We start from the raw sequence: 144,179 nt of genomic DNA, 5'->3' as shown, positions 1-144,179 counted from the left end.
TGTTAAACGTATCATATACCCCTTATTTTCTTGGGAGTTAAAAAGTTATTCTAACCCATAAAATTGAATAAAAATAGCAATAACTCCTGTAACAGTGTTATCTATAACAAAGATAAATGTACACGCTCGACCATCCAATATTCCGCTCACAATCCCAGACTAGACATGCAAAATACTGACTAGAGAGTCATAAATTAATGGCACTTCGATTTCATCTTTTTACATTGTTTTTACTCTCCACAGTTGAAATCGTCCATATAATTCACCGTTTTTGTTGAAGTTCGTTAGCATTTACGGCGATGTCGGTAAAATTATAGTCCGCAGTGGAAATCCGAAACGTTTTAACGAGTTTACTTTTCAAGAGGTGGATATTAAACTTTGTATTGGTAAATAAAACTTTATTTCGCGTTTTGGAAATTTTCTGAGCGTTCTGTATCGATTGGGTGGAACGTTGTGGGACGTAATCTTTTATGTATGCGTGTGTGCGCGTGTATGTGTGTGAATGTATTGTGTATATTGTATAGAAGGAGCATTAAATGCTCCGTCTATTTGAGCAATATTTTGAGCTCTGTATTAATAACTACCTATCAGTATTAAATGTGTAGCATTTACTTGAGTTATTTAGTTAATTGAAAATATTAAAGGGTTGCGTAATAATATATTATCTGTGTACATATATTATACACCAAGTTATACACATATAATTTAAGATAAATGTTGACAGAATTACAAAGGGTTGATAACAAACGCGTTCACAGAATAAATAAACATTTACATAGGTATAATAATAATATAAAAGTTCTAACTAACCAAAGTACTTCCTGTAATAGCGTCATAACAGTAATATGAACTCGAAGAAGAGGCTATATGGATTTTTGAGGGGCAAGTAAATATTTGTTATTCTGCCAAAGGAACATCTCTTTGATTACGTAGCGAAAGCAAAGACGCTATTTTATTTTGTCAAGATTTAACAGCCGAGTGCTGTCGGATAAAATGCCCTTGTGTAAAAATTCTAATTTTATATTTTTGATTGCATGATGTTAAAATTATGAAAAATATAGAATGACAAGGATTCTGTTATTAAATTAAAAATGCTTTTTATAATTATTAAGTTATTTCTTAATTCACAAGGAATTTTATTTTCCGTCGCTATAAGTGAATCTTTTGATGTGAATGTTAAAAATTTGGTATGAAATTATAGTATGTTATGTTGAAAAATACCGGATTTATACGTATTCCAGGTATTTCATTCCAATGAATTTCCAAGTTATTATATTCTGTGTAAAAATGGTTTTTCAAAATATATACAAACTATTTATATAGAAAACCAAATAAATAACATACACAATTGTTAAAGTTTCATGGAATTCTACTTATTGGAATATACAGTCTTGTTATGAAAAATAAATATTTTATTAAAGTAAAATTTTTTTTTATAGCTTAGTAATAAAAATACGGATACAAACAAGTGATAACTGCGTTAAAAACAACCGACTTCAAACTTGCACTTGCAACATTTACAAATACAGACAAAAATGCTCATAAAATAAAAACTACTGGGCCTATCCGAATACAATTTTTATGGGACCATTTCGACCATCCCGCATCGAACAAAAAAAGAATCACGTAAATCGGTTCAGAAACCTCGGAGTAATCGATGTACATACATAAAAAAACATACCGGAGGAATTAACCTCCTCCTTTTTTTGAAGTCGATTAAAAATATGGATGTGGCTAACACACAATATTTTAGTGTATGTATTTTATCATACGTATTTATTACACACAACAAGTATTTAAATATTTTATTTCATATTTATATTCGTATTTAAGTATAACACAAACATTCATTACACAAAAACACAAGAAATACAGACATACATTACACTCATACAAAATAATTATAATATTTATTATTTTATGACATAGTCGCGGTATTTGCGTAGTATGCGTGCCGCGACTAAATTATCACGGATCCAGCGGGTAGATCGTAATACTTTGCATCTAGTTTCTTCATTGTAAAATTAACTAGTTCGATCTTAGTTACCGAATGCGCATCTAGTCAGTGTCTTTTTTGTTCTTGTATTTTCATGTCCAAAGTGTTGCTTGTATCTGATAATTGTCTCTCTCCTTCTATGTGGAGTAATAAACGTTAAAACTGTGAGTGTGTGGTTATTTGTGCATCACAAAAGGTACTGTAGCTAGTGTAATTAATACCTATCCATTATCACGCACCCCACAAACTGGTGACCCCTCTGAACACTATATATATACGAACTATGTCTAGTGCAAGCGATTCCGACAACGCTGATCGAGTAAATACTCAAGCGCGAAGGTGCGTCAAAATGGCGGAACGACCGTCGCACGTGTTGCTCGCCCAGCAACCATCCGTTAATTTAAGGATCCCACCTTTCTGGCCTGAAAAACCTGCAATATGGTTTGCACAAGTTGAAGGACAATTCGCTATAATGAACATAACTGACAATACTACAAAATTTTATCACATATTGGCCACATTGGACCGGCAGTATGCGGCTGAGGTCGAAGACATCCTTACCGGCCCCGCTGATTATAATAAATTGAAATCAGAGTTAATAAAAAGATTGTCCGTATCCAGAGAAAATAAAGTGAAACAGCTGTTGATGCACGAGCAGCTGGGACTACGCAAGCCGTCCCAATTTCTAAGGCATTTGCAGCACCTGGCTGGTCCCGAAATCCCAGAAGATTTTTTGAAAACAATCTGGACCAGCCGGTTACCTGCCGGATTGCAGCCGATCGTGGCGTCACAGCCTACGCTACCCCTGGACGCTCTGGCCGAGTTAGCTGATCGTGTAAATGACATCGCGGCTCCTACCACTCATGTTGCGGCAGCTTCAGCATCTTCACCTTCATCACCTATGGACGAGTTGGCACGCCAGGTGGCGGAGCTGACGCGCCAGGCGAGCGCGCTATATAAATATATAAATATTTGAGAACCATCAAATCAAAAGTTTTTATCCTTGTTATATCTCTGTTAGCTACCACAATCGAGACTTTCGTACACGAAATTATTGGGCGTCTCATCAAAATAAAGCTACAAACGGAAAATTAGCTTGATAGTAGTCACTTGCAAAAATGGGCGATGTATCCTGAACTATATATTATAAAGAAGATAGTTTTTTACCTATTTGACCGATTTGAAAATATCTTTTACTCCGCAGTTTTACCCGCATTACTCCCCTCCTATTAGTCTAAGCTTGATGATACATACATAGCCAGCCTTCCTCAGTGGACTATCTAACAGTGAAATATTTCCCGAGATTAGCGCATTCCAGCATACAAACTTAGATTATAGTAGTAGTTTAGATATCCCAGTAAGGTACGCTGTATTAATTTTTCCCCGTATTAAATCCGACAGAGCCGGGTCTTGCTATATTTTTGTACTTATTTCCAATCCGTCAAGGATTCCATTATTTCCTCATTTCAATAGCATTCCTTTCCTTTATTCAGTACTTTCTGTGTCTTCTGTTGGATGACAGAGGGATCATCGACTATATTTTTCGGTGCATTTAGACCAAACGAACATAGAACTAGAGTTAGAGCAAGAGCATTCTTTCGTCATCTTTTATTGTAAACGGACACTCGTATTCAGTGTTATTCAGTATTAGAACATTGCATTGAATTTTTTCGAATGCACTTGAACAACAAAAGAATGCTCTATACCTGTTTACTCTATAAAAATAATTTGACATAGTGGAGAGAATGAGCATTCGCTCGTTTGATCTTAATGCACCGTTTGACTCTACAAAATCTAATACTATATTGTAATCTAATCTATATTTTACTACCTATCTTTAAAATACTTTTTGCTTCCGTCATAATATGTGTCGGATTATTAACAAATTATGTTGGATTTATAATATTAAATTATCTACTTAGTCTAACGAAGGAAATACCCACGTTAATTCCTTGAATACTTCATAGCGCTTTTAAATTAAGAAAACATGTTTTCCCTTTTTCGTATCAAATAAAAAACGAATAAAATTTTAAACCATTCTTTTATTTATCTATATTTCTATTTAAGTATATACCTACTATTATTATGATAAGGAGTCGTCTCTCGGTTATTGCCAATATAATTTAATTGTAATTGTAAAATTGTACTTTTTATTGAGAATCCTGTGTGTGTCCCAGTGCAGCCTGTTTGATATTAGTTTTAGCTACAAAGATTAACCCATATCCTATAGACTAACGTTAACAATGTCTATATTCATCCCGATCTGTCCACCTCTGTTGTCTAGGAATATCCGTACAAACATACATATACTTTTGAGAATTTAATTAAATTTAAATAAAAATCATTTAAAATTAACAATATAAAGTTTTTATGCATAAAAAGAAGAAAAGATTTATTATCCTTGGCAGGTGTTACTTAATTTATACGAATAAAATGCATTTATATTTTTCGTGCGATTATATCAGATTCATTAACATCTATCGGCTCATTATATTAGAGGTCAGTTTATTGAAAGTCAGAGTACATATAATAGTCTAATTTGTGGTTTCCTTTGCGCTACACATGCGATCTGCGTTATTCCGTCTTAGTTGTGTTTTAAAGCGTGTTTTTCTTTTATTATTCTGAAGTTTTTATTTATTTTTATAGCGTTTTTGTCTTTTGATACTCTGTTGTTTTATTTATATAATGCTATAGTTAATTATTAAGGTTGTTTGTTATTGAAAGGAAGCAAAATGCAATGGTGAGTTATTTTGGATAATGTCTTAAATGTCAACTAGCCGTGCCCGAATTGTAGGGTGGTCCTGTTGGGGCCATATTTTTTTTTTCATTATACAGGAAATCGCACTGGAACGAAAATATTTCTATAGTTTATGTGTTCTTCTGATACATGATTTACATGACTGCAAAGTATCATTACAATACATTAAGTGGTTTTCGTGAGTTACAAAACTACATACCTACCTACTTACACACATTCTTACAAACTTTTTACTTTTATAATAGGTACCTATAATTAATTATTAGGATAGGATTAAGTACTACATATTTTTCATGTTTATACTTTTTGAACGCTTCGAATCTTTGTTTACCTAAGTATCTTTAAATACTATGCATTAATCTATTGCATATCATTTGGATGTCCAAAACGTTATTTTATATGAATAGTACCTAACTATTTATTGTATTGTAATTCTAATAAAACCGCCTCCTTGGTACAGTGGTTGACGCGTGAGCGTAGAACCGAGGCGTCCTGGGTTCGATTCCCGGTGGAGACGATGAAAAAAAAAATGTCTCGGTCTGGTAGGGCACAGAAGGCTGATCACCTACTTGTCCCTAAAGAACAATCAATCAGTGAATCAGATGTATGCATAATGCATCTGCCCCTTACCCCACTACGGGGACATGGGACTTCACTTAATTCTAATAAAAAGTAACAAAATAGGAAGTTAAAAAAGATGCAATTTATTAAAATTTCTGACAAGCCTATTCCGCCGAGCTACTCTTCGGAGTCATTATTATCATTAATCTTAATTGAGGATATATAGACAGAAGGTTATTTATCTAATTACCTAAAAAAAAATGCCAACTTCATTTTTTGCATTTACTCGAGCATGCAAAAATTACACATAATTCACATCATTAATTCAATCGGCTAAGACATCCCACCATGTAATGTGACATCTACTATTCATAATTTTGATCGTGATGGTTGGTCTTAACTATGAAAGGAATAGAAAATAAATGTATCTTATAATTATTCGGAACATGATGGTAATTGAGGTGGTATTGATGCTGATGATGATGATACTCAGTAATGGGAACCTTTACAAAAGCATATTGCTCTAAGGATAGCTAGAAGGAGAAGCTGTTTGAATAATGATTAATTTGATTTGTTTTTCTTTAATTTTCCAGTTCACATGACATAACTGCAACGACCGGTGCAGCGCCGCAAATATTCGCAACCGCGTTCAACTTCTTCGCAGCATCGCAATGTCTTTCGTATCCTGAGTTCAGATCCGATGTCGTAGACAGTAAGCTTTATAATTTAAATTTTTTTTAGACATTTCTCTTCATTTATAATGTTTTTTGATAATCTATATCTTGAAGGATGTTCAAACTCTCCAGAGTTAAAAATAAGAGTTAAGATCACGTATGATAAAAAAACAGTCGTTTTAAAAGGAATAACAATTCCTGAATAACATAATATTATAGAGTAATTTATTATTCCAGATGATCTCATGTTTGACTTCATAATAGTGGGTGGGGGTTCAGCTGGAAGCGTAGTAGCAAATCGATTGAGTGAAGTCAAACATTGGAAAATTCTACTCCTCGAGGCCGGACCTGCGCCACCTATTGAATCAAGTGTAAGTATTTTTTTGCATTCGTTCCATGCCTTCGTGTCTACCACATAGAGACATTAACTTAATACTTATTTTTCTAATGTTTTATAGATACCAAATCTGGACGTAACCTTACTGGAAACAAAATATGATTGGAACTATTATACCGAGCACATTGCTCCGTCTGAATGTGGTGGTTCAAAAAGAAAAATACCTTGGCCTCGAGGGAAAATGCTTGGTGGTTGCAGTTCAATAAATGGAATGATCTACATAAGAGGAAGACCAGATGATTATCAAAAATGGGTAGAAGCTGGGAATCCTAGTTGGAATTGGAACAATGTTACGAAATACTTTAGGAAAGCGGAAAGTTTACAATCCAAGAGACTATTAAATGATCATTTATCTAATGAAATTTACGGACACCACGGACCACTTATAATAGATAATTATAATAGCACCTATAGGAAATATACAAACTGTGTACTGAACGCATTTGATGAGTTAGGAGTACGTAAAGTTAATGATATAAATACAGTGTTAGATGTTCAGGGTAAGGGATATGCTGGAATATACACTGCAACTGTCTCTAGCGGTCGCAGGCAAAGCACTTACGAAACTTATCTAAAATCTGTTAGAGGCAGGGAAAACTTGAAAATTATCACAAATGCACTAGTAAATAGGATATTGATAAATGATAGTTCAGTAGCATACGGCGTAGAAGTAGAAATAAATGGAAAGATTATGACGTATTTAGCATCAAAAGAAGTAATTGTAAGTACTGGTACGATAAATACTCCAAAGTTGCTAATGCTATCTGGAATAGGCCCTCAGAAACATTTAACGTCAAAAGGGATTCTGTGCAGAAAAGATCTACCAGTTGGACAAAACTTACAAGATCATAATATGGTTCCTATTTTTATTTATGGGGATGAACCTGGAACATTAGATGAAGCACAAAGACGTTATGAAGAAATAAGATATCTTGTGGATGGCTCCGGTTATTTGGGTCAAGTCAGTTTTTCTGATATAACGGCATTCTTTTCTCGGTATGATAATATGTCCATGCCTGAATTTCAGAGCCATTTTGTGTTACTTTTTAAAAATACAACACAAAATTCAAATAAGCGCTTCATGTCGTACAGTCGATCCGTACAGCGATCAATAATAGAATTTAATTCGAAAAAGGCAATGTACTTATTTACGGTGCACTTGTTACATCCATTTTCGAAGGGATCAATTTATCTCAACACGAGTCACCCCAACTATGATCCTATTATAGATGCAAATTATTTTAATGATCCGCGAGATTTGCAAGCTATTGCAGATAGTATACACATGTTAACAAAGATTATTAATTCGCAATATTTCCGATCAATAAACGCGTTCGTACACAAAATAAACTTGCCTGAGTGTGAGGAATTTGACTTTCAAAGTGATCCGTATTGGAAATGCTACGCGAATAGTATGTTGTTAACTTTGTACCATCCCGTGGGGACTGCAAAGATGGGACCAGATCCGTCTGATTCAGTTGTTGATAATTACCTGAGAGTGCATGGTGTGCGTGGTTTGCGTGTAATAGATGCTAGTGTGATGCCCGGTCTAACCAGTGGCAATACAAATGGTCCAACCATTATGATTGGAGAAATGGGAGCAGATATGATTAAAGCAGACTATCATGAAGATATCGCTCGTTGGTAATTTACTTATAAGAATAAGCAGTGGTGATAGACGTGATTGAAAGCGCTAAGAACACTTTATTTTTTTGGTAGAAGTACATAGAAGGCTGTGTGTATATTGTAAAATCTATAAGCCAGTTCAGTTAACATACTTACTTTCCCTTTACATTTCATATTACTATTTTTCAAGGGAAATTACAATGTAAAAACATAATATTTCAAAAAAGTGTAATCAAAAACTAACGATTTTTATCAACTATAAGAATTTAATGCAGCCGAAAAAATACGGCGCAGTTCAAGCGAAATTTAGATCTAATAAAAATATAATAATAAATAAATCAGTATTTTATTTTATCTACCTCTATCGAATGATATTTGCACAAATCGATTTCTATTAACCTGCTTTTTATGATTCATCGGATTTTCATTAGTTTGATAAATTAAATTAAACAATGTTGTGATAAGCTAAGAATAATTTAAGAATGTAATTGTACCATACTAATATTATTATAAATGCGAAAGTAGCTCTGTCTGTATGTCTGTTACTCAATCACGCCTTAACAACTGAACCAATTTGCATAAATTGGTATAGAGATATTTTGATACTCGAGAACGGACATAGGGTACTTTTACCCCAGGCCATGGGATATGTTTTAACCCGGAAATCCCACGGGAACGGGAAATATGCGAAATTTTATTTGACTGCGCGGGTGAAGCCGCGGGTGGAAAGCTAGTAGTGTATAAGTAAGTTGTATCCTAATAAATCCTAGTATTTATGCAATGATGGTTTTATTATGTTCACATTTTAACAGTTCTGAGTATACAAAATATTATGATGGCAAATTCATTATTAAATTAATAACAAAATGAAAAGGATATACGAGTATAAAAATAAAAGCAAGAAGCAACAGCAAACTTCATTGAGCTGATTACCTTCTGTTCTGGTTGCCTGGAAGAGATCACTACTAAGTGATAAGACCGCCAAATACACTTACGTGTATGAATTTATTTCATGCGTGATGATAAATCAGAATGTCAATAAAATTCCATAAAAGGGCTCATTTTTAGAATAGAGCGAATCCCTCGTTAGCCTTAATGACGATGCCTTCAAAGTGTAACTTGAATGAAAACTTTTAAATTAAGACTTGGTCCCGCTCCATTTTATCGTGTCCTACAACCGTTGGAATAGTTCGATTCAATTGTATTAAAAAGTAAAATGGTTAGACTGAAAAAATATGATCGTTCTCTAGTTCCGGTTAATTTAATGCCGTTTTCTAGGAAAAAAGGTCAAGAAGAATGTTTAACAAAGTTTACGATCTGTAAAAATCCTTGAACAAATTTGAAAATCCTTTTATTATGAGTTTTTAGTTAGAATTTTATTAATTTTTATAAAATGTAATCAATCTAAAATCTCTACTGACTGTCTTACATCCATCATCACTGCGCTGAAATAATGTGCTAAAATTGTTATTCTAATAAATCATTGGTTGGATTATCGTTGTTAAATTCAAATTAGCTTTTAATATTTATTATATACTAGCGGGCCACCCCGGCTTCGCCCGTGGTACATATTTCGCAATAAAAGGTAGCCTATATTCTTTCTCAGGGTCTAAAGATTGTCTGTGCCAAATTTCATCAAAATCGCTCGAGTAGTTTATGAGCCTATTCATTACAATCAAACAAAGTTTTCCTAATGTTAGTGTAGATTTTATCCCCTTAATTGCAATTTTGCAGAAATACAGCATTAAAATTATTTTGTATAATTATTTTTTCAGCAGCTCTGGAAAATATAAATAAAATGTCAACTACCTAAATCTATTATCATACAAAGTTGTATAACTTTTAGTATGGCAATAAAGATCCGAATTCACTGTAATAAAACAATTCCTGAACTATAATAGAGTCTGTAATGGCTACTTCAGAGTTCCCTGTTACATAGTAATATATGTTGACCGTGCATTGTGTGAAGTAATGAATGAATATTCTTTATTATCTGTTGAAAAAGTACGATAGCGTTGCAACATTATAATAGTTCAGGATACATCGCCCATTTTTGCAAGTGACTACTATCAAGCTGATTTTCCGTTTGTAGCTTTATTTTGATGAGACACCGAATAATTTCGTGTACGAAACTCTCGATTGTGGTAGCTAACAGAGATAACAAGGATAAAAAATTTTGATTTGATGGTTCTCAAATATTTATTACGCAATTTGTAGGACAATATGTCTGTTGAATTACATAAACATTAACTAAGTGAAAACAAAAAAATCAGCTTGTTAGTAATCATTTATGATGACCTCGTTATCGATACACTTTGGAAAGGGGGACTCTTTGAACAAACCATAGATTTTGTAGGACAAATATTTTTTCGAATAATTAAAGGTAATTATCTTGAGATTGAACAAAAAAAAAAATCAGTTAGTAATAAATATTTGAGAACCATCAAATCAAAATTTTTTATCCTTGTTATCTCTGTTAGCTACCACAATCGAGACTTTCGTACACGAAATTATTGGGCGTCTCATCAAAATAAAGCTACAAACGGAAAATTAGCTTGATAGTAGTCACTTGCAAAAATGGGCGATGTATCCTGAACTATAGTAGTTTTCTTTGTAATTTTGCGCGCGAAATACAGAAATAACGTTGTGAATCTTGAGTTTAATTTCTCATAGGTATTAAATTTGTTTAAACATAATAGGACATAGGTATCATGATTTTAAATTTAGATTTTTATCTTTATTATTATCTAAATAAAATGTGTTATTTTTCAAATTATATTTATTTTTATTATATTATTATTTATTTTACTATCATTGAATTCTCCTACTAGTGTCTGTTAAAATTTTAATTCATTGTTTATTGTCTATAGTCCAAGATCCCAGAGCGATAAGACATAACTTATTTTCTAAAAGATGAAACTTTAAGTTCTCTGTAGTGTCTCATGTACTTTGTATACTTGCGTGTTTGTGAAGTTTGCCCAGTGACACCTGGGCAGGTACCAGATGAGAAAGGTGACTAAAAATAAGAGTTACTTTACTTAAATTTAGATGGCTGATTTTTAGATATATTTTATAGAATATCATTCTCAAATGGTATCGCAAGTATCAGACACTTTTCATGGACCAAAACTTTTGTCAGACGCTTTAAAGCTCCACCAAACATAAATGAACTTTACTTATTTTTTAATGTCTGATTTTTTAAATATGTTATCAACATAACTATTACAAAATTATATTTAATCAGTCAGACAAATTGGAATGACCAAAAATCGATATTGACATTTTAAAGGGGATTTTTGTATCGAGCGATACAAAAATCCCCTTTAAAATGTCACTGCTCTACCCAATTCCCTATTTTAAATGGCAAGTATTTTATTACCAATATAATAAACTGCAGAAAAAATAGTACGGAAAGTTTGTTTTTCACCGTAGATTTGAAAAATTAAAATGGATTCCCTTATTTTATAATATTATAAGAGAGATTTATAAGAAAAGCTCACTTATCTTTTGAGCACATAAACTATGATTACTTTATTATGCTCTTAGGCAAAGTTGCGATGAAACAAAATGGAGCGATAATAATATTATAATTTATAGTGCACTAAGAAATGTGAACATTTTTTAATGTAGATTAATAAACCAGAACTTGTAACTGAAGGTTACATTCCAAAGAAGTATAACAGTTAATTTAGCGATTACCTACTCGTTCTACCTACCTACTAGATATTTATTTCTAGAGATTTTTTTTTACATGCGAATATCTTTTGTAAGTAATAAGTATATTCATGAAAATGTATGTTTGCATGCTAAATACACTAAATATATTTTTAATATTACGTACGAAAAATCATCAGATAAGTACCTACACCGAAACAAAGACATTATTAACAAGTGATAACTGCGTTAAAAACAACCGACTTCAAACTTGCAAAAATGCTCATAAAATAAAAACTACTAGGCCTATCTGAATAAAATTTTTATGGGACCAATTCGACACCATCCCGCATCGAACAAAAAAAGAATCACGTAAATCGGTTCAGAAACCTCGGAGTAATCGGTGTACATACATAAAAAAAACATAGCGGCCGAATTGATAACCTCCTCCTTTTTTTGAAGTCGGTTAAAGACGGGTTTACATTAGATATCTTTTACTCCATAATTGATCGTACTTCGCAGTATGCAATATAAACCCAATGTTATTTGAAGGACCACAAAACGGATCGTAGGATGTGAATTTAACTTGTTTGTCTTTAATTTACGCCCACGTTTCGTATCTGTTTTACAGATGGAATATCGATGAAAGTTTTCATAGAAATCGTCTGGCCATTGGACGTACGAGGTATACGAAATAGTAAGAGGTATTAACAAAATTGATTAAAAACAAATAGTAAACGCCATGCTGCGTAATAAATATAGGTATATAAAAATTGGAAAACCCAACTTCTTATACATATACAGATAGAGATAGATAATATCTACACGTCATCATCTTATATTTATTAATTAACTTCAAAATTGGTTCATTTTTTGTTCCACTTGTGTTTAATAACATGAAGCGGTCACATTATTAATTATTAGGATATTTTTAAGACGTGGAAAACCTTCATAATTAATCCTTGAGGCGATAAATTACATTAAATGAATAATAATATAAATCTAATTTTAAAGTTCATTTTTAAGGCAAATAAAAATAATCTATCGTCATATTATAATAACTCTGTCTGTCTGTCTGTTAGTTGTTACTCAATCACGCCTTAACTACTGAACCAATTTGCATGAAATTTGGTATAGAGATATTTTGATACCTGAGAAAGGACCATAGGCTACTATTTACCCCGGGAAATAGGATAGATTTTATCCCGGTAATCCCACGGGAACGGGAACTATGCGGGTTTTTCTTTGACTGCGCGAGCGAAGCTGCGGGTGGAAAGCTAGTAAATTAGTAATAATATAAATCTAATTTTAAAGTTCATTTTTAAGGCAAATAAAAATAATCTATGTATCATATACATAATAAAATATGATGTTTATGATAATGAATTTAAAAATAAATCTTGAAGTTTTTATAATAAACATAATATTATATGTTGTGAATAGATGATTTAATTATGTATAATTCCATTACACTTTTTTCGTTCAATAACTGTTTGAATCAATAAAAAACTTATAATATAGAATATATTAATTATAGAATATGAAAACATGAATATAATTACGGAGGAAATTATATGTATTATTGTGATTTAATTTTTTATTGTTAATAAACTATTACGTAACTAAATGTTTTACCTTTATTTTTTAATTTCCTGCGAGTAATTCAACTTCATCATATAAGGTACATTTGAAATATTATTGTCGAATAAAAAAAAAATAATAGCATTCATTTGAATCTGTCTTAAAAATTTCCTAAATCGTAAACACGCGATAATTAATGCACTTGTGTGCGTGCGCGCATGTGTGTGCTAACTTCTACCTATCTAGGTTGTTGAACTGAATTGTGCTTTTGAAATTTCCACACGTTCGCTTTTTAGTGGCGGACAGGAATCAAATCTAATTAAAAAAAAAAAAAACGTTTTTTTTCATTACATCGAAAATGTTATCGATTCTGAACCATTTCCGAAAATTTGGTCGGTCATTGAAAACTAACCCTGTATAAGCTCTATAAGCAATTATAAGCTCAAAGGAGGTTATAGCTGTGTACGTTAAAAATACTTATAAAATTCCAGACGCAGTTTTTTTTTTTCAAATACATGGATTCTTAAAACTCTATGTATATATATTAAAATATTATATTAAACGTACAACCATAACAAACAATCCGCCCAGCTTTGCTACCAGCACGTGACCTATCGTTTAAGATTGTTTTCATTGACAAAATGCTCACATTAGCGAAGCGGTATATGCCGGCTGCGCGAAGCTAGAGAAGAAAACATGGATTTTCTGGAAAAATTTAGCAAATATTTTTTGATGTAATTTTATTTGTTTAAGTATTTTTTACGTGATCAGTGTATGAAAAAGTTCAAGTCCACGCTTAGTAGGTATACCATTAGTAGGACACCCTGTATATGAAGTTATTTTATTTTAGTCAGTGCTCCGATTCGTGGTTAATTTGGTTTTTTCGTAACCTTTTGCGGACGAAACACAATACCCGCTTCCCTGTCATTAAAACGGGTCGTTGGAATACGTATTTTTAGTAGGTATTAATCCGACATAACACTCGGCTCCTTTCCCGGGGGCCGTATCGAGATCCAAAAGAAGAGATAACATTTCCTCTCAAAATAGTGCATTTTAATAAAAGTGCACATCAAATATTCGCGTGCACGTGCATCTATATTAACTATGTGAATAATTAATATAATTCTTATATAATTCTTTTGCTATTCTTAATTTTTAATAAAGTCATAAAGTACCTAGTATTACTTTTTTTCTTTCAACAACGAAAATTCAATGTTTTTGTAAGAAAAAACTAAAAAAGTAAAAGCTAAAAAACCGGCCAAGTGCGAGTCGGGCTCGCGCACAAAGGGTTCCGTAGCAGCAAATATAATAAATTACAGTTAAATCAACCTATCTCAAAAACTATAAGAGATACTTTGATCAAACCAAAAATCGTTGAAAGAGTTAATTAGCATGCATCACCTCTATTTTTTTTAGAATTTTATACCCCGTAGTTATAAAAATAGAGGGGGGGGGACATACTTTTTACGACTTTGAGAGCTGATATCTCAAAAACCGTTCACTTTAAGAAAAATGTTTTTTAGAAAACTTTATATCATTTTAAAAGACCTTTCCATTGATACCCCACACGGGTATGTACATCGAAAAAAAAAATTTCATCCCTCAGTTACATGTATGGGGGGCCCCACCCCCAATTCTTTTTTTTACTATTTAGTGTCATATTTTTGTAGCGGTTCATACAACACATATTCCCATCAAATTTCATCACTGTAGTACTTATAGTTTCCGAGTAAATCGGCTGTGACAGACGGACAGACGGACAGACGGACAGACGGACATGACGAAACTATAAGGGTTCCGTTTTTGCCATTTTGGCTACGGAACCCTAAAAATGAAACATTTAAAAATAACCCAACAATAATTACACTCAGTTTGCACGGAGACCGTTCCGAATTAAATATTTATTAATAATGGAATGTAAAAGTAATATTTTGTATTTGACTTTACGCAAAATGTCATCATTTATAGAAAATTTATAGAGGCTGGTAACTATTGCAAATCTAAAAACACATTAACAAATACATTTAGTTAAGATTTTTTTTGCTATTTGCTATATCATTGATAAACTCATTTTTCAATTTTATATACAAGTTTTTGTTATACAGTTCATTTCAGGTTTAATATAATAAATAAAAAGCACCAAAATATAATTTGTTTCATGGCAATACTACAATGTACTGACATAATTTAACATGTCCTTTTAAGCCATTTCAATAAAACCTAGTTTCCTTAAATGGCTGCAACATGATCCAAAAGGTATTTAGTCGAGACTAGAATGTGTATTCGGATATAATTAGTGTATGCGGGATTCTTTGGCATTAATCAGCATTAGCTTGTTTTATTTTTAGGTCTTATGTTGGTTTGAACTTGTTCTGAATGATTAAGTACTGGTATCAAAGTTAAGTTTACGGCTTATCCATACTAATATTATAAATGCGAAAGTAACTCTGTCTGTCTGTCTGTTACTCAATCACGCCTAAACTACTGAACCAATTTTCATGAAACTTCATGAAATTTGGTATAGAGATATTTTGATACCCGAGAAAGGACATAAGATAGGTTTTATCCCGGAAATCCCACGGGAACGGGAACGATGCGGGTTTTTCTTTGACTGCGCGAGCGATGCCGCGGGTGGAAGGCTAGTATTATATAAAGATTTATCTATATAGATACTGTTTTACCTAATTAAGACATATTATATTTATATGTATGTAATATAGCAATTAATACAAAATGAAGAAATACTAATACAATTATTATGATTTGAGTGCCACAATAATATGTGATAATTGACTTGACCTTATTATTTTAAATTACATAACAAACAAACAAACAAACAAAATTTCTTTATTGTGCACCACAGAGAAAAGTACAAATAAGGATACATAATATATAAGTAACAAAGAGCACAACAGGCGGTCTTATCGCTCAGACATTACATAATATAAAAATAAGCCAAAATATTTTCTTTAAAACATATTATCAATTAAAACCCATTAAATAATCTGCTTAAATACACGACCACAATCACTTAGGAGGAGGTTATTACGTGTACGTAGTATCGCAAAAGGATCCGCTGTTATCTTAATAGGCTCCCCATTCAGGTCAGCCTACTGCACTACATACGGTAATTATGAATGGTGATCACATATATTAATACTTATGAAACGAGATTGAATTTAAAAAGGTGTGTGTATTACTGAAAACATACTAAGACTTTTGAGGAACTAGGATAAATGTTCTTACTGTTCTGTGGATAAACTGAATGACAAACGAATACCTGAAACGGTTACAAAGTGCTACGAAACAAAACTTATAATATTATGTATAATATGTATCTAGGGCTTTTGATTTCAAATAGCTATGACCAGCAACTTTTAGATTAAACATTAATATGTTTCAGGGAGGAAAGATTTTTTATACAAGTTTACAAAAAAAGCTTCGATATCTTCTACTTCGATATCTTTTTGATTTTATAAATTATTTTATCGACAGGAAGCTACATTATTTCTGCGTGATACCTATAGGTTTCTTTCTGGGTCAATCTGGTAGGAACCAGGATGAACAGCTAATATCTACTGTATAAGTAAATAAGGCAGTAATGTCGCTCTTTAAAATAAATGTGAAAACATTTTATTATACAAATAATATTATCTTGAAATTTTGAGATAATCCTATTATGAAACAACGGTTACAGCTGTATTTGTTAGCTGTTGATTTTAACCAACCGTAAGTTTTATTCAAGTATTATAATACAATCTAGCTTTGTTAAAGTTTGATATTCTGTGTGGGTTTGGGTTTTTGTTTAATCTAACTACAGCATTAGCTTAAACTATGCCTCTGAAATTTGACACCTACGCAGTTTCGAACTGATGAAACTTTATGAAATAATGTGTATATTTTATTCGTATTGTAGAGCAAGAATTGTGAATATTATAAAACGTATCGCGTATATTTTTTGTCATTTAGGATAATTTATTACATGTTGTATGTATGTGCTACAACTACAACAACTAAGCAAATGCCGTGGTTTTTGGGAATATGGAAAATTTTATAAAAAGCCTATTACAAGAAAATTAACGTTTTTAGTGTTAGATTAATAATGTTAGATTCGTTGGTAAGTATAAGTTAATAATATTGAAGAATGTCCTATAAATATGGGTACTATCTAATATCTAATATTCTAATGTAAGTATGGATGTATGGATGTATGGATGTTTGTTACTCTTTCACATAAAAACTACTGAACCGATTACAATGAAATTTAGCACACATATAGAGGGTAACTTGGATTAACACATAGGATAGTTTTTATGTGTGTTGAGCAGTGGTGGCTCAGTGGTGAGACCTTAGACTTCGAATTGATAAGTCCGTGGTTCGAGACCAGGCGAGCGCGCAGGAAATAAATTGATTTTTCAATTTATCTGCGCATGTTGTAACATCACCACTGCTCGAACGGTGAAGGAAAACATCGTGAGGAAACCGACATGTCGAAGAATTAAAAAGTTCGACGACATGTGTCATCCGCCAACACGCACTTGGCCAGCGTGGTGGATTATGGCCTGTACCCTCATAGGAGGCCCGTGTCCCAGCAGTGGGAACGTATATGGGCTGATGATGATGATGATGATAGTTTTTATCCCGGAAATCCCACGGAAACGGGAACTATGCGGGTTTTCCTTTGCAAACGCGGGCGAAGCCGCGGGCGGAAATCTAGTAGGTAATTAAATAATGATATAGTACTTAATATGTTATATCAATACACTTTTTATTACAATGATAAACAAAATTAATATTAAAAAACCTAACTGGGGACTTACTAAATGTCCTTTTAATTAAATCAACATCCATGTTTAAACTATTGTATAAAATCACTTATTCATTTTTTCATATTTTTGGCATTGAATGAAATAGGATATGTATGTTTGCCCATGAATCTTGGAATAACAATAAATTTTTATATCTATATACATACATATATAAAACTCAAAGGTGACTGATATAGTGATCTATCAACGTACAGCCGAAACCACTGGACGTATCGGGCTGAAATTTGGCATGCAGGTAGATGTCATAACGTAGGCGTCCCCTTAGAAAGGATTTCCCGATATTCTTACGTACAAAGTCGTAGGCGGAAGCTAGTTTATAATATAACTCATTTTTTGTTCACAAAAACACACAAAAATATTTTTTGACAATTCCTTGAAATACGAATATGTTCCTTATCGAAAAGAAGTCAACGTGTACCACGAGGGAAGCCGGGGCGGAATGCTAGTGTCATAAAAAAGTTATAAATAGACATAAGTGTGCCTCTGCTCTGGAAAGAAGATATAATATACAATCATTGATGACAAATCACTTATACTAAAATGAGTACCTACCAAGTCTTGTACGCTTTATTCTTCTTATGTATTTACTAGATTACCGCCCGCGGCTTCGCCCGCTTTATCGAAAACCAAATAAATTATATACTAAAACCTTCCTCTTGAATCACTCTATGTCTATTAAAAAAACCGCATCAAAATCCGTTGCGTACTTTTAAAGATTTAAGCATATACCTAAAGGGACATAGGGACAGGGAAAGCGACTTTGTTTTATACTAGGTATGTAGTGATGATGTTGATAGGGAGGTGTCATTGCCATTCAGAAGAAGACTATTCACCAGTTCAAACCACATCTAGTTAGCTCCATATCTCACGACGTTACTATTAAATCAAGAACTAAGCCACCCACCAACTTTTACTATTATGTGCCACGATTGCCGCGGTCAGGCTTAAAGTTTATCTCAAGTTTAAACCACTTTGCCGGTTAGTTGAATCTAAGTATTGACGTTAAAAACTTAATTACGCTGTAACAATAAATTCCCCGGGCTTAGATGTTTAGTTTTAATCAGATCTTTGAACTATTTAAGGGAATACGTAACTCGCTTCCGCACTAATTTTAGCCAGCTAATATGCTTCCAAAAGTTTGTATAGACGTGATACTGAAGCTGCGAAGATGCTGCATTATCACGCAAAATTCTTTAAGAATTTACAATCATACATTCATAAGATATCGTGCGAGATAAAGCCCTTAAGTGAAGTCCCGTGTCCCCGTAGTGGGGTAAGGGGCAGAGCATTATGCATACATCTGTTTCACTGATCGATTTTCTTTAGGGACAAGTAGGTGATCAGCCTTCTGTGTCCTACCAGACCGAGACATTTTTTTTTCTTCGTCTCCACAGGGAATCGAACCTAGGACCCCTCGGTTCTACGCTCACGCGTCAACCACTGTACCAAGGAGGCGGTCAGATAAAGCCCTTGGATTTAAATTATATAATTATCAAAGTGTTTGCGTTACTATTTTAAACAGCTTCTTTGTAAAATTACTCAGAATTATGATACAAACAACTTTTCGCCCGTAGTTTCGCGCGCGGTGTCATCCGGGTGTCTAATAATATTGTTTTAAATTTGTTTGTTTTGATTCAGAATAACAATTGTTTGCAAATATAATAGGTGATCATTCATACCTTTAATAAAAATAATACGATAGTCAACGGGTATAATCCAATAAAATATAAGTCGACCAAGTTTTCTGACAAACAATCGTAAAATAACTATAAAACCGAACTTCATCATAGACAAATAGGTAGATAGGTGACTATAAAAACGAAAAAAATAGTCGGAGGTTTATGTAGTTTGATACCGGGGAATAAATATTTGCTGTCTTATATTGGTTTCTCGAATTACCTGTTCTATGTACTTACAAAACATTAATAGACGCAAAAATATTCATGTCAATGTAATCCACAAATAATAATCTTGTATTTATTAGAATAAATAGGTAGATACTAGATACTGTATGTTAATATTTTGTATACCATATACTGTACACTGTTAATATTTTGTATACCATATTATAACCCTAATGAAATCATTATACTTGAATTAGAAAACGGTGATGAGAATGTCAAAAAAAATTAAAAACCAACTTTTTTATATCAGGCATGCAAGTTACGCATATTATTAGGCTAGCATTGAATTATTTTTATTTGAAATCTAAGCCGATGAATTGCTATAATGAACAATAATTTACATGAAAACAACGTTCCTATACACTTGCTATCATGATAAACTGTACAATGTTTGATGAGATGACATTTGTAACAACCAACTCTGATGAATGGAGGATTTGATCCGCCTGTCATCACGCTTAGTCAATGCGGGGCCATGATTTGAATATTAATAACTTAAAGCTGAGCATTCACTGTGTGTAAATTTTAACTCAGTTAACTGGAAATGTTCCTGAAACAACAATTTTGTGTGGATTTTTAGATGCCTATAGTACTCTTATATGCATTACCGCCTAGACCAGCATGACCGCTTCCTTGGCACAGTGGTTGACGCGTGAGCGTAGCACCAAGGGGTCCTGAGTTCGATTCCCGGTGGAGACGAAGGAAAAAAAATCGATCCGTGAAACAGATGTATGTATAATGCATCTGCCCCTTACCCCACTTGGGGACACGGGACTACACTTTTTTTAGAGTGCTGGAAAATTTGGTACAAAATATCTGATTCTTAGTTTTATAACCGTTGAGGGCTTAGTAGATAAAAAACTCAGCTGTAGGGAGCACTATTTCCTATGCGTGCATCATTGAAATTAAAAAAAATATCACCTTAAATTACATTTTTTGACTTAATTAATAAATTCTAGCGGAGTGTAGCGTTGTGAAGATCCGTATTTAAAATATTGTATTTCACATTCAGTTTAGAACTCTCAACTCTGTGTAGTTTGAGTGGAAATCTGAATTTGTTTTTAAAAATATGGAAATCTGTTTACATATCCATTTGCAACGAATTCTGTTTGTTATCTAACACGAGTATCTATGTTTTTAGTTTTTATATTACATTTATAAAACAATACCTGAGAGCGTAGTACCGTTTAAAGTATTACAATGGTCACTAAAAGATGTCAAGTTCCCTTAAACATTTATGTTTGTAACGCCTTAATAGTGAAGTCCCATGTCCCCTAGTGGGGTAAGGGGCAGATGTATTTATTATGCATACATCTGTTTCACTGATCGATTTTTCTTTAGGCACAAGTAGGTGATCAGCCTTTTGTGTCCTGCCAGACCGAGACATTTTTTTTTCTTGGTCTCCACCGGGAATCGAACCCAGGACCCCTCGGTTCTACGCTCACGCGTTAACCACAACTGTACCAAGGAGGCGGTTTTGTAACGCCCTACATGATATTTATTTTTCGGTTGAAAGAGTTCAATATAGCATGATTGATTTGTATCTTATATTGTTTCGTTAAAACCGCTCAAAACTCAAATAAATCCCGATTGAAATCACCCTTCTAGCAAAAAATTGAAACTCTTTAGGAAATAATAAGCGAGCGGAAAGCGAAGAATTAACCGTTACATGAGATTTTTTCGACCTCAGAATATTCGAACGAGGAAAATTGTTTCTCTGTTTACTCTGTAACGATGTACGTTCTAATATTAGCATTTTATGAAAAAGTTACTTCATTCAAACAATTTTTGAATGGAAAGTTGAGCTGGCATTGATTAATTATTTTCTGGGAACATTAATGTAATCTAAAATTTTTGAATATTAAAATCCGGTCCGTTATATTGGGTTTTGCGACTTGCGTTCCGTTCGTTACTTAGCTAATTACAAATGTCTGGAATACACAAAGAAAGAATAAGTAAGGAGCTTATTAAATCAATACATATATTATTCTAATACTGTCTCGAACAAATAAATAACTACAAATGAACTACGAAAACAGGATATTATCTGTTTGAATTTTCACTTCAATTCATCAATCATTCAAATCATATTTTTTATAAGAACATAGATAAAGACGCTATTACTTTGTGTTTTTTCAGTAGGTATCTATTTTTAGCAGCGTTTCAGTCATTACGTATACATATTAACAGTTATTTCATACTAGCTGTTCCCCCCGGTTTCACCCGCATTACTCCGCTCCTGTTGATCTTAGCGTGATGATACCCAATAGCCTTCCTCGATAAATGGGCTATCTAACACCGAAAGAATTTTTCAAATCGGACCAGTAGTTCCCGAGATTAGCGCGTTCAAACAAACAAACAAACAAACTCTTCAGCTTTATAATATTAGTATAGATTATAGTTAATAGCAAGGTTTTATGATACTGGATATAAAAAGCTACAAGCAATAAAAACAACGTTGCAATAATTACAAAACGTTTCATTCAACAATAGGCATGACGACAGTATCCATAAATGATCATATTAGTGTTTTCAAGGGAAAATGTATACTAAATAAATTAAATATAGCGACTTAAAAATCTAAAAAACATTAAGATTAATGAGATTATCAATAAAATAAAACATTAAAATTCTGCAGTTGGCCATTTTGACTAAAACACGCGTGACGTCACGTTTAAATAAACAACTCACGTCAGATGTATTTTGTTGTTATGAATATGTTGAGAATACGCATTTTTATTTATTTTCTTTTGTTTCACGTATGCTTTATCGACTCAGAACAGAAATATAATTGCGAATTCACTATACGTGGTTTCGGGGTTCTCCGCGCCCACTTTATAAAATCATTTCTTATTATTTTCTCGCTTGAAATAATTACTAACACATTTTTGAGCATTATTTTTATGTGGATTGACACTGCAATACTGCACACCACTTATAAACTTTGAAATTCGTTTCTATAACATATATTAAATAAATATTTATTTAATTTTCTTCGCAATGCGTACAAATAATTACGTATTTACTAAAAGGTGACGTCACACCTACGCCATGACACCTGCGAGCTGTTTTGGCACAGTTTATAAATATTTTTTGCAAAATGGCTTTTATCTTCGTTAAATTTAAGTATATTACCGAAATATAGGGTTTTTCTTGTATAGTAAACGTATACACACATTATGGAAGAGGATTTCAAAATCTTTCGTCATGCCTATTCTGACGAGAGCTGATTAACTAAAATACGATACGATTTTATTCATCATTTCACAGCTTATTGCTCTTCAATGTACTTATTCAGTGTACTTACATTATAAAATATACATTTATCAATATGAAGTACACCGAAATATATTGAATATTTTACCGTCCATTGGCTCCGGGAATAAATGGTTCTTCTAATCTCAGTTACGTCGTGTTTGAGCACGTTTTTGGATCCTAGATAAATAAATGATCACTGCTTTCTTATATTTTCCTATCATTTAAGTGCTTTAGCTTTATGTGGAAAGATTATTTGAATGTATTTAGAATTAATTCGTTTATTTATGACGTAGAGTCTGTAAATACGCAGAGGTTGGGGACCTTTAGGAAGGTAATGTTTTTGTTAATTTTTACATCTGTATCATCATGTTTCATAGAATATTATGCTTACATCCGATTTATTTGTTTGTTCATTTCGTACTAACTACTTACATGATACTTTTTGATTTTACCAAAAAATAAATAAAACACAAACTGTGAATTGTATCTATATTCCATAACTCAAATCGTTTTACTGATTTTGATACATTAGTTACTGGATATTTTTAGAACTTTATCATCAACATCTATTTTTAAGTATATAAATAAAAATACAACAAAAAGTATTCTGCATTCACCGATGCTATTCAGGTGAATTACCCACGGTTGCAGTGAGGAAGGAAACTTAGCTGTGCAATGCAATTTCACAGTATTTTAGGGCGTGAAAAATCTAGGACTTATTGTTGTATTTTTACTTTCTTTACTAAGTTGTATTTTAAATACAGAATGTTGAAGGTTTGAAAACTTTATGCAGACTTTCATAACATTTATTTTTCTTTGGTTTATGTTTGGTTAAAAAGATCGCGTTTAATTCGTATAAATTAAGTGTTCATTTATAACTACGTGTTTATCCACATTTACTCTAATCTTTTATATTTTACTAGTTTACCGCCCGCGGCTTCACCCACTTTATCTAAACCGTAATAAATTATATTATATACCTTCCTCTTGAAACACTCTATCTGTTAAAAAAAAACTGCATCAGAATCCGTTGCGTAGGTTTAAAGATTATAAGCATACAAAGGGACATCGGGACAGAGAAAGCGACTTTGTTTTATACTATGTAATGATCTAGAGTATTTTTTTAATTAAATTCTATTTGATCCATTGCTCTATGTAATGGGATAATGAATTGAATTCTGTGATTTACTCAATCTAGCATGAAAATAGCTTCGTTTTACATGCGACCTAGATACGTTAACAATAAACAAGTTTTATTCCTCCGTATTATGTTAAGCTTCCGTGTCCATTGGTAATTGTTTTTTTTTAATCGACTGACATAAATTGGATTACGTAATGTTAAAGTTCGTTGATTCGTTGTTCATTTGTTATTTTTGTAACTTATTTATTTATCAGTACTTTGCAAATACCAACGAGATTCAAAGTTATACGTGTAAATAAAAGCATTTATTTTTTAATACATTTATTTAGATAAACCTTTACATTGTCACGTCATATTCTGTTATAAAATTTCATCAAATCTTCTTTGACTGTATGGGAAAAGATTTAATTTAAGAAAATGTTTAAAATGTGCCTTGTCTCTTATTACGAGCTCTTTAGCATATAGTAGGTATGTATTGCAGGCCATATCATAAACCTAGTCTAGAATATAACCTAAAGGTATGATTACTGAAGCAATAAAAAATTTACAATATACACAGGAAGATATTAGCGAAGTAAGTTCAAATATAATAACTAAATACCTCAATGGAATGGCCGTTAACTTATTTTTATCAAGGGCTGTCGATATTTACAGGCCCATAAACTGAATTTGTGTGGCATAAAGTGCTGTGGGCATCTATTAAAGTGAATTTTGATTGCCTAAATGTAATTTTGACTTGTATTGCCTATAAAAGTTGTTTGGTTTCGGTTTAATGGGTGTTCATTGGTGGCTGAAATATCGTTAATCGTTTTAAAGATCTATTTACGTTGGTTTTAAATTGGGACAGTAGGCTTGGATTTGGATCAGAATAGGGTTTGTATCAGGTTTTATTGTATGAAATTCTCTAAGTATGTAATATCCGTAGTATAATTATTATTAGTCTGTGGTAATATGTATATTTTCAATTGAGGGCCGATTTTTCAATGCCCAGATAAACAGCTAGATAGACTTTATTCTTCAGTTAACAAAATATTCAATTTTTCAATAGACAAATAGGACTTATCTATCGAATAACTACGTTATTTGAGGAATAAATTTATCTGCTGCTCCAACGGCCAGATAGCGTGCTATTTGACGATTAGACGTTTGAGTTGACAACTGACGCGTCAAATTTGGGATATTTTCGTATGTAATAACATAGAGCGTAGAATTTTTACAATAAAGCCTCTTTCTATAAAATAATTATCAATTAAAATCATATTAAAATTGATGTTTTGATAGTACCTACTGATGATCATGCCATTGAAAATTTGCCGGACGCTGCCTTTATGTCGTTTCCATCGTAAAATATATAAATTTTAACACAAATTTAATCAAAACTCTTTACTCGGAGCAAAACAATAATCAACAATCATAGAACACAAGATAAACTTAAAATGCACTCCTGACGTGAGTCATAATGACGGTTGTTGACATATTGCAAGTTGACTCTATCCCGCTCTAACCTGACTAATTTAATATGTTTGTTTCGCCACTCCTAGAGCAGAGCTGCCAATATGGAAATATTTGGTCAGATAGTTATTCATCAAATAAATCACGATTGAAAAATAGGCGAGCCGTTATGAGTTAGATAAGCAATTGAATAAATCTATTCGAGGGGTAGTTATTAGACTGTTTATCTGGGCATTGAAAAATCGGCCCTGAATGAAATAATGTCACGATTACTATTGAATTTTGAAGCTATAGTTTTAGGTATGAGTAGGTATAATAGATAATGTAATAGAAGAAAAAATATTTTGAAAATTATGCATTTGTTTCACTTGAATACTTTTAATTGCAATCATTTAGCAAGTTTACTACTGAGATTGTTACTAAACAAAAATAAATCATTTTAGGTTACATATATTTTCCCAGTAAATTACATCAAGGCGAAAAAGTAGAAATTAATGAAGCCTCCTTAATTTCCCAACCTTTCCTCTTAACTGATTAAACAAAGCATTGGAAAAATTTCGTTATTCCAATAATTTGGAGTAAAACGCAATTAGTAAGGGTACATTTTTCTTTTATAGCTTCATTTTGTTCTTTAGAACAATGGCAGGGAAAATCTGGAAGAAAGGAGTGAATCTTTTATACTTAGCTCGTAATAGAGTTATTAAAATTTAATAGTTATTAATTGGTTTTCAGACGCTGACGTTACTCTAAGCACTCGTTATAAACATTCCCTTTGTAAATAATTGAAAAGGTCACAAATTAAAGGAAGGTAATTAAGACGTTATGTTTTATGTATTTCGTTTTATAAATTCATAAATTTAACAAAAGACACCGATATTAAAATCATCGTTTTATCTCGGACATCAGCCTTATTACAGTCTATATAAATAATATTTAATATCTAAGGATATTTTTATCTCAAAAATGCCTGCTGAAAATTGGTATCATTACCTCATCAGTTGAAAAGTAGTACCTAGGCATCTGCCTTACAAACTAATAAAACGATTAAATACCAAATCAACCCACAACACAGTAGGTACATCCACCTAATGAAAGCGATCGATTCCCACGTCTCCAACATACTTACATTTCTCGCAGCAAATTGTCGTTCCGACTCATTATAAAATCGTATTTCCCTAGGCGTAGTACGTGCTGCAAATGTTGTTTTGTTTATTCAAACGGATCCGACACGGATCCAGTGTCGTGACGTCGGAAGTAATTAAAAATGAAACCGCGAAATAAAAAAATATAAAACAAAACAGCTGGCGGAGTCGTGTATTTGCTTTCAGGAACATGGTTTAAAATTCTTAATGTACATTAAACTCAATGCGGTTTGAATTAAGATTTTTTTGGTTTTGTTTCGGCGGCTGTGGAAGAGTTTTTGTAATATATATTAATGATTGCGGCTATAAATTTGAATTATAACGATATAGGTATGATGAGTTTTAATAATTCACCCAAATTCATTTAGCAGTTATACTAGCAGTCATATAAAAACATAGAAAGGAATACCTTTCTCGCCTAGTAATCGATACGTAATATTTGTGGGTAAATATAGATGCATACATTTACATGAAATCAATTAAATTTAATTCATCAATCTGCATATTTATGCTTAGCCTTTGTAAAGGTAAGCGCATCTGCCTTACAATCAGAGGGCCATGATGTCTTCTAGCAGTAATTCAGTGTGGGAGAGTGATGGCACTAGATGACCTATATACCGCTGTCCTTTATTCACACAGGAATTAATACTGCTTTAAAACATCATGGTAAGGCGAAGTTCCTACAAATAGCTTCTATTAATATGATCTGTAAAGTCGAGACAGACTGCGAATTGATTTGCTGAATTATTTTAAGAAAATAAATACCTATGCAATGCTATCTCTACTCGCCTACTAATAGAAAAATATGCTTGTATTTTTTATTCAGGCTTTAATTTGACTGACATAATATTCCAACGGGGAAGAAACATTTTTGTATCGAAAAAGGAAGCTCTTAAGACTAAAGAAAAAACGGCTTATTCAATGGTTTTTAGAAATTCTCGCTTCGCCTTATCAGCGTTAGATTGGAGATAATCTTTGCAAGACAAGCGATATAAGATAGGCAATTTCTTGTAAAATAACATGTTTTTGCTGAACACTTTAAAATACATATATATAAAATGTTCACAGATTGATTCAAAAATCTGTGTTGGGTAATTTGTTTGGGATACTATAATAATCATTTCAAAATTGTAATAGGTGATGAAGTATCGAACTTTACTTACAATTTCATTACAATGTATGCATTATTATTGTAGAATTACAAAATATATTGATTCTAGTAGTACGATCAATGTTAAAATGGTCTTCAATACGGGCACTGGCGATCAATGTTAAAATGGTCTTCAATACAGGCATCTTACAATCAAATTTTATAAAAAAAATGCCATACTTAATTACTTAAGTTTTCCTCTTACCACCTCTATCTAAAAGTATAATAAAAATATTTCGATCCAACATTCTTCCCTCAATTCGTATGACAGCATTAACTCTTCTTAAAAAAAATTACCAAAATCACAATTGCAGTGGATATTGTTTCAACAAGCAGTTGGTTGAATAAACTTCAGCTTACACAGCAAAATGTGTATGATATTCAGTACATCGCCTGTAACATAGCTTTAAATAGATTTGCATTCCAACTCTAGGCGACGGAGCGTCTCGTTGCAAGCAACGTGCTAATTTTGACGTACGTGGAACAAATAGATAAGTTTTAATAGGAACTACATGTTCATATTTAGTATATTTCACAGTAGACAGAAGGAAATTTGAAATTCTAGAAGTGTAGTAATAAATCAGAAAATTTTGCTGTTGGCGTATTAATAGTAATTTGTTTGTGGTGAAATTTAAAAGAACCATTCAGCTACGGATTATTACCCTCACACTAATAGCGTTACACTAATTATATTATTGTTCTTAATGCAGCACAGACTACTATTTTTGTAGATGCCTATGGCAATTATTAAATAATTCATCGCCTGATCATGTCACGATCTTCTTTGGTGTGGGAAATAATAATATTATGTCTCGTGAATTTTTTTCCGAAACTAGAAAGATCCAATTTATAAGCTTGTAGACAATATATTTCTTGTTAAAGGTAAAAGTCCTCATATTCTTCTTTGTCAAATATCAATAGATCTATCTATAGGTATTATTTTCGTGTACTACTTTATAATATATACTAGGTACTCAGTAGAGAAATTCTCAAGATTCCAATAGTCGGGTTTTAATTTGAAATAAAACACATTCCTCATTGCAATTGGCTTTGCTATTTACGTAAATAGAATAACGCATTTCACACATTGCTAGAATATTCGCTGGTTATTTAAGTTTCAAATTGTTGGAGTAATTTTATATACTTAGTTGCAATTATTAATATTTTTTGAAACAAATTGAACTATACAAATTTAAATATAGCTAAGGAATTTTATAAAATAGATATTTTGATAGTAACGTTTATTCAATATTCAGTTTTACCACTGAATCTATCACAAAAGGGTACAATCATTATATATTTGGCTTTTATTCAAATAATATAAGACTAAGAATAAATAAATAAATTCTTTATTTTTTCCTTCAGACCTTGGTACTGTTACGTGCAAACGTGGTTACAAATGTATTGACTAAGTAGCATTTTCGTTATTAAATAAGTCTGAGAATACGAGAAGAAAATATTATGTAGGAACGATTGAGATATTTCAGACAAAATGATACGATATATGTATTTAACATGAATATGAGGTAGATAAGAACGCACAGACAATATTCCAAAGTTTGATCCTCTATAATATGTCGAAAGGTGGCTTCATTATAATTTATATTAACAATGCTACGTTTTACAGCCACAAAAGATAAGACTCGTAGCTTTTGACTTCGACGTCTAGACATGTTAAAAGTGATTACTCTGATATAATATAATATAACATGATACGGCTATATGAACTGTAATTTTAAGATGGTAATCTGAATCACAATGAAACAGAATAGGTATAATATATTATTATATGTATAATAAGCCACGACTCAAGGTAAGTGTTATTTGAACGCTATGTGTGATCGTGTGTTTGTCTGTAGCTCCGCAGATCTCAAATATGACTTCTTGAGTACTTTTCAGTAGATGCAGGGGCCGTATTATGGCCTCTTACTTCTAGACAGTTTACGCCGTGAATTGACTGACTTACAATTATTCATGTCATGAATATGTAATAACCAGCTATGGTTAATATACAGTTTTATCTTTTAAAAGGAATTTATGGTGATCTTAAGTATGGATGATAATCATGGTTTTGCCAGGTGAGCTTTCAAAGAGCATTTTGACTATAAAAAAAAAGACGGGTTGCACTCCGGGAGTGCCGGCAGAAGTGAAAACTTGATTATTAACGTTCAGCGATATTTTGGAATGGTATCCATCTTAGGCATGGAATATAAGGGCAAAAAAAAGTCCGTCTTACGCTTTTTCGATCAGGCCACGTGTCCTGACGCGAGTTTAAGATTTTATACCCAACGCCGCTAAAGAAGTTTTCACTTCAAAAAATCTTGACTCTACAACAAAGATACCTAATATCATGATATTATTTTAGGAAAATATTAATTTCCTTGCCTCGAAAAAAAATCAGATTTGAATGAAACTTCCTACACTCTACAGCATTAGATTACCGTCTGGAATATTGTATGACAGAATGCATACATCCAATCATGCTGTTTACTCTCACACGAAAATATATAAAAAAGTTTATCAAGCTACGTTCATTCGTTGATGCCTTAATTTCAGGCCTATCTCAAAATGTCATTCACAATGTAACAAGCGGAGCGGCCTATCTCAAGCTGAATCTTTGCGGTACTTTAATCAAAGGCGGCTGAGGAATTACCCCGATTTGTTGCCGTCACGGTGACATGCGTACGAACTTTTTATTATTACCCGTTATTGGAGAAACAAAAACAATTCAACTTTGCCAAATTCAAAAACAATGTTCGGAAAGTTGGACTGATGTGATCGGGTTGCATTTTCTGGAACTTGGAAGGTTTTGATAGGTATGTAATTAAGCTTGTATAATTTTGAGTTGTATTTCAAAGGGAGAAAACAAGGAAGAAAAATCTACATTTTAGCAGTACTGGTTCTCCATTTTTAATGGTCTTTAATTTCGATAGAAAACATTACTCGAAGTCGGTTATAAGATGGAAAATATACAACATACAAATAATCTATTTATAGTACGGGAGCTAGCAACGTTTAAAAAAAAGTCATTTTAGTATAGTTGGGTTTTTGATATACTGTTTCTCTTGCTATTTCGGTTAGAGTCCGGGCTGTCTGGCTGGCCGCAGTGGTTGCGTTTATTAGTGCGCATCTTATCTGCACAGGAACATATCCTTAATTTAAAGTCATTTTTTAACGAGTAATTTTTAATCTTTTGCCTTTAGATATATCCATCAGACATAATTTTTTTATTGCAAGACGTTTTTTTCGTTGTAAAATAGGTGCCATACGCAATTTTTATTTCAAAATAACTAAAATGTCATCGAAATAAGTGAAATTACATCAACATGAGTCCGCTTAAAAGGTAAGTAATAACTTTATTATTTATATTATATTATCCTTTTTTAATACTTATATTGAATAATTAGTAAACTAATATTTTTAATAGATGGTTTCATATTTATTACACTTTTGGGTATAAATATGAATTTGATGATATTTGTATTTTCTAGTGTTTGATTTTACGCGAGTATTATACATTTTGAAATTAAAGACTTGGGAAAATAATACAATGAATAAATCGCGTTTAAAATCCGTTAAAAAGTCTTTAATTTCTTGATGATATTTGGTTTTTATCAAGTTTACATTCGTCCGTCCTATTTGAGGTTCGTTGGGAAAAGGAGGCGATATGGTAGATTGTTGCAAAAAAACTGTAAATAGTAAAATGAATATTATATATAGTATAAGTAACACAGTGATTACTTATCCTTCACTGGGACTCATGTTGATGGAATTTCACTTATATCGATGATATTTTAATTATTTTTAAATAAAAATTGCGTCTGGCACCTATTTAACAACGAAAAAAACGTCTTGCAATAAAAAAATGTATGTCTAATGTATCTATCTAAAGGCAAAAGATTAAAAATTACGCGTAAAAAAATGACTTTAAATTAAGGATATTTTCCTGTGCAGATAAGATGCGCACTATTAAACGCAACCACTGCGGCCAGCCAGACAGCCCGGACTGTAACCGAAATAGCAAGAGGATCAGCATATCAAAGAACCAACTATACTAAAATGCTCACTTGTCAACGTTGCTACCTCCTATACGATTATGAACGATGAATTCACTGAACATAGTTTGACATAAAGAAGCACAAACAACTTGCGCAAATACCATTACGACGTGTCAATACATGTTGCTAGCAATTTCAATTTCACCGCAACTTTTCCCCGACTTTCTTTCCCTGACATATTGCAGGTGATTCCTTAAATTTCTGCCCGTTTCCGACGAATGGGGTAAATTTAACAAATTGCCCAAGACGAAAACATTTTTTCAAACGCTTAACATTTCAACAAATGGGCTATTTCGTGTTTCTTATTTATGCCGGTGTTTAGCGAACATTGAATTGTAGAAGTTGTTTTTATGATTTTAATATTTTTGTTTTGTATCCAAAATAAAAATCTAATTGGAGTAACAAAAATTAATGTTACGATTACGACTTGTTTATTTTGTTGATTGTTCAGCTTTGAAATAAAACTTGTAATGGCGTTAATTACAGCCGAAAGCTATTTGTGTTTATCATCAGTAGATACCATTCTCATCATCAGACTAATTCTTGTCTCATTGTGGTGTAAGTATGTCTTTAATTAAAGTTGTATTTTTCTTTGTTTCCCAAGTGAAGATTCATAAAAAGTCATACTATGCCGTTTTTTTTTGGTTCTTGAACATAGCAATAGGGCATAACATCACAATGTTTTCTACAGCGCTTTTAAGAGTGCTTCCAGAATAGTGTTCATCAATTGAAATTCCAATTATTCCTTTACATTCATGCATAATTAACAGGGCAATGTAAATATATCTTTGAGTATAAAAATCAACAGCGGACCCTCATACACGTTCAATTACGTTGGACCACTTGTTTGTGCAAGTAATCCGATTAATGTGCTGATTGCTTACGGTACGTGATGTCTATTAATTAAATTATTTCACAGGTACATCACTAATTGGACAGCCTTTGATTTTTGATAAAAAAAGATAAGCAGAAAAATATGAAACAAAATTTTAAATATTCTAACAAGCATGTACTACAAAGTATATTGTACATATGACTTAATTAAGGCTGGAGGAAATTTGATTTTAAAGTTAACTATACTGGTCCTCCATTCTCCTAATTAATTTAAAACCTTTTGGTGCCTAAACAACGTACTTGATAAGTCGTCTTCTAACTAAAATCAACGTCAGTATACAAAAATTTACATTAAGTTTTATAGAAATCCACACAGCTCTTAACTACGCGTTCCGAGCAATTTATACCCGGCTGTATACTAAATTTCTCTTCGCATTGTATTCTTGTTTAATTTTGACGTCTTTTCCCAGTACATATTTGTTTCACACTTCTACGGTATGTTTTTAAATAAGTGAGAGTTATTTTTCATATAATTTTTAACCTGCGTTTTTTACAGTGTGCTCAGGTTGCTATATACCTCTAATTAATGTTTTGAAAAATTAATTGAAGCTATTATAATATTTTCTATATACATGTCGCATGAGTGGAACGACCATCTACAGAGGTAGGTACTTTTGTTTTTAAAATAATAAAGTTGATGACCTAGACTTTTCCGCAAAACTTTCTCATTAAACGCGGAAGGATTCACATCCAATTCCAGTAATTAATAACCAATGAGACTTAATGTAAAACCGGAATCAAGCGGATAACACTCGAATCACGCAGGACAAATTCAAGATGAATGGAGTAATTCGAGCCGGCTGCGATCGCTGACAGCTGACGAGCGGCTGACAGTGACACGGGGCCATGTGTCCCATGTGGAAGCGAAACTTTAATTTTTGGTAACTAGTTTTTTATGTGTAAGTAAATATGTGTGTTGGGTGGTGAGTATAGTGGGTAATATTTTTTATTGTAATAAGTACGTTACTAATAACTATACTCATCGGATCGAAAACAGCTTACTTAATGATCTAAGAAAACAGCATAAGAATATTGTAAGATTTAGCTGACTATAAAAATTATAATTTTGTTACTAGTTCGCAGCGAAAGTGCATATGCCTAAAGGCATACCTATTGAAATTTTAACAAACATAAGAAAATACGTCATTTGTTCGTTTTATTATCTAACTTCAGTGCGTGACTTCACTCACATGGTATATATTATCTGTTAAAGAAAATAATTCTAATCAGTCTATAATCTATTTCTTTGCTAAAATCCATACGGAATATCCAATCTGAGCTTTTTGCGTGATAGAGGAACAAACTTTTATCCAACTTTCGCGTTATAGTAAAAGTAGGATTCTAGTCCCATTAAAATTTTAAATATCATTAGCAGACTCTCGCAATTTCATCAGCATTAGTGATAAAAAATCAGATATATTTTAAAACTAATGACACACGAAGGTTCAAATTCCAAAAACTTTATCCAAACTTGTTTCTTATCATACTTTTGCATGATAATGGCATCAGATTGTTAAATAGTTACTACAATATATTATTCCTACCTTAATATAACGTTACTCGTCTTTTAAAATTTGCTTCCACTGCATTACTTGTGTTATTTCGTATTGCCAATTTTCCTTCAAGAGATGGCCTTTCAGTAATACGTTGTCTGTTAGCCTTTGTGATAAAATCATTATTTTGAGATCTTATGTTGAATTAAGGTATATTTCATTGTATTGTTGTTAATCCAATTATTCTTTCATCTTTCAATTACTGATCCTACTAAGAACAAATATTTCTCGTCGAAACAAAATTAGATACAAATTGAATAATCTTCTGTTTCATTTTCCGTCCCAGACTATAGCGTTAAATTAATTTGAGTGAATCTCTAATAAGCATCGGTCTAAAGCTCGCGAATGTAAATACACCGTTTTTAATTTAATCTCTAACTTTTATAACGGAATAAAAAGTTACGGAGTAGGATATTTATTAGTATGGATAACGTAAAGGTTTTATGGGCGTTGCTGAATAATACCCGTAATGGCACCTTCAGGCTGTGAAAAGAAAATTATTTCCAGAAATTCTTTGACCCTCCTAATGACGACATTTGCCTTTATCATTTTCATCTGTATAGAGGATGAGTCGTCATCGCTGTCTATTTCCTATAATAATGGCAGCCAGCCAAATAGGTTCGTTCTGCTGTAGACCGAGAGCTCTATTTGAATTTTTTATCGTATTTGATATCAAAAAGCGAAGTAATTTTATGCTTATCCTTCTAAGTGACCTATTAAGTTTTAATTTATTGAGTTTTAATTTATTGATACTCATTATAATTATTATGTTTGTTTTGTTTTATGTGTAGGTTTACAATTTATTTTATTGCGGTGATATACATTATACAATTTGACCCCATATTTCTTCCTAAATATCTATGAAAATTTAAATAAATAGAGACGGTTAATTCCTTGCAGAATGTCCAGCTTTGTTATAGAAGATGATTTTATTTTACAGAGCGAGTTTGTGACATAGTCTTATGAAACGAACAACCAACACGGTGAAAGATGGCCCAGTGGTCTCATAGCTTTATTCGGCTATTCAAACCACGGTCACTTCCACTAGCTTACTACGATCTATCGATTAACTATATCTCAAAGGAAGATTAAGCATTGACTCTTACACTATTCGAGGGGTGCTTAATTTTATCTTATGGTCTTACTATAATTATTCGGACATTGGCTTTAATGAAATACTAGAATGTAGTACGTATATAATTCGCTTTTAAGTAAAATACTTGATGACTCTACATTTTTTTGCCCTATAAAATTATTAAAGTGCTTGAATTAAGAGAGCATTTGAATAAGCAATAACTTACTAAGTACTTTAAGTAGTTACTTACTACTAAGTAGTTACTTATATATTGTATATATGCCGAGACATCTCTAATCTAAATTGTCGAAAAATTGTATGACCCGTAACATTTGCTTGCAAGTAAACGTTCTATGTTTTATTTCGTAATATACACATACATTCTGTTATGAATGCGAAATCTAAAAAGATATCCATGTTTTACAGATATCGCCCATAAAATATGTCCTTTTTATTATCTTCCATATGCACATTAAAAAACATGAGCTCGGCAATTATGCATACGTGTACAGGGTTCATAAATTAATGTCACCCATAGGCATTTCCCGTTGTCGTTTATAAAGTGGATCTGATTACGATGGTTCATACAATGGCTGATGCTGAAATAATGAAGCCTTGTCCCAAGCTAGATAGTTGAAAAGTTCCCTATTTGAAATGAATGTGTAGGAGATAAAAGGTCCATAAATTTTGCGGGAATTCTTTACAATTGCATTGTCTTTTTTCTTCATTTTATACTTAGATAAGATATTATATTACTCGTTAGAGTATGGCGTGATATGTATAGATGCTATGTAATACCACACCCCGGACACTCCATACAAAATTATAGTTTTGACAGTCACACTGTAGAGACTGCAAATGTGTGTGTAAACTCTTTATGGTTGGCACATTTGTGACTAGCGTAAAAAAAAATTCGCGTTTTTCTGATGAAATACATCCGTAAACAGCACAATATCTAACCATTTTCTACGAAAAACGATAATCACAAATCCAAAATAATAAAATTGCTTTAAGTCAATTTGATTAATGTTGTCAATCTTCGTTGCGTTTCGTCTAAAGACGTCGTTGGTATCGTCCTTGCGGGGAAATGGGTACCATAACATGTCTGATCGTGCGGGGTGAGGTAAGTGTTTAATTTTGGCGGGAGGCGGAGAGTGTCCGTTCTGTAGCGTTTAGCTACTATTATGTATTCTGTGGTAATACATTAGATTCAATAAAAAAAGATTGAATTTATATTATTTAATAATATATTTATTATTCATGCCTTTTACCACACTGGTGCCTAACTAAGGCTTTGGGTTCGACACAAAGGTTAAGTATTATTGATTCTTTTAAAATAGAAATTCTATTTATATCAAATAAGATATTTATTGATAAAAATATGAGCTTAAAATGGGAAATTTTGAACGAGACTTTTCATAAATATATTAAATGCATAAGACCTGGCCATTTTGATCATCAAGAGGATATTACAGTGTGAACAAAATGTAAAAAAAGACGTGTGACACTCGGGGACTGCCGCGGTAAAGCTATTGCATGCTATGCCTTCAAGCCACACCTCCGCCTGTCGGAGTGGGGAGCGTGAGGTTTTTTCGTTACGGAATTTCTCGATTCGGTCCCCGCGCTCAAGGCCCGCTAGAAGCTATGCAATAGCTTAATATATTTGTGTTACTCATAATCCTATACACACGTTATCTATACTGTACACACGATTTTCTACCTACGATACACGATTTTTCGTGAGGATGGATAGATCGGAAATGGATGAAAATTTTCACAAATGTACACTATAGTGTACAGTCTGGATTTTTATCCGGGTACCAACTATCAGACTATTTGAAATTTGCACATATTTCAACATTCTAGCATAATTTTAACTAATGTTAGGAACATGTTAATGAAATAACCTTCCAGTTATGAGAAACCTATTAGAAAATTGTTAATGAATGAATATAGAGTAAACACTGATAACATCACGTTTGTTGACGAAGATAACCCATTTTATAACTTGTAAAACAAACTCCGTCACACGTGAAAACCGTAATCCACAGGGCCACCAAACAAACAATGCGATCGTTAATATGCTGTGGTTTTACTATTTCCTATTGCTACACAAAAACTAGCTTTAAAACTATAGCAAGAAAGCCTATATCTCTATGATGCGGAAATAATTTAATTTTATGTGAGGTTTATGTATTCTATGCTGGTCTCAGAAGGGGTTGATATATTGCAGCCAGGTGGTCAATGCTGACCTGCTTTGTGGATAGTTCGGAATTGGGTTTATCTTCCATTAAACGTTCGATGCAAAATCAATCATGTTTATTTGACGTTTTTGAAACATGCATGAATTTAACAGATTTTAATTTTGCAGCGAATTAAAATATATTATCCTATGTATCTAGATATATACGACAAATTTCACAATAAACGCTTATCCAACTTCTTGGAATTGGCAAAATGCAAAAGCCTGTATATTTTTCCTAAATTGCGAACGAATAAATTGCGTTTTATTAAAACCCCTAAAATATTTTAATTACCAAAGCTTTAAAAATCGCGTAAAAGCTAACATGGTTTTTCGTTTATGTTTTATTTATTTTTTTTGTTTACCGGTATCCGTATCCTCTTCATCATCATCATCATTATCAGCCCATGTTTGTCCACTGCTGGACATAGGCCTCAGTCATGGCACGCCATTGAGCCCGGTCATTCGCTCGTTGACGCCAGTTATGCCCAGCAACCCTGCGGATGTCGTCACTCCACCTTGTAGCAGGGCGTCCTACGCTACGTTTGCCGAGCCGTGGTCTCCACTCTAGTACGTGTGTGCCCCAGCGGTTGTCCGTTCTGCGGCACATATGACCGGCCCACTTCCACTTCAGCATGCTAATCCGTTGAGCTATGTCGGTAACTTTCGTTCTCTGGCGAATTACTTCGTTCCGGACTTGGTCCCTCAGAGAAATACCGAGCATAGCTCTCTCCATAGCACGCTGAGCGACTTTAAGTTGGTGGACCAGTCGTACTGTCAGTGTCCACGTCTCGGCTCCGTAGGTCATGACTGGTAGGACGCACTGATTAAATACTTTTGTTTTGAGGCATTGTGGTAGTGACGACGCGAAGACTCGACGGAGTTTTCCAAATGCTGCCCAAGCCAGCCGTATCCGCCTGTTGATTTCACCGTCGAAACTGTTCTTACCTAGTTGGAGCATTTGCCCTAGGTACACATACTCTTGAACAATTTCTAGGGAGACTCCGTTTATTATGATCGGCTCCGGTAAAACATGATTGTTGACCATGATCTTAGTTTTGTCTGAGTTCATGCGGAGACCGATGCGTAAGGAGGATTCGGCTAGTTCGTTCAGCATCTGTTTGAGTTCCTGCAGCGATTCAGCCATAATGACTATGTCATCGGCAAATCGCAAGTGTGAGATGTACTGACCGTTGATATTGATGCCTCGTCCTTTCCAATCCAGCGTCCCAAACATGTCCTCTAACGCGTTGGTGAACAATTTCGGCGAGATTACGTCGCCTTGTCTCACGCCTCGCCGTAGATGGATACGCTTGGTACGCTGGTTCTGGATTTGGACGGACATGGTTGCGGCATCGTACAGAGATCTCAGCACCTTGATATATCTGCAGTCTACCTGGCATCGCTGCAGGGACTCCAGAACAGACCACGTCTCGATGCAGTCGAAAGCTTTCTCATAATCCACAAAAGCAATGCACAGGGGCTGATTGTACTCTTCTGTTTTCTGTACAATCTGCCTCACTGTGTAGATGTGGTCTATGGTACTGAATCCACTGCGAAACCCGGCCTGTTCCGGAGGTTGAAACTCATCAAGTCTTCGTGCGAGACGGTTGGTGATGACCCTTGAGAACAATTTATAGGCGTGGCTCAAAAGTGATATGGGCCTGTAGTTCTTTAAGAGGGTTTTATCCCCCTTTTTAAAGAACAGCACCACGACGCTTTCGCTCCACGCCTTCGGAGTTCTCCCAGTGAAGAGGACAGAATTAAACAGGTCTCTTAGTTGTTTTAGGACAGGAGCTCCACCTGCCTTGATAAGCTCCGTAGTTACTCCGTCATCTCCAGGGGCTTTTCCGTTTTTAAGTTGCCTCAGGGCCAACTCCAATTCGTCTAGGCTGATTTCGGGAAGCTCATCGGTGTAATGGCGAGTTAAGGTAGCTCTGGGGTCTTTATTGGATGGTACTGGCTTAGGTGTGTGTGAAGTGTACAAGCGGTTGTAAAAGTCTTCAACCTCCGCGAGAATCTCCGGCCTCGATGTCAAGACGCTCCCCGTAGATGTTGTCAGCTTTGTCAGAGAAGATCTGTCTAGGTTTTGCGCGAACACTTTCGATCCGCGATTTTGCTCAATTGCTTTTTCAACTGCAAGAGTATTATAGGATCTAAGGTCGCGCCGAACCATCGTGGATATCCTTTTGTTTAATAGCCTTTGGGCTGGCAAAGCTGATTGTGGGTTTTCGCGTCGCTCGTCCATCAAAGCCAGGGTCTCCCGCGAAAGTTTAGACTTTTTACCGGTGGATTTTATTTTGAACAACCCTTTACCTTCATCCCTGATAATATCAATGACTTGTTGAAGTTTTTGATCAACGTCATTTGTGTGTTCTAAGGAGGCGAATCTATTGTGTAATTTTAACTGAAAAGTTGCAGATTCAGCAACGGTTTGAAGTGAGCTGGGCCGAAGTATTGACCTTATCAACCGATTTCTTTCTAACTTGCAATTGATATTCAGAGTGCCTCTAAGATAACGGTGATCACTGCCAGTATTAAACCTTGTGATCACTGAGACATCTCTGAATATGCGTTTTTTGTCCGTAATGATAAAGTCAATCTCGTTACGGGTCCTACCATCGGGGCTTTGCCAGGTCCACTTCCTTTGGGGCTGTTTCTTGAAGAAAGAGTTCATCAAATACAGTCCCTCTTTTTCGAGGAAGTTGACCAGCATATGACCCCTCTGGTTTCTGACTCCAAAACCGTGCGGTCCTATCACCGATTCGCTGAAACTTTGCGTTCCTACTTTAGCGTTGAAGTCCCCCATCACAACATTGTAGTGTGCCTTTTTGGTGTTATGTAAGGCTTTGGATATATCTTCGTATATCTTTTCTATATCTTCGTCAGAGTGTGCCGAAGTTGGTGCGTAAACCAGGATCACCTTAAGGCTATACCTCTTAGAGATCTTAATTATGAGGTACGCAACCCTGGGCGATACACTTGCGACTTCAACAATGTTGGAACAGAGGACTTTGTTGATCAGAAACCCAACACCACCTTCAGAAAGGCGGTCTCCCTCTCTAAAGTACATGATATGTCCCGATTCGAGAGTAATGGTGTCCTCTCCCTCTCTTCGGACTTCGCATAACCCAAGAATATGCCACTTTATATTACTTAACTCCTCTTCGAGCTGCACAAGGTGTTCGTCGAGCCGTAGCGTGCGTCCGTTATACGTTGCAAGGGTCAGTTGGATTTGGCGGCCTACCGTAACCCGGGGATTCTTCGCACCCCCTGTTCTACCGTTACCACGACCGCCGCCGTAGCCGGGAATAGTAGAACTACCGGGAACTGGGGGCCGTGGTTGGGAATAGCTTGCCATAATTGGTAAATGCCCATAGTCGCCACGCTGGGCATGCGGGTTGGCGACCGCAGTGCATAACATTTAGAAACAGCAATGCTGCTGGCCATTGCTGTTCTTTTAGATTTTGTTATGCTGCTTCGGATGGTTATACCGCCATCAGTCGGTCGTCAGAGCCTCGTCCGTTGTTCAACAGGATGCACCGCGGGAAGGTGAGGTTGACTATTGGAGCACTGAGGTGTTATTGTGCTCCCTTACATCCCGTATCCTCTTAATTTATTATATTAAGGATAGCTACATCAAATGTATATAATAATTGTTTATGTATTTCTCGCTCATTAACACAATGACCAAATCTTATTCCCTCGACGTCAAACCCCGACAACAAAAACAAGCTCGAACTTACTGAAGATTAGAACAATCTTCAAGCTATAGTTAACCATACATTTATAAGATCAAACGACACTCTAATTGGTTATGAGATTTCCGCTCAATCACAATAATATTAACGTCAAACTTGTTAAACAACAGACAGCATTTTCAGCGATTAATTATTGTTATTACAAAACTCATTTAAATTTGTGCCCTTAATCTCAAGAGCGAGTGATTCAAATATTTACTATGGCATTGCTTTACAACTTCGTTAAAAAAAAATAATTTAAGTCATAGAATATTTTTCTGGAACATTGTTTTCATACATCGCTAAAAAGCGAACGGAGTGTGTAATGTTTAGAAATGTATTCAAATGTTCACAGTATTTAGAGATATGTTTAAATAGATCTTTATACAATATCCGATGTAAGGTTTCCCTTCAGCTTTAGCAGTTTTATTTCAGGTGTCGACTTACAGTTTTTAATTTGCGTCAACCTCAGTTGCGACTTAGTGAAGATCCATCTTTGTCGGTGTTTGTGAATCTCATTTGAAAATAACTGAAGGAATTTTATTTATGTCTAGACTCTGGGGATTTAGTTATTTTATCAAATTCAAATTGTCTTTGTTTGTGAGATCGAATAATTTCGTTTGTTTATTAGTGTAAGGTATTTCATTATACGAAATTTTGGTGAATATTAAGAGTAATAATCATAAAATAATAATACTTAGTCTTGTGTTATTAAATTGTTATTTACATTAGGGTTTAAATTGAACGATTATATTTGTAAGGAGGAGGACTTCAAAAGTAATAATAATAATTATTAATTAAGTTATAACAGTGAAAATAAACGTATTAATTATAGCCCTAAGTTATAGAACCTTATCAATTGCAACTAGCATCGCTATCCACCTTACATTTTACTCTTACGAATTTATTAATTCATACAACTGTATAGTAAACTATTAAACCCATAAGTTTCACTAATATGTCTTCCATATATAACGTATTACTAAAATATCTTACCCAAGTATAGTTTATCGTTAGCCATGACACCTGCGCTCGGTTAACTTCCCCACAACACCTATTAACAAAGGTTTACTTAAACACTGATGAGTTACGGTGCGAAGATACGAAATTATTCACTTCATCGATACAATCTATCGATAAGCGTACAACACTACGCGTGTTTTGTTATTTATGTGACCTCTATTAACAGCTGCGCTTTGTATAAACTAAATAAAGTAGAACGTTTAAGTAAAACTAAATAAAATGTATAGCTTTCAACGTCACTGGAATTGCAATTGCGTGGGAGTTTTAATTAACTATTACCTTGTAAAATAGGTCACTTAATATAACTTGTTATTCATTTACATTATTGCAATTTGCTTGCAAGTAATATCGATAAATCCTTTTTTATATAATATTAGATAAACATAAATCTACAGGAACGTATTTATCGACATTACGAACATCATTATGTACAATTTGTAATAAGCTGTATTAGTCGCCTATTCTGACATGAAAGCTCTTCCTCTTAATGTTAATCAAGGAAAATAAAAAGCCTTAATAGGGAACATAATATATATCCTTATAATTATGCTGGTTTTCACAGCGCACGTCATCAAAGCTCCAGTTGGCTTAATTACTTGCGATTATTTTGACATTCAACGTCAAATCATTTAAATTTCATAACACCTTAAATAATTATTCACCTAAACCAACCTAAGCCCATTGAATCTGTTTTGTATTTTATGACTTTATCAAGTTCACAAAAACAGACATGGCGAGGGGTTTTATTTGTATGTACATACTTAGTTATACTAAATCGGTGAAGGAAAACATAGTGATGAAACTGGTAATGAACAAGAAGCAAAATGTTCGACGTAATATGATATTTGGGATGGGGCATTTGTCCATAGCCATTATGGGAGTATATTGCTTAGGAATACGAATAAATATGAGCTAATAATGATGACTTTTAAATGATGAATATTTCACAAGACAAACACATGATTACATGCTAAATTACTGACTGTTATAACTTTTATACACGCAGACTTCCACAAACAAATCTCGTATCAAACCCATTTATCGTGCGAAAAACCAGTTATCGATATAACGTCCATCACTACAGTCTTGTTCTGTCGCGGGCTATTAGTAGAGTCGTTCGTTTTATCGTGACACCTGCTCTTTGCGAGCATTTGGCTGGCTGCCGGCTCACCATTGTGTTAATGGTATGATATCTTTGAATGAAACTTGTTATACTTAATATGATTTTTTTGTAAAGCCTATAAGATTATCTTGTAGATTACGATGGACGTAATTGTGAATAAAAATAATTGTAAATAAAACTCAACGAAGAACCTTAAATATCAGAAAATATTATCGTGTTATTTTATATTTTTAATAATCTTAGTAAAAATATTTTGATGTTTCATGTGGATTTTGAGAAGCTTGTCTTGAGGCTGAATGCGTGGAATTAATTTAGTAATTTTATAATCTTAAAAAGTTTTATATGTATGTAATATTTTAAATAATTTACACATTTTATTCTATTCGAGCATTTTTTAAGAGAGCGAAAAAATTTCTTGGTAATATTAGAGATTCAAACGATCGACTCGCGATTCAATTACAATAATTATTACTGTTTTAAGATTAGTTATCAGACAATTAAGAAGAAGCATAATATAATGATACGTTTCTTTACATTTTTTTTTTTCATTATTATAAAAGCAAGTCGTAACTAAATATTAGAAGCAATAAAATAAATTTTGAACAGTTAAATTATTCGGTAGATTTTTACGAATTTTCAATAAAAATTCTAATAGATTATTCAATTGTTTTATTGGAAAAAGATAAAGGCAATTTCAAAAGCCATGTGGTTTATAAATTATAAGGTGTTTTATGTATTTTATTTTATCAAGCAATTATTCGTAAATAATAAATCATAAATACCTATAGTAATTTTTCTCAAACTCGAAACGTCATGTGGCAAAATTAGAATTATAATTTGCAAGTTATATCTACAAAAAATAATATTTTAGAATTTTTTGTAGATTCAACTTGCAAATTAAAGTTTAATCTTAAATTACATTATACCTACTACATAGCAGCAAGCAGTTAAATAATCCGGTACTGCCGACATCTTGCTCTTTTTATATCTTGAAGTTTGTTCCGGAAGTTGTCTTAGAAGTCTCTTATAATATAATGTTTATGTTTGAGAGAGATGTTGTTGAAATGTTTCTACTAATATTGGGCTTAACCTCAATGAAAAGTCAATAGATTGTTCTTACAGTTATTCTTAATTTAGACGTCAAAAACATTTGTTTAAGTACGGGATAAGGGACTTTTTCGTGTCCTTTATACCGAGCTCAAAACAAATGTTCCTCCTAATATGATCAATATTAGGAGGATTTCATTTAAGATAAAGCGCAAGTAATACGCTGGCGAAGGCTGGTAAATAAAGGGTTATTTACCAGCCTTCTTATAAATTTACTAGGATAATATTTGACTCTATACTCTATACAAGGAATATACGACTCTATGCAAGGGAAGTGTTTTAATACCTCGCTTATTACTAAGATGATTAAATAAATATAACCTTTAAATCGATCCGGGGTTCAGTGACTTCCAGTTGTAAGTTGATTTGTACCTACTTGCGTCCGTGCCAACCAATTTGTGAATACAACTTCGGTTCTTTGTCATTGTGTGTATCAATTTAAATATTTTAAAGAAATTAAGAATATACATGTCTAGTCACTCAATTTTGTATGCAAATCAACGGGAGCATTCGTAAAACTTTTTGTAATGTAGATTTAAAAATTTAATTAACTTTGTCCTCGAGGACAGACGCTTTATCAAGTAATATCGGGTTAAATAATACTATTCATAAGTATAATGAATTTATCGCTTTCAAATTAATCCCAAAGACTTAAAATAATAACATTATTCGCGTAAAATTGGACGGTTGCTAAGAAAGATATAATAATATTTTATAATATTATTATCTACTTTGTGTTATTGTTTTATTAGTTGTTATTAAGATAGAGATATTGTATTGTGTCCAACTATATAATATATGGACTAAGGATAATATAGGTAAGAATATACCTTATATTATTCACAATTCAAATAGTATCAGCAAAGATATACATATCCCTCGGATAATTTTCCATAATAATAGGGATATGTAAGCATTGCGCTGAAATGTTAAGGGTCCAATACAACTGAACGCTCGCAGGTACATTTACCCGACCCTTCAAAAGGTCCTAATAAAAATCATTAAATTGTGGGTACTTTACTGGGTACCGCAATATAGTTGGGCTTACCTTCAACTATTACTAGGGTAAACACATATCTCATTTTACGGGACATTTTCATACCAAACCAATGAAAATTAATCGACCCAACTCAGATCTGACACTTTGAATAATCCACATAAACAAAAGCTCTCCCAGTTTTTCAAACGTTCCAATTTCCGGACAACATTTTCCAACTTATTTGCATAGAACAATAGCCAATTCGGAGAAGCGAGTCTCAAGTGATGCGCTTGCTAACAAGCTATTTTTAATACATTTTATATGGGAAAAACATTCTCCATTTTTTGCTTTTCCTCTATAAAGGTAATTTCTCGACAATTGATTCCGTTTTTAGTTCTGGAAAATCGGTGCGAGATTAGAATATAGCTATTGAATGATAAAATACGGGACACTGTATTGTCTCGTATTGGTTCACTAAATTGCGGACTGCGGCCGCTATTCATGGCTGAAAAACGCGATGTCCCGTAAAATACGAGCCATCTGGACACCCTAGCTATAACGTTGATGTTTGACATTGCCTTCTCTTGTAACTACGTGTTGAGTGCAAATGGAAAATGTAAGTGGTTAATTCTTTGCATTATAGTTATAGCGGCACTAATATGAGTAGATTTTTTTTATGTGAACTACTCGTTCCATTATGTTTTAGTTCATTACCATTATGACTTTAGCTATTATTCATCAAATTAGCTTATAAGATAATAGATGTTGTTGTTCGGGTTTGTAATTTGGCAGAGAATAAGTATCGGAAGTGGAAGTGAGTAATTATTGACATTTTTTAAGGGATACTTTTTATCTAGGACTCAATTAGCTACACTACTTTGCTTTTTACTAAGCCTATCTAAATAAAGATATAGTAGGTACTTAAAAAAAATTAATTAAGCATTTAAAAATTGCTAATTGAGATCATACTACTTATAAATGCAGAATCTGCGAGTTTGGGATATTAAGTTTTGATAACTGTCGAAAATTCAGTAGAAAATATTTTATATCAAATTTTACATAAAACTACATTCTTAGAGCGGTTATGTTAATAATGAGATGTTTTAAGAACGCAAAAGCAATTTGTTCTATGCAATTTATATTGCATTATCATCATACAAATGCATGTAAGTAATTTCGAGAGTAGGTATTTATTTCAATTTATCTGCGCATGTTAATATGTTATAAAATCACCAACGGAACGGTGAAGGAAAACATTGTAAGGAAACCGACATGTCGAAGAATGAAAAGTTCGACAACATGACGCATATAATATTCTGTGCCTCCAGTGAATAAGGGAGTAAGACGAGTTATTCCCTTTGGTTTTTATTGCACCATTGGATTCAGCTCGTCAAAATACACAACATATCAAAAGGTCATATCTCTAGCTGCATCCTAACCCAGTTTTTCGAATGACCCAAACGGTATAAGTAGGGTGTGATAAACGGTATAAGTTACCTTATCCATCATTTTAGGCAATCGCAAAGGAACTATTCGTCTCGAGTCAAAATAACCCACGAACACAAAGACATATGTGTAGTTATACTTTTTGAATAAAGACTTAATTCAATTTTGTTCCATCCGTGCTAACACTATTTTAGTATAAACGCAGTTGTGTCATTTTTCTAACATGAGCATAAAGGAACAACTCCTAGTGTCATTGGTTCAAGTGACGACATGAGACAGTTTTGCATTAATGCCGTGTTACTATTGGTCTATTTGAATACTGCACGGAAACAACGGACACTATTCCTTTTTGCTTAATAATATTTTCAATTTTTTTTTATTTATCAGTTAACTTGGGATACTAATAATATTTCTATGGAAATTAACTATTTTTTGCAATAGTATCTATTAAAAATACAGTTTTAATTAACACATTAAGTGCTAATATTATAGTCCTTGTTTGTATAAATACAGAACGATAATTGAATCATCTAAAAAAAGCCAACAAAAATGTTAAACTTATAATATTTTCTTCTTATATTTGGGTAAGTTTTATAAAAAATAACTAGTTTTTAATCTTTTTATTTTATTTAATCTAACTACAATAATACTATAATTATAGACGCATAGAAAAAAAAATTATAACCAGTCTTGACAATTATGAATATTGTTTTCTCTCTCATATAGCGTTTTAGCCACTGTAATTTGTCTTTTTATAGGAAAAAAATCCGCAACATCGAAACTATTTTGGTCCTGCATTATCGTAAACACTAAACATATTATGGATACTCTGGTACCATATATTTTGAAAAAATTTGGATATTGCCACGTAGAGTCTCTTCAAGTCGTATTTGCATCCAAGGCACCTTCAAATCTGTGCTTAATTTTTTCATAAAATCTTTGCAGCTCATTGTTTTTTCTTTATTTATCTATATTATTTTGATATTATAAGATATAGAAATTGTTAAAATTCCATATCATGCCGTAAAATATTGCCACTGACCACCTATAACTTTCCCTGTAAGGTAACTGAACATACCTACAGGAATATGGTTTTCGAGCTTCTCTTATCCCTTAATAGTGCTTGTATCCTCAATGTATAACCACCATGATATATTCGGTTTTTCTCCGGACAACATCTTCAGCCACCCAATCCTCTTGCTTGGAGTCCAAATCCAGCGGAGGACAATAATCGTCATTTACTAAAATTGAAGGCTTTCGTCCTAGTGTTAAAGTTTTCTGGATCCTATTTTATACTCAATATATAGTATATAATACTATATCATGTAAAACGTGACTTGGAATAAAAATATTCAAATAAATCAACATAAAATATTTTTTTTAAACAATCGTAAAAGTTACGAAAAGCCCAATTATACGTCAAAATGACGTACAACATCCTCTTTACTACAAAATGGCGGAATTTACCGGGATGAGCCAACTATGTACCTACTGCTAGGTCTCGACGGCTAATGAGTTGTTTCTGGATTTCGAAGCGATTCGATGGTAAATATAGAAAAGACAAAGTTATTTCGTCGCGGTGTACATTAAATTTACGTAGATTGGACTTCTAGGGTTAAATGCATAAACACCTACATGTTGTTTTGTTTTTATTATATCTAACTAGCTGGTGCGTTGTGCGCGGGCTGCAAGCAGCCCGCGAGCCCCTTTTGCCCCTGGGTTGAAGCAATAGGGCAGTCATTAGAAAATGTGTTAGAATTCCCAGTCCATTTGTAATTTTCTGCTAACAGCGATTCCACAGTCAATCTGAAGTGCTTATAAATTCCCAATTCAAATATTTTCTATTCTGGAATGCTGTCGACCTTCGAAGGTGCGTTGTGCGCGGGCTGCAAGCAGCCCGCGAGCCCCTTTTGCCCCTGGGTTGAAGCAATAGGGCAGTCATTTGAAAATAAATTCGAATTTTCTGTCCATTTGTTAAATCTGCTAACAGCGATTCTACAGTCAGTCGGTAATGCTTAAAAATTCTCCATTCAAGTATTTTCCACTCCGGGAGGCTGTCCATCTTCCAAATTCTCCGTCAATTTGCTATTATCTGCAAACAGCGATTTTACAGTCAGTCGGAAATGCTTATAAATTCCCCATTCAAATATTTTCTATTCCGGGGGGCTGTCCACTTTCGAGGGTGCGTGGTGCGCGGGCTGCAAGCAGCCCGCGGTACATCCCAGGGACAAAAATCTTCAGTCATTTGAAAATGCGTTAAAATTCCCTGTCAATTTGCTTTTTATCTGCTAACAGCGATTCCACAGTAAATCGGAAGTGCTTATAAATTCCCCATTAAAATATTTTCTATTCCGGGGGGCTGTCCACCTTCGAGGGTGCGTGGTGCGCGAGCTGCAAGCAGCTCGCGGCTCATCCCAGGGCAGAAATCTTCAGTCATTTGAAAATGCATTCGAATTTCCTTTCCATTTGTAACATCTGCTAACAGCGATTCTACAGTCAGTCGAAACTGCTTATAAATTACTTATTCAAATATTGTTAAATTTTTGAAACAACCCTAACACGCTCGTCGCTTCGCTCCTCTCTACCTATTTGAATATTTAGGCCGGCCGCTGCCGCGATTCGCTCGCTTCGCTCGCTTGGCTCGTGCGATAGGTAGTTCAAAAGTTAACCTAACACGCTCGTCGCTTCGCTCCTCGCTACCTATTTGAATATTTAGGCCGGCCGCTGCAGCTGCCGTGACTCGCTCGCTTCGCTCGCATGGCTCGTGTGGTAGTTCAAAAGTTAACCTTACACGCTCGTCGCTTCGCTCCTCGCTACCTAAACTGCTTATAAATTACTTATTCAAATATTGGTAAATTTTTTAAACGTCTTATCGATAGCGGGCAGTGACTTTTCATAATAAACTGTTCAAGAGTTAACCTAACACGCTCGTCGCTTCGCTCCTCGCTACCTATTTGAATATTTAGGCCGGCCGCTGCCGCAACTCGCTCGCTTCGCTCGCTTGGCTCGTGCGGTAGGTAGTTCATAAGTTAACCTAACACGCTCGTCGCTTCGCTCCTCGCTACCCATTTGAATATTTAGGCCGGCCGTTGACGTGACTTGCTCGCTTCGCTCGCTTGGCTAGTGCAGTAGTTCAAAAGTTAACCTAACTCGCTCGTCGCTTCGCTCCTCGCTACTTCTTTGAATATTTACGCCGGCCGCTGACGTGACTCGCTCGCTTCGCTCGCTTGACTCGTACGGTAATTCAAAGGTTAACCCAACACGCTCGTCGCTTCGCTCCTCGCCACCTATTTGAATATTTACGCCAGCCGCTGCCGTGATTCGCTCGCTTCGCTCGCTTGGCTCGTGCGGTAGTTCAAAAGTTAATAAATATTTTCTACTCCGGGAGGATGTTGACCTTCGAGGCTGCGCGGTGCGCGGGCAGCAAGCAGCCCGCGGGGCCGTCTTTTGCCGTTGCTATTCAATTACCCTTTCTACTATGGAAATTTCCATACAAAATTTTCGAAAAAAAAAAATTTCGCTTTTTAACAAAAAAATTTATATGCCTGGAAGCGGACCAAGTTTTGAAGTATTTTTTACTTCGGTGACCCCGACCTACCTGTCACCGATTCAGAGAACCGTTGAATTTCGTGATGTATGGAAAATGGAAACCAGGGGTCGGAGTGAGATTCTGAGTATGCAGTTTTGTAAATCTGGCCGATTAGAGCACAGAAGTCAATTTTCAAACCGATCGTCAAGTAACCGGCGCCACCATCTTGCCTCGAAAAATCGGCCATTTTTGAAAAAAAAATGGCGTCCAATTTGAAATTTATCGATTGCCCTGGTAGCGCCCCATCTTCCTGATTATTTTTTAGTTCTACACTCCCCACCTATCTCGCGCCGTTTCGGAGAGCCGTCGAATATTGCGTTGTATGAAACTTGGAAACCAGCGGTGGAAACTCGATTATGAATATGCCAACTTAATGTGTGGCTCGATTGAAGCCCTTGTGCCAAGTTTCAGCGTGATCGGCCCAGAGATGGCCGTTTTAGAATTTGTATGGCGGCGGCCATTTTTTCCGCCATTTTGAATTTTTTTCACTGTCTGTGGTAATTGCTCAAGGTCTACTACAAGTTTAGTTTGAGCACCCCAGATGTAGCTGCTACCGTTTGCGCGGGCCGTTGACCGTCTCCGCGGGCTGTGACAAAGTTCAAGATTTCGGATTTTTCTGGATATCCTGGGAGCTGGGCGAGTACAAACGTGGTGAGAGTGTGGTTCCGCGTTGCGCCACCTCGGCTAAATTTACGTTTTTATGTTTGCGCCAAAAATGGAAAAAATCCAAAATCGAGCGACCCATTATGGCTCCCTGGTAGCGTCCCAGGGTGGTGATCATTTTTAGTTCCGGGACCCCCCACCCAACTCGCACCGTTTCCGCGGGCCGTTGGATTTTACGTTGTATGGAAGTTGGAAACTGGGGCCCGGAGCCACTCAAACGGGGCACCGATCGATTCGCCGGCTCGAACAGAGCACGTGTGCCAAATTTGAGACGTAAGGATTCATAAACGGCGATTTTGGCAAAGTACGGCGGCCATCTTGTTTTCGCGAAAATCCCCATTTTTCCACCTCCCCTGGTAATCGCCACCAGTTCCGAGCATTTTTTGTTCAGACACCCCCCCTCCAGGTATCACCGTTTTTGCGCACCTCCAGGGGTCCACTCTCTTGTCCAGGGTGTTGGAGTTGTCAATATTTTTCCGGTGGTCACTCGGCGCACCTCTACACGATCACGTCGAAATCCCCCCCACTTTCCACGTAGTTTCCGAGAAAAGCGATGTCAGTGAGTGAGTGAGTGGTAGTGTAGCTTTATTTATTATATCTAATAACGATAAAAAATCCGTTGATTTTATTCGTTTTTCAAACTACATGCATGGTTGTTCCACTAAAAGGCCTCAATTGAGTCATAAAGTACACAAATTTCAAGCATAATAAGTCGCATCATTTCTATAAAACCAAAACTGGCAATAATTTAAGTCGTGTTATGCGACTATGAACATAGTGCATTAGGGCATAAGTCGTTATATTGCAAAGAGCAAAAAAAACCTTATGTGAATACATTGAGTTATTCCATGAAGTACTCGTTCATAAGGGCACAACTACAAAAAACACGAAAAATGTATATTTATGGGGTTGTTACAATATCTGTTCATATGTAAAACTAAAGTCTAACATCATATCTTACCCATACAAGCTTAAAAATTTGAAGTTATAAAGATTTAGTGTTGATATATAGTTTTTTGTCTCTCCTGAAAAGTGCTGTTTTTGAGTTATTCCCTTATTCACTGGAGGCACAGATATGATGATGACTACCTTGGCCAACTCGCACTTGGCCAGTGTGGTGGATTATGGCCTGTACCTTCATACGAGGAACGTGTCCCAGCAGTGGGATGACCACACTGATGATCATAATGATGATGATGAATCTAATGTAACTGTAATGTTATACTGTAAGTAAGTGTCGAAATTGAAATAAAATCCGTAGTTTCAATTTTACGTTCGCGCTAAACTGTAATAAATCAAGAAGACGTCTCAAATGATTTATGGCCGTTATCCGAGCATTAAAAATTAATACAAGGGATATTTTCAAGTGTTTAGACTTAATATATTGCATTTTGTTCTCATAGTTTAATTTACTATCGAGAACAAGAACTAATTTTAGCTTTTGTTGCTACCCAAGTTGATAAGCCTGTCTTAGCCTTATGAGCTAATGGATCAAAGAATTAGGTTAGAAATTTAGACTTTCGCCTAAATAATAATAATCAGACTATTTCTAATACTAATAATTGTTCTCGGGTTTATATTGCTTTAATCTGGAATAATATAGAACCTAGGAGTTAGATTTTCTATTTCAAAATTACACACCCAGATTTATAAAATATAAAATACAACACAGTCCCTAAATAAAACACATTAACAGTAGTTTAAGAAACGTCTAGAAACACAGAATTTTAATTTAAATCTAAAACAGCACTATATATTCATCAAGATAACTATTCTCCTAAGATTTAAATGGACGAGATTTCAGGAAGATGATTTGCATATCATATCCTGCCTTTTAAGATGGATTAAATTGGACTAGAACATTCCTTATCTTAAAATGTATTTAATCCGTATAAAGGGGTTTCTATTCCCTTTGAATACACTAAGATATTATTACAACTCATCTTTCATTTACTGAAACACAAAGGACATTTTTCTCTGAAATAAAATTGTTAATTGATTCACGCTACTTCACTTAATGTTCTTTATTTTTTGTTGCCATAACCTTACTGCTGTTTGTCTGCAAGAGCATTTTATTTATCCACAAAATAATTTTCATTTCGACGAATAGAAAATGTTTATGTTGATGATAGTTTAATGTAAATACATCGCATTTGTTTTTTTGAATTTTATAATGTTTGTGACGTATAATTTCCTAAATCACTGAAACTATTTCATTCTATTCCAGAAAAGCTTATATTATATTTTTCCTTTCAATTAGTCAGTAATATTTTAACCAAATAAGATTGACAGTCCTACTATATGTATTTAACTTATGCCCTAAACAAGTAAATTGAGTTTGATTTGAAATGCCTGATGTTTAAAAATATTTTTTTTCCTTATTTTTCCGTGGCTACAATGACATTGTTTTGTTATGTCCAAAGTTTAATTAATGCCAAATTAAATATTATTCTTTCTTTTATAAATGTTTAAAAGTTTTTCAACTCTCTTCACAAAATTTTTAACATTTATTTGTTAACATTTTAATTAAAATAAAAATAAAATTCACAGAATAAAATGAAGCGTAAATATTATTTTCCGCTCTTTTAAACTAATTAACACTATATAAGGTCAGTGAGTTAATTAGTGACTGTTTGTAGTTATAATATGATACTTACTTAGAATATTTTGATATTGAGTTAGGTAATCAAGGTATGCAATGAACCTAAGTTCATATGACTCGATTTCAATTGAACATCAAATTATGTATAAATTGCCTTGAAAATTAATTATTTCAAAAATAAGAATTCTTTATTCTTGCCTTCACAACATAGTAATATTACAATGGTTTTGGGTAAGTAGCATTGTAGTTGTGAAGGGTGTGTCTGAGATAGGTCTGTAAAAGACCTGTAGTACAGTTTACTACCCCCCTTCACGGATAGCACTACTAAATATAGGTATAGTTAATTACAAACAATTTGCTTCACTAAGTTCTGACTTTTTAAAACGTGCTCAGTTATTTCAGTCGTGTTTGATAATAAGTATGAAAACTAATTGCACACACTAAGTGGGTACAGTCTCGCACACAAGTCACGTACCTCGAGGGTACATTTATGTAGATAACCTCTTTGCTTTTAATTCTTCGAGGAAACAAGTTAATTACGAATGCCCGTTATATACGCAGCTTTTCATCTATTTCATTTACGAGATAATGGATTACGTGTATATGTGTGCTTTTATTGAGTTTTTTGGCAATGGAAATCCCGATGTCATGGAGGAAGGTGATTTTGGAAGTTTCACTTTTGATACGTGTGCTCGGCGTACACGTTCTTTTTTATTGATATGGCTGTTGTGAGCTAGCAAGATAGACATACATTATCAATGTATAATATCGTATCAAAATAGAGATTTTTTAAATACATTTTGTAAACAGAAAACCGTAAAAGAGACCTAATAAATACAAGTAAGTACTAACGATCATTTTCATTTCATTCTTCATTCGAAATATTTGAATGTCGAAATATTATTCGCTATACTGCAGTTTTATTGAAATTTGTTCGTCGATGTGGAAGTGGAGCTAAAATATATCTTTTAAAATTTATGTTCGAGTCGAGATGGTTTGGATTCGCACATGTTTTGAGATGATACATATTTTGTATGCTAATGGCATAGTAATAGAAGACTTTGGCTGCTGTTTTTATCTTGCTACTTACCTGTTTAGGTGTAATTTTTAGTGACATTGGGATCAGTCATCGGAAAAAGAGATTTAATAGAAAGCAAATATGCTTTTAAAAAGTACACATTCTTCTCTATTCTCTTGTAGGCTGTGTTGCGGGCATTTTCCTGATGGAGGGCAGCTATTTACATTTTCCAAATTGATAGTATTTTCAGTCTGACCTTATACAGCGGTAATATATCACTTGTACGTAAGTACTTAACTACTTTCAAGTATAAGTAGCAACGAATTATAAAGTTAATTGAATAAATATTCACAGTTGGTCAACCTACAAATATAAAATACAATCATATACTGGTCTCCATAAATACAATTAAATTCAATACAAATTCAATATTCGGAAGGAGAAAAAAACATTTTTGTTCCTCTCATGGTTCCTATATAACAATAACTATACACGATCTGTACGATGAAACATCGAGGATCCTTGAATAATTTAAGATTTGAGTGAACGATCAAAATTTATTGCTCTGCATGCGGGAACTTTCAGCATGCCGATTTTATCTTGTCGCATTGCGTATTGTTATTGTGATAAAATATGCATGCTATATAGATAACAAAGAGGATACAATATTATAGTATGGGGTTTCCTGTATTTTTTTTTTTTTTTTATGGTATAGGATAGCAAACGAGCAGACGCGTCGCCTGGTATTAAGCGATACACGCCGCCCATAAGCATCCACTCCACTGGGAAGTGGATGTGTTGCTGTCCTCAAAGGGATTTGGAAGGAGTTAGGTAGAAGGGGCGAGGATGGGAGGGAATGAGGATAGGGAAGGAGAGGATGGGTAGGGGATGGGAAGGGATGTAGGTACTACATACATACAGGGAGTCGGGCGTCGGGCTGTCGGTCGGGCGGCGTGCGCTGGTGTGGGGCGGGCGGGCGGTGCATGTTTGTTTGCCTGTCTGTGTCTGTGTCTGTGTCTGTGTCTGTGTCTGTGTCTGTGTCTGTGTCTGTGTCTGTGTGGTAGCGTGTTGTAGTGTGCGATGATTAGTTACATATTTAATTTTGCAAGTTGAAGGTAAGATCTTATTATATTTGACATAGTATTAGCTGTGATATTGAACTTTAGTAAGCTCCCTATTTCCCTTGGTCATGGCATCACGCGTGAACTGCTGAGCCGATTTCGATAATTCTTATATTGATGTGTTCGTTATTATCAGGAAAATCTTATGAAAGCAAACCTCAAGAAATTTATTATATGATACAAAAGCGTAAAAGTTAAGATAATTCGAAAACTAACCGGCAATTTATACCTACTTCTCGGGTTTGTCAATTTGCGCGAAAACAGGACAACGTCTAGTCAGCTAACAGTAGTACAGTACTCCAAAAGTATTAATGCGCATAGAAATCTTCGTCACTGTTCGGCAACTGTCATATTCTCGGAGCGTCCGAAGATGATATCTATATAGAGCTGTTAAATGCATTTTCTTCATGCATAATTTAGTCAAATTATATGTTTTGTGCTAAAAGAGATTAATATGTATTTGTAGGTAAGTAACGATTTTGTTTCGATAATTCCTTGTAAGTAAATAGCGAGTATAACCCGCAATCGTGATTGCGAATATATTATTATCTTTGTTGGATTGATTTACTTGGAAAATTTTATAGTACTTTTAAAGTGTCTTTAAAGCATATAAATTCAGTAAGTTGGTGTAATGATGGAAGAAAAGAAGGTTAAAATAACACAAAATTTATATTGTATAAAGTATGGTTTTCAAACACAGGTTTATATATTTTAAACCATATATGTAAATCTTATCATTAAAATCTCAGTTCAAAAGTATATTTACAGTACTGATCATTCTTCAATATTATGACAATTACAAAAAAAATAAAAACAATCAAAATCAGGGATTATCTTTATTTCTGACATTTTAGATACATCGGAACTCTTCTTCATTTTCACTTTCCCTACTGCCATCACCTGTGTAAATAATTTCATCGATTAATTCAATTCACCTTTAAAAACAAAACCAAGAAGGGTACGTAATAGCAGCTCTATATAATTCCACACAGAGAGAACACGTGCAGTCACCACCAATATTTAAAGACAACTGACGGATTTTTGAGTTTTTTGACTGACAGGCTACCGTCACCTACCGCCCGATTTGTTTTTGATTGTGTATGACCGTGAATTGATTTCTATTTCTTTTGAACAAGGTGTTAAATGCAAGTTCGTTGTTTAGGGCTCTTACGATTCAATGATTCGAGTGTCTTCGGAAATACGACAATTAGCGAAGATTTGCATGCGCATTATTAATTTTGGATTACTGTAAAATGTGTAAATTTTCAGAATTACAGTTGTTATTGTCGTTTATATCATTTAATATAAAACATTCAATAAGTAATTTGCTTTATACATTTCAATAAATATTAATGAACTTACATTTTTGGCTGGATACGTTTTAAATCATATTATTTATCGAACCGCAACAACAATGTTTTAATTTATTTTATTTATAAACAATAGCTTTTAGTCCTGGTATTTACGTTATATATAAAGTAGTAAGATCGTATCGTATTCAATCAATCGATAAGTATCGTATTCAAATGTATATTCATGTCCAGCCATTAATTTGAGATGTTTTTCTAGATTTTGCTCTAAAAGAAAATCTATTTGCAGTTTTAACATAATTTTGTGAAACGTTATTCAATATAAACAACCAATTTATCTTTCTACTATCAATCCTCAAAGTATAGAACAACATCAAGGCTTATAAAAATTGCAAACCCCTATTAGGATAAAATCCCGTTAATCAGGTATGTAGGTTAGTAACTGAATAGTTCTCAGTATAAAAAGCTATTTTTAGCATATGGGTTAGCTATTCACGTCTATTTTACTGATCGATTGGCCATACGATCTAGTATCTATGACCTACTAGTTTCTATTGATAATTGAAACTAGGCACCAGTGTTTATAGTCACATCAAGGTACCTATCACATACGATGAGGAGGCATTATGATGTGTATTGTTGGTTTATTGTAAAATTTATATACTTACGTGAACCACAGAACTACTCGAAGATGTTGATTTGGTATGAAATTTCATCTGAAACCTAAAATCTTAATGCTTGCTATACTTAACAAACTGCAAAAATGACTCGTGAAGTTTGGGGAACATATATTATTACATAAAATGTGACTCTTTTGATTTTTATAAGTGTTGTTAGAGAAGCGCCTGACCACAATCTCGTCTGATGGTAAGCTAAGATGCTACCATCAGGCGAGAGGGTGGCGTGATTCTCTTGCCTTGAAGACCTCCATATTGTACTCGTCAAGGAAAACAGATTCAGGGAGCATGTTCCAGTCTCTCACGGTTTTAATGAAAAAATGTAGAGACGAACCGCTTTGTAACTTTGCACATGGAACGTTCACCATATACGTAGGTAATATTTATATACCACATTACATTTAGTTTCAATCCGATTAAACTGTTTTTGTGAGGAAACAATATATGAATAAACAAATATTTAAAAACAGACACATATAGTCAAAACAAACAAAAAGTAACAACGAATTGAAAACAACCTTTTCATGTAGTTGATTAATAAAAACCACTAGATTAACACTTAACAAAATAAAGGTGATTATTGAAATTGCATTTTAATACATCTCGGTTTGTATGTGGTTTCAAATAAAACACGCACGTCAGTGAAAATCAATTTATTCTCTTCATAAATAATGAACATATTGAATTTTAAACATCTGCACGAAGTTAAATTATGTCCAACATTCAGTCATTTGCTAAACTAAAACATTGATATATTTTTGTTTCATGCTCATTGAGCAAACGCGTTTCAGCTACTGCATGTTTTTGATTGGTTAAATAAATAATGTTAAATAGTTTAATCAAATTATTATATTACAATATTAAGTTATTTTTTAAACTCAAGCGCTAAAACATTGAAGTGTATAAAATTCTGTTTACAAACATTAGTACCTATTAAACCTTTTCGATGTTTACATAAAAATCACTGTTCCATGCTTTGTTTTAAATAAATAATTGTATCATATTATAATAAAATAAATAAAGTATGTTATATAAATAATCACAAAGTTAATTAGTCAATATGACACAATATTTACAGTACCGTATTCATATACCGTGAAATTGACCCTTGGGAACTTGTACAAGGTCATCTTAATATTTGTGCTTATTATTTTTTTTGTGATTATTGGAATTCAAATATTATTCATTCATAAAATCAACCTTAATAAAAATAAAACAAATTCAAGTAGATTCGAAACAAGATAAATGGAGTTACAGACCAAGAGCCAATTTATCAATGCTTAGTTGAAAGTTATTAAAATAACTGTTAAATAATGAGCGAATAAAATAATTATTTATTGAACGTTCAAACAAGTTTTAAATAGTTTAAAGTAAAACAATATACCTACCTACTATCTCATTATTATATTTTAAATCCCTTTAGAATTCACATTGCATTTAAAAACATGATTAATTCAGTTGGATGTTGTCATCACAAACACTATTAATATAAAATGTTAACATTAAATTTTTACTTCCAATATTTTATAAATGAAAACATTTAGACTTTACATAATACAACCACAGGTATTTATTTATTATAATATGATTGTATCACATAAACTTATAACATGCAGTAGCTGTAGTATAAACGAAAACTATACAATACAGTATCTATAATCTAAAATTTTCAAGTGATATAAACAAAGGCAGTCTAATTAATCATAATTATTCTACCTTACACAGTAACTTTTACACTTACATTTGCTCCCTAACTATAAGACACGAAAAAGGCACTGTGTTTTTTTTTATTAAAACCTATTTTCTAGCACCTATATTTAAAAAAAGTATAATCATAATAAACATGAGTTATATATTTTATATTATGTAATAATAAAAACACTTTATGAAAGAGATTTTATTTCAACAATTTTTAATTACGTAGATAATTAATTAGGTACTTATATTATGTAGTTGAAAACTCTTAAAATTTTACTATTCCTATATAAAATTTCCTTTCCTTGGATGTTCCTATTCATATTATCCACGATAAGTTCCCAACTGGACAAAGAAGAATTATAGAATTTATAAATATAACAAATACATAGATATCTCAAGCTATTAATGGAACATTCTCTAAGAAAATATCCCATACTAAATGCACCTTTTAAAATAGACGTTGTACGTAAATTCAATTTATAATAAATATTATAATTATTATTATTTATATGTAACACATAATATTTTGAAACTACGAGCTTACAATGTTTAAATTGAAAATGAAGTTAGCGAGATAGATAAATAATTTAATGTGCAACAAACAGTACAGAACTTTTCCGTGTCTTCAGTTGGAGAACAGCGCACAATAGGAAAGTTTCAATTAATATCACAGTTGTATTTAAAAGTAGGACAAGTTCTACACGATCTAGAAACAGTAAGTCCGCGATACATCCGAACACTGGCCACTGTCTTGATGTCACCCGAAGTAGTACTGCGCGTTCGAATATCGATATAAACTCCTCGCGTTAGGGTCGGTTTCGGCTTGCACTTGAACTCTGGGGAGGGTTTTGACCGCAACTCCACGACCTAATGTGCCATGCGGCATAGTCCTGAGGGGCATTTCTATAGGGAACTCGGCGACTTGACCATACATGTTGGTACTTACGTGCGGGTACGTGTTGGGAACTGGGCGCCCGACGTATCTATTGATTTTGGGGCTGAGCGCAACGTTCGAGATTTGAATGTCCTGTTTCATGGCATCCGTCATGTCGATGGGCCCGGAGAGGCTGGTTATGTTGATGTCGTTGTCCACTTCTGATATGCTGTCGTTGAAGCCGTTCGGAATGTCAGTTGTGGCGGACACGTCTGGGCCTTTTGGTTGTTCTGTGTTTTGCTTTTGGAGCACGCAGCGTATGATGGCGATGATCATACATAGGAGGAGAACTGCAGCCACGCCGGCTATTATGTACACGTACATGATGTCAAATTGATCTGGAGACAAAATATTTTGTTAGCGCTTTTAAATGAGGTGTATCTCGTGATACGGAGTTTAGCTGCTTTTGCTAAGAATTCTGTTGTCAAAGAAGTTTCACTAACATTCATATTTCATAAATTTCATATTAAGTCTTGGTACATTTAAATGAGATTTCAATCGAAAATAGATAAGTTTTAAAAATAAGTAAATATTATGCAATATTATTTTAGATATCTCCAAGCAGCACACTACTAAGACACAGTACAATGTGTTGTACATTCCTCTCATAAGTATGTACCACTTGCAGATTTTGCCTTTCTCGTATGAGATAGATAATCTGAAATGGTAGTAGATAAAATAAGAGGTGCTTTTAAAACACAATTCTAGATATCGATCGCATTTCCATGCATAAATAATAAAATCGATATTGTAGTTCCTCGTATATATATTTCTGATAGTTAAAGTCTATCGATCTTTTAATTCCAATTTCCAATTTAAATATGATTATTGATAACCTACGTAAAACGAAACAGAATAAAACAGAAGATATTTAATTAATAAGAAGTGTATAATGTATATGTAGGGGCGCCTACAGCACAACCCTTTACATTAAATGAGTTTATTAAAATTGCCTCCTACAAAAACACGTGTTTAAAAGGGTCGGAGTTATCTCGATCGATTTGGTAAAAGGCAAAATGAATAAGTGTTTGACCCTTCCAACGTAGTTGTCCAAAAATATGTAAACAAAAAGCGAATAAATTCAAGTCTGAATGTTGTTTAACGCCCCTTTGAAATTTAACAGGCACGATTGCGGTTTCGTTCGGGATCAGGTACACGATTTTATGCCCAAATTTCGAAACACGTAAATATTATATGCCTTGATTAACGGTGGTAAAATTAGACTTGTATAATTATAATTAACATTGCCATACTTATAAATTTATACTCAATTTTATTTAAAGATTTTTATATCTAAGTATGAAAATTAATTATGCAAACCCACTCAGACTAACTATATTCTTTCTCCAGTATTGATTACTCCTGCGTCATTATAACTAATTGCATTATCATTACCAAAAAATATTCTCATTAATCAACTTATTCTCTTACCATCTTTCGGCAGGTGATGCCGTGGAGGAGCTAGCGATGGTTCTTCCCTGGTGATGTTGATGGAGTGAGCTGGTCGCTGAGGTGGTACTGCAGCTACTGCTGGCGCTGGGGGTACTGCTGACTCCCCCCACCAGCGGTCACTTGATTCATCTAGCATGAAATAATTGTAGATTTGAGAAAGACGTCTTTTTGTTGAATTAGGAGCCGATACGATATAATATGAATCTAGAAGTGATAGATAAGTGTCCAACACACTCAAAATGATGAGGCATTGCCAATGTTGATACCACATTTGCGATGCGTCTATCATTTGGCTCTTTGAGTATAATTTGTCATTTTAACTGACCGATAAGCAAAACAAAATATACCTAAATATCGGAAGTTGAAAAACTGGCTGTAAAAGAAGAAATATTTAAGAAAGATGTTAACACCACATCTGACGTATAAACACGTAAAATAAAATAAGGAATGGTTATTTTTTTAACACACGCTACAAAAACCGCTTTCATATCAGGGCAAGACTTTGAATTTAACGTACCCTCAAAGATCTTGAAAGGTATGCTTTTAGAACGAGATAAAGGTAGCAATCGACCTTTATCTCAACAACAACATCTATTAAATATTATCTAAGTAATCTAAAACAGTGGAAAAGCTGGAATCTAATAAAGTACAAATCAAATAAAGCAAATAACAGAGTGTTATATTCTGATCCAGTAATCCGTTTTCACACTGACGTAAGCCAAAGGAAGAAAGGCAAACAAATCTTCGAGACTGGAGATAAAATTATGAGCGGATTAAACGAACTCTTAGCTTAATTATATTTTATCGCGTTAGATAATTCTTGACAGGGTGAAGACTGAAGATACAATTTACAATTATTACTTTATCCACTCTTTATACGGTAATGTGTAATGTAAATGCGTGTTTGTAAGATAAGCAAGGCAAAATGATTCCTGCTTTTAAAAATTGTTTCTAAAGCTCGTTGAATCTGTAGCTTTCATAGTATAAATATATTATTTGAATGTTGAGCTGAAATTCATGTTAACTCACTTCTTTCGTTTAAATCAACCAATATGAACACATGACTTCTTATTTTTTTCTAACAATTTAAAATTATATTGACATGTCTTTAAAGGAGATAATTAATGTTTTTAACAACTTAACATATTATTATATATTTTCAAAATAAAGTGAATACTTTATTACATAAGTGCAATATACATTTTATTTTCTCTCAAAAATTATGGTAGTTGGTACTTATAACTCAATATTACTATGCAAGAATATCATTAAATTTATCTTTAAAGCATTGAGTTGATGTATTATTAAAATGTTTCCGCCAAGATCTGAGGAGAATCACCTCTTCACCTCATTTATGAGGCGTTGCGTTGAATAAAAACATTCCCAGTTGTTTCTTCTTATCGGATTCTCGTTTGTATAATATTTTATGCCATTACAATTACAGATTTCGCTACTAGAAAGTCTTTAGGAAATGAAATTATGACGCTCAAAATGACTAGCAAACTATTGAACGAATAAACTGTATGTAGTCTTCTCTAAATCTATTTACAATAATAATAAGTAGGGTCGTTTTTCGCCGCAGTTTGATGGAGGTTACAGAATTTTCTTGAAATCTTTTGCGTCAAAATAGTTTATCGTAGATAGGATTGCTTGAAGCCGGATACGTAGATAGCTTCAAGGAATCTTACCCGAGAGTGTTGTCATATAAAACGGGTTCTCTTAACCAAAACTGCTTGTGGGAAAAGGATGATTATGGCATAGTAAATGAATGCAAAGATAATGTAAGAGAAGTTGGGGCTGATTATGATGGCAAATATTTTGAACGAATAAAACATGTTATACACTAAGAAGTACCTAGTCATTATGTTATATTTTGCAGTTTTTCTTTTATACTACTAACTATAAAATCTAATAAAAAAAATCAAGAAAATGATATAAATATTTTGATGAACAACCGATTTCTACAAGACTTCTTAAGCACATCATGAGCACTTATTATTTCGAGTATAAACAGAATGTGTAAATTTAAATAAATGTGTCCTTTTTTGTCACCGAGTAATCTTCTTTAAAACACTGTCTCATGAAATTTCTCTTTCATGAAAAGTCTCCTTTTAAACTTTCTAGTTGCATACGAGTAATTATTTTCTGAAAACTCCAATGTACTTCCTTCGTAATAATTTCTTTTAATTTTTCATTTAGAATATATTATGCTGTGAATATTCTCGAATACTTTTACATTTATGCGAAAAATTTCTCGGATTTGTTAGAGAAATTTTAATGAAACCAGAAAGTAGAGCTAAGATTTGTGAAAGTTTTGTTGAACCACCATTTAAATAGCTTTGAATGTAAAATTTAATAATTTTATAACAAATATACACCGTACTGCAGCGTATATTTATCATGTCCACGTCCTAAATAGATTTAATATTTAAAATATAATCAGATATGTAACGAAAGCTGCATCGAAAATCTTTAAATATGGTTGCTATTTATTTTCCTATATTATGGACTTCTTAGAGACCCGTATTAAAAATTTTAAAGCAGCATTTTCATTACTTCTAAAAGTCAAATAAAACATCAGGTGAAAATTTGGATTAAAATTAGCAATTCTCCGCTTGAAGAGTATTAATAATTTAGTCAAATTCTAAAACTCCACTGAATTTTAAGTCGTTCCTGCTTAAGTTCAGACTTTTGTCGCATTTTAAAGTACATGCATATTGCACGAGAAAACCGGTGAATTTAAAAAATGCAGGTAATAGAAGAACTTTTAAATGATTAGATCGGATTTTATAATTTTTAACCGTTTTCATTACCTAGTTTATTAACTTATGATATAAACTTATGTACAGATATCGTACAACTAGTTATAATACTTCAGTATATTTTAACCAAAAAAGTATATTTTATGAAAATTTTGATAATTTCCCATAAGATAAACAAGTAGTTCAGTTTCTTCAACTAGGTACTTATTAGGTTGATCTTTAGCTGATATGTTTTGTCTTATTCTAAACATACATTTATTTGATCAACAAGAGCATAGGCTACACTATATTATTATATTTATTTATAGGCCACTTGGCGCGCTTTTAAACTGGTCACAAAATAATCAAACTAAGCATATAGTTTTATCCTAAAACGTTCAAATGCAAGTTAATATCAGTTAACCCCAAATATTAATTCTGTACTAATTATATCTTGTTATTTCATAAACTTTGTAATTACTGCGAATTAAGCAACATTGCGGTTTCCATAATATTATGAGTCGGTATCGTGATATGAATTAAATGAGAATGTTATTCGTAGTTAATTTTAAAATAGATTTTTGTATAATAGTGTATCCTGTGGTGCTTTAAGATTAACTGTCATTTGTACGGTGCATTTTATATTGTGTAAAGATTAAAAGAAGCTTAACTAACGCGGAATTTAGTTGTTAGAAAATTGTACTAGAATATTTAGCTATATTATTTTTCTTATTCACAAAGCAGGCAGGTATTTCAGATAGTTTATAAAAATCCAACTTTTATGCGTTACTAAACTTATGACAACCTTTAAACATAAATATTCCAGTGGACATATCCCTTCTTTTCAAAAGTAAACTGTATAATTATTGTTATACTCCTCATTTCCGCAGTCTTGTAACAAGATATTTGGTTGAAATAAGCGCGCTTTTAGCGATGTTAAAATTTAAAAGCACTTACCGACATCTTCGTGTTCAAGATCAGACACATCGTGGGCTACCTCATCCTCTTCAGGGGCACTCTCGTACCGTTCCTTCAGGACTGTCCGAGGCACTGAAACGAAGATTTCAACTCAATATCCCAATAATAGAGTTCAAAATCATCTAAAACTACTCTCAAGTGTGCTGAGTCCTGCGCTATTAGAGGCAACAAAAAAGGGACGTTAATTTTAGATTTTGAGGGTGATTTGGGTTTAAGGGTATTCGTGTTTTAAGTGCCTTTTATTTTTACAGTATTAAGTGATGCTTGAAAGTACGTGACTTATCCGCTATCAGTTTCAATCTACGAAAAGTGGATTTGTTTTCAATTAAGATGTCCAAATTTAAGTTATTTAAACAATTACAACATTGTTAACAGTAGTGGTTTTATCTTAGTAACTAAGGCGAGCACTATTGTTAAAATATCTCTTAAATAAACGAAAGATCCAACGAGGATGCTACATATTATAGGTATCTTATTTCATAGTAGCTTTCACATATCCCATCATATTTTGTTTTTTATACAGAAATCCCACGGTGACGGGAACTATGTATGCATTTTTCTTTAACTACGTGGCCGAAGCTGCGAGCGAAAAGCCAGCATTTCAACGACGTGTTATTATATTACTTCCATCAATTTAACTACACAAATATTCAAGATCGAAAGCATATTAGTCTAATACACCGTACATTTGTGAAATAATAGTCGTATATTATATTATTTGGTTCACTTAGCACATTCCCCGTGCAAGGGGCGCACGACGCTCGTGGAACAATAGTCAGTTAATTCTGGCTAACCAATTCTGTATAATTCGACTGAAATAGTACGAGGCATCTGTGTATTAAGGAATAACGCATTTGTATTTGCATATTATAAGGGTATTCGATGCAGTGAAAACATTAACATTTGTACGTTTTAAAATAATACGACGATATATTTTGCATCTAAAAAGGCTTACACATGAATATTAATTTGAGATACTTGAACTATCTGATACTTGACACACATTCCATTTTATCGTATTTGAATAAAATGATGTGTTTACAGAATAAACCAAACACAAAAATATAATCGGTATTGAAAATTGAGTAATTGTTTATATATTGAGGAACTGAAATTCATAAGAACATAAGATAAATAAATCAAACTGCACTGAAGCATAAAAACCAAAAACAACAATTATTTCTACTTGCTCTTATTTATAATTATAGTTAATATTAACAAAATTGATCCAGTTTCGATAAAGCAAACTCAAAATCACAGCTGTCTGATGTCTGAACCTTGAAGATTTCTGCCAAAAACAAAATATTAGCGAATACTAATGTTCCCGTTAGACTAGATAATTTGTGCAAAGGTCAAGGCTTCACTATAAATCTATCATTATCCATCATACATAACACATGAGTGACACTGATCGATTTTTTCTTCAAGCTAGTAAATTAAAGACCTTGTAACAAGTATTCAAGATTCTTCCCAATTAGTCTGGAAACGTCTAGAACTTGTATCTTACTACATACTATTAAAACTTCTTAAAAGCCCGTTAATTTAATATTATTAACAATAATTTCAAGAACAAAACGATCGCACGCAATTCCTCTTACAATATAAAGGAGTTGTCGTCTACAAATTAAAATTAATTCTTGAATTGTGAAGACTGTTTTGAATTGAGAAAATTAACTGATTTCGAAGTCTGGAAATATCAAGTTATAATTTTGATTTGCAGTTATGCAACTCAAAAGTGAAATGAAAAAAACAATAATTAATTGCTTCTGCATAGACAGCAAATAAAATTAATTATAGGATTGATATTATCAGTGTTAAGCTGACGCTGACGTTCTAGCTAACGTGGGTTCATTGAATAGCTGTTATATTATATTAAGTAAAAAACTTCGAACACGTTTTTCACACACACATTACATGATTATAAAATCTTCAATCAAATCTTCCCTATGTCGGTCTAGAAAAACCTGTTCACTCATTGAAAACATAGCTATCATTAAATGTAAGTTAATTGAAGTTTGACCTATAAAGAACTATACACCATCATGTTCAAAATAATATTACCCCAGCATCTAACTGTCTAACTATGAACTTCACAAGTTTCAAAGTTCAATTAAATTGAACAGTAACCGTTTGGAGAACATTCTGGAAGTTTCGTTTCATTGAAATCGGATTGCAATGGATCAATGTTCAGTCATTTCGGAGAAGTGGCTAAATCGTTTGGCTAACAGACACTAGCCACGTTGGCCGAATTAGTAAGTTGGAAGCTTTTGATTGTAATGCTTTGATGAGTTACCAAGAATTAACCGAGTTAAGTCGTAATTATTAAATGATGCTTAAAAATGTTTTTCTTACTGTGGCTTGAGCCACGCTAAAATTATAAAGATTTGTATTTTATTATAGAAATAACAAAAAAATATGTGTGCGTGTACTAGTGTACCTACACACGTAAGAAGTGAAACTTCTTTATGACCTTATTTTTCAAAAAAAAATTTACATACGTCAAATCACGCGTGGTAAGGATAAGAAAAAGATGGCGCGTAACGGAATAATGTCACGCGTAACGAAAAAATGTCACTCGTAACGAAAAAATGTTACACTAAATTTTTTTCCAACCCTGATAAAGAAGTTTCACTTCAAAAAACAAACGAAATAACGCAGAACATAAATAATTTAATAAAAATTTACACAGAAATCGCAAACTAAAAGAAATATAAATAATCATTAATCATTTTAATTTTATTTGAAGTTTGAATATAATTTTTCGTTATTTCTACGGTAAAAATTGTCTTTCATTTATTTATTATAATTTAATTAATTATGTGTTTACATAATAAAACAGATGTTACATTGACTAGAAATATACAATTCATTTTGCTAATAAAATGTAGTATAACTTTTGGAGTGAGCATAATAATTTAGATGTTTTTGTATCAGCCAAGCGAAGATGCTTTATTAGCCCATTAATTTGGCTGATACTCGTTGATTAGGCACAGTCTTTGTCACGGATAACTCTAATAATAAATATTACATTTTATTATTTACATTAACAAGTTATGTTAATAATGATGGTGTACGGTTTTGCCAGTACTAGGTTTCATTCAAATAATATTTCAGTGCGTATTAGTAGGCATTCAGGAAATTTCAATGTTGTTGTAAAACTGGTGAATCTATTTGGTTACAATATGTGATATTTATCCAAGTTCTAAAACTGTATTATTTGTTCATTCAAACTGAAGCTAAGAATATTTCGCTGTGTAAAGTCGGGGCACATAAAGTTTAATCTTTCGATTGTTTTGTGTTTGTTGGGCTTTGAGGAAAATCTTGTGGAATCGGTTATGTAAATTCATCGTATGGTATTGACATTATTTACACAATGTCGTATTTATTTATGATAATATAGTAATAAAATGGTGCCTTGTAGCAAAGGTAAAAAATGTTCACAAAGAATACCTATAGTAATTTCCGTTTTTCGAAATTGGGTGGGTTTTGTTTCGCACAATAGGATAATTGGTAGTACAATTTGAAGACCAATGCTGGATCAACGTACAAAGTATAAGTGGACATTTTCAACGATCCGTTCGTTCACAACATGACCACAGCTCGAGCCGGTAATGAAAAGCCCGACATCAACCGCAGAATACCACAGCGTGACATTAATCAATCCACTCTAACTGGTAATGACTCAAAACATAGCATTAGTATCGTTGTTAATTGATAAATCGATTGGTAACGAACCTTTATAGACTCCAACACAAAAATTTATTTATTCAAAAACTTCTAGAAATCGTCATAACATAATTTTATCATTTACCACCGGTTGAGAAAGCAGTTTCTACAGAGACGAGTTGGCAAGAAACTCTGCAGTTGCTCTGTTATAAAGTGGATTTAAACATAATAGTAAGCTGATAGAAGCAAGAACCCAATACAAGAACACGCTTTAAACATTCTATAATAACTTCGATAAATTCGAAGCGCAATAAGTTGGTAAATTTCGCAAAGCAAGTATGTGCTATAACTGTTAGCATCTTAACGTGCTCTTTCTGCATCGTGATTCATCAATGATTCAGAAGATAAATTTAAGATGTATTTTAAACTCATTTGGTATTTCAATTTATAAGTACCTACAACAAATGTGTATGCACAGCTGTAGACATTTCTGCATTTGATATTATTATGAATGGATAATCTGGATTAAATCTAAAATAATATTAAATATCCAATTACGGAATACAATATAATATCATAATATATATTTGGGTTGTGAACAAGACCTATCAATTGAACACAAGGATAACTAGAATGTCTTCATCCAGAAAATGGCTTAATCATAGAAAACGGACATCGAAGACATTGCGCTGAAAAACACGAACAACTGAACAATAAAATGAGGATGCTCAACCCCGGGTGGCGATTCACATTTTTATATCCCATATGTATAAGTACGACGCCAGTCTGACTGGATACTCTATCTAGACAGCATGATATTATGTTTCCGTATAAATTTAGAGATCCGGCTATTTTGTAGCTTAGAAAAAACATTAAGATGAAAAAGAATAGCCTCGTTTTTTGATGTTTGGAGAGCATTGCGTTCGCTAGGTCAACGAATCTTCTGATCGTATACCACACATAGTATATTCTATCTTATTATCAGATATCATTTCGTGTAGCTATAAAAGTGATCAGAAGATCATATTATGAATTATAAACACTTATTAATCCTCTGAGTACTGGTACATGATAATTGATAACATTTCTCAACTGCTAAAGTTAGCTAAATAGATAAGAATAATTTTCAGATTTCACCATCAAATGTCGCAAAACAACTTTTAGGGTACATTATTTTGTTATTGCAGAATTAATTTGCCAATTACGTCAACAGGAAATACGAAGTGGTATTTTTATACAAAATATAGAAAATACCGGACTGACCTCAATAAAATGGGGATAATTTAACCAGTTATCATTTTTAAAAAGAAATGTTTTTCTTGCTGAGGCTTAAATTTAATTATTCCTCATCTAGGTAGTTATTAACACTAGCTGTGTTCCGCGATTTCACCCGCATTGCTCCGTTCCTGTTGGTCATAGCGTAATGATATATAGCATAAAGCCTTACTCGATAAATGGGCTATCTAACACCGAAAGAATTTTTCAAATCGGACCGTGTGCCTAGTGCGAGTTTTCATCGAGTACGAAACGTTACTATCGCGTTTGCGTCACAGCCGAATTAGTATGGGAAATCGAACAGCGCCCCTAGCGGACGTATGGGGAAGCTTTGATTCCCCATACAAATTTCGCTGTGACGCAGACGCGATAGTAACGTTTCGTACTCGATGAAAACTCGCACTAGGCACACAGTAGTTCCTGAGATTAGCGCGTTCAAACAAACAAACTCTTCAGCTTTATAAAATTATAAGTATAGATTATTCATTCGAATTCCTTTCCTGCCATCAATTATTCTGTATATTTCTATATATCTATTAGTTCAGTCTTACCACATGTACCTTCACATAAACACAGTTAAAGTAAATAATACTAATAAGCCGCAATAAAGTATCAAAAGTACACACGAGTGATGTTGAAGTTTGAACCGATTGCACTTCAACAAGATACGTGCAATAAGAGCTTTGTCGATCAATACTTCACGTGCAAACTTTGAACATTTTTATATCGATATTGCAAATAAGCAAATTCAAGTTATACTATGATATAGGTTACGATGAATTGTATGAATAGGATATGAGGTTTCGAGAAATCAGTGGGAGGTTTGGTTACGACAGATATTCATTTAGTATGTAATAATTTTATGCCTTGATAACACGGTTAAAATACTAACAATACCTATTGAATGTTTTTTTTAATGAATTATAAAAGATGCTATTACAACGAAGTCTTTAATCAATGAAAATGTAAATTACATAAAAGACGATAAAAAATAATTTAATTTTCATACATTATTCAATATTATATTAATAATTTGCTTATTGTTATTCAACTTTTAGTAAAAGGAAATAATTTGAATAAACCCACGACCATTTAAGTAACTATTACAAATTAAATTCTGTTATTTCAGGAATTACTAGAAATGTTTTTCCGTCAATCATTTATTTGTATTTCAAAATAGAAGAGAAAGGAAATGTTTGAATTATTGAAGATTTCCATTTCAGAGAACAAATCTTATTAAACGGTTTATTCCTAAATAATGATTCTAGTCTAGACATTTAATTTGTTTGTTGGTTTTAATCAAATTAGGAATAGGTACGCAATAGGAAATTTTGTAACAAAATAGAAAACAGTATGATATCTTTATGTTAGTCTTTTTCGAAATATTATATGCGAAAATTAATGTACATTCATATCTCACACAGATTTATCAAATTTCTTTCAAAGATTGGTTTACCGAAAATGCAATAATTATACAATGAAAGAAGAAATCTTTGCAAAAAAACTAAAAAGCAATATAAACAACAAGAAAATATTTTAGAAAGTTGCTTATATTAAAGATAGGTAATTCACATTTGAAAATATTTTAGACAGTTGCTTACAAAAACCACTAAAGGTAATTCACATTAAAGTGATCGTTGATAAAAAATAATAATAATAGTTTAAAAAACTAAAAAACACGCTTTTTATAGAAAACCGAACTAAAAAATAGAAAATTTTATCAAATTAGTGTATTGTCATCGGTCCTCAATAAATCTACAAAGTTTGAACGAAATCTGGCCGTTTAAAGTGGGTCAAAATCGCGCCCAAAGAAGTCGGTTACAAACATACAGGTGAAGCTAATATAAAGCGTGTAATAAAATGCTTGATAGTTCTTCCCTCAAGGAAATCCATTTTGATTTATCTCCGTTTATTTCGATCGTAAATAACTAACAGTAATTGTAAACGGTACAAAAGTTGTGTCAACAAACACTTTACGTCTCGAACGCATCCAAAAGAGATTTTTGTGGCATTTACTACATAATTGCGGAACACCAAGAAAAATACCACACTCATATAATGACCGACTGACTTACTTCAACATGAACTCGCTCGAAGATCGAAGAGACATTATTGATCTACTTTTCGTATCTAAACTTTTTAATAATAAAATTAACTGTCCCCAATTACTAGCAAGATTCAACATTCGTGTACCGGCTAGATATCCCCGCTTTAAAATAACCCCATTAGCTCCTCCACTCCGCAAATCCGTTTCCGGGGCCAACTCCCCACTACCCAGACTATCAAAAATAATCAATAAATACAGTGATAAAATCGACATCTTCTTCCATACACCCAACAAGCTCCGTTCTATAGTGAAGGATATACAAAAATTGATACCTTAAATTGTTGTCATCATCATCTATCATCTATTAATTAAAAATTATTATTCTTTTAATAATAAAAATAACTTTGTAAAAATAATTTTGTATTGTACTCTTAAGAAATAGCTCTGTATAATTGGCGCATGCTGTGTTAACCTCTAATTGTTTGTTACTTTATCGCAAGAACTATATGTTATGTAATAATAATTATACTAAAGAATCATTGTAAACAAATGTTGGTTAACCAAATAAATAAATAAATAAATAAATAAACAAGGATTTATTTCCTTAGTGTCCTTGAGGCTTCGGACACGTTTCAGGGTCCCCTTTAATATCCGGACCATCCGGCCAACGATACTAAAAATACAACGAACGAAATATTGCAATTAGAAGTGTACAAACGGTTTTCGATTGTGGAACAACAAGCTGAAATGAACGTGAGCGAATGGTTCTTGTTGAAGGATTTTTTTGAATTTTGTTGAAGTCAATGGTACTGACATTTAACGTTAACAATTCTTAGCAGAACATTTTTACTGAATCAGGCTATGTTTTATGTTTGCTTGTTTTGGTTGTAGAGAAAAAGAAGATGAAATTTTTCAACTCACGCATTGTATTGTATAGATACTTTATTTTAGTATATTGTGTTGAAATAATACCCACATATTTGTATTCCATATTGAATACTTGACTGAAATGGCTAAAAGCATTGATGTAGTAGGTACTAGTAACAGTAGATAAGGCACTTCACCCAAAAAATGCACTTGAAACTTGTCACCTAATTGATGAGACATGTACATTTTTAAAAGTATTTATCTACGAATAGTGATTTTAGTACCTGATAGCAGATAATTTTATAAAATTCAAATATAAAAGATTTAACAATTACATTTCTCGGGACACTTCAACCCTAACGTTTATACTCAGCCTTATTTTCCAAACAGACAACGACAACAAAAATATACTCTACCTACTAGCTTTCCGTCCGCAGCTTCACCCGCGTTTTCAAAGAAAAACCCACATAGTTCCCGTTCCCGTGGGATTTCCTGGATAAAACCTAGCCTATGTTGCTCAGTGAAGATGCAGCTTTCTAATCGTGAAAGTATTTTTGAAATCGGTCCAGTAGTTTATACGTGAAAACCATACATACATACATAATTACAAACCTTTCCTCTTTATTATATTAGTATAGATTAAAACAACCAATAGTGTCCACTTACCACACGTATACACGACTTTCAGGTACGTCCTGCTGCCGGAGCGACACGGCTTGCCGAACATCTTGCTGTCCGCCGACAGCACGCAGCGTCGCTTGCCGTGACACTCGCGCATTGCTGTTTCTGTTGCGTATGGTTCTAGGCACGCTAAAATGTATATTTATATAAATACTCATGAAATAATTATATTGTTAGTCGTAACTTTTGATTTAATATTTTTGTGGATGAATAGTTGTCAATGTAGTTGTCATTATTTCATGTATGAACATGCTTAGATGTCAACCACACAAAGCCACTTTCCTTTGTCTCGTGGCGCATTCGTACGAATCGTGTCTAGGGGTTCGGACGTTGTTTATACGACGTTCGACCCAACTACCTTCACTTACTAATAGTCGTAGACTCGCTGCGATTTGTTATCAACTACCTACATCATTTAGGTAGCTGTGTAGAATCGCAATACATTCTTATTACATTTCAAACTAATATTTAACCCGACCTCGCGTGTAATTTCTTATAATATTGTCACAAATCGTTGATAAGTATACAAAGTTTAAGTTAAATCTGTCTGTTTAAAGTGGGTTTAATTTGAGCCTAAAGGAATATATACAAACATTTAAACGTACTACTAACAAGTTACAAGCACATAGGTGAAGCTCATAACTAAAATATAACCGTGTTAAAATATAAACTTCTATAAACAAGTCTTACGTACCTACCTACGGTACCTAATTATGTAAAAACATTATTCATTGGCCTTTCACCGTTAAAATTACTTGAACATTTTAATGTAGATCAAATTTCAAAGCTCTTCACTTTTCCCAAAATAATATAATATTATAATTAAATCCTTATACTTGGAGATAAATTCATCAAAAGCGCCATTTAATGCCAAAGGTCCCTTCCTCGGCCGACTTAAACAAGTACATAATAAATAACGCAGCAAAAACTTTTGGGCTCATTACTTTAGCTTATTTTATAAAGCACTCAGAATAAATATGAAATAAACTGATCTTGGAAAAGAAACGTAATATTTTGTAAAGTGAATTTACCTTCGGATTACAGATATAATATTTTTAATACAAGATTAATTTTCTGCTTAGTTTCTGACCTTCATTTTAATTGGGTGAGAGAGTAGGTGCTCCATTTTGTTACAACGTCTATTGTTTTAACGGATACGTTAAATTGAATTTTGTATTTTTTTTATTTGGATACGACTATTGTAATATTAGAGGTTCACTTAATAGAATTTTGGAATGAATATAAAGTTTCTGGTTAGATTTAAACCCTAAAATGCATGCAAGATAAATAAAATAATAAAATTAACCCAGTCAAACGTCCCAAAATTATTCAGGTGGCTAATGCTTTGGAATTACTCTTGATAGTTTAATATCAATCTATATTGTCTTTCAATATCGAAGGTTTAATAAATAGGTAATCTGAAATTCAATCTATCCTCTAAAATACTAAAGAAAAACACATTTAAAAACGTTAGAACAATATTTTAAATGACAGTTGAACTTCTCTACACTTCGATCAATCTACCAAAATCATACACATAATACAGGTATTCAGTAAGTATTAGCCTTACAGCCTTATTCACGGTCAATTTGGCCATGTACGTCAATAATAACATAATAATAATTATTATTGACGTACTTCAATTCTATTCACTGTCGTTTTGCGTCGTGCATCGTGTATGACCTTGGCGGGACGTACAGCGGGGATGGACCGTGAATAAGGCGCTTAATATCACAATAAATAATACACTTACTTTCTTCCTTCATCCCCCGAGGCTGGGGACATTGTATCGAGTCGTACTCCGTCCTTCCATACTGCGCCGAATATATAGCAACCCTTGAGTGCGGGTTACAGCTCAAATGAAGCACGTCGTTTTCACAGCCCACTTTACTTCGGAACTCGTCTGTGGGATTTGAGACTTTATCCTTGAGGTGTAAGGGCTGGTATTGATTGGAGGGTGGTGTTTGATTTGAAAATACTTACGTTTAAATGTTTAATGAATGTTGCGTTTGAAATAATTGTTTTTGTGATAATGTAGAATCAATGGAATTTGAAATACAAATTTATAAGTTACGTAGACACATCTAGATACATTACACAGCTCTCAGGGGTCACGTAAGTACATATTATCCAAAAGCGAGTGAAATTTGTAAGTCAGTAAAGCAGTTCATAAGATTAGTAGGGGAGAGCGGGGATGAAAGTCACATTTTTAACTTTTTTTATGTAACTTCCAAAATACGTTGTTTAGGAATGATATTTGTATACCAAACGATAGTGTAATTATTCTGTTACAAAATAAATAAACGTATTTTTGTATTATATTATCAGTTGTAGAAATATTTTGTATTTTCACCTTAAAGAAAAATGTGACTTATAACCCCGGGTCAGGGATGGTTGTCACAATGCCTAGGGTAGGTAGTCACATACTAAATAACAGGCAATTTATAAATAGAAAGTCACTTTTTGGTCTTATAATTTTACGGAATAGTTTTTAATTAAGAACTCTTAACCAAATGAAACCGTAGACAGTCTTTATTTCAGTCTGAATATTAAGAATCACAATTTTAGCAAATAATAATAAACGTGAGTCAATATAGAGTCATCAAGGATATATGGACATCCAGCAGGTTTGTTAGGGGGATTTTTCGGTGTTGATTGAAAATTAACGGCTGTAACAAACAACCTCAAAACGCAAATAAAGTCAGCTCGCATACAGGGAGCTGGTTGACATGTGTCAACCAGCCCCCGAAAATTTGTGACAACGAGCCCCATAACACGTTTTAGAAAAAAAATATTGAAAATAAATTCCGGTCAATGAATATCTAAAAAACTGTACTACGATATTATAACACACATTTCATCATCATCAAATGAACTGAGAGATTATTACTGTGAAACAAGAACGTATAATTACGAGGTTCGACACAGCAGCACAAAAATTTACTTTTGCTGTGCGAAAACAATAAACTCGTGTAAGGCCCTCACGGCAGATCGGAGCGGTCTGACGTGAAGTGGGGACAGCATTGTCACTGTATCGCTCTTGCCACGCTGTTCAACAGACTTATTCGATAGTTCAGTTTTGTGTTAAGACCGCTGTGACAACCAACCCGTGAGACAACCAAACCCGGTCTCCCCTACCTACGTTGAAACACACAAACAAACTCTATTAGTATTATAGATAAGTATATACGCATTGGATAAAAGCATATAACTGAATATATTTGCTTACATAATGTACAGGACTATGTTATACTGTATAATATGGTATGCATTGCAGGTGTATATAATTCAAAATGTACAATAGAGTGTAGCTCATTGTACACTTTAGAGATAATTTACATGTTCACAGTATAGATGATCAATATATTTACTGAATAGGTATTGAGGCAACTATTGAGGTCAATAATATTAAATAACTCTGTATCGATATAATGAAATACTATTTTAAGAAAATAAGTAATATCTATGATGAATATTGGCATCGAACTCTATTAATTAAATCATAATCCATTTTCCTTCAATACCTTATACCCACTATTCCAGGTATCAAATAAAAAACTCATTTTATTGTATTCTGTGAAATTGTATGAGTTAGTGTAATTTATCTTATTATTATAAAAAGAGAAACAGCAATAAAGGTACGTTCGTTCTTTTATTACTTCAGACATCTTATGAGTTCATGTACTTTAGAATGCGTTTTAAATATATTTTCTGCTGATTAATAAAAGAAACAAATAGGTATAACACATCATTCATAATTTATTTGGGAAAACTGTTTAAAATTATTGATTATTACGTTTTATTATATCGTTTTGGGCAAGTCGGTTAAAATAATGATCGTATGTATTTATATGAGAGCAGTGGTGGCTCAGTGGTGAGACCTCGGACTTCGAATCGATAAGTCCGGGGTTCGAGACCAGGCGAGCGCGCAGGAATTAAATTGATTTTTCAATTTATCTGCGCATGTTGTAACATCACCACTGCTCGAACGGTGAAGGAAAACATCGTGAGGAAACCGACATGCCGAAGAATTAAAAAGTTCGACGACATGTGTCATCCGCCAACACGCACTTGGCCAGCGCGGTGGATTATGGCCTGTACCCTTATAGGAGGCCCGTGTCCCAGCAGTGGGAACGTATATGGGCTGATGATGATGATGATGATGATGTATTTATATTATAAACTCACATGGACGGCACTTATATGCGACTTCAACGAATCTTCTAGAACCGGGGCACGGGTCCACACCAAACGCTTTGGGACTTGTATGGAATTTACATTGGCGCTTCTTCTGACACGCTTCCACCACCGTCTGCAACAAGGAGTACTACATACATTAGTTAGTATGCCGATTCTTTTATAATAAAATATTTGTCTTGTGAAAATTACTTATATTTAAATGACCTTTATTTTAAAGGAACATAAAACTCCATAATATAATTAGGCGATAAAGTTAAATACACAATTGAACTGTGTGATCAGAAAAAACCTTCAGTAGGTATGTCCAGTGTAAATCACTAAGAATCAACATTCAACGCCTACAAGTTGTGTAAGATATAAACTAAGAGTTAGACTCCATTAATACACGATATATGACTGAAGTTATGGCTTTGAAAGACACATAATATTACCCAGATATTTAAAACGAATACCAATATTTTATCCATACACAAACACTGACTTGAAAAGATGTTGATTCCCGATCGATAGAGTCAATTTAATCATACAAACAGATACTTTACCTAAAAACTAAGCTTAAAAAAATATTTTAAATTGTAATAGAAAAACCACTAATCTCGTAACACCACAATACTTAATCAGTAAACACGTAAGCCTGATCTCTAATAAACTTTACCTATTAAACGTAACCGCAAATATATTCATCCCATTACCTTTCATATAAATTTGGTGTTTCGCATTGTTGTGTGGTGAGAGCATAATGTCTGTTATTTTATATGAATCCACATTTCACTAAAATACCTACAGAATTGTTTTAACAAGCAACTAACGAATGTCGAATTGTTTTAATTGGTTACGTGGTAATTTCGATAACATGGTAGCTATTCAGAATTTTATCCTAGTAGTTTATTTTTTCGACTGTATTCCAAGATTGGTAGTCTCACCAGAACAAAATACAGGAATACTTTTCTTGAATTTTTAGCTGTGCTAAATAATTAATTATACAAATGCTATAAAATATGTATAACAATTAAGAAAACATAGGTCAATGGAAATTAGTAAGCTAAATTGGTTATGAAATTAACAGCTGTAGCTCGTTAGTGTGAGTATTATAAATACATACAGTAGGAAGTAATGTTAAGTCTATATGTGTGGATGTTTACCGCGCAATCAAGCACAAGCAACTGAACAAATTTGTTAGTTCTAGTTTTGGAACTAGATTAAAATATCAAATGCTATTTAAATTTTATCTCTGTTTACTCTGGCTGAAATCCCATCAGATGACTAGATTTGGTAAAGAACAGCTCTATATAAATGTTAAATTATGTAATAATAATACAATTACCTACCGTTTTACTTACCTACATTCATAATTAAAATAAGACAGATCTGATTATTATTTTTGATCATATACCTATATAAGAAATAAGTCAACATTATTCATCCATCTATAGTTTTTGTTCCTTACCCGACTTCAACAACCAAAACGATCATCTACTACCAATCTACTACATAATATTTAACAAAAACAAAGTAAAGTTTCAGAAAAATGTCGTCACACCTGCAAAGCGCTGGGCCAGCTGCAGCTCGTATCCCCCACCACTTCAACAGCCACCGGCTGGTACTCCGCCAGTTCTGGTGAGCAGGAGTTCTGTGACGCGGAGGCTCCGTACTGCGCCACTTGTATGCTGATCGTGGTACCCCTTGGGCATATGAGCGTGACCATCTCTTCGTCGCAAGCCGCCTTTTGGTGTGTACGAAGTGTGCCCAGGAGGAGTTCTGTGAATAAAGTTGACGTTTAGTGATGTGATTGACTAGGTATGTTATTTTATGTAAATTTATTATATCAAAACGGCGAATAAAGTAGATAAGTAAATAGCCTATTTTTGATCTTTTAAAAATAATATATTATAAGTATGTGTTGAAACAAATCTTCTAATAAATCATCATAAAAAGATCCCTGTCGTTCAAAATACAAATTTAACAACGAATATTAATGCTCTATGCAGTAGCATCATTAATAAAGTTGAGAGAAACAAATGTTAAATAAGTTGAACGATAACTATTTATCATTTCATGTTATACTCTATAATGTTAACCACTTTTATCAGTCCCCTCTAGAGATATAAGCGTAATTATTCTAGACCCAAAATGTGATAATTACATTAAGATAAACTTTTAGTATTTGTGAAACGTATTTATGTGACATAGGTACCTTACCTATGTCCCATAAATACATAATCGATTTCCTGTTCTTTTGTGAAAATAGAGCAGGGTATATTGTAAATTATTTTAGGTTAAGTAAGTCTACTTTTTACATAAGTCATAACATTTTTTGGAGAGCACATTTTCAAAATAATTCTCGGTGTGTCAAATGTTTTATGTGATAAATGGAAATCAGTTAAATTCCGATTGTTCTGGTACAAACTGATAATAAACTTAATTACTATTGGCAGATATTAACACAATTATCTTATTCGTACCGGTTATAATATTACGTCCTATAAAATTATGCAATGACAATCACTGATTTGTAACATAATGCAATCATTTGGGGAGTGCGTGTAAATGACTATGAAGACACAGTACCTTTTGAGTTTTGGGTTATGCACTAATTATACACACACTCACAATTTGTTTATCGTTTATTACTCCACATAGAAGGAGAGAGACAATTATCAGATACAAGCAACACTTTGGGCATGAAAATACAAGAACAAAAAAAGACACTGACTAGATGCGCATTCGGTAACTAAGATCGAACTCACGTCGGGGTCACCACTGTGGAGGAAGGAAGGTGGAATTCCTCCATCGAAAAAGGGAGGATCCTCGACCAGTCAACTCGACTGGCCGGCCGTGAAGGCCCCAATGGATGATGTCGGAAAGTTGTATATATATAGCGAAACATTTCGCTTGCGCGATTCAGAGCGAGGTGTCGCTACAATCATTATTATAAACTATTTCATAATAAGGAAATAAGTACTTATATTAAAATATTCCTTTGTAATTTTTAGTCAAAACAGTATCAGATAATCTTCTAATCGATTGCTAACTTTTTATATGAAATTGAATATAATTAAAAAAGAAAACAATAACATGATTATAAAACTAATTATTATATTATTCGAACCCACTCAAAAATAAAAATACTGCACTAATTACCTATACCGTCTAATAAACCATATATTCGAATATTTTTGGTACTATGTTCCACAACTCACAAGTCTAGAGTACGCAAAGCTAATTAGGTAACGTAAATGTACTAACACTATTTGTCTTCATTGATCAACCAACATTACACACAGTTTCGTAAGTTTACCCAACGCTAGCTTCTAGGTAATTGATTGGGTCCTATCTGAGCAAACAGCTTGCGAGGAGGTTAATACCGTCAATGCAAACTAATGATTATGCTTTAATCGCGTACGTGCCGCAATGGACACGTACTTACTGGTATATTAGCGACCTAATAATGCATATTAATTACTTAGGTTAATCCGTTTCTGTACTAACGATAGGTACTCCAGTTCGACTGATTACGGCAATTGTTGAACTAGGCTGGCTTAACTTCAATGCTATCTAATGGTAATCGATAATTTGAGACGAAATAAGCATCACATTATATTATAGTTGCAGAATATAAAGTTGTAACTGACAATTTAAAAAATAGCGCAACTTTGCTCAGTAGGTATTCATAATATTGTCGATTTGTTACGTTCAATGGACCAGTGATATAATAAATATGAAGAAAAATATACAAACAATTTATCACAAAAAGATAACTCTGTTGAGATTTACGGTTTATCCATTAAATTTACGAGTTACAGGACTTCCTTCTTCGAGAGTTATAGCCCTGAATGCGTCTCATCACATTTTTATAAATTGAGAAATCGTGTGTAAGTAACGCATAAATATTCAGTTTATAAGCTACTAATACTTTAAAATGGTAACAAATGGGATGTAAACATGATTTGAATTATTCTGAAACCCAACATTCCATTGCTAGGTAGAGATGCTGAAAATTCTTCGAATGAACTCTCTAGGTTCCGTTTGAGTTATTTTGAATATTTGTCGTCCATAAAATCAAAGGCAAGGTAATTCTATGATAACCGCAGTACCCTCTACAGAGTAAGTAAGTAACTAATATTGACCTTTTTATACCGTCGATTAAAACACGGAAGTTAGTGTCTAATGGTTCAATCGAAACTTTAGTCAAGTTTCAATTTTTGCGAAAAAACAAGAGTAGAAATATGAATGAATTATAAACGATTTTTTATCCTGTAAATACAGAAAAAAATTAGTAAATGTCAAAAGCCAAGTTTTATTAATTTGTATTAAATATAACTTTGGGTCCGGGATAAAATACAGTTATAAAATATGCGTATGCTCGTTTTCTTTGAACATTATAAGATTGTTTCTGAAAGTAAAGCGTGTAATACTCCCATTACCGGCTCTTTAATGTAAAACATAATATATTATTTTACGTAAACCTACTTCTCAAGAGCTCAACGTGGATTAACGGTAATTTTTCTTCAAATGTTTTAAATATTTGTACCTTATAACTAAACCAGTTTTATTAAGTTGACCTTCTTGTTACATCTCAACAGTCAACACATTAATAATTGTAGTAGGTATGTCAAGTTGCAAGTCTATTTATGTGCAATTTAGATTTTAGGAGTGCCTATTTATTTTTAAGGAGAACAAAATCTGAGTAAAGTCTCGCTTTTAAGGAGATGTGTTTATCAAATTATATTTATAATTCAAAATTTATAACAAAAACGAACTTAGATTTTTGAAAATTAAACCACGAAATTATATTTGTTTGGAACATGCTCTAGTAATAAAATCAAAATATTACACACGAAACCTATAAAACAGGACATAAAACGCACCCTATCCCTTACGTATCCAATTAAACAATCGATATACAGATAAATCCAAATTGTAAACTAGTTTATACCCATCACATGTGCATGACCACACAGTTCAGTAATAAAATCGGATAAAAATATTTACAAGAACCAACTGTTGAACCCTTAAGGGGCAAACAACGGGTCATTAAGGGGAAGTCGTTTATTTTTAGAAAGATGTATTTCATATGAAGAGAGGCGTAATAGACAGCACGTGGCACCCGGTATTGGTTGCAAGTTATGAGTTATGGCGAAGAATGAATGAGCATTTATTCCTTATTTTTGGTGTTTATTTTTCAAACGTTATGTATTTTTTTAATTCGTAATTTTTATAATAAAATAATTAACTAGTTAATACAACGATATTGTTTTTTATTTTTGTAATTTGTAGCTTATAAATGGTAAAACCTGTTTAAAAAAATTATATCTAAAAAAAAAACATATTAGGTCTTATTCAAACGAAGAAACTGTTACTGAAGATAATATTAACTCATCCAAAGGTTAGCATATAAAGTTGTAAAATAATATTATGTAATAATAAGTGACGAGAAATCTAAAATACGCAAATAGCAACCACATTTTTCCAATACGCTCAGATTGGTTGCATACAAAAATAGGCGAGTCATCGCATTTATACTCGGGTAGCATGTGCGGTTAACATGCATCCTACTTGAGGGGAACGCTTTACAATAATTAAAGTCGAAACGACATAGTTAGCGCGTCATCTATCTCTGTCAACTCAAGTATGGCATAGAATTACAGGAATGGATACGTAACAACCTTTATATATTTAAATTGTCGAGCTAATGCGTTGAGAATGCGATTCGTCCCTGGATTATTTATGTACTGTTTCTTTTAAATGAATCACGTAACGATACGACGGCTTATCCGAATGTGCCTGAATGTTTGGTATTTGTAATATGTCCAAATTCAATTTGAGTGTGTATCGTAAATGTAGCAGACTGGGTAAACGAATTAATCCAGAAAAAATATTTAAAACAAGATACAAGACTTACTAGGGATGCATTTTCATAAGACAAAAAAACCGCAGATTTATTTTGGGTTTATTCCTTTTTGAAGTGAAACTTCTTTATCGGGGTTGGAAAAAAATTTAGTATAACATTTTTCGTTACGCGTGACATTTTTCCGTTACGCGCCATTGTTTTCTTATCCCTACCACGCGTGATTCGACGTATTTCTGTAAAGTTTCATATAGTAAATTATTTTTGAAAATAAGGTCATAAAGAAGTTTCACTTGTTACGTGTGTGTACACATTTTTTATTTTCTTATAGCTATTAATGCTATTATAGATTCAATGTTCATTTACTTTTTAATTTTTTATATAGCAACGCTGATTGCAATTGATTGCACTTCTGAGTAATTACTTATACCTAATTGTCATCTCATTAGTAATTATTTTTGCAAGTGGAGTTTAAATCAATAACGTTCAATGATAATAATATAAAGGCAATGCACTCAATTATTAACATTAATTAAAATACATTATATTAATTATTGTTTTATTGATCTTGACATAACAAAACTTTTAGTGAAAGGAGATGAAAGTTTTTCAGTTACAAATAATATTTATAAAAATAACATTATTTGTAAACCAGGAGATCGTTTCACGCTAAGTTCATCCGCTTCATTCCTAACCAATGAACAATGTAACAATAAAGAGTATTAAAAGCACTTCGAGATCAAAGCGTAAAGATACCCATGAGAATGAAATGAACGCCACAAAAACATGTTTGGATAAACGAACAATACTTCGTTCGTTTGAAGTCAACCGTACTAAACCAAATTATTTATGTTCCCAGGAATCACTCAAAGAGAACGTTTTACGGCCGTCGGGGAAAAAATCCTGGGGATCTCTGACTTTTATGGCGAGAGAACGCACTATGCTATCCATGATTAACGACTGCCATGTATGGTCAAACTGACGATCCAAACTAGCTGTAATGTAAACAGGAGACACATGTACTTTAATGACTTGTTTCGAGTAACAATGCTACTTTGTTCTATGTAAGGCTTCATTTAGTTGTAACCGCCGGTTGCTGATGTATGACTGAGTGAATTGCCACTGTACATTATTTTGTAATTAAGAAATGTATTGTAGGTAGGTGCGTTAAATTTTTTGAGACATTAGTTCAACCACACTCCCATTTAGGTCTCTCTAAGTTACCTCATAACCTTAACCTAATCTTTAAACTAATTTGTAGTATTTGAGCTCTTTAAATAATTAAGCTTGATAGTTGACTGCGCAAGAAGTAAAGTTTTCAGAACTTATTGACTGAATTCCGCTAGACGTGAAATATGTCCATCACATCCACACATTTGCTGGGAACTTTCTTAGCATTAGTTTAACAAACTCGTGTATAAGTGTTTGACGCAGAGACCCTTACGGCTAATTATGGCTTCTTCATATTCACACCGTGTGGACCCATAATTATGTTCAGCTTGAGTGGCCTCTCCGCTCGTTGTCTTTGAACCTGTATACAATATCTAGGTACTTAAATAAAGCTTAGTTTATTTCAGTGGTTTGGTATATGTTACCATGAGAGGATTATTTACATAAATATGTACAATAGGTATGATGTACCTACATATCTTATAATCCTCTCTACACCTTTTATAGACTACTTATATGACGTCATTTGAAACTCAGTCATGTGAAGTTGCTCTATTTTACTTTCCCGTATTGTTTTACTATAAATAATAACTTCTACGACGCCTTTGCTGAGCCCACTATAGGAGGCACATTCGTAATCCCGCTTGTTCCTACTGAAATATCTTACCCATTTTGTTCGGTCGAAATATTATCAAACTGCTATAACCGTTATTTATTTATATCAATGGCGTACATAACTATTCAGATAAGCAGTTTGGTAGTTCTATTATACACGAGTTAAGATATTGAGAGTTGTGTTGTGATCAATGCAATGTAAAACACGTACTTTAACATAAACGGAAAAATAAAATAAATAAGTAAATAACATAGAAAACACATTATTAGAAAAAGGAACTTAACAATTTATGTTGGCTTAAAATGCTACTTACTTCGTACATTATGTATTTTGTGAAATACCTAACATTAGTTTGCAAACAGGGCTTTAATAACAACTACTGATAAAAGCAACAACAAACGTAGGTTGTCCGTTGATTATCTGATAAATCAAGCGAACCAAAATATATTAGATTCTGTTCCTTCAATTCACAAAACACTCAGAACTATTGAAAGGGCTCCATTGTTTATAAACGAGATCAAGTAGAGAACTTTTGTACATACTAAATAACATTTCCTCTAATCTACTTCTGAATACGCTTTCATTTTGATTGCTTTGTACTCTCTTTAGTAAATCAGTATAATACAAAACAGTTCAACAGAGGCAACATCAATCCAAACTATTAGGTTAACTAAATTTTAGTAATAATAATATATGTTCAGTTTAACTTTGAATTAGGTTTTGTTGAAACTGCGAATACGTTTAATTAAAACGTTTTACTACGGACCGAGAGAATGCAGGTTAGTCGATGTACAGGTCAAATTTTTGTTGCGTATTTTCCAAAATAATAAGCCCAATTGTTAAAATTTACGAAACATAAAAGAAGAAATGGTGGTGATCAGGCCAAGATAAATAAAAGAACTATGTTATTTTGCTTCATATAAATGCCTTTAGAAGAAATCTAATCAAGTAAATCTTTGAGTTTTAATAAATAGCATCAAGGATGGAGTATCTCAATTTATCAAGGCTATGTAAAAAACAAATATGCAACTATATGATATTTAAAATCACGTTTTCATATAAACGAAAGATAAAATACTATTCCTAACTATATTTCCACAACGTCACACTGAAGTTTTCACAGCAGATATATAATAAGCCAGCTCCGATGAAAAGAAAAATCCCCGAGGCGCTACACAAATATACATGTACGTGACGTGAAGTACCGGGTTAAAATGTAAAGGGTGGTTAGTAAGTCGCTTAGTCAACCCTCCCCTTGTATCAATATTTTCTTTGCTACTTTGAATTTTTCTATTCATAGCTGGCGAAACCGTTTTACACGCTGTATTTAAACTTAGTATTTCATGTATTCGATTTTGTAGAGTTTATACTACGAATGTTTTGTTGACTTTCAGAAGTGAATAGAATGTGTTTGTGTTCCGTATCTTGGATTATGGGCATCTAAACGATTGGTATCGTTTTACTGATGTGGTCTAAGAGCCAGCACAACTACTACTTTGTCTCCGCAATTATTTTGTCTCTCCCATCAATTTGTATGGGGAGTTGCGTCGCTACGTGCGCGCACTTTCATACTAGTTGCTAGTGCGCGCTAGCTCTTACAGATAAATCTCCTTTTGAAACGTTTCGTAAACAATTGAAACGTTTGGAATCGAATAGTAAAATAACGAACTTATTATATTCATTTTACAATTTAATGAAATTTTATTAAATTTATACTAAATTAAGATATTATCAAAGAACTTGTTGGTAATGGGCGAAACCAACATTAAACGTTACTAAACAAATGAATAAGATCAACATCGCTTCTTTATTAAAAGTTTTCAATTAACAATGTCATATTTAATAATATAATAATACAATTATTATTATAATAATATCGTAAAATAATATTAATTTAATTAATCGATTGTGAATGTTTGCATAGCAATAATACCTATTATAGATTTTAATGATATTGAAATCGGAATTTTTCGATAAGTTATGAAGCCGAGGTATAATGAGACCAAACACAATACCATGAAAATAATTCTGAAAATAACAATAGTTTATTTTTAACAAAGAAATCTATTTTTGAAGTTTTGTACAGTTTCATTCAATATAGTGGTATAAATACACACCAATAAAATTTCGCATTTCAGCTAACAACAAAATCAATATAATATATCTATATATATAAAACTCAAAGGTGACTGACATAGTGATCTATCAACGCACAGCCCAAACCACTGGACGTATCGGGCTGAAATTTTGCATGCAGGTAGATATCATAACGTAGGCGTCCCTTAAGAAAGGATTACCCGAAATTCTTGCGGGAACGGGGAAAAACGGGGATACACGTACAAAGTCGTGGGCGGAAGCTAGTAATCAATAATACGAAAATATATTTTATGAAATGTTTTTCTGACAAAGGAAAGTTCCATACTATATTAATTAGTGGCGTTTAATCTGAAAATAATATTATTGAAACAACCTTAATCCATAATTATGATTTTGATATAGGAGAAAATAATGAGATACGAAGGAAAGGTTGTTGTTATACCTACAACAGGAGATGAAAATCACAGAACATATAAATATGTTCTGTGATGAAAATAACTATAGAAATAAGAAATTACATAGATAATAAAATAGTTGTCGGTGACAGATAAAAAAAAAACAAGAAATATCATACAATATATTTTTAATACATAACATTAGTTCATTCAAAAAGATCATCTACACTTTATTAGATAGGTACGCATAAAATAAGAATCAGTGCATTTTCATTTTTCCAAGTAATATTGGAAAATTTCATAAACCATTCGAATCTTATCGAATTTATAACAAAATAACATTGTGCCGCGTCATTTGAATACAAATAACAATTGCCGAGTTCCACTGAAGTGAACGTGTTTTGTGGAGTATGAAATTCATCTCAGTGAAGGCTTTATCGAATGAATTAAGTCCCCAAATATATAGGAGTTCGTCAATATTTCTGTGTCATATTGATTTGACGGCACAGAATGTTAACATTTACACTGTGTCTATATAGTATTTTCTAGGGTTAGATTTTACGCGAGTATTATACATTTAGAAATTAAAGACTTTTTAACGGATTTTAAACGCGATTTATTCATTATATTATTTTCCCGACGTTTCGAACACTTTACAGCGAGCGTGGTCACGGGGAGACTGAGATGTTGTAGAACGTCTTGACGGTTATTCAAAATGTAGACTAGAAGACACGATCAGCCAATACTACCAACATCCGGAAAAATACTCCACATACCAACTACGGAGGAATAGGTGAAGGTAGTTTGTGTCTATATGTTTTTTCCTTTAATAGCATCTTTAAAATTCGAAGTATAATTATTGATTTATTTAATAGAAACAATTTATCCTACTATAGCATGAAGGCGATGAGTAATTAGGGATCAATAAAATAGTGATATTAGTAATTACTAGCACAATAAAAGCTTCCCAAGATCGTTCTAAAAAGCAGGCTCTTTCTAAATAGGTAACTACGGGTATATTATAATATATTATGTCCACTACTTACTTCAGAAATTTACGTACATACATAATATTATTTTAGGTAAAGGAAAACATCCCGATTTATTTTCGAAATAAAAACCTATAGGGGACGTATGGAATGCTTTATAGTTTATTCTGCTTGTGAGTAAGCAATATTTCACTTTGACAGATAGCAATATATAACTAAATTTTGTTAGATCACAAGAATTTTAGGGGAAGTATAAACAAATGTGACCTACTTCCGATATTATTGAGAACATGAGAAATATCTTGATGAGATGTATCAGGGATGGTAAGAGATTATACATGATGGTCTGACGTATACTGTAGCTAAGCAAGCGTAACAATTATTGTCCAAGGATGTGTAGACTAAAGGATTTATTAATTATTATTTACTAGCCCGCGGCTTCGTCCGTATTGTCTTAAACTTAATAAATTATAAACTAAAACCTTCCTCGAGAATCACTCTATCTATGAAAGAAAACCGTTTTGAAGGTCTCAGCACACATATGGGATCGGAAAGGGATCGTAAACGTAACGCCTTTCGCCTCGCTGTCAACCAGGCGTCAACCTACCGTATGCACGTGACGAAAGGGTATCAGCAGCGCCTGTACGTCAACTCGGCTACGGCTAGGCGACACCGGCGTTACGCCTGAAAACGGTAAGTACGGCACGTCGTAGCAGGCAGAGACGTAAGCGCGGGGACGGAGAGACGTAAGCGCGGGGACGGAGAGACGTAAGCGCGGGGACGATGAGCCGTTAGCGCTGGAATTGCAAGTTCGGAGCCTGTTCCGAGGGGAGGCGATTACGTTACTATTCCGATTAGTGTGCGTTGCAGTAGGGAGTTTAATACAAACCATTCTGAACGGCTCGAGGCGATACGGTTACGATCCCTTTCCGATCCCATATGTGTGCTGAGACCCTCAAAATCCGTTGCGTAGTTTTAAAGATTTAAGCATACATAGGACAGAGTATCGACTTGTTTACTATGTAGTGATGATGATGATTTATTTATTTATGCTAAGCTGTGTAAGAGTTCAGATGTTGGTACGTTTGTCTCATAATAGATCGATAATATCAAATAAGTAATGACTTAATTAAAGAATCATAGAGATATTAAACATAAATAGACTCAGCTCCAGACATAAATATAAATTCAAAGCAATTCAGAAACGTTCAAATTTTAGTTTAGATTTTGTTTCAAATTTATTGCTGTATATTTCGATGGGTAGATGTTTACGATACAACAAGCTTTATAGTCGATAAATAACAAAACCATCAACTTTCAATTTTAGTTCGCTTCGCGTATTTTAGTGCGAAATCTATATTAAAAAATAGTTGAGTTAATTCAAAAGCAAATAGCCTACATTCCGTTATTAGAACAATTCTCGTTTCTGAATGATTCATTTTATTTTTATGAGTGTATTCACGAAAAAAAAGATTTCTGCAGTATTTTAGAGATGCTTTAAAGACTGTAGAATCATAAGTATATTATAAAATAAAGTGTTTTGCTCGTCTGTCCGTTTGTCTACTCGTGAAAGACTCAAAAACTGCTTCACTCAGGTATTTTCTTTCTGTTTTCACGATTCGATAGCGATTTGTTAAATTTTTTGATAACGTAGGTGAAAAGCTGCGGCTGCTATTTATGTGTAATGATCTTCTTGCTTATTTTTAACTCTTGAGCTATTTTTGGAAGTGCAACTTTTTAATTTTAAGAACCAGAGCCAAATAGGAGTAGTTCGAGCGGAACAAGAAATATATTGTAGTACGCGTTAGTCGGTGACAGAATTGTAAAGTGAGCATTGTTACGTAAATTGTTGAACATTTTCCGATACGGTTACGGTCGAGATTTGGTGCGAGAAGCATAGTATTTTATTCTAAATAACGCTTGTTACTATTTCGATGAAAAATGTTCGAGATTTCTCCCTTTATTCCCCTAATGGTTCGGACTTCAAATCCGCTTTACTACTATCACGGTAGAGTTTTGTCATCATTTTGCAAAAATGGCATGCCGTTTTTGTAAAAGAACATAAAAAAATGATTATTGAAGTTCCTTCTGCGTTAATATTTGTACAAATAGGTAAATTAAAATATGAATATGCTAACATTCTCTAATCTCTTTCGTTCAACGCAATATCCATGCACAGCCCTAACCTTAATAAGCGTAAAAAAATAAAAATAGAAAACCTTCCTTTTCCCAGACCGCATCCAAGAAACCCAAAGCATTAGACCACAATATTCCCCAACAAATAGTGCATTATCTAGCCAGTCGATTACGTGGCCAGTCAGATAAATTCGCCCCATTATTCTGCCAAAAGGACGTTTGTTCTGAGGAGATTATACGCGCGTCTTGTCACGTACATTCCTCGCCCGGTGCCCGATTCCGTCCGGAAACATGTTACGAGAGGTTAAAAGTATTATTTCACACATGAAGAGGAATCTATAAGCCGAATGTCCATTTGAGGCAGTATTTGGGTCGTGTGCGGCATTTAAGTCTCCCTTTACGTCTTAAAACATTTCGCTTGAAGATCGATTTCGACTGATGTATTATAGGTAATAGCGCGGTGTAGTGTGTACTTATGTAGGGTACATATAAAAGTGTCTTTGATCCATTATTCCAACATCCACTTTACGTAGATTTCAAAAACTAATAGATTATTTAACGAAATACAATGAAAAAGTGTGTGATCAGCAAAAACAAAATTAAGATACCGAAAATTTAATAAAATTTATTTTATGAAGTGAGAATAGTTCTAACATATTATATTCAATTCATCATTCGTAGTAATATTATAAAGGTCTTTATTAACCTGCTTATATTAAAATATGTTTTAATTGAGAACTAAAACAACTGATTGCAATCTTATTTATGAAAGACTCCAATAAAATGTATTCATAAATAGACTCGCGGGTATTATGTACATCATATTGAAAGCAAAAGTTGAAATGGGAAGAATTTTCTGGAAAGGCGTTAATTACATCAAGTTTTATTTCTGAGAATTTCATACAAACTTGAATACTCTCTAAATCACCCCTTCTGAAGTATTTGAATTTGTTTCTTCTCAACAGATGGAAGATACTTTAAAAAGGGAATGTCAAAAGTTTTGTGATCCCTCCATTTAGGCTTCGCGATACGGTCTGACTTTTTTAAATAATAAATCATAGTACATTATGATTAATATCCTTTTTATATCGAGTCGTAGATTTATCAATACTTTTCGAAGTAGCTCCTAGATGTTTCTTTTTCGCGATAATCACGATGCTAATAAATATAATTTAGACATATTTCTGTATTGAACGCTGAAGCAAATATTATGAGCTGATTGTTGATGTAAAATTCTCATTTTTTTTAGGTTTGAACCCAGAAAACAGCTTCTTTTGGAAGGAATTATCTGACTTGGTAGATAGAAGTGACACTTGATTCTTGAACGTTAAAATGTAAATATTATAAACCTCAATAAATCAACGATCATACTCATATTAAATTGATTCAAAATACTTTTCAATGACAAATAAATTAAATCAAATGCAAGCTTCAATGTCTAAATAGCAAAATTTAGGGTTAGGTTAGTTAAACAATCTCCGGATATAAAGGGATTTGCTACAACCGCAAAATTTTGTGCTAATTCATTTACCGGTGAACTTCTGAATCCCCGATTTAGTGGTTACATAACGTTTAGAGAACACAGAAACTACCCACGCAAGTTAATGTGGCTCTAGTAATCCGCCCTTGCAATGTTTCTATGAAAATTAGTTGCCATTTACAATTTAAGTTCTCGGCGATATGTGGAACGCGTGGGTAATGATAACGGATATTAAATGTTTCCAGTCTATTTGCTGAATATCTATAAATATAATTAACTATAGACATTTGAAAATAAAGATGACTCTACAAGCTTCGTAAATTGAATTCTTAAAAATAGAACAAAGGACTTACATTTTAGTTTACAATGTAGGTACGTATTATTTCACTTTATTTCAGGAAATGATTACCCGCCCACGATGGAAATGGTAAAAAAATACGTAGGTAAGTAATACTTTAATTTGAAAATAAACACTCTAATTGGAAAAGAAAAAGTACATTAATCAGCACTGTTTCTCCTTAATTATGATGAGGCGAAGGTTTTCCTTTTCTTTCATACTAATTGGGGCATTATTTTCGAGATTTGTCTACTTACATCTAAGATATTTGTGCTAGTTAAGATATCTTACATAAATTTTTATAATCCATTCTAGTAATATTATAAATGCGAAAGTAACTCTGTCTGTCTGTCTGTTACTCAATCACGCCTTAACTACTGAACCAATTTGCATGAAATTTGACATAGGATAGGTTTGATCCCGGAAATCCCACGGGAACGGGGATGGCTTTTCTTAGACTGCGCGGGCGATGCCGCGGGTAGAAAGCTAGTAATAAATAAATTGGACCAATAATCTAATGAATGATAATAATTACCAATAATTCTTATAATGTTTCCTTATTACTCTTAGCTTAATATTTTTCGATCATAAATATGATAGCAACAATTGAAACTAATTGGGAAACTACGTCTTCTATAAGAGAATAATGAACGCTATTGTATAATACTGAGTATAAATTAACAGTAACAAGGAATTTAAATGAAAATAGTTGTTATTCCTTGAAAGTCACTACTTGCTAAGTATGATAGCTACTTGCCCTATAAAATAATATTAATATCACAATGATTATAGTAGTGTATTCAAGTGTAGTGTATTCGAGGTGGACAGACGACCTGATCAAGGTGGCGGGGAGCCGCTGGATTCAGGCCGCTGGTGATCGGTCGTTTTGGAAATCTTTGGGGGAGGCCTATGTCCTGCAGTGGACGTCTTGAAAGGCTGGAATGATGATGATGATGATGATGATGATTCAAGTAGGTATGTCTTTAGAAAAGTTTATTGTCATGAAAATAGTAGATACGTTATGAGATTTTGAGATGTTAAGTTAGTTATAATTAGTTGCGCTAGCTAGGTGCGGGCAAATATATTCGATATTGAATAGGTTCTATACATAGAAGACGTGCCTAGCTGTATTTTTTTACCGAAGATCGACAAGCATAAGATTGTATTGACTCTATTTTTCGACACGCTTAAGCTTGTATTGACTCTATTTTATTGAACTTAGCAACTAATGTATATTGTCTTAGTTGCCTCGCGCATAAATTATGTAAGTAATGGATATTATATCAAATCCTTATGATTGAAATTAAACACATCCCATTTTATTTATGTCACAAACAATTCTAGTATTAAATATGTATTGTTGACCCACTTGCCAAGTTAGGTGTGAAAGGGATAAAAAAACATACAGGCGTCATTCAAGGTCATATTGTCTTGTTACAAGTTAATGTTCATACTGAAATCTCCAGTGTATTAGATATAAGCTTCTTGGTTGACACTGATATAATCTCTCGTCGAGATTTAGAAACTATTTTGTTTCTACAATATTATCAAATACGAATCTTTACAAAACTCACCCAAGTTATCAGCTCTATGTAGAGGTATGATAGATATCCACAGCACAAACCAGAGGCCAGCCTTTTGTGCCATGTTTCACAACACTACAGTACATCTAACATTTCTGACTACACTGACACTATAATGCTGTTTTATTCTATAAGTTCGGATCCGGGGTCACTTTCCACCTGAAACAAAATAAGACAAATGTTATTAAATTTCTTCACAAAATATATTTTTTATGTAATTCATTTATTATTTTGAGAAACTAGGTGGTATAATATAAAAAACAATCATAGAAAAGCTTTCTTCTTTAAAAATAAAACCTTTTTCTAGATTAATATTTATGCGAGGAGGTTAAACTGAGTCTAGTCAGTAGAATCCAATCCTTAGTTGATATTCCTAGAATGTTCTACATCAGATTTTTTAATTTCAAATCAAACTCTTAATTAATTCTTCAACAAAGATCGAAGTTTCCTCTTCATCAATGAATTGAACATTAAATTCTATACAGCACAACTTAAAAATTAACATGACAAAAGATCAACAGAGTAAACAACACGAAAAACAACTATGAACAAACTAACATAACTATACAAGGAAATGATGTGATCACGCGGAATTGGCAGCGAGAAAGATATTTCATACTGATTTTCGTGTCACTATCCTTTCTCACCCTTTCACACCTCTGTTCAATGTTCATATTCTATTTTTTTAAATATTCATTCCTAAGATATGATTAGTTATTATATCTATAAACTACGTTATTCATGTGCATGCAGAATACATAAAATATAGTCTCGTATTCTTTTCAACTCAAAATGTCATCTAATTTTTATATTTCACTAGCGGTCCGCCCCGGCTTCGCCCGTGGTACATGTTTACGTTTTCTCTACATAAGAACCATCCTCGTACTTCAAGGAATATAATAAAAAAAGAATTATCGAAATCGGTTCAGCCGTTCTCGAGTTATGGAATTACAACGAAAAGTGGCATTGATTTTTATATATTAGATATTACCTAGTATTGATTAAATGTGATAATTCATAGTACACTTGAATTATAATTATCCATTAATAGGTTTCCGCCCGCGACTTCGCCCGCGCAGTCAAAGAAAAACCCGCATGATTACCGTTCCCGTGGGATTTCCGGGATTGCGTTATTTTCCCGGCATAAAAAGTAGCCTATGTCCTTTCTCGGGTATCAAATCTCCATACCAAAAATTGGTTGAGTAGTTTAGGCGTGAATCGTGATTGAGTAACGGACAGACAGACGAAGTTACTTTGGCATTTATAATATTAAGTATGGATTAGATTTAATTATATTACAAGGACAACCTACACCTATTTCTCGTAGGTCCCAATATTGTAACTGTTTGTCAACACCGCAATTATAATTGAATTGCTCTTGTTAATACTATTAATTCGATTTAGTTACAAATTGTTATAGTATGTAATTATAATCTTCATGTTACAATTATTGTGTTCAGGCTGTATGGACCCTATAATATTCCTATTAGTGATTATCACACATGAATTACGCACTATAATCTATATTAATTTGTGGAATAATATTCAGATGTATATGTTCAAACTAATATCTACCTATATAATATATCTAGATACATTATAAATTTCTCAAGTTTATTTACAACCTAACTAAATTTTTGTATAAATTATAGTAACTAGATACTTTTAGTATATGTGAATGTATAAATATATTATACATAAATATCGTGTTTCATACAGTTAAAAAGAAACAGCCCTCCTTGATTTTTATTAGGACATTCTTTAAACAATTAGTAGTATCGACTCTTTCCCAAACAAAGGCAGCTAAAAAGACCTCGAATCGGCACATTAATTGTTTCACAAACCAACGGACAAAAGGATTTACTGTTAAAGAATTGGGAAACTTTGAGAAAACCGCGCCCGTATTGTGTGCGCGTTTTTTAAATTGGCAAAACAAAATACGAACGCCAAATCTTTCAATTTCCACCACGCCTCCTCGTTTTATTTGGGTTTATAGGTTACGGCTTTGTCTTTATTGAATGTTCTCAGCGATTCTTGGATGCAAAGACAAATAACTGTTTACAGTTGTGACCTGAGAAACATAGAATATGAAGATAAAGCGTTGACTGTTCCTTCAAAGGGAAACAACATTGCGTTTAGCGTCTCTGAAAATCTATACTAATATTATAAAGCTGAAGAGTTCGTTTGAACGCGCTAATCTCGGGAACTACTGGTCCGATTTGAAAAATTCTTTCAGTGTTAGATAGCCCATTTATCGAGGAAGGTTATAGGCTATATAACTACATATCATCACGCTACGGCCAACAGGAGTGGAGCCACGGGAGTGAAACCGCGCGGAGCAGCTAGTAAAATATCATGAATTTTATGTCGTATATTCTATATACGACGGCTATTTTCATACTGTGATATTTTTATATATAGTATATCTACTAAGCCACTAAATACACTTATCTAATTATGCTTACACAAACCATTTCATTGAGAACATTGATGCATTGGCTTAGCTTTGATACCTAAAGAAGATTAACATGTTACATAAAGGGTCACACGCGTTGTCCCGATGAATTATAAGCGCAGAATATAAAGCGCAAAATATCTTGCATATTTTGCATGCTTTTTAAATAATATCAAGTACGTAAGAGTATAATACATTTGTGGAATTATTCATATAACACTTAAGTAAGTTTGAATTCATGGAATATATGATACATTTAATTCAAGTGAATAAAATTAATGCAATTTATTAATTTTTTTTTTTTATTGACGATAGGGAAGAGCTTGACCACAATCTCGCCTGATGTTAAGCTGAGATGTGGTCTAAGATGGTACGCGCTTCCCTAGAAGGTACCTGTTCACTCTACGCTTGAAGACCCCCATATTGTACTCGTCGGGGAACACAGATTCAGGAAGCATGTTCCAGTCCCTTGCGGTTCGGATAAAGAATGTGGAATCGAACCGCTTAGTCCGGGAACATGGAACGTCCACCATATGGCGATGCCTAGAATCTGTGCGCCTCGACGATCGATGGAAGAACGGGAATGGCGGGGATGGCAAGATCGTGCAGTTCCGCAGCGCACTCACCAAAGTGTATCCGATAGAAGACCGATAAGCTAGCTGTTGACGAAGAAGAAGAAAGTAAATTTTGCGCGTATAAAAATTTATTACTCAAAATTACAAAAGTGCGTTAGGACAGTGAATTTTAGCGAAGGAGTTAACTGCTCGACGGCTGCGTGGCAAGTTGAAGTCGTAGAGGACAGTGGTAGGGTCATCCGCGGCCAATCGCACGGCGCCGCGACGTGACGCCGCGATGACGCAGTACCAACGCTCCGTTCCGCACGATTTTGTTGCGCCAACATGCTCCCGGCCTTGGAACGTGCTGGTTCCAACGAACTGTCGACCACGAAGCGAAGAATCAGCTATCTGGTGAAGGAAGCGGACAAATTTTAGTGAACGCCCGACGCACGATGCCGTCTGCAGTACGAATGTCAGCCACTCGTGCTACTCCATCCTTCCCCGGATATGTCGCGTGGATGCGCCCCAAGCTCCACTTCAATGGTGGCAATCGGTCATCCTTAATGAGAACGAGCGTGTTTTCCTTGAGATCCCCCTTGTGCTGGTGCCATCTGGTTCGCGTTTGCATCTCGGAGACATACTCTTTGGACCAACGATTCCAAAAGTGCTGGCGTATTTGTTCCACCCTCTGGAACCTCGGGAGGCGAAGCTCAGGCACGTCGTATAGATTCTCAGCCGTTACAGGTGCAGTTAGCGGACGACCAACCAGGAAATGTGCAGGGCTAAGTGGAAGGAAATCATTGGGATCTGTGGAAAGATGGGTCAAAGGACGGGAGTTCAGGACAGCTTCAACCTGGGTCAATACTGTGCTAAACTCCTCGAACGTTAGATGTGCGTTACCTATTACACGTTTGAGATGGTGCTTGCAGCTTTTTACTCCAGCTTCCCACAATCCCCCGAAATGGCTAGCGTAAAAAGGTATCATTTTAAAATTAATATTTTGTGAAGTTGCATATGCTTTAATTTCATCAGAACAGGTAGCTAAAAATTTTTTGAAATCATTCATGAGACCAACAAAATTCTTCCCATTGTCAGAAAAGATAGTCACGGGTTTACCTCGCCGCGATATAAAACGTTTCAAAGCTAAGAGATATGATTCCGACGATAGATCGCTAACAAGTTCCAAGTGAACCGCGCGTGTAACAAAACATATAAATAAGCATATGTACGATTTTTGTAGCTTAGCACCTCTGCCTTTACGATTCAACGTGAACACTGGGCCAGCGTAGTCGACACCACAACGTATAAACGGATAACCTGGGTCCAGACGCTCCTGCGGTAGATTCCCCATAATAGGCGCAACCGTAGTCGGTTGCAGTCGTGCGCAGCGCATGCACGAATGTACCACCTTCCTAGCGAGGTTTCTGCCGCCGACCGGCCACCACATCTCTCTGAGCGTAAACAGTAGAAGCTGTGGCCCGGCGTGGAGTAAACGTTCATGCTCGAACCGAAAAAGCAAAAGTGAAAAATGATGATTAGATGCGATTAAAATAGGAAATTTTTTATTAAAACTAAAATTTGGCGAATTTTGAATACGCCCACCTACTCGAATTAAATTATTATTTGCGTCAAAGAATACATTTAATTTAGAAATTTGATTATAGCCTGATATATTCGTTATATTTTTATTATTTTTAAGCGCATAATAAATATCGGGAAACGATTCCTGTTGACTCAACTTTGCTAACGTTAATTCAGCACGATTTAATTCCTCAACTGATAATAAACCTGTCCACTTATTAGTTTTATTTCGCGCGTTATTAATAAAACGTAATACATAAGCAGCAGCGCGTTTAAGTCTATTATATTGTGAAAATCGAGAAAAAATAATTAAATTATCGTTTAAATTATTACTTATGTGACAACAAATATTTATAGATTTAATTTCCGGTAAATCTGAATTAATTAATTTGGAATGTTTTAAAGCGGGCAACTCAAAATGTACATTATGTAAAAATAACGGACCCTCCCACCATAAAGATGAGGAGCTAAGCGCTTCTAGACCTTGCCCGCGTGAGACTAAATCGGCTGGATTATCCTTGCCTGCGACGTGACGCCATGGATGTTCCTTGGTGAGCTCGTGAATCTCTGCCGTCCTATTTTGAACATAAGGTTTTAATAAATTAATAGGCATACCTAACCAACCTAAAACGATAGTTGAGTCTGTCCAAAATACAATTTTATCAAAGTTTGAACGCAGTGATCCAATAAGCTTATTATATAATCGTGCACCTAACAACGCACCACACAACTCTAATCTAGGTATAGTTGTAGGTTTAGTCGGCGCGATCTTACCCTTCGAACATATCAAGCGCACTGTGACATCAGCTGTTGCATTGATCGTACGAGCGTATGCGCAAGCTCCGTACGCGACCTGTGAAGCATCGGTAAATATAATTATGTAGTTCGGTTCGCACTAGATCAATGCACATAACGTGACGCGGTATTCGTAAACTACTAAGAAAAGATAATCCATTTATAAATTTATCCCATATTTGCGAAATTTCGTTAGGAACCGATTCATCCCACGTCAATTTTAACAACCAACATCTTTGTAATAAATGCTTTGCGATAGTAATAACCGGACTTAATAATCCTAGCGGATCGTATATTTGTGAAGCACACGATAAAATAATACGTTTTGTCACTACTTCACTCTTTTGTACAATTTGCGTGAAATAATAAATATAATCATCGAGACTATTCCATCCGATACCTAAAGTTTTATTGTTACAAGTTTTATTAAGTAAACAGAGATCGTGCGTTTGCGATTCGTTAACGCTAGGCGTAATTAAATTTAAATTATGACTAAAAATCCATTTTCGTAATTTAATACATGCTGAATCTAAAAGACTACTAGTTTCTTTACAAATATTTTCTAATTCGGATATAGAATTCGATGAAACTATGAGATCGTCAACATAAAAACAATTATTAATAGTATCGGCTACATACGGAACATTCGAGTGTTTGGCTAATTCCTTTAAACATCTACAACTTAGATACGGTGCGGATGCCGTTCCGTACGTCACGGTGTTGAGTCGGTACACCCTCAGTGGCTCTGAGGGATCATCCCGCCACAAGATCAGCTGCAAGTCACGCTGATCTTCAGCAATATTCAACTGCCTGTAAAATTTTTCAATGTCAGCGCATGCAACATACCTATTCTCGCGAAAACGTAATAAAATAGAAATTAAATCACCTTGAATAGCAGGTCCAATCATTTGTATGTCGTTTAATGATACGCCGGAACTAGACTTCATACTCGCATCAAAAACTACGCGTAATTTAGTTGTTGTGGCATGCTCCCTAAACACACCATGATGCGGTAGGAAATAGTGCGGATTCCCATACGAATTGACGAGACTCATATGACCTAAATAAATATATTCCTGTATAAAATCAGAATACATCTTTTTATAATTAGTATTTTGCTGAAGACGTTTCTCTAACGCGTAAAAACGACGTTCAGCTTGTGCGCGTGTATTACCTAATAACTTAGGTGATTGTTTCAACGGAATTGAAACACAGAAACGACCATCGGAAAGTCGACGTGTTGTGCGAATAAAATGTTTCTCACAAGCAGTATCTTCGCTAGATAATTGCTGTAATTTATTGCTAGGCGCGGATAGTTCTTCTAATTCCCAGAAATTCCTAACCAACTTATCGAGTGGATCATCTTCCGTGGATAATGACGAATAATTACAATTAATATGTGTTGAATTTGTATTATTAGAATACGGAAAAGATTTAATTGAACCTGACACTATCCAACCTAATTTGGTGTTTTGAAGGAAAGGACCACTTTTAAGGCGCATTTTTCCTTCGGTTATTAATTCCCAAAATAAATCAGCACCGATCAGTAAATCAATAGGTTGACTTTCGTAAAAATTGGGATCAGCTAACAATAAATTGTGAGGAACATTAAATTGATTGAAATTAAATGTAGTTGTAGGCAATTTTGATGTGATTTGGGGCAAAATCAAACATTGAAAACGGGCAGTGAAGCTCCCGTCGCGCGATTTAATTTCAATGTTACAAGATTGCGAACATTGCGTAATAGAATTACCTACACCGTGAATATGTTGAGTGGACTGTAATATTCGTAAATTTAATTTATTTGCTAAAGATTGCGTAATAAAAGATCGCTCGCTTCCGCTATCTAAAACTGCGCGTGCGCAATAATACTCACCCGATTCATTAAATACTTCAACTATCGCCGTAGACAATATGACAATCTGTTGCGAAGAATTGTCATCCTTTGTATACATAACGGTTTGTGCGTGATTAGTACATTGAAGTTGCATTGTAAGGCTGTGTGCGTTATCTGCTGAAACGGTATGCGTATTAGTAAGCGAGGGGTGCTCGTACATAGTTAACGTCACTGTATTTTGTTTAATTGGTGATAATTTAATTGCATCACAAAGTAAACTATTGTGCTTTTGTTCACACTTTCGACACGGACCAAAAAGACAAGTACCAACCGAATGACCTGGACGCATACAATTAATGCATAAGTCTTTATCCGTAATTAAATTAAGCCTATGTTGCGGGGACAAGTCGAGAAACTTCTGGCATGAATATAGCTGATGCTTTTCGTTACATAGCAAACATGACTTGTAATGGTTGCGCGACTTATTGGATTGCGATTTAGAATTAAATGAGTGTTTGTTATCTGAAACTATGTAACAATGAATTTTGGATGATGAATTTTTATTTTGGTAAGTAGAAAATTTATTTGAATTATTCGAAATACTAGGTTTACTGTGATTTACGGAAAGTGTAGTTAATAAATCGGCTTTTTCTTTTATAAATTCCAATAAATCATGTAGCTTAATAATTTTGTCCTTATGTATTTTATAAAAAGTATTCTTGAATTGTTCCCACTCACGTTCAGTGGTGGGATCTAACTTTGATACCACGATATAAATAATTAATGTGTCCCAGTATTCAGTGGGTTCTCCTAAGATTTTAAGAATACGTAAATTTTTCAAAATTGTATCGATTAAATTGTGCAATTGACAAGCTGATTCTCTGGAAACGTTTTGCAGGGAAAATATTGCTTTAATGTGACTTTGCACTATTAATCGAGTGTTATTAAAGTGGTTTAGTAAAAGCTCCCATGCAACCAGATAATTATTGGATGAAAATTCAACGTTTTCTATTACAATTTTAGCATCGCCTTTTAAACTCGCCTTTAAATAATGAAATTTTTGAATTGGTGGTATTGATTTCGAATCATGAATTAAGGATGAAAACGTATCGCGAAATTCTACCCAGTGTTCATGTGAACCGTCAAAGCTAGGTACAGAAATAGTCGGTAATTTTACTGAATCATTACTAAAATTGTTGCAGGTCGTATGGTCGTGCGCTAAGGAACAGTCAATGGATTTATTAACAGATCTATCCTCGGAACTATCTGGGTTTACCATGCAGTCCAGCATCGCCAGGACAACATAATATTCCCTCTCAAACTCTACGCGTGATTCTATGAGTTTATCCGTTTCTGACTCCGGGACAAGATCTTCAATTTTACTTTGTACTTGGTTGAAATCATTCATTAAACTTTGAGCACCTGGTATACGTAGTTTTAGTTCTGCCCTCTTATGCGTGTCAAGGTCAACATTTTCAAACGAAGAAACGTATTTTTTAAAATTAGTTAATCTACATTTAATTAAACCCCTTTTTTTCCTCAAATCCTTAAGCTCCTTTTGTTCAGATAAAGACATAATTACTGAAGCAATAAACATACGTTAACAAATAGACGTCTGACGCAAAAACAGACGGTCATTACAAATGTTCGTAGGAGATAAACAATCACAGAAACATAAAAGTCTAATCGCAAATTCCCGTTAATTTCCCCGAATTTCTGAAGCGAGATATCTGATAACAAACTTTATGAATTACACAGATAACATAATCGTTCAAAACTGAGGTATAATTAAGGCGATGGCCCCAAAAATTAATTGCCCAAAAGGTTTGGCACTAGTGTTGGCCAATTACGTATTCAATTAGATAGGAATTTTATGCTTTCAGACTCAAAACGAGTGGACGGAATTCGAAATGAATCAGTATTCCGCACGGATCACTAAGGGCCCGATTTCCTATTGTACTCTATTCTTTTACTGACTTAATTTACTATTATTTAGTGGACTTTTGTTACAGTTCTAGTTTTAAAACGGTTTTGGCATTAGCGTTGGGTTTTATCTAGTTTATTTAGCTCTATATTGGTTGGTATCGTTTATTTATTTTAATGTTAACTTTTTGGTCATTTTACTTCATGTTAGGTTGTTGTGGCGTAACGTTTCTCGTTTTTTGAACATTTATAATACTGCATCTCTTTTCAAACTTATATTCCCTTGAAATTACCAGAACCGTTTGACCGCATAATCTATTTACGTCTGAATTAAAAATGCATTTATTAATGTTTAGAATTATGGGAGACATGAGTTTATATATATCATATTGTGTTCAGGCCGGCGCATTCTTTTTCATAATCAGAGCGCATTCTAAATTTCAATTTCAACATTAGAATTCTGATTGGTTTTATTTTTGGTCGATTTTTGTATAAATACGGATATTGTGTGCAAATAAAATCATTACGATCAGTATCGTCTTTGAGTTCACAACCCCTCTACAGTTGGTGACCTCCGACGGAGCAAAAAGAAAACATGGAAGAAAAAGTCTAACTACATCATGAAGAAAAGCACTGCGAGCTGGCCCCCGTCTCCATCCAGTCCAGGCTGCTACCGTACCTAGCTCATCTACAAAATGAATTAAACAAGTATCTACATAATAAGAAGAAGAACGACAAAACGCCTATCGAATGGACTACTGCAGCAATTGAAGCTTTTGAGAAATGCCGACAAAGCATCACAGAAGCGACAACATTATGTTTTCCCATTCCTGGCTGCTCCCTTGCCATCATGACTGACGCCTCGGATCATAGTCTCGGCGCTGTACTTCAACAAAAGATTGAGAACCGATGGAAACCGCTAGCCTTTTTCTCTAAAGCAATGAGTGCTACGCAATGTCGCTACAGCGTGTATTTTCGCGAATTATTAGCAATATACGCGGCTGTATTACATAAGTCAATTCTGTTCGAGTATCAAGTACATCAAAGGAGAAGAGAACACAGTCGCCGACGCGTTGTCACGCATCGAAGAGATCCAATGCCCTAATGTAATCGACTACAAGCAGTTAGCCATCGACCAAAGTAACGACGAAGAGCTCAGAAAATTAAAAACTCAAACAAATTTAACATTCGGTGAAGTCACGCTACCCGGACTCGATCGACCAATCACGTGCGAGCTATCAAGCGCATCGCCCCGTCCCTTTCTACCGAAGGCATACCGTTATATGGCATTTAACGCTCAACACGGACTATGCCACCCTGGTATTAGAGCTACTCGGAAGCTAATAACATCGAAGTTTTTCTGGCCAGCTATGAATAAAGACGCTACGTTATGGGCCAAGTCTTGTATCAGCTGTCAACGAGCAAAAGTTCACCGGCACGTCGTCACTCCATTAGCAGAGTTCCCGCCTTCGCAACGCTTCGAACACATACACATAGATATAGTCGGTCCACTACGACTCTCAAGAGATTACCGATACTGTGTTACCATCATTGATCGTCTTACAAAATGGCCTGAAGCAGTTCCAATTCAAGAAATAACTGCCGAAGTCGTCGCGAAAGCATTGTACGAGAACTGGATTGCACGCTTCGGCTGCCCGCTACGCATATCTACCGATCAAGGTCGACAATTTGAATCTGCTTTATTTAAGGCACTCATGAAAAGATTTGGGGTTACAAGAATACGCACGACGGCATTTCACCCTCAAGCAAATGGGCAAATCGAACGATGGCATCGCACTATGAAAGCCGCGCTCATAGCTCGCGGCAGTACTTGTCAATGGACAGACGAACTACCGACAGTACTGCTGGGTTTACGCACAGCTATAAGAGAAGATAACAACTTGAGACCAGCTATGATGACCTACGGCACTACACTGCGCATGCCCTCCGATTTCTTCGTGCCTACACGGACGGGTATTGAAGACGCTGACTACGTGAAACGCCTGACAGAAACTATGGCTTTACTCACACCGACTAAACGATCCCCCGCAAATCGAGCAACATTTATTTACAAGGATTTGTCTACGTGTACTCATGTATTCATACGGAACGATACAGTTCGAGCACCACTCACTCCGCCGTATGACGGCCCTTATGAAGTACTGAAGCGCTACGACAAGTACTACCAAATACAGTTACCACTTCGGACTACAGTAGTATCAATTGACAGACTCAAGCCTGCATACATATTAAACGAAGAGGTTGAAGGTATGGCAAGCACAGCAGTAGCATCTACACCTACACCTACGAGTGCTACGTCGTCAGTTCCTGCTACAGACTACAACACGGACAAGGCACGTCCCTACACTACAAGAAGTGGACGCGTCGTCAAGAAAAATGTTCGCTTCGCTTGAGGGGGGACACTATGGGAGACATGAGTTTATATATATCATATTGTGTTCAGGCCGGCGCATTCTTTTTCATAATCAGAGCGCATTCTAAATTTCAATTTCAACATTAGAATTCTGATTGGTTTTATTTTTGGTCGATTTTTGTATAAATACGGATATTGTGTGCAAATAAAATCATTACGATCAGTATCGTCTTTGAGTTCACAACCCCTCTACAGAATTAAATCCGTCATAATAAAACGAGGACTATTATATTGTATTATTCCATAAAATAACAATATGCAAAGAAATAAAGGAAAAACTAAATCGCAAAAATCGCTACACATAGAACATAGAAATTATACTCAGAACTTTATAATTCCGTTGCTTTTGTTTTAAATAGTAATGAATAGAATATATTCAATTTGACACGATATTAAAATGTACAACTATTATTTGTTAAAAAATCAGGAAGGCACATTTTCCAAAGTATATTTCATGACTATTGTTTTTATCGTGTAGCTGTACGTTATAGACATACGATTTTTCATTTCATGGTCAAAAATTATGATCATGAGTAAATAACTGATCGTCTATCGAGGCTACGTAAGAACTATCAACGCAAAGCGGGTGTCTTGTAATATTAAAATTTCCATGTCTAACTATCTCTTGATTTTAAGAATATATTAACATCCTCTTTTATATTATATGTAGCAACTGTAATAGCTTTATACTTTTTAATTAAACATTACGTAAGGATTATGATAGGAGCAATTAAGAGCTTACACAAAGTATTTACCATATGTAGAGAATTTTATAAGCTCCATGTTTACGCTGTAGGCGGTTTTATAGTACAAAGATGCCTTGTAGCAATTTGAACGGATGGTGTCGGTAGAATATAGTTACATCGCTGTATGAGGTTCAGAAACATCGGTTGTGTTTCCAAAAACATGAACAGCGTTGTGTTTAAATGTTAATTGTTCGACTTGTCTTCTAACGCGGTTTTGGCCTTACATAATATTAATCAGTGACGGATTGAGTTTATACGTTGAGTTACGTATACGCTTTAACTTGGATTTATATGTAAGTTATGTTTTCCCTAGTTATTCTGTTAAGCTATTGTACACACTGTAACAAATCAACCAATTAACATATACTACGCTAACGCTAACGCTAAGTATATACGCTGACGAACCCGCAGGCAAAAATAAGTATTTGTTTATGTGTTACTCTACAGTCTACATACATCATTACCAAATCTCATCAAAATCAGTGCAGTGATTTTCAATGAGAAAAGTTACAAACATTCACGGTTTTGAAAATAAAAAAAAATATACAAAGACCTTCAACATTTTTTATGTAGATATCAAGCTCCAAGAAAGCTCAAAAGCTATCTAAATTACGTAAAGTGCCTATCTACTTATACAATAACCACAAAATCACAGTCCTAATATATTTAAAACGAGATAATTACTCTTCAAGGAAATGGACCTTAATTTCCTTCCTCAATGAAAACGTGTTTCTTAAAACTCTGAAGGAAAAATGGGTGTAATCATGGCTGCTCGGTGTAGAATTTCTAAGTCACGGTTGTACTTTATGTAATTTGCATTTTGTCGTAGTTTCCTTTTGATATTGAGCACGCTACAGGATTTTGTTAATTATTATCTATGTCAAATTATTTCTAAATACAATCTTCGACATTTTTACCACACTAACTTGTAATCTCGGATTTTATTAATTAACATTTATTGTTTTTATTAAAGAAATTCATTACGTATCTACTATTAAATAACATTCTTTGCTTACCATATAGAATATTTTTTCTCGTATCTAATGAAAAGTAGAAGTCAAAGGAACAAGTCACTAGGTTCCTTTTTCTTCAAATATATGGAAAAACACATATAATATCAGTACACGTGGCATGAGATTTATCGTTCTGTGAAATAAAATAATATTGCCGCCAAAACACGCTGTTTTTTCTAACCATAAGCTTTTTTTTTGCATTTGCTTTTTTAATACAGCCGGAGCGCCGCGTATCAAACCAGCCAGTCGTATCTGTATTTTTTTTATACAATATTCAACTTCTTTTGTTGCGGGTCACGAAGGAATATTATCGTTGCATATTAAAGATGTATTAAATTTAGAATTAAGGCAAAATATTCAAGGAATAAATAGATTTATTTTGTAACAAAAGATAGAAGAGCTTAAATAAATATACAAATATATAGCTCTGATTATTTGTTTTTTCGTGTTTCTTTTCAAATAAAAATAAACTGTTTTATAGAATAATCATTTGAATTAACAAATCGCGTGCAAATGCGATAATACTGCGGCGTTTTGATAAATAATTACACGAATAAAATAAACAGACTCATTTGTGGAAATGACACAATGGTATAATTTTCTTGACTGCTTAGATTTAATGTTGCCATATCACAATTGTTATAGGTGGAATAAAATGGCGGTTTAGTTTTTGAAATAAATAGAAACTAGTTATACAATTAGTGAAAAATATGTGATACCTACTCTACTAAAATTTGTTTATCCCTGTTTATTTAAGATTCATACCTGCTTATTTAGCATATTAAGATATACATAAAAATCAATTATATTTTATACAGTCTAGAATGACAAAATTAATTACCTATATGTTTAAAAGATTCTCACAAAGATTTAACTATGTTAAAGTTATATAATACTTAGCGAAATAAATCTTCACTATTTTATAAGAATCAATGAATAATAAAAAGTAACGAAGGACTTTTCTAGCGTCGAAAGTTATAATTTATCAATCTAGAATAGCGGTTCCATTATTACCACCGCTACTAAATCCCAGATTCACAACAAAAAAACGAATTATAATAACAAGAGAGGAAAGTGACGGATCACTCTATCACGAAGTCAAGGCTACATCCGCAAAATACAGGGTGCTTCTTTATATTTAATATAGGGGATGATACAACGTATTTTTATGAATTTTTTTTTGGTTGAAAAATGAAAAAGTTATAAGTAAAGTACACAACAATCACTTATTTTGACATAATATGTAAAAACAACACACAAGCTTTTATTAAAAAATAATAATCAGTAATTTGGTGTAGTATTTTTTTCTTAAAAATTACACGATATCTCAAAAACATCTTCAGAGACATCACATACCGCTTATATGCCACCAGAAATCGTAATACAAATATATCTAAATAGTTCTGTAAAGCTCTCAACGCACGCTTTGTAGAAGCCATCAAGAGCGCAGTAAACTCGAGATTGTGGACACCCTGTATATTTTGGACAAAGTATAGGGGTGGTGAACTACAGAATGATTAATCACTGTTCACCGCCAACAAGCGGAGCGTATTATGTAAATGTAGTATTACCATATTACCAAAATTACGAGCGTAGACCCTTGCACATAAATAATATTATAGGACAAATAATGCTCAGCCAAAACACTTTAGACTCAATTAATATTATGTTTGCATTAAAATTTAGTTGGGATATTCGAATAAATGTTTGCTTTACACAACAGTACTTACTATTCGCAAATATTTGCTATGTTCGTAATTACCGGATTAAATGTATGAAAATAATATTGGTTAGCATTATTTATTAATAAAATATGCTAGTGGGAATTTGTGAGTTAATTCCATCATAAGCTGCGTGTTGAAAACCCTTACGTTAAACAGCGCGTTCAGATTACAGAGCTACACCAATGCAATGTAAAGTTCACCTTACTATAAACATACTACCTACCTCTTAGTTATTGCCAGTTGTTTATTTATCCTTTTCTATCTGCAATAAAGACGGGACAACACTTAAGCTTAGCCTACATTTCAGATCCAACTCGATACAGAGTTTAAACCTTTTTCACGCTACGTAGCATATTGTGTTCACGGGCTAGTCTGATTTGCATGCACCGCCTGCTTAGAACGGAGACCTGAACATAAATCTAGGGAAAAATACATGTGAAACGTGATCTAGAAGCTTCGATGAAGTGTGAAACTGAAACCGCTTGAACGTAATAATTATCTTCCTAGATTTATTTTTGAAAGCTTACGGGTGTTATTCGTAGTATCTGTTATATAATATGGACCGCCGCATATCTCCAGAAAGTGGGTGGTTCTTAGGTCAATCTTGTTACAGAAAAAAATCACAGTAAATTCACCTATTATATTGTATTATCAGAACTCTACAAAACACGCTGGTTTTTAGTAAAATTTTCGTACCTAAATCATTCCGTTAAACGTTAGTAGGTAACCATTATTACGTAAATATTTTTGATGAAAATGTATGTTATTATAAAGTTTACATTAATTTCATATTTTTAGAAAGAATTATGAATATTGTATAAGTTACAGACTTTTCGTAAACATGAGTGGGAAGGTACTGTGTGTGTATATATATTATCTATACGTTAAGCTAACAATCAACCTTTTTTTGGTTCCATTATCCCAGTCCTTTTTGGAAGGTTGATGAATATTACATGTTGCGTATTATTTTCTTTTATTTCGTCAACAATATTGAAAAATATTTTCAACAATATTTGTATGCCCATCCAGTTTGTTTTATTAAAATGTGTAATAAGTAATAAAATTTATTGATTTTAATAACACAATTTCGAAATATAGATTGTATTAATGTAATGTTTGTTACTTTCTACGAACAAGTTTTTAACCTACTTTTGGCTTCATCATCATCATCAGTCTGTATAATATGTTGTTCCTACTATACAGGATTCAGGAAGCAAGCCATAATATACTACGCTAGCCAAGTGCGTGTTGGCAAATGGCACATGACGTCATCGAACTTTTGATTCTCTGCTTTTGCCTTTGTCGCGTAATGTACGTGATAATATGGATTACCTGCAGATTGAATTATCAATTTAATTTATCGAACTCCCGACTTTTTTGATATAAGTCTGAGGTCCTGACTACTGAGCCACTACTACTTTCTTGAACTTTTCGTTTACTGACGTTTTTTCATAGCCTTTTTACTATTTTACTTACTTTGATAGTAAAAGAGAAGAATATCTCTTTTACTATCAAAGTAATACACAAAACGATGACCGTGACGTCAAAGCTTAATCTTTTAATTAAGCCCCTAAAATATAAGAGTTGAAAATAACATTGTTGGAGAGCCTAATTTAATTTTAACGTTGGATCTTTTTAACGCCTACACGGCGCGGCAAACGTTACACCTTTGTAATCAAAATATCCATTTTGGCTTCTTAGGTGAATAAAAAAATTAACGTCAGTTAGTTATCAGTAAATACCGTATTAATTAATATTTAATAAACATTTCTAAAAGATTACAAATTGACAATCTATTTTTGTAACATCCTCACTGAGTTTAGCTTTGATGATTGAAAAAATGTATTGGTAACTACAAAATAAATTTTTTAAATGTAATTTCATTGGTGGAATTCATTTCTTTCTAGCAAAAAGTGGGATATAGAATCCGAGACCTCTGCATCTTGCTGACCACTACATTGAGAAGTTTTGAATTAGTCGAGTAAAAGTTTAGTCTTTAATTCGCACTCAGAATCTAGAGTGAATCAGAAACTATGTGAATCTTTCATCCTTTTTCTTTATGTAATTTTTGAATAAGCGTAATATATCCGATGAATTTTATTAAGCTTGTTACCTTTTCAATTCTGAGTGTAGTAAGGTCCCTATGTATAAAAATAAATACCTAAATCAAATAAAATTTGGGAAGAAAATGTTATAAAATGTTTAACAATCATTGTAATATACACATAGTGAACACAAGTGACAAGTCCATATTAATCTATTTGGCTGTCTATCTACATGCCAATCCTGCTAAGAAGTTAAGTCCCGTTCTCCCCAGGGGCAAGGGGCAGACGCTCTCACTCACTTATTTCACTTATACTTTCACTCATTATCGATTTTATTACACAATGACTTTATTATGATCAATCCAATTTATATGACTGACCAGTTGGCTTGGTTGGTAGTGGAACTGCCTTCCAAGCCAGAGGTCGTGGGTTCAATTCCCGCCCGGGGCAAATATTTGTGTGATGAACATAGATGTTTGCTCTGTGTCTGGGTGTTTAATTATTATCTATATAAGTATTTATTTAAAATTTTATATATATTATGTTTATCACCCACCTAGCTTCCATAACACAAGCGAAAGCTTAGTATGGGATCAGATCGTGCCGTGTGTGAAAATTGTCCTGAAATATTTATTTATTTATTATTTATATGTAAATAAATATTTCAGGGCATGTTTTATGTAAATAAATATTTCTTATGTGAAGAAAATGTATACAAGATACATTATTTATTTAACGATTACAACGATTATAAAGTAGGTATAGAAGAGCCGTCGCTCAATAGTTTTGTAATTTTTATAAAACGTCCTGAGCAACATATTTTGTCGTTATATACTTTGCAGCTTACTTTCTTTGTGTGTAAGTTTCTTTATAACACCCAAATATTTTTAGATTTTATGTCAGCACTATTTATTCCTAGCAGAAATGAGGAAGGTTAATTCATTTTAATATTAAATTCTTTGCACTTCCAACGAAAGTAATTCATTCAAAAAAAAAAAACTTATAATCTTAATAATTAAACTCACAAAAGCCGGATTAATTTTCACGGATTTTCTTTTCCATCCTTAACACGAACAATAGCCTAGTATTTAATATTAATTCACTGGTTTCTATAATTCTCAGAAATTTGTCTTCTACAAACGGGATAGATCTCTGTATTATAAAATTCTCGTGTCACAATGTTGGTAACCGTACTCCGAAACCGCTGGACCGATTCTCATAATATTTTTGAGTCTAGTAGATCTGAGAATCAGCTAGTATCTTTTTTCCATACCTCTATGTAACAAGTGTATGGCAGAACAACGTTTGCTGGTAGCTGCTAGCTGGCTAGTATAGATATAGATATAATATAATATATATAAATACATATCCCAATAATGCGCATTCAGCTGTAAAATGTTGTCTCTGCTTCGTCAGCAAATGCAATAATTAATTAACTACAATACTGAGGATGCATTTGCACTCAGCCAGCTAAAATGCAGATAATAAATTCAATTTGGATAAACTGATTCGATGTACAGATAAAAAATAATAAGTAATGCTGTCAAAATTTAGGTAAGTATAGAAATTAAAGACTTTTTAACGGATTTTAAACGCGATTTATTCATTATATTATTTTCGCGAGTATTAAATAAAAAATAAAAAATTAAATAAATCTTTATTTCACCTTTAAAATATACAATATTGATTATGAGGCTCTGGCTCTCTTGCTAGGCATAGCCTGTGTTAAGAAAGCCAGTCCCTTCCCTTAATACATTGTGGTCTAGATAAAGGTTAAAACAAAAATAAAATTTATACAAAGGCAAAAATTAAAAATAAAAGGGGGATAGCCAACCCAATGAATGTGTGGTGTGAGTGTTTGTGTGTGTGTGTGTGTGTGTGTGTGTGTGTGTGTGTGTGTGTGTGTGTGTGTGTGTGTGTGTACGTGTGTGTGTATGTGCATGTATGTGAGTGAGTGTGGGTGGATGTGTGTTTGAGTTTTTGTGGGAGTGTGTGTTTAAATTATTTGGTTAATATTATACATTTAATTTCTAAATACTCGCGTAAAATCAAACCCTAGAAAATACTAAAATTTAGGTAATAAATTAAATTTGGTTGAAATATGATTTAAAGATTAATAGAGGTAGATGAAACCTTTTCCGTAATTAAAAATGTTCCCAATAGGAAAGAGGCGGTGAATACATCTCTTAACGATTTTCTAATTGAAAGTGATCAGCATTTTATTTTTGAGGTCAGCTCTAAATATTATGTAACATTAGTACCTTATTTTATATATGCGATTCGAATGTGTTAAATTTCATTTTTAATGATTATTTTATAAAAACAAAATTTAAATCGCTCATATTTTTAATTAAAAATGCCGACTAAAAAAATTAATGAATTAATTTCAGATAGGTACTAATAAAATAATTTTAATTTCAATTCCATTTAATTATATAAACATTTTTATCAATTCGTCCAACTTTTCATTTAAATCTGCGCTTAATCTAAGTAAAATGCGACAACGTAACAGTCTTTTTATGTCTAGATAATTTTGCATTGCTTCAGATAGAATAAGCAGCTATAAAAACACAATCAGCTGTAAAAACTGCAATAGTTAACTGTTACAACGACCCCGTTCACACTTTTAAAGCTCAATACGACTTGCGAACTATTTATTTAAACCATTTAAACTTTTCCCAAAATAAAAAATATACTTACATAATATAAAAATCCATTAACACATTATTAAATCAATAATCAGTTCAGAGATCCAACACAAACCACATAATTGTAGCACATCACTCGCGTAACTATAAGTTCGTCACTACGTAATTCGTGAAAGCTCACCGTGAAAGCTTGCGTCACGGCCGAAAGCGCGAGGCCGACTGTCTCATTCAGACTTTCAGCGCTTCGGGACTCGTCTCCCAAACTGCGCAGCCATCGTAACTTATAAAATATAAATTGATATTGTATGCTCCGTACTATTATCACCCCTGATTAATAAAACACTGACTTTTAATTCCTTTGGAGGCCTTAAATTTTTCTTGCGCAGCCATTTCGCTTGAGGGCTTGTCGGTTTCTTATTAATTAGTGCTTTCGTGTCGTCTTTGCCCAAACATTATCTGTATTTTTTACGGTTCGATAGGTTATTATTTCGCTTGTTAGCGTAATTATGTTGCGTAATGTTAAGGTTGAAAGATATATTGGATATTATGTTTTATAAAATATTGTAGGATAAATATTACATGACAAAAAAGTGTTGTTTAAATTTTTGTTTTTGTTCGGTTGTATTTTTTAAAGTTGAATACTTTAATTTAGAATAAGTTTCTAAAATACTTTTACTTCTTCTGCTTGGTGAAGGACTCTTATTTATGCAGTGTGATTTTTTGTAGATTTTTATATTTATAATACAACTTTTAACTCTTATAATGAATATATGTAATAAGTTAAACACATATCTCATTATACTGATTAGCATAATAGCTAAATTTAGTAACTTTATCCATGGCAAAAGAGGGGCAAATATTAAGAGCCCTAGGCTGACATGATCCTAAAAATATATAGCCTAGTCCATACTAATATTATAAATGCGAAAGTAACTCTGTCTGTCTGTCTGTCTGTTACTCAATCACGCCTAAAGTACTGAACCAATTTGCATGAAATTTGGTATAGAGATATTTTGACACCCGAGAAAGGACATAAGCTACTTTTTACCCCGGGAAATAGGATAGGTTTTATCCCGGAAATTCCACGGGAACGGGAAATATGCGGGTTTTTCTTTGGCTGCGCGGGCGAAGCTGCGGCTGGAAAGCTAGTATACTTATAAGTTATAATTGTGAAAGGGATCTTAACTATATTATATTTCAGACTACATTTTCTAAGTAATTCGGGCATAAATTTGAAAACGATATATTTAGAACCAAAATTATGGTAGTTTCACTTCTTTGAAATATTATAATGCAAGTTAATAATGTTCATTTGGGCGTCTAGAATGCTTTATTTCCTCAGCTATTCCAATTAGCCTTGTCTCGAGTGCTTTTTGTTCTTGAAGCAATGAAGCTAGGTTATGTAAAACCACAGAATACATAATAGTAGCTAAACGCTACAGAACGGACACTCTCCGCCTCCCGCCAAAATTAAACACTTACCTCACCCCGCACGATCAGCCTGAAAATGGTCCGCATTTGTCTGCAAGGACGATACGCAACGAAGATTGACAACATTAATCAAATTGACTCAAAGTAATTTTATTATTTTGGATTTGTGATTATCGTTTTTCGTAGAAAATGGTTAGATATTGTGCTGTTTACGGATGTATTTCATCAGAAAAACGCGAATTTTTTTTTACGCTACTCACAAATGTGCCAACCATAAATCGTTAACACACACATTTGCAGTCTCTACAGTGTGACTGTCAAAACGATAATTTTGTATGGAGTGTCCGGGGTGTGGTAAAACAATCGTACATTCTATGGATACTAACTTCAGTCCCTAGTGTAACGAGTTGCAAACAGTATCACGTTTCACCGATACTTGCTCGCTAAAACTACTAATTGAATAGAATGTACAGTAAAATACAAATTAATACCACGTATACTGACGTAACTTTTCATATATGTATGTGTTTGATTTCGACGAAATTGAGCTCAAAAATACACATAACAGCTGTTATATTTTCGACAATCATTTTCTCGTAAAAAACATTATTTTTCGCCAAATCTGGAACTCTTATGTGATTTTATTAGGTATCAACATTTCAATTTCGATTTTCGTCGTTTGATTTCCATTTACGTTACCAAGATAAAATGCTAACAATAATATGGCGGTCCATAATGTACTAAATAGTACTTAGAATCGTGTTACACTTCGTGACAGAGCTTATTACTTTCAAAAGTCTAGGTAATGGCGTTATAAGTCTCTAGACCTCATAATTTGATCAGAAACTTCCAGAAGTGGTAATTCAATCCTTAATAACAGTTATGAAATAAGTTAATAACTAAGTGTGTACAATATTTATCTAGACCGCGAGTTTATATTAAAGCTGCCTTTATAGGTTAATATTAAAGGGCGGGAGTATGCCCTTGTCCCACTTGGATTATATTCGAGAAAAGAAAACTAATATCTGAATAATTATTTCTGCATTAAGAAATATAATTTAAAGTTTATTACCATATACAATTAACTATTATTAATTAACTTATTATGAAATATTAGTAGGAGGTATTATTTGATTTTATTTTTATAATATAGTCTGAAGAATCTGCTTCTTTTTTGAAGTCTAGTAAAAAGGAGTTTTGGTTCGCCTGATGGTGTGATTCCACTGTCCATAAATATTTGCAGATGCGTAAGGTTTGCATACGACCTAACGTCTCTACATATTGATTGACTGCTATATATTTACAATTTATCATACAGTATCGGACTACTACCTATATATGTCCTATTTCATTCTACGGAACTTCATCATAATATATTAACCCATCAGTAGCAACCATTTTGATTCTAACAATCATTAAAGCACATCTTTCGTAAACTTAAATACTAGCGCTGTTAATCCATACTAATATTATAAATGCGAAAGTAACTCTGTCTGTCTGTTTGTTACTCAATCAGCATTATCTACTGAACCAATTTGCATGAAATTTGGTATAGAGATATTTTGATACCCGAGAAAGGACATAGGCTACTTTTTACCCCGGGACATAGGATTGGTTTTATCCCGGAAATTCCACGGGAACGGGAACTATGCGGGTTTTTCTTTGACTGCGCGGGCGAAGCTGCGGGTGGAAAGCTAGTCCTACTAATATTATAAATGCGAAAGTTTGTATGGATGTATGGATGTTTGTTACTCTTTCACGTAAAAACTACTGAACCGATTACAATGAAATTTAGCACACATATAGAGGGTAACTTGGATTAACACATAGGATAGTTTTTATCCCGGAAATCCCACGGGAACGGGAACTATGCGGGTTTTCCTTTGCAAACGCGGGCGAAGCCGCGGGTGGAAATCTAGTTATCTATAAAGTCATTCTAAGCCGTTTATAAGGCCATATTTCTACCTCAATTGATCTATTATTATAATCGCGTTAGATTTTTATGTTTCAGCTCAGCCATTTAATTATGGATGGAACGATGGACGATGGAAATTGTCGACTGAAGCTAAAATCGTTTTAACTCTAACGTTCGAATGGAATTAATTAGCGGCATTGATTTCAATGTAATTATGAATTACAATGGTTTTGAATTATAAATGTAGGTATGATCAGTTTATGAGAATTAATATAAGGTTATTAGAAGCAGATTTAATTTTTGTGTTAATTTTATTTTTATTTGAGATTATTTATTATGACTTTGTTTCTGTACTACGGCTGGTTCATTTTTCAGCGTTGTGTACTCTTATTAATTCATAATATACAACAATAAAATAAACATTTTAAATAATCACGCCAAATTAAAAAAAAAAACATGTTATAAAAAACGACGTGTGGCACTCGGGGATTGCTGCGGTAAAGCTATTGCATGCTATGCCTTCAAGCCACACCTCGGCCGTCGGAGTGGGGAGCGTGAGGTTTTTTCGTTACGGAATTTCTCGATTCGGTCCCCGCGCTCATGGCCCGCGATAGAAGCTATGCAATAGCTTAATAACCAACACGCAATTTGAACTATAATCAAACTCCACACACTGAATTAAAAAAGAACTGCAAATATAACAAAAAAGCGTACAATAATTAAAAATGAAATAATATCCAACGTAAATCTAGCTGAAACATCCGCATCCACTCAATGACTGTGCAAAAACAATCTCGAATTATACAGAGAGATAAAGGACGATAAATATTAAGTAATATTAAAATGTTGGCATACAATCGTTGCAGATAGTGTTATCTTGCATGTAAATGCTGGAGTTTGCTTTTGTCTTGTGCCAAGTGTGTACATCCTTGTTACTAAGATAGGTACTTTTTTTGTTTATCTTAACAACCAAATGTATTGTTGCAAAACTGCTATGTTTGTGTCGGATTTCGATAAAAAAAATACTTCGATTCATAATAAAAAAATTGTTATTTATTAACTTTAGCATGGAAGGCATTGTTAAAAAGACGGTAAACTGTACATTATGTATTCAAAAGATAGCAGCTATATTAGATTATTTTAATAGAGCCCTATAATTTTATTTCAACTCTAATTTCATACTGACACAGGTGTTCCTATCGTCTACTAAAATATTATGCCACATAATTCCATACATGAAAAAGATCATAAATCTAGCATAAGTCATGCTCAAAACAATTTTAAAGCCTCAATTATAAAAGTTCAGCTTATAGATGAAGAATGATTGTAAATTATTTGTAAGCAAAATGAATAAAAAGCCACTGTATTTGATAAACACACAAACGCTTAGTGCAGTTAACACGTGGTCGTTTACGTAACAGCATCGACGACACAATTTATGGTGATATACCGCCATTTCTTCCGTGTTTAGGGCCATTCCACGAGATAAACTTAGCTCGAGCACTTAAAAATACATTATAACAATATGCTGACTAAAACATTATAATTTTGCGTTTTCTTGTATTATTATAACAGCATCTACTTATATAGAAACGTTTAAAATTAAGATTTTGTCGTATTGTCCGTTGTCGGGTAAATAATGTAAGGAATGAATAACGTTTATAAAACGTTCTTAAGACTTTTAAGTCCTTAATTTATGGTTTTCAAAATATTTCCAGAAATAACAGTTCTTTAACTTCAAATCGAATAAAGGGCTATTAATAATTTCTAAAACAGATACTTTTCTGTCAGCATTTCCCTTAATTTTGCGCTGAGTGTTGTTCTTTGACCAAGTATCTTCAGGATTCAGGTCCTTACTCGTTTGAGAGTATCTTTGAATTCAGCTGACCTTTTTTGATTCAACTTAAAGTGCCTTCCGATGTCTAATGACTTGGGCGAACTATAAATTTTCTTTCGTAGGGAATTTTAAACGTTATTATATATTTCGTTGTATGTATATGTAAGTATATTTAGTTGTAATAGTTTAAACTACATTATTGACAAGAATCTGATAGAGTCTGCGGTAAGGATTTGTATAAAATGTACTTTTTATCAATATTTTATGAAAGGCACGTTTATATTAGTGATGCAACGAATACTACTTTTACGAATACGAATACGAATACGAATATCAAACCTACTATTCGGCGAATACGAATACGAATACGAATTTCTCGCCTTGGTATTAAAAGACTTATTTATTTAAGGAATGTTTACTCTTATAATAATTAAAATTTACAATAGGCAAATTTTTGTTTAAAAAACATAAAATTCGTAGATTTTCTGGTTTTAGGCGATTTTTTTTTTCAGTCTGGATGTTTCCAGCCGTTGAATAAAAGTCTTTCCGAAGCGACTGTACATGGCTTCAGTGAAAAATATTTTTGGGCGAGTTTTTTCTGACTTGGAAAATGGACATCTTCTCGCCAAAAGGCCAGTGGATCAGCAGTCTCTGCACACGTCATATTTTTACGCGCGATTTTTAAATCTGTAGTAAATAGAGTTGCGTACTAAAATATTCGTTTTTAAATATTCGTATATTCGCCGAATACGAATATTCGGTAAATGTCTACTATTCGGCGAATACGAATATTCGTATTCGTATTCGTTGCATCACTAGTTTATATATAGCGAATAGTTCTTTTATTAACAATTAATCTCGAATCTGGCAGAATTACAAAAACATGAAATGAAAATATATTCATTACATACGAAATCGCTGATTCGACAAAGTAGGTTTCGTTGTGAGAAACTTGGCCTAACTTATCTTCATTAATTTATAATTCGTGACTTTTGTAAGGGCTTAGCAAAATGTTAGACGAAAGTCTGGCTTCATAGGCTAGGGACGGATCTAGAGTAAGGTTGAGTAGAATTTTTTATACCAAATATTACTTCGAGCTTTCCGCAAGTTTTTGTGGGTGGGTGAGGGTGGGTGTGGGTGGTGAAAATTGTAATTTTCACTTGTTTATTTAAATAGGGTATAGGATAACTTTCTTACTTTACTGAATTGCGTAGGTAGCTCCAATGGGTATTAAATAATAATTGTTACAAATTATACTGAAACTTATTAAAGGCTTCATAATTCTAAAATATCAAAAGTAAAGAATTAATACTATTTTAAATGGAAATTTAATTCTACTCTACATGTATTTAAAGGTGTATCTTTATACCAATCGACAAATTGAAACCATATTCACACGTTATAATTTTCAATTCTAAATTAAACGCATCGTAGCCTTGTCTCCTATTATATTACACATAACAACATTATCGTCACTTAATTCAAAGTGATTAATTTCTAAAAGCATTGTATCGAGTTGCAAGGTATTTGCTACGTTTATATCACAGTTTTCTAGTCGTGAGTTTCTATTTACGTAAGTACGTGATGCATTCAGCGGACAAGAATTGATTTATAACAATGCCATTCTCTCTCTAGATAAACGGCGCATAGACAAATACGCTACCTTGGCTAGAAAATAGATATTTTTACAGTTCATTAATTAAATGCTATACTTCCTTTAATAAAGTTGTGGTTTTAAGAGATCATATAAGAATTTTTTCAAACACGACAACCACGACAACGAAGCTTCAACCTTAATCTCAGTCTGTTTCCGACGGCGGCTTTGGCCACGTTTTCAAATAAAAACCCGCATAGTTCCCGTGGGATTTCCGGGATAAAACCTATTCTTTGTGTTGATACAAGTAACTCTCTATATGTGTGCTAAATTTCATTGTAATCGGTTCAGTAGTATTTACGTGAAAGAGTAACAAACACACACACATCCTCACAAACTTTTGCATTTATAATATAAGTATGATATCAATTACGTTGACCAATTGTTTTTACACGCTTTTATTAGCTTGATCTGTATGTATGTAACCAACTTTAAACTTTTTTTTTATTTGCCTATATACTTATTTGGTGTTAAGAAAACCAGTTAATTTATAAGAGTATAATATTAATAATATAATATACTTCTGCGTTCTTGCGCTTTACCTAACTACTTTTAAATATCGTCCGTCTTAGAACTTTAACCAACCTTCCTCGGTTTAAAATAGAAAACTAAAAGAGAATATAACTGAAAAGTTCATAACATTTTATAAGATGACGAAACATTTGCGCATTTTCATCGCCTTGATTTTTATATACACTCATTTTAGTAAACGAGAACGTTGAGACGACATCCATGTATGTTGGTCCATATTTTTATATTATAGTGTTATAGCCTTTCCTTGCTACGATATTATAAAAGTATCTTTACTGGTGTTTAGTTAATAGCAAGATTACAAGACATGAAACAAAGTTGAGTACTTCGGCAATATTCAGGGTCCTTAGTTTTTCATAAATTGTATTAGTTAGGTACATTCTTGATAAGACTTTTAATATGAAGACCCTATTTGTTGGCTTTACAGCTATGGCACAATTAGAGTGGTAGTAGAAGAAATCTATATTGATCGTTACTATTTTTACATGTTACTCATCCTTAATAATGTCAGTTTTACTAATTACCTACATCTTCCTTTTCATTATCTAAAATGGTAACTTATCTATCGATATCACAGTATACAATATATACGAAATATATAGTAATACTGTGTCTCTCACGTCATGTAGAGAAAGTATGCAAAAAACACACATAGCGTAAGATATATTTTAAACTACATTTCACAGATTTAAAGTTGTGTACGCTTTATTTACTACAGTTAATTCTCTCGTAAAACATTTTACATGTAAATACGAATAAAACGATAAGAAATTGACACCAATTTACAAAAAGTGATGAGGGTAATGAAGGTACGATTTACATAACACACCTGTATCGAATGAATTGAACGCATTAAATGAACTGGCGGATATTAATTCTGTTCACACAATCATGTAATGGTTCCTTATAAAAAGTCAGTATCTATATATTGTTATATATCAGTTCCGTAGATTTAATTAGATTAAAATATTAAACTTTTATTGTCAGTTTAAGAAGAAAATCTGCTTGGAAGTATATGAAACGGCTGACTTTTTAAGCAGTAAAATAGGTTATTACATTATCAATTTTTAACGTTCATCAATAAGACAAAGGTGTAAGAAAAACATTTTATATAATCTAAAACTCCACAAGAAATAATACTCCACTATAATCCTAGAAATCGAAATCTCGTCAGATTTAGATATCTTCTGATATACACAAGTAACTCTTAATTTGATATCATTATTTTAAGGTACAGTAAATGTACATTGTCCAAACATTCAGAAACAGAAATTATTATTTTAATTCAATTATTTTTACCAAATAGTATTCCCAGACGGAACTCCAAAAAGATACCATGTACCCGAGTTCATTTAAATTTGATGGGCTTATATTTGTACGCTTCGTGTTTCATTGATCAATTATTGTTGAAATTGATCAATTTGGCTAATATTTTTGCTTTTTGCTTTACTGTAATGAAGCTAATGAAATAAGCTTTCAAAAAATTTGGCCTAATGAATATTGCGACAGTAAACGTTTTTAACTTTATGTTTTATATATAGCTTTCTATATCTAGCTTTCCGCCCGCGGCCTCGCCCGCGTTTTCAAAGAAAAACCCACAATGTTCCCGTTCCCGTGGGATATTCAGGATTAAACCTATCCTATGTGTTAATCTAAGTTACCTTATACATGTGTGATTAATTTCGTTGTAATCGGTTCAATAGTATTTGCATGAAAAACTTTCGCATTAATAATATTATAATTTATTGAGAAATATATTGTTAATTTATGAGTAGGTACCATTAAAATAGTTTTTAGTTTAATTCTACTGAAACTAACTATAATTACTTATAATATATTTATAACCTTCGGTTCCACCAAACCAACTTTTAACTAGAAGATGCAACAGGCAGACACACAGATATAATAACAAGTGTGATAAAATGATACAACAAATGCATCTGGGGTTGAAATAAACAAAAAAACTCAAAATAATCACAGACTCGGTATATCAAAGTTTATTTATCGGTAAATGCAATGTTCGGTCTGACGTCTGTGTTCAGGCAATTTTTATTTCACAAAAGATTGATTGTGATCCATTACCGTGAAATTGTTTCATGGAATCAGGAGTTTTTGAACGAAATTTTAAAAACAAAATAATTATAAGGGAAACTTTGTATATAAATCCTATGCGGCGTCGTTGGTAACTGAATTTTATATTTTGATTAAAATTCTGGCGAAATGGATAAGCGGATAATCGCTAGACCTAAATTATAATTGTAACAAAATATTTGTTGAGGTTCTGGTTCTAGTTTCAATGAGAGTTTAATAATCATTAAATACAGTGGGAATAATAATTTAAATACACAAAACCCTAAGAACAAAATAGTGTAAGCACTACACATAATTAAAAAAAGCGTGTGTATCCGAGCGCACGTGTCAGAAGTGAAACTTCTTTCACAAGATTCAAAAATACCAAAATTGACGCTTTACGATAACGTGATTGTATTGCAATGACGCGACCTTGAAATTTTTCTCTCAACGCGCCTAAAGAGACATACATAACTATGTTGAATAGGTAGTGGTTGAATATAATATTTCTAGTTTGCGTCAAGGGATGAAGATGAGACGATGCCAATAATATGCAATCTATATAATTTAGAAAGTTTCTATATACAGAAAATAAAATAGCATCGTGAAACCATTTTTAAATCCACCGAGATTTGAAGCCATGCCATCATTTTAGAAAATAAAAATTTAAATAAAATTCTTACTCATAATATTAAAAATTCAGAAGTGTATATATAGATAGAATTTTCGATATGAGTTTATTATGGCCTTAGATTTTACAGTAACTATGAGTTTTATTGTGACTTGAGATAGAGTCATATAGAGACTATGTACAGCGGTGAACCTACTCATTCCTATGGGAATTACCTTTTACCACGCGGTTGAATCTACTGGTACCACTATATCCTATCATACTAATAATATTATAAATGCCAGGAAGGAAAAAGTTTGTGAGGATGGATGTAGATGTATGTATGTTCACTTTCACGCAAATACCATTGAACCGATTACAGAGCAATTTAGTACCTACACATAATATAGAGGGTAACTTGGATTAACACATAGGATAGGTTTTTCCCGTAAATCCCACGGGAACGGGAACTATGCAGGTTTTTCTTTGAAAACGCAGGTGAAGCCGGAAGGAACAGGGCGGACAGCTAGTATTGATATAAAGATGAAATTATCAATTTAACCACCAGACCATAACGCTATGATCTACAGTTTGTGGTCAAAGCTCACTAAACCACAATGAATTTTAATAGTCAATCAGAGCTGCTAACAAATTATCGCGATTTAGAATATTATTTCATTAAAATCAATGTTTAGCTTCAATCAGCTATGTAAATTACAAGTGGTATGAAAATACAACTGATTACAGTTCGATGTTATACCGATTAAATGGATTTATCCATAATTATATGTGACGATAATTAGTACTGATGTAAGTATGTATTGCATTAAATGTGCTTAGCGTAAATTTATTGTGTAATTAAATGTAATAATCCATACTTAATATTATAAATGCGAAAGTAACTCTGTCTGTCTATCTGTTACTCAATCACGCCTAAACTACTGAACCAATTTTCATGAAATTTGGTATGGAGATATTTTGATACCCGAGAAAGGACATAGGCTACTTTTTATCCCGGGAAAATGACGAAATCCCGGAATTCCCACGGGAACGGGAACTATGCGGGTTTTTCTTTGACTGCGCGGGCGAAGCCGCGGGCGGAAACCTAGTATTGATATAAATCAAAACATTAAATCTAATTTTCGAAATTCTCGTGTCGTTTGAAGTTAAACTCCTCCGAAACTGCTTGACCGATTCTCATGGAATTTTGTGTGCATGGGTTGACCTGAGAATCGAACTTTTATTTTTCTTACCTCTAAGAGATAAGAGAAAGGCAGCCGTTTGCCGGGACAGCTAGTAGTCGTATATAAAAATGGTGTGTAAGTTACGAATCACGTAAAAGATGTGGCTTTAAGTTGGTACCGCCTCTTTTGTGTTTAGCTCCAAGAACTTCTTCAACTTGACCTTGAATACATAGACCTAGGGCCTTTAGGGACGAGATACGAGACACCAGACAAAGCTGTGTGAAGGTTAATAACACGAACGCTGTTTGAAATAATTACTGCTATAGCAGCACATACGTGAATTATGTATTGGTTCAATAAGTATATCTATTGAGTGCTCATATTAAAGGTTGTTATGATAACGAATTGATATTAATTTAATCTGTTTTCTGTTTTTCTAGATTTCAATTTATATGCTTAAAGAAACAAACAATTAGTGCTAAGTTTAAAATAAGGTAACGTGTACTTTTTAAAGAAAAAGATGTGTGGCACTCGGAGACTGCCGCTGTACAAAGCTATTGCAATCACCGCTTTGCCGGTCGGAGTGGGGGGTGTTAGGTTATTTCGTTTCGGAATTTTTACATTCGGTCGCAGCGCTCAAGGCCTGCAAATTGCGATAGAAGCTATGCAATAGCTTAAAAAGATAGATGAAATTGGTGTTTCTTATCTATTTAATGTATGTTTACTGATAAATAAGATGTAAGAAAGCTTCACAGTAAATAAATCGCTGAGGAAAATAAAAAAATGGAAGACTGGTTTTATAGGTCAAGAACCACTTTGGACATCAGAACCAGCTAAGTACGAAGTAAATAATCCGTTGATTTATTTAACAATTATGAATTTTTGTTTAATTATAAGTATATCTCATAAACAATGCTAACAAAATAAATCAAAGATATCGTACCTTTGTCATTTACAGATGTTCACATACGACGGAGGTTCGTATTCGTAGCATATTTTTGTTTGAACGTTGCTTTGTATACCTACAGGGTTACTTGTAAAACACCGGCAACCTCGCAGGACAAGATAGCTAACATCATAAGCAACAACATTTGTTCTACGACTTTTGATAATTTGTTAGATTTTATTTTCATACAAAAATAAATATTCATTTAATTTTCCGTTTGAATATTATAAACTCTACGCCTCCCAAAAATTACGTAAACAAGAAGCGAACGAGAGGGGGAAGGGAGCGTCGCGTCGTCCATCCGATAATGAATAGAACATAGACTTACAAATGTTAGGAGAGTACAATAAAAGTTTAAAAATCATTTAAAAATAATTTATTGTGTTATGCCAAAAGTCGTAGAACAAATGTTGTTACTTATGATGTTAGCTATCTTGTCCTACGAGGTTGCTGGTGTTTTACAAGTAACCCTGTATAGATAGCTCTACCGTCTATGCCAAAAATAATTACTTATTTACGCATTGTTGAACACCATCTTCGACTAGATACTATTATTTTTTTTAAACAATCATAAATTCTACAAATAAAGGATAACTTTAAAACGCGTCATTATCCGCAGCAATTTTTTTGCCGTTCCGGTGAACCCGTCATCCGTCTTGGTCAAAACCAATGGCTACCGTGAATTTATAGCAAACACCGATAAGGCGGGGGTCAATTCAGCTGGAAGACGGAATGATAGCGCGTCACTCGCTACCCTTGTCACTCCCTTAAATACAAAATACAGATACGTTGAAATTAATGATGCGGTTGTGTTATTGTTTGATTTAAAACGAGGTAGGATTTATTGTGGAATTAAAATTTTGTTCTAATAATCTAAAATGTGATTTCGCTTTTAGAATATCGTCTCGGCTGTTCATTGACTTTCTAGGGTTCGAAAACAAATTTGTGTTATACATTTATTTTCAAGTAACTGGGTCATTCTCAAAAAAAGGTAGGTACAGTAGAAAACATAGTTATTTTATATTAATTAACTTACTAGTAAGAAACGATGTAGAAGAAGACTACAATAAAATTGTAGAATTATCTAGTTGGACCCATTTGCAGCAGTTTATTCTGAATCTTAACGTTAAAATTCAAAGTTCAAATCACAACCACACATTCACAAATAACTTCAATGTAATAAATCACAAAAAATCTAAAAATAGAAATGTATTTTAAACCTTAAAACAGAGATTATAAAAACAGCAAATGAGTGCCTATCAGGCTCATATATTTAATAGCTGAATAAATTTTGGCGCGACGCTGACCCTTATCTTAGGGTAAGCGTACACATTCACGTTTATCGCGTTTTATTATAAAATTGTATGAAGTTCTCTCTATTACTTTAATGTATACACGTGTTTAATGAATGAACTCTGAAAGTATGACTTTTATGTTTGCTTTTTCGAAAAACTACTAGAAGGTATATTTGTACCCAAAAAGTATGGTTTATAATCTACTTGTATTTGTAAGGGTACGTGCAAAAATTACAATTTTTTTAATTTAAATAACACGTTGAATTTTATAGGATGTAAATTATATTTATTCAACAATCACTCTTCTGAAATAACATATTCAAATTTATATTCCATGAAGTTGTATTCAAAATTCATACCTAAGAACGTCAATTCTTGAAATCGTCCAAAATGTATTCATAACCTTATAGACATACCAGGATCCAGTTATTCTTCACATTAAATGAAAACTATCTTCATAAGAATAACATAGTATACAGCGTGTTCTTGAAAATCTTTATTTTCTGTAATAACTCTAGTTTTGATAGCAATAGAATATAGATAGATAGAATTTTGTTTCATTAGAAGAGTACTGTACCAAGCAGTGAATGTCTTGGTGTTTTACACATAAAAATTTAATCAAAAGTAACTGTAAAGAGAAGTCTCATGTCCCCTAGTGGGGTAAGGGGCAGATGCATTATACATCTGTTTCACTGATCGATTTTCTTTAGGGACAAGTAGGTGATCAGTCTTCTGTATCCTACTAGACCGAGACATTTTTTTCTTCGTCTCCACCGGGAATCAAACACAGGACCGGTTCTACGCTCACTCAACTGCTGTACCAGGTAGCGGTAAAAATTTCATTGATTTCCTAATAACGTAGATAAACAAAAATAGAAAATTTCGCAAAATGAGATGTTTACCTCTTGTCTTGTCGAAAGCTGATCCTTTAATCCTGGAAACCAATCATCATAATTGACATTAAACTCAGCCCAACACGGAGTTAATACAAAAAAGTGTAGAAATATTGTACATTCTATTAGCTAAAGTGGTATTTATTAATTTTAACTCAATACCAGAAACAAAAAATCGTATCGATTTACGCATAACATACATATTGTCAGATAATATAGTCCATATTCCTCAAATAATTATGCAAAAAAATGCCAAGTGAAATATTCCACGATATACAGAACACCATGTATCACACAGCCCCTAAAAGCCCATTATAAGCGTATGTTCGGCCTAATGAGTAAAAATATTAATAGCCTGTTATTAATTACGATAGGTACAATTTATTACAACGCTAAGGCGGGCTTAATCGCCTGTTTGTTCTCGAATATATTTTTACGTACAAATGCAAATGTGTTCTATATTTTGGTTGGATATTGAATGGGCTTTTTTATTGCATAGCATGAATAACGAATGCGAAAATCATATCCAACTGTAAAAATGTGTAAGCGTGTTTCTCTTTATTTATGCATTTTATGTGTTATATGGTTTTATGCGGATTATAAAGTAAGTTCAGTGTATTTTTTTTCAGGCAGACACATTATGCATTATATTCATATTTCAATGAAATATTATGTAATAAATCTTTGTTTTTACACGCTAAAACGAGTCCACAAAGTCACAATTAATATTATGTATGACTACGTTAATATTTCCTGTTACATTAACAAAGTCTACTTATTACACTTTTAAAGAAAAATAAACAAAATATGTAGAAGGGATTACCAAGAACAAAACACGGTTGGTTCTCGTTCGAAATTTGAATGCAGAAAATTCCATCCGATTAAAATTCCATCAAAACTAAAACTAAAATCCATACATTTATAAAACACGGCTCAAATGGTTTTCAAATAGTTATGCAAAATTGATACGTTCCCACATTCGTTATTGAAAGGTATCGCTTCAATCGTTTGTACACACTATATTTAATACGTAAAACCACTGTTAAAAATGTCTTTAAAATAAGAAGTGAAAATAAAATATTTTATTGTAGTGACGACGCATATTGAATACTCGGCAGTAAAATGTAAAAATATTTGACACATTAAAATTTTAAAGCGTCGTAAAATAAAATATTGGATGGGTTTTTATTTCGCACCGAGTTAAATGTTGAATATTCATAGATGGTTTGATGCGCCGTTTCGCCGTTCACATTTCGAGCGGTAATTTTTGACTGAAATAAATATAATATCGAATCGACGTCATGAAATTGGTACGTTATATGAATATTTTATATGCATTAAAATGAAGTGCTCGCTGATATTATTAAACTAAGCACGTGCGCTCTTTGATTATTATAATTTTCACAATCAAATTTGATTACTCGCTGGATAAGGCTCATACGACAGTATGGGAGAATAATAAAATGATAAAATTACTTTATTTGGGCTTTTATATTCAATTGTAAATTACATTTTTTCTGGATGAATTATTGTTTCATTAATTGTATTAATTGCGTATCTGGATAATGTGTTTGTAAATAATCTATCCGTTTGACAAGCGGAAAGTTAATATTAAAAAAATAAGCCATTAAAGTATTTTTTAACGGTTTCTTTTTTCAGCAACTGATACACACCATAACATTGATAACAGTTATATCCATAGCCGAATCCGTCAGACTCCATAAGCTCTTCCAACTTATCGACGGCTTCAAATCTGAGCACAATCTGCAAGGGTTCCTCCACGTAGGGAAGGATTACGCCGTGTTTGTCAAAAAGCCGAAATCGCACGACAAGCACCTCGTATACGAATTGTATGAGACGAGAAATTTCAATGATGACGGCTATAAGCCCAAATTGTTAGCCGCGTCGAAGGTACCCGTGGCCTACATTAGGGAACAATTGAAGATCTTTCGAGATGAACTGTACCAAGCGAAGTATGTAGACGGTAATGTAGTACCGGGCACTCGAGTGAAAACATTACGGGAATGGCAAATAGAGGGGGCGTTAAACTCCCGAAATAAAGGCTTCATTGTCGGGGAGCCGTCTGTGCTGCGGACTCTTGTATTGTAATTAATTGCAATTTGTTTTGTCTTGATCTTATTGAGTTCTTAATCGCTTTTTACTAGCGGTTTGTGTGCAATTTTTTCTGTTAATAAAAAATATGGAATTATTTTTTACTCAGAAATATAGAGGATTTAATTGCTATATTTTCAACAAAGTACTTTTATAACAATTGAATAAAATTATAATATTATTTCGGTACTTTTCGGCTTTACTGCACGTAGAGTAGTTTTAAGGGTACGGTAAGCTCTACATTTCATAATATACAGATATTTATCAGCCTAAATAACATCATTGTGTATCTGTATGTATGTATCTACCTATTCGAAATTAAATTTATTATTACATACCTACTGTTTTTTAATCATATAAAAATGAATATTTGCATGCTATAAACACAAATGAACAATAATTTAATGAAAATTTGAGAAGAAGTAATAAGATTAAATTACATCGTCTCAAACTTTTTGGTCTGTGTAGCGCATGTCGCGTGACGCACGATATGTACGATAATTATCGTACAAATACGATAATTTTTGGTTAAATGTCTATAGTGTGAAAAAAAGTTTCACTTTTACCGTGGTTTCATAAAACCACACAACAGTTTTAATTATATTTATTTTGTACTGAACTTTTTACTTACGTACGTATGTAGTATGTTGTAATTTATATTTGGCAGTCGAGATACTTATTTTTATAAAAGTAAGAAAGCTCTCAACTACTCGTATGTCTGTGAAGGCTAAGAGGTACAAGAGGTCGATGCTCAGAACCTTTGAAAAATGACTTTAATATGGCAAAGTTTAAGATTCTTGGCTGCGTACTTAAATATTTTGCATTTTATTTTAATATTGATATATGGCAATGCTTAGAAAAGATAATTAATATTATGAATTTCTTCTAATAGAAAGAAATTACTATCGAAAGATGGGTATAGAATTCATAACAGTGAACACTAAAATTTCACTTAATTATAACATTATTCGCTATTTTTCACGTAGGTATATTGTAGTGATTTATGGCAACCTAAGTGAAATAATAATTGAATTAAAATCATTATTTTTCAAAGATTGTGTGTGTAATATATTATTAAAGTACAATATTACATATTTTTCTAAATAAATAAAATAAAATAATATAAATATTCACACCGTTTATAAATACGATTTTTTATAAATCTTAAAAATACATAGAAAATATTTTTATCTCTTAGATATTTGAAGAGTTCATTTATAGCCTTGGAAATAAACATTATGATAAAAAAGAGTAAGTATATATGTAAAATATCAGTTTTCATTAATAAGCCTCAACGAATTCATTATCTTCATTATAACGTTATGCTGTAAACGTTCAATTTTGCACTTGTATTTTTAATTATCTACGGAAGTATGTTGTTTTATGTTAATTAATTACTTCATGACGATTTTACAAGATAATCGAGTATAATAACTGTAATACACAGAAATGAGACTTAATTTTTAACAAGAGGATATGTCAAAACGAGGATAATAAGTCAAACTCACAGTCAAACTCAATCTAGGTTGCGTAAGTAGTTTGAGAAAAATAGTCAATACATATCAAACAAATATGGGAAAATAATATAAATACAAAACACCTATATCAAGTCCTGGACGATATCATTATGTGTGTCCTTTTAAATAAGAAAATAAAATACATAGGTAACACCTACAAGTCCTGAACCATTATAATATCCTTTTACCATAGAAAATATTATACGAACCTATTGTGAAAACACTTATATCCCACCAAAAACATAAATGTAAAAATTGGAGCCGAGTTCAATCGTTGACTAATTTGCCAAAAAAAGAAATGAGATCTAAATGTGTGCCAAGTTCTGCAGACAGTCCAGAAATTTATTTACAAGGATTTATTAAGTTCTTAGGTTGACTAAAAACTCAATTGTTTTATTTTCCCTTAGAGAACAATGTTTATTCCAAAATATAACTTTTTTAATTTGAATAATATAATTATTTTCACAAAGCAAACAACTAATGACCTATTGAACCTCATAATTTGATGAGGCTAGTTTTACATACTGTTTATATTTTGTGAGGTTCTAAAAACTAGCCTCATCAAATTATGAGGTTCAATAGGTCATTAGTTGTTTGCTTTGTGAAAATAATTATATTATTCAAATTAAAAAAGTTATATTTTGGAATAAACATTGTTCTCTAAGGGAAAATAAAACAATTGAGTTTTCAGTCAACCTAAGAACTTAATAAATTCTTGTAAATAAATTTCTGGACTGTCTGCAGAACTTGGCACACATTTAGATCTCATTTCTTTTTTTGGCAAATTAGTCAACGATTGAACTCGGCTCCAATTTTTACATTTATGTTTTTGGTGGGATATCATTACTTTTTGTACAGAAAATTACTCTGCAAATTTGATTTACTTTATGAATATAATACTTTTTATATACGATTTTTATTATTTTTTCTTGCGGTTTCTCTGTATGGTTTGTTTAGTATTATTTTCTATATTTTCTTGTATATTATGAATGTCAGCGCACATTGCCCCGTCATTATCTGCATTTTTTAACCCATTGAGCCCCGAGCGGCCCGATCGGGCCACGACACAATAGATTTTCTATTGTGTCTGTGATTCCGGGGGCTGAGTTAGACTCGTTTTCTGTTTAAAAGATTACATGATTTTCTAAACATCCAGCGTGAATTTGTACACACACTATTACCAAGATGCAAAGATCGTTGTAGAAGAATAGTCGCCTTACTCCATGACGTTACGGTATTGCTATGACGCGATCTTGAAATTTTACTCTAAACGCGCCTAAAGATGTTTCACTTATATTAATATTACGCAAATTAAATCATTTCGACCTTCGACGAAGCCTTCTTCCATTACACTGAAATTAAAACTAAACTAAACACTCATAAATAAAGAATAAATAAATGTGAATACGTAAAATTATATATTATTTTTAACTGTATGAGCAATATTTTTATTACAATTTTCTTTTATTTTACGTTTAATAACAGTTTTGAATAAAGAAATCATGCAATCGAAGTAATCCGCCCTAGCGAAACTAGCGAGTGAGTGTGATGTCAGAGGCGCATCGAATCTACAGATGTTTCGCGCTAAAATATGTAAACTGCAATAATCTATATCTCAGTCATTTATTGATGGATTTCAAATTTTTTTTCGGCCACTGACTAGTTTTGATCTATTTTTTAAGACTAGTAAGGTGAATATAATATTTTCTATTTTTTTAAACTTTTCCATTTTTCCATACAAACAAAATTTATGTCATTGAAAAAAAAATTAAATACAGATAAATTCAGTATTTTCTGATTTTTTCCTTTGTACACTCACTATTACCTAGTTGATTACAAAATTTGAACTTTCTAGGTCATCTGGAAGTGGGTTAGGTTTTGTATATGTCTATAAGTCAGTCAGTCTTAAAAATTGCGATTTTTGGATATTAATATCTACGCAACTGTTTAATCTGTATTTATGAAATTTAAGTTTCTTGTTTATCTTGAGGTCCTCTTGATATGTACCAAATTTGGTTTATTTAACTTAAATAGTTTTCGAGTTATAAGGGGGTGAAAAGTGGCTCGAAATGGTTCGTGTAAATATACACACGGCTGCTGCTCGCCAGTTCTCTTCGCTTGAACTCGGCTTGACACGCTGCCGCGTGTCTAGATACCGCAACAAGTATGAACATCCTATTGTAGACCTACAAAACCTGAAGCATTAAGCTTACCCTTTTCCAAGGTACTGATAAATATCCTACGATACAGCATTCGTGTCACATCATCCATCATGCAATTGCTGACATAGGGACTGAAATAACTCACGAGTTAACGTACCGTGAACTTAGGAATTTGTGTTCTATAAAATAGGTATATTAGGTGTATTCACTACGAGTACTATATGATTATTATGTATTATATAACCATTATTAGATACTTGTTGTGTTACTAGGTGTCGAATGGTAGGGTCGCTCGCGTTGTGAACAAAAGAAAAAAATTTTGAAGTGAAACTTCTTTTCAAAATTTAGTGTACTTACCTAACATTTTTTCATTACGCGTTACATTTTTCCGTTACGCGCCATCTTTTTCTTATCCCTACCACGCGTGATTCGACGTATAATTCTGTAAAGTTGCATATAGTTAATTATTTTTTGGAAATAAGGTCATAAAGAAGTTTCACTTCTTACGTGTGTACACTAGTACACGCACACATTTTTTTTTGTATGTTATTCGATCAAAATAATGCTCTATAGTAAGGATACTAGTTCTTGCGTTTTGGCAAAGAGCTACAAATATTATATCAAATCAACTTTCCTAAAAATACAAAAGGATATAAAACATAAGATTGTCTAACTTATCCAGATATTAGAATTTTCAAATCAATTCTTTATATTATTATTATTGAGTTATAAATGTGTAGGTATCTACGTATTCATCGTGAAATGATAACCAGATACAGTGACCATTTCATTTTTCCTACTACAATATCTCAATTCACGCACTAAATTATTCATTAACATCATATTACAACACCAATTTTTGAATGGAATTTACATTAAAACTGTAAATAAACAAGTTTTAAAAATGCAAAGCTCGTTCAAAGTGAAATATTCATTTTTTGTTCAATGGGTGTTTCTATCTCAAGTTCGACGAAAAGTGGACAAATAACGTCTTTCATAATATTTTCCTTCCCTTTGTTTTTGATGAGTTTCATTACTTTGAAGTTTCGTTGGATTTTTTGTAAATTTTTCGACGCTCAAAGGTTAGTGGATTATTTATAAGGTTTTCGGGCATTAGTGTCCTGTAAATAAAAAGATCGGGAGCACAGAAGGAATAACAAATATGTCGCTTTATTTATTGTTGCAGTAAAAGAGCATTCCGAAATTACCTAGCAATAAACATTGGGTTATGTGTTCGTTTATACATAATATGTAATTTATCTATACAAATATTGGATATTGTGTCAGTGCAGTTGTAATGTTTGTTATGTTCAGTATCAAAAACAGCAGATCTTTGTAGCATAAGTTACATTTTTTATAATTCAGATTCAAAGCGGACAAAATCGGAGAAAGCGGATAGTGCATAATAAGTATGTACAAAATTTTCATTAGCAAGTATGAAGTAGGTGAAGTTTAAATAAATTCACATAAATGTAAGTTTTCAGCAACAGAATAATACAATACAACAGAGTATTTCTACAAGACGCTGTATCCCATACAAATGTTAGATCCTCAGGGATACAAGTTGCAGCACAGTGATCCGGGCTAAACGTATTCTGTTATAATAAATTGTAGTTAAATTGATATGTCTTTGAATAGAAAATCTTACTGCTTCTTGGATTTGAAGATGAAATATAATCAGAATGTTATTTGTGCTTTTGAAATGGCTTGTAAATATTATCTAGAAGTAACTATTTGTAATGGTAAGAGATTTTTAATTATCTGCTTTCTTATTACCTACGAATAGTTTCCGAAATGGCTCGATCGATTTTGAAGGGACTGTCACTAAATAATAAGTAACTACTGCAAACGGGACTAAATTAAAGCACAGAAGAACTAAATCTATACAAATATTATAAAGAGGAAAGGTTTGATTTTTTGTTTGTTTGTTTGTATGAATTGAATAGGCTCCGAAACTACTTGGCAGATTTGAAAAATTCTTTCACTGTTGGAAAGCTACATCATTTCTGAGTGACATAGGCTATATTTCATTTTCAAAAAAAATAGGCATCCTTACTAAAATTACGATAACGTAATCCAAGGTGTGAAAAAAATATCAAAAAACTACCTTACATCGCGTGCGCTGCGAAAACTATTGATGATAGAACAAAATGATATACTACATTTTTTTAGAACACACCATTATCTACAAAAAATCAGCGGCAGCATATCTCTAACTATTACAGTCATGTCACAATAAGCGTTTTTTTATTGAAAAAAAGAAATTAAAATACCACCGCTACAAAAAGCTCTTTATTTGTACCTTGGTATTAACCCTTATCAAAATAAACGATGTATTATTTAAGACTGCTTCAATATCTTTATATTACTTTTTGAATTATTCGATTCTGACAATCCAATCAAAAGATATCACGAGTTAAAAAAAAATTAAAAAATAAACTGTATTCGGCTAGCTATGCGTTGTAAGCGTCACTCGGGCAGGGGTACGGGAGGGGGGTTAAGATCACGAAATAAACTTGCCGCGCGGCTTACTCGCGCGGTCGGCTACCTACGTGATGGACGTGTGCGGAATTTACGCTTGATAATAATTCGTTTAGTAAAATTAACAAATCTAAATGTAATGTTTAATGCCCGTGCGAAGCCGGGACGGGCCGCTAGTAAGACTATAACTGTGGTTCTATCTTAGAAAAAAAAACAAAATCTCCTGAAAATTCGTGCAGTTATAAGCGAAATAAATAATGCAATATGTTTCAAACTAGCTAGTATATATATCGTAAACAGCAATTAAATATTGTTCGATAATTGAGATTTAGGTTCTGAAAATTGGCTATAAACAAGTATAATTTACGATGTTATACAACTTCCCAACAGAAATATGTAGCTTAGTTTGAATAAATTGTTGCCAACTTTGTAAAATTGTATGAACATGTTGGTACTAAATTTTAATGTCAACTAAGATACATTGACCTTCACGTATTCTCGCAAATTACAAAACACGTGGACACGTGCGTCCAATTAACTCCAAATAGACCTTTGAATTTGTCAAATCAAAATAACTCATATGCAAATGTCACAAAGCTTATAATTGTATAATACTTCGTCGTAACTATATTTCCTTAAGTATGTTTGTAAATAAAAATGTTTACCAAAAGGGACCCAGTTTTCATGAAGCTTAGCATAAAAATGAAGTTTAAAATAGACGTAGACGGATAAAGACAACTTTTTGCTGTGGAGAGACTACGTAGAATCGGTTGGTAGTTGTTTCAAAGTGAACACAAGCAAATCCGTGGAAATCTAATACCAACATTAGAAGATTTTAAGCCCATAATATTAAAATAGTTCTATGCTAACACGTTGTTACGAACAAGCATTAAGCTGCATGTAGTTTTCTCATAAAAACTATAACAGTTAACGACACATCCATTAGAAAAGTCTACAAAGCTTGGAGTTAGTTCCAAAATAATAGTGTTTTAACGGATTTGGATAAGCTAAAGCCATTTCTAAATCCGCTTAGGCTGTACCTAGCCTAACGGTAGGAAAGTTTTCTATGCTTTTTATGTACTCTATATTTAAATGTGAGGTATATACCTAAGTGCCAAATGATACAGAAGCTTCAATCGGGAATAACAAAATTGAATATCTATGTTTAACAGATAATTGTAATAATAATGATATTATGTTCCTTCAATTGATAATGAATGGATGGGTGTTTCATGTTTGTTACTCTTTTACGCAAAAACAGTCAATCGGATAATAATGAAATTCTAATTATTATAAGGACTCGCCGACTAACTTAACGTCGTCCGATTTAACGCTTGGAATATACATAAATAAAAATTTAAAAGTGAACGTTTATATAACATCAATCACGCTAGTCAATAAAGATTACAGGCCCAGTTCTTTGAGACGTGTTTTGTGGGATAAATCTATCGACCAAAACTTCTACACGTCAACTCGAATTTACGTAGCAGCTTATTATAGCTATTTTTACTGAACTGCGTCAAAGAGAGAATTGTTTGTGTCTGTTTCTGTGTGTTTTATTGAAACTGTGTGTGTAATGTGTATGTGTGTGTGCTTGTATACATATTTAAATAATTTTTTTTAAGCGTTTTTATAAGCTTTAATATAGTATTTCTAATATTTGATTTTACGCGAGAATTATACATTTAGAAATTGGAGATTTTAACGGATTTTGAACGCTATTTATTCATTATATTATTATCCCGTATCTACGCTCTCTCAAGTGTGCGAAACGTCGGGATAATAATATAATGAATAAATCGCGTAACAATCCCTTAAGATCTTTAATGTCTCAATAAGAATATGTTTAGAAATTTTCATAGACGCGTTTTTCCCTATCACTCGTGTGCTAAATGATTTGACGCTCCTCCAGGATAATCCATGAAAAATTACGTTTCCCCGCAGCTTACACAATACTTAGTACTAATTGAATTAAGCAAGGAGCAGGTAGACGTGCAAGATAAATTGTTTTGTATCACGCTTCACGCCACTAAATTCTTGTTAAACTATAAAATATTGCGCGGCTTCTCTTCCTAATGGTGTAAAGGACCCGGCCTTTGATTAATACTTCCATTGAGGGATTTTGTTGTTCTTTCGTGAATTTCTATGAAGTTTTATTTGAAAATACCTCATCACTTTTAAATTGGCACTTATCTACTCAAAACAAATCACAAACGAATGATTGAATAATTATAAATGCTCCTTATGAACATACCTATAAAAAATTCTTTTAACATTTGATTCTCTCGTATGTTTTTTTTTGTATAGTGAAAACTAAAATAAAATATAGGTATAATAAACAACCCAGAAACTATGGTTCACTGGTTATAATATTATTAACAAGGTAGAAAAGCCCACGCCAATCAAACGCTACCAATATCATTGGGATATCACTTTTCGACGTATACATTTGGTTTAGCAATCATCAAATATCAACGAATATTGCCTATCAATGCAGTATGTTAGCAAAATATTCAATATCAGTACCAACACCTGCATCGTTTTCATAAAGATTTTATTAGTACAATTCTAGGCATCACTAAATGGAGGCTGTAGCATATTCGATTCGTATTAGCATTCTATATAAAAGAGAATGATTTGGAAGATTTGTAAAAACTGGAGTAGATTTGTAGTAATATAGGTTTTATATATAGAGCTATTTATCGCAGACAAAAACGTAATTTCCGCTAAACAAAATGAACTCAACGATAAAGGTTGTTTATAGACAGACCATCAAGATGCCTCTTCCCTTCGACTATCCAATCCAGACTTAAGCGCGTGAGTCATAAGAAGAAAAAAAAAATAAGAGCTTAGCCTCAACAGCTAGAACCAGAGAAAAAGAATGATTAGAAGGGCTTATTCCACAGCTACCTTCATTTATTTTGAACAAATTCATTGATACGTTCCACAAGTCGACAATTCTTAACTTTGAATATAAATGGTAATGAATAAAAAATTCCTTACAGAATCCTCGGTCTCTCACTTTCGCGGTAAAAAATTCTTACAAAAATTTCACACTAAGTTCTTGTACAGTATAAAATGAAACGCCTGTTACTATCGTAATTTTTTAAGGTCATAATATGACACGGGACTCATTTTTCTTTCTCACAACGACAACTTCGATTTATTAAGTGAAAAAATGATATAGGTACGTACGTGATTTATATAGTACTTTAAAATAAAATTAAGATAAAGTACATTAATTCATAATAATTATAAACACATTATGTCACAGTTGCGTTATTAATTTTTCTTATGTTCGTTTATAGCATCTTTTAAATTAATTAACTCTATAATTAATAAGGGATTATTAATAAGTAATATATCTAATATTTTCCCTTCATTTTTCCCTTTACAATATTGTAATACCCTTAATACAACAAACACAACGCAAAGTGCTAACAAAGACTATAAAATATCACCATGGCGGAATTCAGGAAACGAGCGCAATTTTAAATCATCGTATAAAAACGTGCTCTAAATTGAGACATTTCCGAATTCTTAAAAACCGTAAACGTGACGCGTTGACAAAGCCATGTTCAAAATACACATGCACAGTTCAATGAAGCCTTATGAAGGTACAGACTGTTCCGCTGCCTTATTACGTAAAATTAAGGGTTCGACGAAACCATCGTAAGGCGACCAAGGAAAAGCGTTTTTGATGATCAAATCGGTGTTGGTATAAAATTTGTTGAAAACTAAAATATTGTAATATAAAAGTTGTTGAAAACGAAATAATTTTCTATCGCTTAAGTTTTTAGTAGGTAGATAAGTTTTACGAATTCAACGTTTATTGGGATTTTAAAGTTAGATGTAACGAATTTAACGTTTATTTGCGGTTTTTAAGTAACAATTGTATAATCATGGCTATTGCTTTGCAAGTTACGTAATAAGGCAGCCGATTTTATTACGCGCCCCCGATTTCTTTGGGCTCATGAATTCAAATCTCATGTTATTGGAACAATTCTACGTGATCGCGGCATGAGGTTTTGTAAGAGAATTTGCGGATGATACAGAAGATTCCATTTTGGAACACAATTAAATGATAATGAATGTAAAACATTTTAAATTAAATTTAAACCTCATTAAAACGTTCGATTGTATTATAATATACAAAGCATCGTCTGATTTAGTTACTGATAGAAGTAACAATTTTAAACGTTACTCAAAAATCAATAAATTTAATCTATACCAATAATATAAAGCTGTAGAGTATGTTTGTTTGTTTGAACGCGCTTTATGTCAGGAACTTCTGGTCCGATTTGAAAAATTCTTTCAGTGTTAGAGCCGGAGTTAAGACTTAAGACCGACAGGAGCGGAGCCACGCGGGTAAAACCGCGAGGCACTGCTGGTTCATGGTAATGGTGCCTATAAGTCTTAGGGTTTTTATAAGCAGTCATTTAGTTTGATCATTGCTACAACGATAATTGGGTATAGTAATTTGATAGCCTATGTAAAATACTACTAAGTGTCAGTCGATATTTTATAATATTATAATATTTTATATATTCTATTAAATTTATATATTTTATTTTATTTATAATTCAGAATAATACTGCTACGTTTATCACTTCTCAAGGAATATAAAGGTTCTAGGTTACAAATAGGTCTTCCATTGAGTCCTGATAAAATCTGCCTGTAAAGATCGATTGAAATGCATTATATATATGAAAATCGATCACGACAATAGATTACATGCATTTGTTCCATAACCACACCAGGAAAACGGATTGCACTTCAGAGACGTAAACGTGAAAAGGTATAAGGATTATTACCTTTTCAATCTTGAACATAAGATCTTGTATAATTTACGTGTTCTTGTCTTGATTTTTAACAAATTAGAAAGTCAACTTCCTTAAAAATATAGAAAACGGTATCAAGTTGTATCCATAATGACGAACCCATTCCCCTTTCTGCTCTAAATAAAATATTCAATTCATATTTTATTCACAAAGGGACTGTCTGAACAAAGTTTGCAAACTAACGCATCCCCTCAACTGTTATTTAGAATTGTATATAAATTATAAGAAAACGCCGTAAACTCGGAAGAAAACGAGATACAGATACCATCAATTCTTCTCTAATGCGGCGAAGGCAGCTATTAATTTTATTAGCGCGATAAAATAATAATTCACGGTGGCATGGCCGGAAATAATATCTGACCAAAAACAGAGGGCGAATAATGATCCCCATTCAATAAGCAATATTGAGGGATTCACGAGGTGTGGCAGCTATAAGTCTCCAAAAGAATTTTATGGAAGAAAAAATTTGATTACTATTGGACTTTAATCAAGTTGAGTACGCGGATTCCAATTTATCGTTTTGCTCTGTAATAATGCTAATGAAACCAAGATCCTCGTGACATAGCTGCGTGACAATTGTTAAATAGGTCATTTAATTTCGGTAGAGGAAATGTTTTTAAATTATTATTAAACAATTTACAAGTAGGTACATAATATGACTTAAATCAACATAATGATAATCATTGACGATTAACGTATTTTAAAGAATCTGTATTTACCCATTTAGAAGCTCTGAATGCATAGTTAACTCACAATACATTTGGGCATTTTAAACCTAATTCTATAATTGTCTTTTATCTTATGGATAGCTACTAAGTTGTAATGTTTTCATTACAAATAAACCCTTCGTAGGAAACAAATGTTTCCTCTATTACGTTTAAATGGTAGGCATCAAGACTAGTACGATGAGAATGATGTCGTTGGCCTAATTTCCTAGTCAGTCTACGAATACCTATTCTACTCCAAAATCAATAGAATTAATTTCCTTCACAATTTATGCTGTATTTGTAACTTATTCTGTAGGTAAGTAATTTATATCTATTGCTTTAATTTACTTTTTGTGGGTTAGACTCCCACCCAGGGCAAATATTTTTGTGATAAACATTGATGTTTGATCTGTGTCTGGGTGTTAATTATCTATAAGTATTTATTTAAAATTATAAATGTATGTTTATCAGCCATCTGGTTTCCATAACACAAGCGAAAGCTTAGTACGCGATCAGATCGTGCCGTGAAAATTATACTGAAATATCTATTTATTTATTTACTCTTGTCTCTTTGTTGAACATTTCTCTCTCTACGTTTATTAAATGTGAACATTTTTATTTGCCGTTTTTCACAAAAAGTCAGACTTTAGTCTGATTTAGGATAACAATTTATCATCATCTATCACCTATTTATCAAAAACT

General features: G+C 33.2%; 4 protein-coding genes across 7 annotated transcripts; 2 read left to right on the top strand and 2 right to left on the bottom strand.

Annotated features, from left to right (window-relative positions):
• Positions 1 to 4,524: 4,524 nt before the first annotated feature.
• LOC123695607 (glucose dehydrogenase [FAD, quinone]-like) lies at positions 4,525 to 8,350 on the top strand. Its single transcript, XM_045641508.1, has 4 exons — positions 4,525 to 4,736; positions 5,909 to 6,027; positions 6,227 to 6,360; positions 6,448 to 8,350. The coding sequence occupies exons 1-4, from the start codon at positions 4,729 to 4,731 to the stop codon at positions 8,032 to 8,034; spliced, it is 1,848 nt and encodes a 615-aa protein (XP_045497464.1). The 5' UTR covers positions 4,525 to 4,728; the 3' UTR covers positions 8,035 to 8,350.
• A 50,631-nt stretch (positions 8,351 to 58,981) lies between these two features.
• LOC123695308 lies at positions 58,982 to 115,493 on the bottom strand. Of its 3 annotated transcripts, XM_045641109.1 has the most exons (9): positions 115,344 to 115,493; positions 95,525 to 95,692; positions 80,423 to 80,640; positions 78,871 to 79,009; positions 76,436 to 76,585; positions 74,668 to 74,811; positions 66,126 to 66,218; positions 62,407 to 62,556; positions 58,982 to 61,313 (listed from the first exon to the last, which is right to left on the bottom strand). In XM_045641109.1, the coding sequence occupies exons 2-9, from the start codon at positions 95,595 to 95,597 to the stop codon at positions 60,799 to 60,801; spliced, it is 1,482 nt and encodes a 493-aa protein (XP_045497065.1). In that variant the 5' UTR covers positions 95,598 to 95,692; positions 115,344 to 115,493; the 3' UTR covers positions 58,982 to 60,798. The 3 variants fall into 3 exon arrangements, with proteins under 3 accessions (XP_045497065.1, XP_045497067.1, XP_045497066.1); XM_045641111.1 differs by lacking the exons at positions 95,525 to 95,692; positions 115,344 to 115,493 and adding an exon at positions 81,630 to 81,669 and having other exon boundaries at positions 76,436 to 76,600; XM_045641110.1 differs by lacking the exons at positions 95,525 to 95,692; positions 115,344 to 115,493 and adding an exon at positions 81,451 to 81,623 and having other exon boundaries at positions 76,436 to 76,600.
• Positions 98,655 to 101,703, bottom strand: LOC123695307. Of its 2 annotated transcripts, XM_045641107.1 has the most exons (3): positions 101,561 to 101,703; positions 100,901 to 100,979; positions 98,655 to 100,701 (listed from the first exon to the last, which is right to left on the bottom strand). In XM_045641107.1, exons 2-3 carry the CDS (start codon positions 100,909 to 100,911, stop codon positions 98,946 to 98,948), a joined length of 1,767 nt encoding a protein of 588 aa, XP_045497063.1. In that variant the 5' UTR covers positions 100,912 to 100,979; positions 101,561 to 101,703; the 3' UTR covers positions 98,655 to 98,945. The 2 variants fall into 2 exon arrangements, with proteins under 2 accessions (XP_045497063.1, XP_045497062.1); XM_045641106.1 differs by having other exon boundaries at positions 98,655 to 100,979.
• Positions 115,494 to 130,871: 15,378 nt separating the features above from the next.
• Positions 130,872 to 131,819, top strand: LOC123695721. Its single transcript, XM_045641630.1, has 2 exons — positions 130,872 to 130,967; positions 131,317 to 131,819. Exons 1-2 carry the CDS (start codon positions 130,959 to 130,961, stop codon positions 131,764 to 131,766), a joined length of 459 nt encoding a protein of 152 aa, XP_045497586.1. The 5' UTR covers positions 130,872 to 130,958; the 3' UTR covers positions 131,767 to 131,819.
• The last annotated feature ends 12,360 nt before the right edge of the window (positions 131,820 to 144,179 follow it).

This window comes from Colias croceus, chromosome 11 (assembly GCF_905220415.1).
Source record: "Colias croceus chromosome 11, ilColCroc2.1".
Lineage (NCBI taxonomy): Eukaryota > Metazoa > Arthropoda > Insecta > Lepidoptera > Pieridae > Colias > Colias croceus.
The sequence above is the reverse complement of the archived record's forward strand: the minus strand, read 5'-3'. Positions and strand labels throughout refer to the sequence as shown.

Excerpts from the sequence above, each read along its gene's own strand:
- LOC123695607 (XM_045641508.1), top strand. Across the intron at positions 6,028-6,226 it reads CAGATCCGATGTCGTAGACA|ATGATCTCATGTTTGACTTC; the intron begins GTAAGCTTTATA and ends TTATTATTCCAG. Across the intron at positions 6,361-6,447 it reads CGCCACCTATTGAATCAAGT|ATACCAAATCTGGACGTAAC; the intron begins GTAAGTATTTTT and ends AATGTTTTATAG.
- LOC123695308 (XM_045641109.1), bottom strand. The coding sequence starts at position 95,597 with ATGGCACAAAAGGCTGGCCTCTGGTTTGTGCTGTGGATATCTATCATA. Across the intron at positions 74,812-76,435 it reads TCGGGGGATGAAGGAAGAAA|CGTGCCTAGAACCATACGCA; the intron begins GTAAGTGTATTA and ends TATACATTTTAG. Across the intron at positions 66,219-74,667 it reads GAAAGTCGTGTATACGTGTG|TGCCTCGGACAGTCCTGAAG; the intron begins GTAAGTGGACAC and ends TCTTCGTTTCAG.
- LOC123695307 (XM_045641106.1), bottom strand. The coding sequence starts at position 101,596 with ATGTTTAAAGGAATTAGCCAAACACTCGAATGTTCC. Across the intron at positions 100,980-101,560 it reads GCCAAACACTCGAATGTTCC|GTCGCGTACGGAGCTTGCGC; the intron begins GTATGTAGCCGA and ends GATGCTTCACAG.